We start from the raw sequence: 125163 nt of genomic DNA, 5'->3' as shown, positions 1-125163 counted from the left end.
TTGACTCCTGGGAGCTCTCCTGGAGGCTGGGCAGGCCCCGGGCCTGTTTGGCCCCGATCATGGGAGGTGAGAGGTGTGGGGGAGGCAGGGACAGCTTTGGAAAGGGGGGAGGAGATGGAAGAATCACAGCCTCCCACCTCCCTGGCCGCTGCTTCTCCATCTCCTCCTGGATGCTCCAACCCTCAACTGTGGGGGTCCCCTGAGGCCCTGTCCTCAGCCACCACCTTCCTTCCTGTCCCCCACTCTCACCTGCCACGGTGATCTCATCCACTCCCACGGCCTCAACTTTGCTTCAACACCCAGCCCTGCCTTGGAGGCCCTGGCCTCCCTCCCAGGTTCCTCTGTGCCCTTAATGAGCCATCTCCACCAGGAGGACTGAGCTCATTGTCTTCCCTGGAGGCAGCCCCTCCCTATTAAGGCCCCATTACTATCCCAAACTCCAGATCCGGTGGCATCTGATCAGTTTCCAGATCCTTCAGCTCTGTCTGCTGAGCCTCTCACACCCTCGTCTCAGGTTCCACAGCCTCCTCCTTAAATCACGGGCTCAAGGACTCTCACTCCCTCCCCAGCGGCGGCTTCCTGACCCGTTGCCTACCTGCTCTGGTCTCGCCAATCCAGTGCCCTCTCTTGCTGTGGTTTTCTGAGGGACAGAATCTGATCAGGCTGCTGCCTGGCCCTGAAGCCTTCGATGGCTCCCCACTGCCTGCGGAGGCATGCTGGAGCAACTTGGCCTGAAACGAGTCCCCCCTCCAGTCTGACCCTCCTGCTTCCTGTCCCACCTTGTCTTGCCCAGTGCCCTATCTTCTGTTAAAAACCATTCCCAAGTTTCTGCCTATGGGACTCTGTCCATCTCAAATGCCGATTCTTCCAGGGAGTCCTCCCTGATTCTCCCAGGTGAGGTTGAACTTTCCTCTTCTATAGCCTCACAGTACTTCCTTTGCACTTCTTTGATGGAATTGTCTTCTCTAATGGTATTTGTGCATCTCCCATTCCTGCTCTCTACCTACTTAACCCACTCCCGCCAGGGACTGGAAGCTCTTTAAGGGCAAGGATGCCCCATTGCTATCCATTCTCACCTTCCTTCATTTTTTCACCGATCTGCTCAGCACACGTTAACTGAGTAGCTACTATGTGCTGAGGGCCCCTCCTCTGGGTAACTGGCATACATGGGACAAGTATTAGTGGAGGGGGGCCCAGGGCACTTCCAGGGGTAACCTTGCCCTGGGCAAGCGTTTCTGCAGGTCCCAAGGGCCAGGCCCTGGCCTAGACACTGTGGGGGGTGCATGCTTGAATAAGACCAAGCCCAGCTCCCCAGGCTGGTCGATATCTAGAAACAATACAATATGTGTATGAATGAGGGGTACGAACAGTGTTCTCTGAGACCACAGAAGACACAGCAGCCCTGGGTCCTGGGGAAACCCAGAGGCCCCCCATTGCCCAGTGCCTTGCACCAAGAGAGAACAACCTAAATCTCTGCTGAATTCAACTGGCTGAGGGAAAAGGGGGGTGCATAATAGAGCTTGAAGAGGAAGAAACAGGTTGCAGGGGGAGGGGAATGACAGAGCATTTTCACAACATCTGCATGAAATGGCCGCCCCCCACCCCACCCCTCACCCCCGAGGGATGTCCTGTGGACGAATGAGATCATGGCTGTGCAGCGCTCTGAACTCTCGGGAAGAAAGGAGCTATATATAGCGTTGACATTATTAGTCAATCCCTGTCAGGCCAGGTAAGCCCTTCTCTCCACAGAGCCTCAGTACCCCCTCCACCCCTCCCACCCTAGGGAAATGAGATGTGCCCTGTGGCAACTCGCTTCTTCTCTCTGGGCCTCAGTTTCCCCATTTGCCACCTGTGGATGTGGGATGAGGTGGTTCTGAGGGTCCCTGGCCCCTCCAGGAAGATGCTCTGTCCTCTGCTGTCCGCCACACAATGAGCTGAGCTCAGGTGTCCCCGAGTCACAAAGGCCACTCCCTGTCCTGTTTGTCTTTCTGGTCAAACAAGGCCATGCAGACAGGGAGGCAAGTGTGCACTCTTTGGCGGAAGTTCCCCTGTAGATCTGGACGTGGGCTTCAGACCTGTTTGCTGACAAAGCCCTCTGGGTGGGCCCCACCCCTCCCTCCCAGGTCCAAGGTCTGGGTTTCCCTGGGGGAGCTCACATTCCTCTCCAAATCCCCATAGCACTCTCCTCCTTCATGACTGGAGGTGTTGGGGTGCAAGAAGCCCCCAGCGAGAGGGGAATGTTGGTGGAGAGGCTCGGGTCAAGGCACCTCCTTAACCCCTCCCAAGTGTGTTCCCCCTTCCCCCATCATTCTTGTCCTTGGTTAATGTCACCCCCTCCCTAGCCTTGCGCAGGTCCCTACCTCCCCTTGCTTCCTTACTCCACACAGTTAACTGATGACAAGTCCTGGCCTGACCCGTTGGCCGCCTCTCTGGTGCTTCTCAGCCGCTCCTTGCCCCTCACCCACTGCCCAGCCAGGCCCTCTCTCATCTCTCACCGGCTTCCAGCCCCCAGCCTGCCCCCTCCCCACATCCACTCGCCCACGGGCACCAAAGCCCAAACGTGGTCGCGTCACTCTTCAGCTCAAAGCCCTTCTTGGGATCCCCGATGCTCTTAGGCAAAAGCTCAGACTCCACCTTGGTCCGGCAGGCTCACCTTTGACAGGGCTCTGAGGATTGAGCAGGAGTTCCCTAAAGGATGGTGTGGGGGTGGCAGGGGTGCAGAGGTGGGGAGATGTGATGGAGCTGGGGGTGGGAACAGCCAGACCCCCTGGCATGGCAGGAGCCTGAGGTGGGCGCCTGGGGTGTGTCAGGTCCCTTCATGCCGGGGATACGGCTGTGGTCTAAACCAGCAAAGATCTCTGCCCTTGAGGAGCTGAACTTCTAGTTGGGGGGGGGGGGGGTAGGCTGCAGGCAGTCGAAGGCAATTTGATAGTATGTTAGAAGATGATGCACGTCCTTGAAAAATAAAAGGTAGGGAAAGCAAAGGGTTATCTGGAATGCCGAAGGCAGATTGCAACAAAAGAGAGGGTACACGGGGGCTGCCTTGCTGAGAAGGTGACACCTGAGCAAGGACTTGAGGGAGGCGAGGAGTTTCGCATATTAGGGATAGGGGATGGCCATAGGCCTAAGCGGGGAGCAGGCCTGTGAGTGCAGAAACAGCAAGGAGGCTTGTTGAGCTGGAGCCAAGTGAGGGAGGCGGAGAGCAGGTCAGGAAAGCACCAGGTGAGGATGGGGAGGGAAGGAAATTAACAGCAAGACCCTTGGGACATGGGAAGCTGGGGGAATATTTTGAGAAGAGGATAGATCTGACTTGTATTGTCAGAAGACCTTGTTGGACTCTGTGTTGAGGGAGCAGAGGCAGAAGCAGGGAGACCGGCGGGGAGGCTGTTGCAAATACCCAGGCAAGAAACGATGGCGGCTCAGCCCCGGGTAGATATGGTGGAGATGGTGGGAAGTGGTTGGATTCCAGATAGATTTTGAGGGCAGAGCCAACAGGATCTCTGGATGGATGGCTTGTGGGTTGTGAGAAAAAGAGAGAAGGTGAGATTGCCTCCACGTTTTGGCCCGCCCAACAGAAGGAAAGATTTGCCGTCGACTAAAATGGAAAGTGTGTTACAGCAGCACCTTTTCTCAATCTTTTTTCATTAGCATCCCCTAAGGAGCCTTTTTAGGCATTTTTCCCCCAATTGCCCCTCTCCATGAAATTTTAACCCTATAGGTACACTGTAGATACATTTATGTACTGTGGCCCTGCAATATCTAAGATCAGTTTCACTCCCCTTGGGGGACATGGAATCTGGAGAATGCATGTATTTGAGCAAGTTGTCTGCAGGACCTCAAGAGCTCAGTTTTGCATCTGTTGGATTTGACCTATTAGGGCCGCAGGAGATGTGGGGTGGGTGGTGGGCATTTGCGGTCCAAGCTGGAGGTCTGGTTTGGGAGTCATCGGCCTTTGGGTGGTGGTTAATCATGAGACTGGATGAGATTGCCAGGGGAGTGAGCAAAGAGAGGGGCAGGACCTACGACTGAGCCAGGGGTGCCTGTTGCCAGGAGGGCTTGGGGAAGAGAAGGAACCAGCAAAGGACAGCCAGAGAGGAAGGAGCAAATGGAGAGCATGTGACGGATGGCCCGGAAGCCAAGTGCAAGCAGCACCTCAAGGAGAAGGGCATGCTAGGCTGTGTCAGACGCCGCAGAGAGGACAGAGTCACCCAGAGATGGAGAACTGACCCATGGGTCCAGCTATATGGAGGCCACTGGATACCTCAGCAGGAGCCCGTTTGCTGGAGTGGTGGGGACGAGAACCAGATTGCAGTGGGCTTAAGGGAGACGAGGGGGAGAGGAACTGATGCTCGCGAATGTAGACAGCTCGGCGAGGACTGGGCTGCAAACGGGAGCATGGAAATGGGCGGTAGCTGGCAGGGGCGTGGGATCAAGAGAAGTTTTGCATGAGATGGGTGGAATAACAACATGTGTGCTCACTGATGGGAATAACCCAGCGGAGAGGTACGAGTGATGTCCTTGAGCAGAGGAGAGGGCCCGGGCTCCGGAGCCGAGTGGTGGGCATGCCCGTGGGTTGTCATCTCTCCTGGGAGGCGGGGAGGAGGCGTGTGTGGGTGCAGGTGCCGGTGGGGTGGGTGTGCCCATGCAAATCGGGAAGTACCCGTGAGAGGCCGAATTGTCTTCAGGAAGTGGGAAGGAAGGTCAGCAGCTGAGAGTGAGGACAGGAGAGGCAGAAGTGGGCGTTGAGAGGACAACGAGAGAAACAGTCACCTACAAACCTGGGCCAAGTGGATGGATTCAGGCGGGGAATGTGGGGGACGAGCTGCAGCGAGCCTTCCCGCCCACCTCCCCGCGCCACTGAATTTTAAGTGTCTGGTTTCTCCAGGAGAAGATCCCTTTAGCATTCCGGTTACCAGCCTGCAGCCAGTGTTTGAATTCTCTCCTCCATGACTTACTTGCTGCGTAAACTTAGGCAAGTGTTTTACACTTCATGCCTCAGTTTTCTCATCTGTAAAATAGGAACGATGGTAGGAGTAAATGCTCTGTGTTGCTCTGTGTTGCTGTTCTTTTGTCCCTGTTCCCTGGCACAGAGGAGGGCTTGATAAATAAAGAATGAAATGAGTGAAGGAAGGAGAAGAAGGAGAAAAAGGTTGCTCTTGGCCCCTGCAGTCCAAGGAGTGGGGAGAAGACAGCAGATTTCAGAGCTCTGCCCAGACTGATGGAAGGCTTTGTCCCACCAACTCCAGTGCTCGGCTCCCACCATGTGATCTGGGGGCCCGGAGTTAGCTTGTGGGTGGGCAGTGGCCATCTGAGGACAGAGCCTCCCCGTGCGGCCCAGGACAGTTCCTAACTCGGCCCAGGGCCACACTGGCTGCTCCCTTGGCAGAGCCCACCCGGGTGGGGAGGTTGAGGCCGGCTGGGATTGGCACATCTTCCCCCGGGCCCCACCCTCCTCCTTCCTCCCCAGCCTGCCCCTTCCTGTTTTTCCTCCTTGACCCCTGGAGGCCGTTTCCTGCAAGGACTCAGAGCAGGATGTGTTTCTCATTTTCCAGAGCCAGAGCTTTCTGGACTTGCAGACCTCCAGATCCGGGCCTCTGGGAGCTCCTAGAAAATGGCCCAGCCACCCAACCCCTCCCAGAGACTGTGATGGGGTCTCGGCTGAGGGTGTGCCCTGCATGTGTGTGTTTGGGTGCTGGGGATAGAAGGATCAGTGGGGGCAAATGTTGGCGACAGAGCACGGAGGGACCATGGGATGGGAGCCGGCAGCCCTGGGATGGGGACAAGCTCTACCATCCCCAGCTGGGGCTTCTTCTTCCCAGAACTTCACTCTCCCCTCTGCAACCTGGAAGCAGCAATAAAACCTCCATCACAGAGTCCTGCAAGGAGCAAGAGCTAATGGGCCAGAATGGGCCCTACAGACTGATATGCTATTTGCAGCGGCCCTTTCCATTCCCAAATGCCTAGTGGGGAGGGGAGGGGAAAGAGCTGCTAAATGCCAGTGGTGTTAAGGCTGGGGTGGGGGTGGGGGCAGAGGAAGTGCTCGACAAGGCCCCAGCCCTGCCCCTCTTGCCTCTTAATGAACCAGCCAGCATCCCCTGTCAGCATCATTCTCACACCCCAGCAGAGGCTGGTGTTGGCACTGATCATCCACGGGTCCTGTCAGCAGGTCGCCCCACTAGCACAGGCCCCGCAGAAACCGGCAGGGACAGCCACTGCCCAACTCGCGCCCCTAGTGCCCAGCCCTGCCCTGGAGAGGAAGGGACCATGCCCATGGGCAGAGCCACAACGCAGGGTTCAGGAGCAGTTCTCAGGCTGGGGGACTTCAGTCATCACCTAGCAACACCCTCCTGTTCTGTTGGGGGAACCAAACAGAGAGGGTGTGGAATTTGCCTAAGGAAGCACAGCCATTCTTTCCAGGATAGCCAGCTCCCTCCCTCCACAACAGCCAGACTCTCCCACCTTCCCTCCAGGGAATAATAACATAAAAGAAGTTCCTTCTTCGCACCCCACAGTGATGTCAAGTTGGAAGTAGCCTGTTACAGAGTGATAACAACTGTTCCCTTTCATTGAGGGCCTACTGTGTGTCTAGGAGCAAAGTGATAAATGAGACAGTCTCTTGCCTTTGAGGAGTCAGATTATTTCATTTAATCCTTATAGCACCTTAGGTGGTAGGTATTGCTATCCCCATTTTACAGGTGACAAAACTGAGGCCCAGAAAGGTTAACAGACCAGGGAGTGAAGTGGAATTCCATAGCCAGCGAGTGGCAAAGTCAGGGTTCAAGCCCAGGTCTGTGGGACTTCATCCGTAGTCTCGGCCCTTACCCGCTCTGACATACTGGAAAGTGTACAGAGCTGGAAGTCAGAAGACATGAATTGGCCTCTCACTAGGGTCTGGCTTGGAGACAGCCTTCCCTTCCCTGGGCCTCAGCTCTCTCATCTGCAGGTGATCCAGAAGCTTCTTTCCAGCAACTTCTGCAATTCTGGAATATAGAAAGACCTGGAAAAGCCTGGCTCCCTAGAAGATCCAGGCAGGAATTCCACTTCTTCCCCACCCCCACTGCACCTGGGTCAGAGGCTAGTAGGGGCAGGAACACAGCCCACCTGTGGACCAGCCTCTGCAGCGCAAGGGAGGAGTAGAACCTGTGGCCAGGCTGGGTCCCTGACCTCCTGGCCTGGCTTTGCCTCCGTCCTCGAGGCATCCTTGCTTTCTATTCCCTCCACTGGTCCCAGCCCTGGAACAGGAGCAGAAGTTCTGGTCCTGACTCTGCCTCCTCTGGCTTGCTGTGTGACTTTGGAGAAGCCCCAGCCCCTCTCTGGGCCTCGGTTTTCCAATCTGTTGGATGAGACCATTTCTGATGTCTTTCTTGGCTCTGCCCTCAACATAAGCTTGTTGAGCCCTTCACAGGGCCCCAGCCCTTTCCGGGAATTGACAGGCTTGGCCTGTCAGCTTGTGGACTCCGCCCCCATCCTACCCACTCCCTGCAGACCAGGAAGGGAAGAGGCACCTGTTTCTAGCTGGTCCTGGGGCTCCCCTCTCACCCCCCCCTACCCCTGCCCCTAGGCCTAGGATCTGAGTCTCCAGCCCCACCACAGAGGGTGTCTTCTCCAACCCCCCTCCCAGGTCAGCCAGGGCTCGGTTGGGGGTGGAGAAGACCGGGGGTGGGGCAACAGAGGATCACGATAGGCAGGGCTGAGCGGTGGCGAGGGCTCTGCGGTGACCACGATCAGCTAGAACGGCGTTTCTCATCATGGGTATGCCTGCCAGGTGGTGGGAGGGCCATTGCTTTCTTCGCTTTTTTTATCACCATCCAAAGCTGGGGGGGAGGGAGGAAGGCCCGGGGAGAGACTCCTGAGCTGGGAAGCAGGGTCCAAGGCCTGGGGGCACTAGCACCCAGGGTCTGCGCCCATCCCACCCCAGCAGACCTAGGCCCCCTCCTGGCTGCAACCCCCTGGCCGGCCAGGGAAGGGTTGGGCCCGTTTTTCTGTCCACGGAGTCTTGCGCTATTAACCACGTGGCCTTTTCTACCCCACCCATTGAACAGATGAGGAGACTGAGGCTCAGAGTTGAGACACACTTGGGGCAAGTGGCCAGCCTCCTAGGGGTTCTCTGCCCTTTCCAGGCAGAAATAGAGGTGAAGAAAGCTCACCCAAGGGGAGGGAATTGCATCCCCTTTGTTTATTAGAGAGGGGAGAAGCAGCCAGGCATTCAGGAGGAGTAAAGAGACCACATCTACTACTCAGAGTAGTCTGAGTTCTACTCAATATGTTTTCTGTACACCTTTGCCTGAGCTGTTCCCTATTCCTGGGACTCTTTCCCCTACGTGGCTCACTCCTACTCATCCTTCAAATCACAGTTTAGATGTTGCCTCCTCCAGGAAGCCCTCCTTAGTTTTCCCAGGGTTAAATCACCTTGTTGTGTGCTCCCAAGGCTCTTTCTCTTCCCCACCAGGGTGCTAATCACTTGGCAACTAATTGTGCCTCTCCTCCAACAAACTGGGAGCTCCTCGAAGGTATAACTCTGCCTTATTAACCTCTAATATCTGGATGCCAGTAGCCAGTGTGGAAGTGGGCACACAGTTTGCCCCAAGAGCCATTTGTTGAATGAATGAATGAATGGACATCTATAGAGACCAACTATGTCCCAGGCCCTGTGCAGGGGCCCGGTGGTAAGTCAGACCGAGGCTGCCACCCCATGCACAATGGCCCAGGACACTGTGCAGGGTGGGTCTGGACAAGGTATAGTGGGAGCTCAGGGAAGTGGGGGGTAGCGCTGGAGGAGGGGGCTGAGGAGGCTCCAGGAGGAGGTGCGAGGGGCCCTGAATGGCAAATAGTCTGGGGCTGGGGTTAGGGCTGGCCAAGTGACTGGAGAATAGGCTGTTTTGTTCTGAGTCTGGGAGTGCACTCAGGAGCGGGCTAGTGAGGGGGCTGCTTGGGCAGGGAGAGCCATCTCCAGGTGAGACCAGAGAGGGCAAGCATCACACTCAAGGTAGCACAGCTGGGCAGCGGCACCCAGCCAGGGCTCTGTGCCACACACACACACACACACACACACACACACACACACACACACACGTACATACACACACACTCACACTCCCCCACCCCCACCTCCTGGCTCCTGGCGAACCAGCCACCTCAGGCCCCCGGCACACAGCACCGGAGAGAAGTGACAATAAAAGCTCATCAAACGGCATGTAGGAGACAGCCACAAATTCCAGCAACTAAGTGATGTGTCTAAGGTTCACTTAGCAGAGCACCAGCCTCCGAAATGTCAGCGCCTGCAGCCTGACCCTGCTGTGGCCTGGGCAGCCAAGGGAGGGGGAACGGAGCCACTTAGTGCACATAAAGTTCCAAGCCAGCTTTGCGGTGTAGGCAGGGCTGTGGGGGGCTGGAAGTATCCTGAATGTTCAGACGCCAAACCATCCCAGTGGCCCCAACGGGCTGCTCCCTGGGGCGTAAAGAAGCATCTCTTTTGGTCCAGGCCGTCTTTTTTGGCCTGAAGCCAGTGCTCCCCATTTATAGATGGGGAGTCAGAGGAGGCTTAAGTCACGGCAACCCACCCTTGGCTGACTTCGGAGTCTGGTTTTACCCATGAGCCTCTGCTGCTTCTTTGAGTGCCCTGGGGCTGCTACTCCAGGGGGCAGGGCAAGAGGGGTCCTTCCCTCTTTCACCAGCCCCCCCAAGACTGTGGAAATAAGGCCCCATGGTGGGCCACATTGGGAAAGGGCTGAGCTTGGGGCCTCTCTCTCCCTTATTGGGGTCATCCTCACCTCCGAGCCATAGCTGCCCCTGCACCCAGGGCTTTGGGACCTGCCTCTGCCCTGTCTCCCTGTGTACCCTCTGGCAAACCCTCAGCCCTCTCTGGGCCTCAGTTTCTCCATCTGTCAACTGGTTGGAAAGGTCTCCAAGGAGATCTCGTCTTTCTACAATATTTTACAAATGGTAGCAAAGGCTCCCTCCCCGCCCCCTCCCTCGCCCTGCTCTGCTTTTCCTTTTCTCCGTAACACGTGGCTCCAGGAGCACCAGGATCTTAGTTTTGTTCGCTGCACCCTCCCCAGTCCTGGAGCAGTACCTGTTGCACCATAGGTGCTTGAAACAGGTGGGTAGCTTTTCAACTCCCAGCAGCCACCCTGTCTCCCAGCCGCAGGTCCCTTGCTCTTGGAAGGCTTCCTGGTTAATTCCCTTGTCCTACCCCCCAGGTCCTGTTTTGTCCCCTCCTAAGCTGGGCTGCCTCTGCAGATTCCTGTGCACGTGTTGATATGCAAATCTGGAAGCCTCCCCCCTGTTTCTATTCCACCTTCTCCTTTCCATGGTGGGTGCGTGGGAGCTATGTCTCCTTTTAGATCCCCCCGGCGCGGCTAGGATGAGTGCCAGGCCCTTGGTGGTACAGCCAGTGCTCCACGGAGTTGTTTACAGCCTGCCAATGACTCACTCACTCCCAAACAGCCTGGAGAAGGCTCTGCCCTGGCTAGGCCCGGACACGGGAGAATCGAGGCAGACCGTGGTTTTAACCCACTGGGATCCTAAAAGAGGGGTCCCAAAAGGCTTCCCAGAATAGACCTGGTCCAGGGGAGCAAGGAACCAGTTTTGAGGGGGTGGGTATTATGAGCTGTAATGGAGGCAGCCCTGGGGTGATGTGGGGTGTGGAGGAGGCTGCCATGCATTCGATGGGCTGAAGCTTCACCAAGGAAGGGCTTTGCTGGTGAAAGGAACAACAGTGCAAAGAAAGATAAAGAGGTCACACTTGAGCAGCCCTGAGCCGTTAGGGGCTCAGTGTGACCTGAGGCTACTCCCCTCTCCTCTGGGTCTCGGTTTCCTCACCTCTTAAGCGGAGGTGGTGTTGCTTGGGTAGGGGTTGTCCTAGAAGTTTTCCATGGGTCTCTCCAGCTGCAACAGGAAAATTCTGCGGGATCGGGGGTGGGGGGTGGGTTGCCGACGGGGCAGGGATCTGGATGACTGCGAGGTCCTGGGGGCCGGGCAGACAGGACAAACGGGATTGTCTGTTTAGGCAAGGAGGGGAGTCAGGAGGAGGACACAGCCAGCCAATTAGACCATCTCTCCAGGCCCATTGTTTGCTTATGGAATGAGGGAGTCGGGTGTGTCAACGGTGGGGAGAGGTGGCCCTGAACCACACACACACACACACACACACACACACACACACACACACGCACGCACGCACGCACACACACGGGCTGTCCCTGGAGCCAGTCACCGAGAATGGCTGGCAGAGCGCCGGCTGGCAGCACCCCCGGGGCCCGCTGCCCCTAGCAATCGGTCAGAGACAGGGAGAGAAGTACATTAGCAATTTTCCAACTTCTGCTTTACACAGTTGACCTGATGATTCTGTCATCCCTGAACAATGGCCGAGGGCCTGCTCCGTGCCAGGTGGGGTAGTGAGCCCCCTGTCTAGAAGGCGAGCCCCCAAGCCCGAACCCCTCACTTGGACCATGCATGGCTCCGTGAGAAGGATCTAGGGTCCCATAAACCGGGCTCAACTCCCAGCACCCCCACTCGCTGCACGGGTGACCCCACATGATCCTTCGGGCCTCAGGGCCTCACTTGTGACCTGTGAGTAACGATGTCCCCGGCCCCATTGGAGTGCTCTGAGTCACTGGGCTGAAGGTCTTCAAAGGGTGCCCAGTACCTTTTTGGCTCTCCCTATAACCCAGGGTCCCCACAGCTCCTCCTGGAGAAAAATTCCATGATGTCCAGAATAGGCAAATCTATAGAGACAGAAAGTAGGTGTGTGGCTGCCTAGGGCTGGGGAGATGCTGGGATTAGGAGTTTTGGCTAAGGGGGACAGGGTTTCTTTGCGGGATAATAAAAATATTCTAAAATTGGTGGGTGCGGGGCTTGCACCACTCTCTGAATGTACTAAAAACCATTGGGTTGTACTCACCTTTAAATGGGTGAATTGTGTGATATGTGGATTATAGCTCAATAAAGCTGTTTATTAAAAAAAAGCAAACAAACCCAAGAACCAGGCTGGGGTAGAAGAGAAGGGACTGAGGACTCCAAAATTGGTGGACAGCCTGGGCCTGGGAGCAGGTGGGAAGAAGGGTGCAGCCCATCCCCCTGCACCCCATCCACACCCCAGAGAAGCCAGCGGTTCAGTTGTCCTCTAATGGATCACCGCATACCACACACACACACACACACACACACACACACACACACACACACACACACACACTTGAGCCTTAGGTCAGAAAAACATCTCCCTGCATTAGTGCCTGGGGCGTGGCGGTCATCTGACTCTCCCAGGCTGGAGGAGCAGGAAAGGGGTCGGACAGCTCCTCCATCACGCATTGGGGGACACTGAGGCACAAGGGTCACAGAAGCAAGTCATTTAACAGTCATCAGGGCCAGGGAGAGACCCTGAGTCTCCTGAGCCCCCAGTCTGGACCTCTGCCCCATTTCTTGGGAGCCCCCTATCTCTAGGCCATTGCACCTTAGCTCCACCCCTACCTTTCCGGGAGGGATGGGCCCCACTGGACCCGCCCTCTGCAGAGCCTGACTCCCCAAGGGGAAGCAGATGGTGCCTGAGCCTGCCGGCGAATGGGCTGTCCCGGAGGCCAGCTGTTGCACAGATGTGGGGGTGGGGGAAGGGTGGCAGGGGGTTTACGCAGGCAGGTCCTGTGGCAGCTCGGGCCTGAGTCACCCGTCGGCCGGGGAGTGGTAATGAGCAGATGAGGGTTATTATGGCCAAATGACTAGGAACGCACTTGTTCACCAGAGCAACGGCCAGCAAAGGGCTGATCGCACGCACTGCCGCAGCTGTCACGTCAGGGCCGCCTAGCCCCTGCTCTCCGGCTGACAGCTCTGCCTGCAGCCTCCATGGCCGTCACATGCCTCATTAGAGCAGCGCCGGGGGCGCCCACCTAGACTGCACCCCTCCCTCTCTCCCTCTGGGCTTGACGGGGGACCCTGGAGCCTGGTTGGGGCTGGACAAATGGGCCCAAAGATCTCTATCCTGGGAACAGGTGTGACAGGTCCCCCGCCCACCTGCAGCTGGGGCAAGGATGGCAGGAGCCATGCATGATTCAAGAGGCCAAAGGCACAAAGGACACATGGTAAAAAGTTGCTCTCAGGTTCTGCCCCTGGTTGCCCAGGCTCCCTCCAGAGAGAAGCACATATGCCTGTTCTCCCAGCATGTTCCTTGTGTGGACAACCACCCCCCTATTACGCTTATTTGTTATCCTTTAAAAATGCATAGGCTCCTGCTCTGTACCTGGCTTTCTCCCCTTAAAAATAGCTCTTGGTTATTGTTCTATCACAGCTGAGAAAGAGCTTCCTGGTTCTGATTTTATGGTTGCGTGGTTACTTTATTGTATGGCTGGCCCACAAATTATTTAACGGATCCCCTATTGATGCCCATTTTGCTTGTTTCCAGATGGCAATTCTATTAAACGGGGCACTAAATAACATGCGTTTGTCACTTCGGATGTGTGCTAGCGACCCTGGAGATAAATCCCCATGTGTGGAATGGCTGGGTCAAGACCTATTTGTCAGTTGTCAAGTGAGAGGGAGTGCAAACTGCACTCCCCAGAGGCTGCACCATGCTACGCTCCCACCGGCCATGCCTGCCCACATTTGCCTGTTTCCCCACAGCTTTGCCAGTACCGTGTGTTATCAAATGTTAATGGTATGTCAGCAGGTTGGAATGGACCTGAGAGAGGTCCAGAGAGAGAATTGAGCAGGGATTTGAGCCCCTATTGTCTGACTCCAGCCCTTCTCCTTCATCCTTCCAGCCTACCTGCCAGGGAGGCCCCGGGCTGGAAGACCATGCCCCTTGCCACCCTCTCTGCCCCACCTGGGCTCTGCCCACTCCCGAGGGACATTGCTCTCCAGGAGAGGTGAGATGGATGGTCCCAGGGCCTGGGGGTTCCCCATTGGGGCTGTGCTGGTTTGTATATATTATGTCCCCCAGAAAAAGCCATGTTCTTTAATGCAATCTTGTGGGGGCAGACTATTAGTGTTGATTAAGTTGGAACCTTCTGACTGAGTGTTTCCATGGAGATGTGACCCACCCAGCTGTGAGTGACACCTGTGATTAGGATGTGACCTCTTGATTGAATGTTTCCATGGAAATGTGGCCCTACCCATTCAGGTGGGTCTTGATTAGTTCACTGGAGTCCTATAAAAAGAGCTCACAAACAGAGGGACCCCAGAGAGAAACTGAGAGTGACATTTTGAAGAGGAGCTGCAGCTAAGAGGGTTCAAAACGCCCCAAGAGCAACATTTTGGAGAATGTCATTTTGAAATGCAACCTGGGAGCAAGCAGATGCCAGCCACGTTCCTTCCCAGCTAACAGAGGCTTTCCTGATGCCAATGGCCTTTCTCCAGTGAAGGTACACTTTGTTGACGCCTTACCTGGGACACTTTATGGCCTTAAGACTGTAACTTTGTAACCAAATCAACCCCCTTTATTAAAGCCAATCCATTTCTGCTGTTTAGGAAAACGGCAGCATTAGCAAACCAGGACAGGGGCCCTGTGAACAAGACCCACTGGAAGGCTAAGTGGTGCTGGCGCCCCAGGACAGGTCACGTTCCCAAATACAGGAGTGCTTGGCGTGGGTTCCGACTGCAGCTACTCCCAACTCCCGGGATGGAATGGACAGATCGCCCCGCATTGTCAACAGCAAAGCCACAGTGACACTAAAACAGAGGTGCAAATACATCACCACCACTTGTCATTTGAGTAACCCATTTAATTCTACAGCTGCCCCATGAGAAAGGTACTGTTACTCCCATTTTTTAGATGAGGAAACTGAGGCCCAAACTTACATAGCCTGCCTAAGGTCACCCAGTTGGGAAGGGGCAGAGTCAGGATTTTAACTCAGAGCCAAGATTTGATCTCAGAGCACCCACTTCCTCTCAGCAGCCAGACAGCTAAGCACCTCACCTGCATTATCCGCCAACCTGGAAGGTGGAAGTTATTTTTGATCCCCATTTGAGGTGACTGAGGCACACACTGGTTAAGTTCTTTGCCTAAGGTCACAGAACTGTGAGTGGTGGAGTCAGAGTTCAAACCCTGGCATGGGTTCCAGGGCCCGAGCTGTAACCACCATGCTTTGCCACTTCCCTGACAGCCCAGGCTAGCCCCTGGCTTCTGTGCCCAGGTTACCCCCAAGCCTTGGGACCTTCCAAGTTCGTGGCAGAGAGAATGACTGTTAAGGGATCCTCGAAGGGAATGTGGCCTGCCACAGCCCTGCCTGGGGGTGGGGACCCTCCCTGAGGCGGAGCCCCCAGAGTTCCAGCTCTGCCCTTCCAGGGCTGGGACTCAGCGGGGGATGGGCTCCTCTGGTCCCCAGCTCTGGGCAGGCTGGCATCCCCAGGAGGGCAGAGCCAACACCGGCTCCCTCGGCCTCACAGGGGTTTGTTTCCCAGCAGCAACTTCCGCAGGCTGCTCCCCCAGGCCTCTCTCCCTTTCCGGCGCCCTCCCACCTCCCTCCCCAGGCAACCCACAGCTCCAGCAGCCTGTCCCTATTTAGCACCGGATCCCATGGGCCTGGCCCCACTGCCCTCTGAGTCCAGGCCTCCAGATCCCTCTGGCATAACCAACAGCCAGCTGGTGAGTGTTCACAGATGCCCCCGTGGCGAGTCTGGAGGTGGGGGACGGATCCTGAGCCCAGAGTCTGGAGCCCACCTCACCCACCGAGTGGCCCTGGCCAGGTCCCCTGGCTTCCCCAGTTCTCATGGTGCCCACGGCATCCTATGAACTGGTGCCTCACAGATGTGTCGGGCTCTTCCAGGGCTGGCCTCTATCCCACAGCTGGCCAAGGAGACTGTAGCCGCCGATGGGAGCAGATCCCCATCACACACCCAGCAGGCAGCTCTTGGGAGACTGTGAGGTCTTCGCTACCAAGTCCTTTCTCCCCACTCCTCTGTCCCCAGGCTCCCCACTGGTCCAGCAGCAGCTCTGAATGCTGATCCCGGCCTGTCTAGCATGGGGATGGGGGCAGGTTTTGTCAACAGCAGTGAAAACTAGGACTAAAGGCTCTGATGGTCCAGGAGACAAGCGTGACTGGATGGGACAGGACGGATGTGATGGACCGTGCAGAGGGGCTCCCAGGGCAGGGGCCTGGGGTGGCCTGTGTGTGCATGAGATCATATTCATGTGTGTGTGCTCACACGTATGAAATGTGTGTAAGAGTGTGTGTTTGTGTGTGTATGAGAGCAAAAGAGACAAAGAAACAGAAGCAGAGGCCCAGACTTGGGGAGAAAGTCAAGCATTGGACAAAAGGAGAGAGAGAGAAGGGTCGCAGAAGGAGCGAAAGGAAGTGTCAGAGAATAAGAACAGAGAAAGAAAATGGAAAAAGTGAGAAAGGCAAGAGATAGAGATGGAAAGACTGAAAGAGACAGAATTCAAAGATCCAACCAGAGAGATGGAGAGAAATAAACCAAGTCAGGGAGAGGTAGAGGGAGAGAGAGAGAGAGAGAGAGAGGGGGAGAGAGAGAGAGAGAGAGATATGAGACAGTCAATGAGTTCGTTTGCCAATGGAGTCAGGAAAATGAAGATTGAGCCTGAGAAGCATTCTGTTCTGGGAAGCCGAGGAGGCTGTGGACGGTGTCCCCAGGGACTCGGAATGGCAAGTTTGTCACTCAGGCAAGGATAAGTTGCATCAAGCACCCACAGGGTGCCAAGCTCTGCATGGGTTGCTCGGGGCAGGTGGGAGATGAAAGCAGCGCATAGAGAAGGAGGTTGAGTGCCCTGGGGGTCCCAGACACTCGGAGGAGTAGAGCGTGGGGCAGCCTTAGAAAGCACCCTGAGTCACGCCCTTGGGGAACAAAAGATGGGGCCCGAGGTCCAGAGAGGCCTGGAAGCTCCAAGTCGCTCAACCAGCCAGCAGCTGGTCAAGGGCTCACTCCACCGTACCATGTGCACATGCACACAAACACATGTATGCATGCACACACACATGCATGCACCCATGCACACACATGCACGCATGCATGCACCCATGCACACACATGCAAACACACGTGCACACAGTGCACTCATGCACCTGCATGCACACGCACACACATGCATACACACATGCCCGTATGTACACAACACAGTGAGGGCGTGAGGCTCCACACTCATGTGTTTCCTGAATTAAAGTTCCAGGGGAGAGGCTGATGTGCAGACCCAGGTATGGGGGCCATCTTTTTAGGCCTCCTAGACTAAACAATCTAAGGGAAGAGGGCCAGCAATGGCGGGAGATGAGTAAAGATTAGACTCTTTCTCCCTCTGGTCTAGAAGACATAGACAAGGGTTTGAAACCTGGCTCCATAGAGCTGTAGGGGTGGAGTCTTTTCAGTGGACGCTCCCTCTCTCCTCCTCAGTTTCCTCTCCTGGAGCTGAGGAATGATAATAGCAGGTTGTTAGGAGGTTTAAAGGATTGCCCCTGGCACATAGTAGGGCTCCATAGATTCTGCTTCTCCTCCTCATCCCTGCTACCCTCCACGTCCGCCAGGCATGTGGGAAGATGAGTAAAATTTCATTGAATGGCACTGCTCCTGGGGAGAAGCTGGGTGAGGCAGGGTGAAAGGAAAGGAGGATGGTTGGGTGCCCATTGTTTCTTCCATGCTGGGTTCCTGGGATCTCTGAGCCACGGAGCCAGGAGAGCTCACAGTGCAGACGGTAGGCTGACAAGCCCGGATGCTGTGGTCGGGCCCCACCCCACCCAGCCCGACGCCACTGAGGCCCCGCCCCTCACGACAGACTGGGGCCTTCCTTGGGGAGTTGCCCGCTGCAGGGGGAGTCCCAGAACTACCCGGTTCCGGACCAGGCCCGGGACATCTGCTGCATTGTCGATGCCCGGGCCTCCGGCTGGTGTGCAGACAGGAAGGCCGGCTGGTCAGCGGCCACCCCGGGCGTGTAAATTCCACATTTGCATTATGGATGTTCCGGGCCCCACGGGCTGCTGACATTTACAGCCGCCTGCCTCGGAGCTTCTTCCCCCTCCAGGGCTCGGCTGGGCTGCCCTCCGGACGCCGGAGCCTTCCAGAGCAGCAGGACTGGCAGGGTCCCGGGAGGAGGGGCCCACAACCCCCAGTTTGCCTTTACCTCCTCATCCCAGGCTTCTGGGCAGGAGGAGCCCACTGTCCCCTAATTCAGCATCAGCTGCCCCCCACCCTCCACCCCCACGGCCAGGATACCCCCCGCCCCTCACTGCCAGTTACTGCGTGACTCATGGGCAGCTTGATCCCCCAGATTAGCAGTGTCACCAAGACATCAGTCACCCCTGGCTGCCTATGATGTCTCCCCGGGGATTGCCCCTTCTATGTCGAGTGGCAGCTGTGCCAAGCAGGCTGTCAGCCTTCCTGGGCTCCACAATCAGGCCTGCCCCCCTCACCCAGCCCACCCCCTTCAGCCCCCAGAGGACTCTTGTCATGGGTGCTTGGTCAGCCAGCTGGCCGGGCAAATTCCCTAGGATGCCTCTAAATTAAAATCTATCTGTTGGCCCTCCAGGAGAACAGGGCCTGCCCTAAGCCCTGGAGATGGGGATTCCCCAAGTCCCTGCCTTTGGAAGCTCATGGTCTGAAGCACCCATTTGTTCATTTATTGCTCATCCCACAGATCTCTCTTGAGCCAGGGGTTGGGGACGCTTTGATGAGTGACATGGTCCTGGGCCTGGTGGAGTTTCCAGTGGAGCCAGGCAAAGATGGAGACACATGAAGCAAATAAATATGGAATCACAAAACGTGGCGCTCTGGTTATAATGGTTGATCTTTATGGAGTGCTGCCAACTGCCTGGCACTGTCACTCTTTCAGTCCCCACACCAACACTGTCAAGTAGATGCTCTTATCCTGTCCATTTCACAGATAAGGAAACTGAGGGGCAGAGAGTTTCAATAACCTACCAGAGGCTGCATAGCCAGGATATGGCAGGGTGAGGATCTGAACCTAGGTTAAAGTGTAAAAACCACTATGCTATGCCCCTAAGAAGGAAGCAAGCAAGAAAATAGGCTACTGGGTGGGGTGTGGGATTCGAAAGAGAGCCAAGGGTCATTTAGAACACAAACGTGGCCCTGCTGCCCTCCTGCTTCAGACCTTCAGTGGCCCCTTTATCTGGCCCACGAGGGGCTCCGTGACCTGCCCCTCCCCCACCCTTCCAACTGCAGGGGAGTGGGGTGAGGCAGAGGATAAAGAACCCCACTCAGAGGCCAGGCAGATCTGAGCTTGGGTCCTGGGTCGGATTTGAGCCTCATCCCTTTCATCTGTAAAATGGGCATGAGAGGACCTCAGGGTTGCTGGATGATGGCACAAAATAAAGAATGTAAAGTTCCTTGAGGGAGCTGCATAAGCGGTGCCTCTCCCTGCCCCTCACTCCAAGTTGTGACAAAACTGATCCCGATGTGCTCAGAGGTCCCTCATCCCTATGGCTGTGGTCATGCTGTCCTCTCGTCCTGGGATGCCTTTCCCTCCTTTCTTTGCTTCCAGAATCCCTAGCCCTGCTTCAAGATGCCCTGCCCTGCCCCCCTGCCAGGGGCTAGGTGTCTCCCCAGCTGCCCCTGAGGGAGGGTCTCCCAGGATGCCCCCTACGGACATATCCCATCTTGCCCCTGCAGACCCGGAGCAAAGAGAAACTGTACCCCTTAGCTCATCTCTCCCTGAGATAAGGGCCTTGCCTTGGTCTTGCTTCAGTTTACCCATCCTGTCTGTGCTTGTGGCACCTGGCATCCTTTGGTGTTTGTGCTTCCTCTGCTCCCCCTGTCTTCTGTCACGTGTCCCTCTGCCCACTAGCTAGCCCTCCATCGCTCCCTCTATCACCTGCTGCCCTGTCTGACACCAAGTGCCAGCCTCAGCAGTGAGTGGCAGAGAGGGCCACTGCTTCTCCCCGGCTGACAGGCAGATTATAAGGCCGTCTCTTCCAAAGAAAGAGGGTGACAAGGGTAATTAGCGGCCTGCCATCTAGCCACCCTGAGGAGCAGGCTCTGCCCCTGGGGGTGGTGATGGTGGGGACAGCCTCCTTCACCTCCCACTATGGCCAGTGTCTTCCCTTCCTGGAGGTTTCTGGGTGCTGGAGCTCTGGGGGTCCCAGACACTGGGTCCTCTAAAGGGAGCTTTATCAACCAGGAAGTCAGGTCATGTTGGGAGTTGGGGGGTGGAAAGAGATCTGCCTGTGGTCTTAGAAGGCCCAGGTTCCAAACCTGCCCCTGGATTGCTGTGTGGTCTTGGGCAAGTCACTTCCCCTCTCCAAGGCTGATGTCCTAATATACAAATTCTGTGGCAAATACTGTTGATCGCCCACCTAATATCCATCCCTTATCTTCTTTTCCATTTTTGGAAACCACTTTCCATTTTTGTTGGGGGTTGCCATATCCTCATTTTCCTTGGATGGCTCATGGCTGGTCTGAGCTAATCATGTTCCCCAATTTCCCACTTCCCCTGAGTCTGTGGCTGGCCAATGAGGTATAAATAGAAGTTGGCTGTGTGGGGTTTTGGGAGAGGTTTTGTTCTTTTTGATAAGAAGAAGGAGACAAGGCTTGTAGAGTTCCTTCTGGCCCTTTGCCCCAACCTCCATTTTTCTTGCCAGGAACCTAGATGTGATGCCTGGAGCTGTGGCAGCTTTATTGTAGCTCCATAAAGTTTAAAGCCAACATCTAAGGACAGTGGAGCAGTAAGCTGGGTATTATGAAGCCAGTGTACCACCCCAGATTCCTTATTATGTGAGAAAAGGAAGCCCTGAAGTATTTAAGCCAATTTTCGGTTTTCTTTTACTTGCAGCTAAATGTATTCCGTGCAGGCACAGATTAGAATCTGTCAGTTCATGTCTCCATTGCACCAGGCCACTTAAAGATATTTGGAGCCTGTGTTTCAATGTGACTATTAAATACTTGTTGACCGACTGACTATGCAAATGAATGTATAAACTTTCTACATGTTCATAATAATGATAATTGTCATTATCATCTTCATTATGGCAATTCCATGTATTGAGGGCTTGCACTATCTCTGCATGCACTATCATCTCTTTTGGTCCTTAAAGCAACTCTACAAGGTGGAATCCTAACTGTCCCCACTTTACAGATGAGGAAAACTGAGGCTCCAAATGGGTCCCCCAGCTCGTAAGCGGTGGAGCTGGGACATGATCCTGGGTGTGTGGGCTCCTCCTTCTGTTCTTCTCACTCACACCCTCAGGATGAGGGAACCAGCTTGGTTGTCATGTCTCTTAGTGGCTCTGCTATACAAGGTGGCCCTGGGGGCCTCTGAGCCTCGGCTGCCACGTGTGAGCTTGAGGACTGAGGGCTGCGAGTCAGGAGAGCTGAAGGAGGGCACTGGGAAGGAGGCAGTCAGAGAGCTTGTGACAGGCCAGGCAAAGAGGGGTCCATCTCTTGGGCCTCTGACCCCGGCTCTCCAGATCATAAGAGGATCACAAGATGCCCCCCCCTCCAACCATCCCCCAGACTCCTCGCCACAGAGGAAAAGGCCAGTGTGGAGGGAGCAGAGCCCAGCTCCTCTCCTGGCCCCCTTAAGTGGTGGCAGCCCCACTTGCTCCTTCAACTTGATGGGGCCCCTGTTTGGGAGGCAGTGGTCCCTGTCCTCCCGGAGCGCTTACTCTAGGCAAGCCCGGAGAGGTGAGGGAGCCCTGGGGAGGGCCCTATCTCGGACATGGGAGGCCAGGAAAGGCAGGGGCTAAAGGAAGAGAAGGGGGACACCATGGAAAGAGGGAGAAGAGTGTTTCAGGGAGCGGAACCAGCACGTGTCAAGGCACGGCTGCCCAGCAGGGCACGGAGGGAGGGTCAGAGCGGCTGAACGAGGGGTGCAGAGAGGGGAGAGGAGGCTGGGAGGTGGGTGAGGACCCATCCATGGGGCTCGATGAGGCATCGCATGTTACATGTGCGTGTGAGATGTAAATGGCCTCAAGGATGCAGCACGTTCAAGGCAGAAGGGGTCAAAATTTGGGGCGTCCCTCAGATCTCTCCTTGCTTGAACTTTCTGAGTCTCCGAGGCCAGAGCTAAAATGAGCTGCGAGTGAATGGGTGCCCACCATCCGGAAGGGCATATGAGAATTAATCCACAGGAATGGGGGGGTACCCAGGGACGTTTCCCTCCGTCCCACCCTGAGGCACCGCTGGCCCAGGGTGACGCCAGCCTTCAGAGTCTGTGCAGCTCTGGGCTCAGGGGACGCTTCTCCTCTTCTCCTGTCCTAGATCCCGGGAACAAAAAGCTTCCCGAGTCCAAAGGCTGAGCCCAAACGTGCTGCTGCTGAGCTGAGCAATGGACTCTGCTTCCCAGAGCCGTGGATTTGAGTGACGGAAGAGCTTATGTGAGGGGAAAGACAAATTTATTAACTTGTCAAATCCTTCCTCTCTGAGATGCAGGAGGCTTGCATGAGGAAGTAGTTTCCTAGCAAGCTTGAGTGTCCATTTTCCTGCTTTTCTCCTTGTACCAATTCTTGGTTCTAGAGGTTCTTGTGAATAATGCACAATCCATGGTGATATCCATAGTGGCTGGGGAGCATTTTGCAATGTTTTGACGATTCATATTATTCTTAAATTTGTGTGTGCAAATTTAGATGCAACATGCATTAGGAGTGGTACCAACTCTTTAGGTAACAAACCAGAGGGGCAATGAACGTGAAAATTTCAGTGGTGTTTTTTTAATGTTTAATAAGATTTAATTAAAATCCCAAATAATTAATAAGCATTCAGATGTGATTTGAACATTTTGATTTAAAATTTTATGCTAATTATAATTGTTTTGCTTTTAAATTTTAATTAAAAATTTTGAATATTTTAGAAAAAGACCTTTTTAAAAACTGTGAAATAATTTTTATACGTACTATAATTTATGTTTTTGATGATAATTATATTTTACTTTTTAAATCTCTTTACATCACTACTGTCAACTGAACACAGATTAGTGATTTTGGTGAAATGAACGCAGGATCAATTTTATGGAATAAAACGATAATACTTTATGAATTACGTACATTTTTGTTTTATCACTTGTCCAGACACAGTTGGCCAATCGACAAGGCTACCCAGATATGCCAGTTTTCAAGCATATAAAAACCATGGCTTTCCACGTATTTTTCAATTTTGTCACTATGGAGGTATATTTGTCAAGGTAAGAGAAGAGAACATATTTTATTTAACAGCTTGTTTGCTTGGTATTTTAAATATTTAGGCATATGGTATGTGAGTCTCCATTTGGGCTCTTGCAAATATTAGAGGCAGGTCTGTATTTTTTTTTTTTTTTACAACAGCTTTATTGAGATATAATTCACATACCATAAAACCTCACTCTTTTAAAGTGTGCAACTCGGTGGTTTTCTCAATATAGTCACAAAGTGATGTATCAATCACCATTATCTAATTCCAGAATGTTTATATCATCTCCCAAATAAACCTCATACTCATTAGCAGTCACTCCCCATCTCCCCCAGGCCCTGGAAACCAGTAATCTACTTTCTGTTTCTATGAATTTGCCTATTCAGGTAGTTTTATATACATGGAACCATACAGATGCCTTTTGCATCTCGCTTCTTTCACTTAATGTTTTCAAGGTTCATCCAAGGCATAGCACGCATGCAAATTTCATTCCTTTTTATGGCTGAATAGTCCATTGCATGGATTGATCACATTTTATTTATTCATTCAACTGATGACGGACATCTGAGTTGCTTCCATTTTTGTCTATTATGAAATAGTCCCGCTATGAGCATTTGTGTGCAAGTGTTTTCAGTTCTCTTGGGTATATACCTAGGTGTGGAAATGCTGAGCCATATGGTGACTCCATGTTTAACTTTTTGAGAAACTGCCACAGTTTTGCAAAGTAGCTGCACCATTCCACGTTCCCACATGCAATGCACGAGGGTTCTGATTTTTCCATGTCCTTCCACCACTTGTTATTTTCTGTCTTATTTATTGCACTTGTCCTAGTGGGTGTGTAATAGTACCTCACTGCGGCTCTGATTTGCATTTCCCTGATGACTAATGATGTTAAGCATCTTTCAGGTACGTGTTGGCCATTTGTGTATCTTCTTTGGAGAAATGTCTATTCAAATCCTTTGCTCATTTTTAAATTGGGTTATTCAGGTCTGAAGTTAATATTTAAAGGGATAAAGCCACAATCACGAAGACGCTTGCACACCAGCCTGTACACTTTTGTCTTTGCAGAGGCACTTCCTACAACCTAGAATTCCTTTTCTTTTCAACTCTTCGACAAAGCCTTCTCTACAGTCCTTCCCTGATCAGCACTGGAGGGGACCGGAGTCAGCTGTGTACTGGGGCTAAGAATGCGGGCGCTGGAGCCAGCCTGCCTGGCCGTGCGCTGCCTCCTCTATATCTTAGCTCTGCAAGCCTAGGCAGCTCACATCTCAGTTTCCTCCTCTGATAGGTGGAAAGAAAGATGCCTTCCTCATAGAGTTGTTGGAAGGAATTGCTGAGAAGATGTGCATAAATCTTGTTGCCTCTGGTGCTCGATCAAGACTTGGTGGATGTCTCCCTGGGCAGCGCCCTTCCGATGATGGGAGTTCACTACTTTCAAGGCAGGAGTTTCCATTTGGGGGATGGTGTTAATTGGAGAAAGCCCTTGGGGGCTTGGGCTGAAAGTTGCTTCCCCCTGTTGTTGCAAGGTCCTGGCACAACAGGAGCCTCGGGTCCAGGTGCACGCTGAGGGGTCACCTCCTCCGGCCCCAGTTGTCAGTCCACTCCTTCCCCCCTCCTCCCCTCTGTGTCACCCATGCCTCCTTCCTCCTTCTCGAGTGGCGTGTGACTGCTCCGGGGACGTGAGAGGCAGCTGGAAAGTGATACAACACCCCTTAATTACCCTTGTTCCTTCTATATCCCAGCACCTAAATTTAGCCAGCAAAGCCTGGGCACTGGGGACCCAGCTCCTCCCTCTCCAAACCCCCCAGATTTAGCAGAGGCCGGAAAATGAGCACTGGAAGGGGGGCTTCTCACCCCAGCCCCTGCTCCCGCTGGCCTGGGGTGATCAGGGACATGGCTAGGAGGCTTGTGGGGGCACTAGGTGCCAGCTGGGACTTGCTGCTGCAGCTGGCAGCCAGGGCTGCAGGTCCTGATTGAGCAGAATGTCTTTGCCCACCCCCTGCCCTCTTTAATGATGGGGAAGCCTGAGAGGGAGGGTTGAGAAAGTGGCCAGAATGTAAGGGACCCAGGCTCAGGCCACCTGCCAGTCATGTGACCTTGGGCAAGTCTCAAACCTCTCTAGACAGGCATGTTTCCTCATCTAAAAAGTGGGGACAATCATCAAACCCCTTGGTTCTATGGGATTTCAATGAGATAATACATTTAAAGCATGTAGCTCCAGTAGGCAACCAATGGACAGCAGCTATGATTATTATTGAAGTTGCTTGACATATGGGTGGAGTGGGGACTGAACCCCTGGCCTCTGGACTCATGCATGAGTGCTCATTGCATGAGGCCACACTCATCCTTCATCAGCATCTCTTCAAGCCTCTGTTTCAGATGAGGACACAGAGGCAGAGAGAGGTTAATCACCTGGCCCAAGGTCACCCAGCTCATTGGCAGCAAGGCTGGGATTTGAACCCAGCCAGCAGCCCCAGGGCTCTCAGCAGCTATGCCCTTGCGTGCATTGCTTTAGTGGGAGCCTCGCTCTTTGAAGCCCACCTCAAGGCATGCCGCCTCCAGGAAGCCTTCCTGGCTAGCTCCAGCCCCGTTCCCTTCACGTCCCTCTGCGGCAATGTGTCTGCTCCTGACCGTGACCCCCTACCAGCTCCAGGGCAAGTTCTAGAAGAGTTGTTTTGTTGTGTTTGCAGGTCTTTGCATTTCTAGACCATGAGTCTTTGCAAATCACAAGTCGCTGCTCTTGGGGATAAAGAGAAAAAGGGGAAGCGAGCAGGTGGGGATGGAGAGGTAAGGTCAGGGTAGCAGGCCTGTGTGGTGGGATGATAACGGTGGGTGACAGCAGCGGAAGGCCCCATCCTCACTGATGGGAGTCAGCTCTAGGGTCAGTCAAGCCTTGGCTCGATACCCATTTTCTGGGTCTCTGGGCCTCCATTATGTGTAGAATGGGGTGCACCTGCTCACCTCTTAGGTGCAGCGGGAGGATTAAGTGAGACAGCCCAGTGGGGTGCCTTGGGCCCTGTTCCGTGTCCCCTCCTAGGCAGAGGCCTCCAGCTCGGTGGGGAAACCAGGTGCTGCCGGAATCTTCCCTTCCTCTGAGGAGCCACTCGGGCATGTCCCCTCTGCATGGAGGGTGCGTCCTGGGGCACGGCTCTCCGCACATCCCTGTTGCTTGGCCAGGTGAGGGGGCCCTGGGCACCCTCTCCCCAGAGGCACCCATTGCGGGGAACCTGGGGCAGCGCCACCCCAATAAAGCTCTGGCCACACTGCCAATGCCAGGCCGTCGCCAGGGCTTACCTGGCAGATGGTGTCACATTTAACCCTCATAGGAAAGCACCTGCCATCCTTCCCACATCACAAGTGAGGAAACCAGGCCCAGAGGGGTTAAGGAACATTCCGGATTCAGACCCAGGCAGCCTGGCCGTGAGCCTGTGCTGGAAACCGCGATGCTCTTCCACCATCTCGAATGGGCTGAGACCTTCTCTTCTGAAGGACGGAAATAACTCGATGGCCTTACAACATGGGGGTGAAGCGTCGAGCTGTGCGCTGGAGAGAACCGTTCTGAGGGGTCACCTCCAAAGTTGACCTTTTCACTGGAATTTCCTCTGATGGAGGGTGCTCATTGAGTCTGATCTCTCTTGAAATACCTCCCCCAAAATAATGATGATGAGAAGGAGGAGGAGGACCCTACACTGGCAGCTAAACTTCTCTGGGCAGGTTTGCTACACCACGCTCTGTCCTAAAATTTGCCATGAATTATCTCACATAACCCTCCCAACCACTCGGGGAGGGAAGTGTTTGTGAGCTGCCTCGGGGCCACGTGTGGAAACTGAGGGGCTCGGAGATGTTAAACCTTATGGTGGATCCCAGAACTGGTGTGGGTGGAGCAGAGATTCAAACCCAGGCAGCTGGGAAGGAATCATTTCTTCATCCCACAGATATTTATTGCCCCACCCTCTTAACCTCAGCCTTGCTGCCTCCATTTGCCGTGGCTGGTGCAAATCACCCCTCCCCAGGATGTCGAGACGCTCATCCTCCAACACCAGGAGGGGCCTCACTCCGGCATCCAGGAAAATGAAGATGGGCTGCCATCTCCCAGCACCGAGGAGGCAGGGCGGGCTTGGCCGTCTCAGCAGCAGCCCTGGGTAGTCCCGGCAAACCCCCAACACCAGCCCTCTCTCCTCGGGGGTGGCCGATATGCCCTGGGAGCCCCCCAACCTGCTCCTGAAGTCAGACAGAAGACTGATAGACGAGAAGGCTTGACGGTATCAGGAGCAGGGAAATGTTTCCACAGCTGCCTCTGTTCTAGACGTCACTCGCACCCTGAATCCAGTGAGGGACATGACCATGAAAAGTGTGCCCAGGCCTATAACGCCTGCTCCCTCGGTTACACCAGGAGCGGGTCGTTCCTGTACAGGACTCTGTTAAACTCCTTAGCCAAAGGTCTGTGCTCTCGTATTCTCCTCCATTTCCATCTCGGCCAAGGGGAGGGGGCATTTGTCCAGTAACTTGCGTAGAATCAAACACTGCATGGGGGACACCGTAGGGTCTTCATTAAATGGACATTTTTATTATTATCATGTTGTCTTCATGGCAGAGTTAAGACCACACAGCCCTGTGTATTGGGAGACGTACCCAGGAATGCTGAAAGAGTTAAATAAAGTTTCCCTCATGTAATGGCACTCCAAGCAGTGAGTGGATCAGGTCTCCGGTGCCTCCATGGATCCCAGGGCTGGGAGATGGGGTTGGAATCGTGGTGCTCAGGAGACTGGGCACGTCTGGATGGAGGACCTGGCCCAGGGACCCAAGCCCGCTCAAGGGGGTGCATGTTACCTGCAACAAAAACACAATTCCAAGCATCCTATTGAAATTGCAGGGAATGAAGACCCTGGAAAGGCTCCAGTGAGTGAGGGATGATCCCTGGCTTGTATTTGTAGCATGCCTGCTGTTACTGCTTAAGTGGTGTAAAATGCCCCATGGTTCTCCCTTTTATTTAGTTCATGGATTTATTCCTGTGTCAGAACAATTGGACATAAGGGCTCTTGTGGGTCACTCCTGTCCTGTGTGTTGTTTAGGATTATGTTCAGCCCAAGGAGATAGAAAAAGTGAAAGAAATAGTGTGCCAAACAAGACGGAAGTTTATTTGTCCCTCAAATAAACAAAATTTGGAAGTATCTAGTCCAGGGCTGGTGTGGCAGTTCTACATCATGAGGAACCCAGATTCCTTCCTACTTGTGCTTAGCCATCTGTAATGTGCCTTCTACCTTATGATCCAGGAGGGCTGCCCAAGCTCCAGCCCTCACAAGCATATTCCAGCCAGCAGAAAGGAATAAAAGATGGAAAGGGAACAACCCTTGTCTTCAAATGACACTTTTTCTTGAACCCTCGTGGCTGAACCATAGTCACATGGCTACACCTAGCTGTAAGGGAGGCTGGGAAATGTAGTCGTTATTTCAGGTGATCGTTTGCCCAGCTAAAAATCAGAGACTCTGTGTCAAAAAAGACAGGGTAAAGAGATACCAGGGAACACTTAGCAATCTTGGCATACCATAATACTCTTCCATTCCACTGGGGAAGGGTGACCATGCAGTTTCTGGCACTGTGCTCCAGCCAGCCTTGGATTGCCCTCAACCCATTCCTGTGTCACTCTTACCTCCCTGTCACACAACCAGAACTATCCTGAGAACAAGATCTGGCTCCCAGAACAAGGCCCAGATTCCTTACCCCAGCCTCCAGGCTCTCCTCCGTTCAGCGGCATCGCCTGCCACGACCTCCCACAGTCTTTGGCCGGCTACTCTGAGCCACCCGCCTACTCTGTTTCTTGCTTCACCAAACTGTTCCCTCTGCCCCTCCTGGCCCTCGTCTGCTAGAGGGACTCCTATTCAACCCTGAAGACCCACCATGAAAGTGCTGCCTTGTTAGCGCAGCCTCACTGGGGCTCTACGGGGGAGGATCAGCACGCCTCTCTCCCGCCCTCCCTCGGGCTTCCAGAGCCTTCCGTCATCCCTCTATTTATAGCCCGTACAAGTCAGGTGCCCCTGGACGCATCTCTGCGAGGGAAGGGCCTGGGGCTGGGAGAGCAGGTTCTATGACCTGCTGGGATTTTCCAGGACGGCCCCGAGCCGGACTGCTCTGGCCCATTGTCCCTCAGTGCCTCAGTCTACTGGGCCCCACCCACCCTGTTGGTAGTTCGGGGAGATGGAGCACCCTGGCCTGGCTCAGCCCTCATCACCGTGCACGTAGGTGGCCGCGTGTCTCCCCAGCTTTGCTGAGCCCTCCGGAGGCAGGGGCTGTGCCCAGCTCCCCACCTGGAGCCCAGCTCCCAGCCCACTGCCTGAAGCTGCCTCCATTATTGCATGTTGACTGGAAGAACGGGTTGCATTAGGGGGTCTCTATGTTGGGAAGGGGCTGAGGGGTGTCAGGCCTACTCTGGGGGAGGGTCCTAGTTGGGGAGAGACTGACTGGGGGATAGAGAGCAGGAGCTCCCTGGGAAGGCAAGGACACTCCATCTCTGACACTCAACTTCCCTCTTGCTTCCCTTTTCTCCTCAAGAGCCTGGCAGGGCCCGGCCACCCACCATGTGAGCTGGAGAAGCATCCACCTGCAGACAGCCGAGCAAGGGGAGAAAAAGGGCCCTGCGTCTCCACACCGCATCACTGTTGTCTTCCCTGGCTCGGTCTCAGCTCCTCCTGCATTCTGAAGCACCTTCCCAGTCATCTCCACAGCTACAAACATTCACACTGGATCCTTCACACCCTCCCCCAAGCCAGGGCTCAGACCTCCTCCCCAAAGCACCATCTCCCTGGTCCCCAGGCTCAGAGGCCCCCACCCCAGTTCTCCAAGCGTCTCCACCCCGTTCCTCTACTATGCTCACAGATCTGAATTCTGAGCCAGCACAAGCCTGGGTCTGAGCCCAAACCCTGCCCCCTCTGCCCCGTCCCCCAGTCACACACCCACTTCCCTGCAAAGAATGCAACATGATGCCAAGGACTGTCCCCGCTGTCAGCCACGTGCCTTCCCGGCCCTGTCGCGAGGCCCCAGGCCGCACGGCCTGGACCAAGCATGACCCTCGAGCGAATGGAGGGGCTCTGAGGAAGTCTCGGCCCTCTGTGTCCCCACTGACCACTGAGACTTGCCGGCTCAGCCAGACCATCCTGCAGTTTGTGGCTGTGGGCCATGGCCTGAACCAGGACCTGAGCTTGGCTGGCCCTGGCTGTGCCACCACGGGCCAGTTGCTAACCCTCTCTGAGCCTCTAGCACGTGCACCTGACCCCAGTCTGGCACACAGGGCTCCAAGGGCCTTGAGGAGGGGAACTGATGGGCTGCCATGTCCCTGCATGTGTGAGATGCCTCATCATTGGACGGTGAAGGTGGGAGGTTCCCCCATGAGGGTGGGCTTTTGCCTCAGTGGACTGGGGGGCGGGGAGGGCTGGCGTGCCTCCCCACCTTGCCTCAGGAGCTAGCAGTCCCCAGCCCCCTTGCTCAGAGACACGTGGGGGAGGCCCCCCTGGCTGGGAGAGGAGGGCCGCCACGCAAAGGGGCAGCCGCTGTCTCAGGCGCCTCCTAGTGGACATTGCGGGAACGTCTGCCCTGGCAGAGCTTACTCGTGGGGGGCTTCTCGTCCAGCCCCCTAACTTAGGGCTCTCAGTTTGAAGCAGGGTCCAGGGCTGACCCCACCGCTACCAGCTGATGGGGATAGTTACCTCCTCTCTTGGAACCTGTTTCCTCATCCACAAAAAGGAGATAAAGTCACGCTTTCCAAGGTCCAGAGCGGCAGGGGCAGAGCCAGGGCTCAGACTCCCGGCCCAGTGCTCTTTCCACTCCTCAACACTGCCTCAGTGCAACCTAGGAATTCCGCCCAGTGGCTCCAGGCGTTTGCACACGTTGGCACTATTAACGCTCCAGTCCCAGGAATAAGCTTACAACCGCATCCAATTAACTTTCCTGCCAACAATTTTGGGATGCGATGCCTTTCTGGTGCTCCTAGCCTATCTCTCTGTTCCCATCTCCTTCCTGGAGGCTGCATGAGCCCTGAGATGGGGTGCAAATGGGGAGGAGCAGAGGGAAGAGAGGCCCCCCACAGTAAGGGAGGAGGTACAAAAGAGGACCCTCCATCTGCAGCCCTGGAGCACCCATTTATTTGATCTCTAACAGCAGTGAGAGGGTTCCCCAAATTCCCCCATGGGGTGCGGGGTTGGGGTGATGGAGGCATTAAACCGAGTGGAGCAGAATCAGGTTGCACAGTTGACTCTTTTTGCTCAGGGTATGTGTTTGTTTCAGGGTGGCTGGTGGTGGGGCCAGTGAAATTAGGGGGCTGGAACTCCCCCAGCTCCTTCTTGGGATCCCAGTTGCAGTGGCACCTGCCCTTACCCCTTACATCCCAGGAAGGCCCAGGAGCCTCACCTAGGGAGGGGGGGTGCTGAGAATCCTAAGAGGAAACACTCACAAGCTCATACACAGGGTGACACACCCAGCTTTGAAGAAACACCCACAAAGAAGCAGATGCACTGACAGGCAAAGACAGACCACTTGCCCCCTCAACTTTTGGGAAGTACACAGAGAGGAGCAGCTTTCCGGGGGACAGCGTGGGCCCGGAGTGAGGGGCGTGTGCAGAGGGACGGGGAGCTGGGGGTGCCTCCCAGCCAGCTCACCTGGCCCGAGACCCCCACCAGGAACATGCTCTGCAGCAGGGACTTGAACCCGAAGCCAGAAGCATGATCCCTGGCCCCGGACAGCCACCCTGGAGGTCAGATGGAGGCAGGAAGCCAACACTGAGGCAGCTCTCACTGCCACTCCACTCCTCCCAGCCGAATCGGGCTTTCATCTTCTCCCTCTTCTCCCCTCTATGGTCTCTCCCCACTCTCATCTGTCATTTGACAAACACCAGCTCCACGTGTTGGAGGCCCAGCTCCAACGTCTCTCCCTCTGAGAAGTCTTCCTGCCACCGCCCACCCTGCACCAGGCAGAATTAACCTCTGCCTCCTCATGCTCCAGGGACCCCCGCACAGACCTCCACGATAGCTCCAAAGGCCTCCTGTCTCTGCAGCCTCTGACTCCCCAGCGCCACTCTGCTGAGAAGGTAGTGCTTTATCTATTGGGGACTGAGGGCAGCAGGAGGCCATGGAGTGGTTTTAACAGACCCGTGCAACAGGATGGGATCTGTCATTTAGAAAGATTACTGGGGCAGCTGTGCAAGGCTTCTGGAATCATCCAGAATAGGGGACTGAGGCTGGGGCCCAGTCAATGGCAGCGGAAGTGGGGACAGGTGGACAGATCCCAGAGATATTCAGGATATAGGCTTGCCCCAACCTGTGGTCCCCAAGCCTGGCTGTGTACCAGAATCCCCCAGGGAAATTTTTTTAAAATACAGATTCCTGGGCTTTACTGCAGATACACTTAGGCAGACATTGGGGATCAGGGCCAGAATCTATATTTAAAAAAAAAAAAGTCTCCAAGTGCTTCTTTGCAGCTGGTGTGCAGCCTGGAGTTTGAGGACGAATGCGGAAAATGGACAAAATCAGATGCTGGTGACTTCTGACTTTGGGGGCTCTTCCCCTTTGACCTCTGGAAGGGTCGTCTCCGAGACAAAGGACCTCACAGTCTACCTGCTAGAGTTGGCCTAAGTAACAAATCAAACTCCAGATCATTATTAATTTCTATGATCTACATCTACATTATGTTTTAGATCCTGGCTACTCAAAGTATGGTCCCTCAACCAGCAGCCTCGACCCTCCCTGGGAGCTGGCTACACATGTGGGGTCTCAGGCTCCACCCCAACTATCAAATCAGAATTGACATTTTAGCAAGATGCTCCGGGCTTCGTGTCACCGTGAAGTTTGGGCAGTACAGCTTCAGAGTGTGGCCTGCTGGGGCTTGGCAGGGGGAGTGGGCCTGACCCCAAAGCTGGCCAGGGAGGGGTAGTGGAGAGGCCAGGAGGCAGCCCAGGCTGAAGCGGGCCTGACTTTATTTCCGCCACCCCACTGCCATGGTCACCTTTGAACAAGGCCGTCCCCACGCCACTGTCAAAGGCTGCTGGCCCTGGGCCACCTGCATTTCGATCAACCCTGCCATGGCTCGGCTACAAATTCCCAGGAGGACAGCCGTGCCCTTGGCCTTCTCACTCCATGCTTGGCCTGACACAGACCCTTGCAGGAGGGCTCCAGCTCTCGCCATGTCCCTGCAATCCTGTCTGGTCCTCATGACGACCCTGGAAGGTAAAAATGTAATAATGGTTTATCATGCACTTATTAAGCACCAGGCACTGAGATTCTTGGGCTCTGCCACGGGCACTGAATCCCAGGAGGCAGCCACAGTGGTTACTCCCATTTGGAGACAAGGAAACTGAGGCTCAAAGAGTGAAGTGACTCAGGGGAGGTCCCACAATGGATAAGCGGAGGAGTGGGGATTTGACGTTGACTCAGATTGTCTCTAGGGCATGAGCTCTCCACCAGGGTGCCTGCACTCTAGCTGCCTTTTTGCAGAGGAGGAAACCCAAGCTCAGTCTGTAAGCTGCCCATGGTCATGTTACATGCAGGAGCTGGGACTTGAACTCAGGACTGTGTACGCCCAGGCCCCAAATTCTTAAACTGATGGGCCTGGTTTCCTTTGCCCCATTTCACGGTTGTGGGGGCCAAGACTCAGAAGCCAAGCAGGTCAGCCTGAGTGTCCACAAGTGCACCCCGTTTCTGGTTGCCTGTGGGTAACCCCTGGCATTATGTTCTCTACCTGGGCTGTCATCTCAGAGCTATCTGGCCCTGAGCCGGGGTCCCCGAGCCACAGCTGCACCCCAGTAGAGCAGGGAGCTCAGTACCATGAGGAGAAATGGAAACTGACACCTCCAGCTCATGCAGGAGTTTGTGGGGGGCAGTGGGAGCAGATTGCACATCTGGGCTCGGGAGGTGGCAGAGCTCTGCAGCTGTCAGAGGATCAGAGAGCAGCAGGAATGAAAACTGACGGTGTGGATGGAGCAGCTCAAGGAACCCCTCTCCCTCCCAGGGCACTGCTGGGAGCCAGACCCAGCTGAGGTATAGACCTGAGCACTGCAGAGATCCTGGGCCCAGCCCCCTGGCCAGCTGTGTGGGGAAGGGCAGGGGTTTTGAGCCCCCTCCCCACATGGCAGCGGGTGTGTAGGAGTTCCGGGCATGCATGGGCTCGGGTGCCAGGCATCCAGGATTCCAATAGCAGCTAGCTCTGCAACTGCAGGCGCATTGCTTAACCTCTCTGGGCCTCAGTTTTCCTCATCTATACAATGGGGGTGGTATAAGTACCTCTTGCACTGTTGCGAGTTTTAAGAGTGTTGTATATAAAGTGCCCAGCACCCACTGAACACAATCTTATGGGTTGACAGGGTCTGAGAGAGGCAATTTACACCTGGCTGCTGTGAGGGGCAGATGAATTAATATCTAGGAAAAGCACGCAGTGCCTGGCAGGCAGCAAGCTCTACGTTGGCAAGAGCTATTATTTTTAGGAGCAGAGTTGGCTACATAATTTGTGGGCCCAATGCAAAATGAAAATGCACGGCCCCTTGTTCAAAAATGATTAAGAATTTCAAGATGGTGGCAGCAGAGCCTCAAACCAAATGTGGGGTCCTTCTGAACATGGGGTCCCAGGCGACGGCACAGGTGGGAGCCCCTGCAGCAGGCCCTGACCAGGAGAGCGGGCACAGGGTTTTTACAGTGGATTTGGCTGCCTATTGTTGGGAAGGTGGCTGGTCTGCTCAACACTGGAGCTGGGTGGAGGTTCCCCGTGCCCTCCCTCTCCTGGTCTCCAGAATGTTCTATGAGAACCCCTTGTTACCAGGAGCACCCACTAACCCCCTCTCATTAGCCCAGTCCCCAGATTCATTTGTCCCACTTGAGGGAAGTCCTGGGGCGTGCCCTGGGCTTTGAACTCTTCTGACAGATCCAGAATCTTTGAGTGTTGAGTAGGACAAATGGTCCCTGGAGGCCATCCCCAGTCCCCACCCCAAGAGGAGAAGGCTCCTGCCAAGGACACACAGGACCCAGTGGCAGGGCACGACAGAGGCTCGACTCCTGGGTGGTCACGTGGAGCCAGCCCAGACACCACCTGGGATTCTGGGGCTCATGGTGAGGAAAGGGTATGCTGAGCAGGAGAAGGTGCTGGAAGGACAAGCTCCCACATGTGGCCTGGGCTGTCCCTGGCAGCAGGGAAGGTGTGTGTGTGTGTGTGTGTGTGTGTGTGTGTGTGTGTGTGTGAGGGGGCTCTGTTCTTTTGGCTTCTCCGTGTTCTCTGCAATGGCACAAATTGCTTTTGTAATAACAGGGAAAAAAAACTAAAATGAACCTTCATTTAAGAGAGAGCACAGCATTCTCATAGGAACCAAAAAGACAAACTCCTGATGCAAAGTATACACAGAAGGAAAAAAAATAAGAGACAGTTACACAAGAGCAGTGGATTTTGCTGCAATAGCTCCTTATGGTGCACCCCTCCCTGAGGATCCTGGTGGGACAGAGGGAGAGGATCCAGTCCCAGCTGGCCTCTGAGTTCCTGGGGGTGAGGGGGTGGCTGTGCATGCTTGTGTGTGTGTGAGAGTGTGAGAGAGTGAACGTGAGTGGCTGAGTGCATGCGTATGTGTGAGATTATGTGTGACTCTGAGTACGTATAAATGTGAGTGAGGCATGAGTATATGTGAGAGTGAATGTGAGTGTGAGTTGGAGGGACATTCGATGGAGGGACACTCCCAGGGCATCCCCTGGAGCGAGAAGGAGGCAGCACAGCCCCAGAAAGAAAACAGGCTTTGAAGCCAGCAATGTGGGTTCAAACCCCAGTCCCACCCAGGACCCAGTGGCCTCACCTCTCTGAGCCTGTTTCCTCATTCATCAAACAGAGAAAACATCTGCCGCCCGGGGTCGGGCCTGAGGGTTAAAGGAAATGAGCTGGCCCGGTGCACACAGTCGGTGCTGGACCAGCGGGAACCCCCCTGGGGACACCCCTGCCCCAGCAGGGATCCCTCCTTCTCTGCAGTCACAGTCACACAACCCTTGACAGTTCAGGAGTCAGGTCCAAAGGCAGACACCGTGGTCTGTGAGCTGATCCCAGGGGAGGACAGGTGGCATCCCAGGGGGCCAGGGGCTGGCATCCTACGCTGGGCACCACGAAGCCACTCGCCCTGGCCACTGACCCACCTGCTCCGAGAAAGCCACTGTGAGCCGAGCCTTTGGAGCGACCCTGGAGACATTCGGCGGAGCGTGGAGACGCCTAGTGGCCACACGGGGAACTGCAACTCTCCCTCCCACCGGGACCGCGGCTTCTTGCGCACCCTGTGCCTTCCCTTCCCGGCTTGGCCAACATTTCTTGAGCTCCTACTAAGTGCCAGGCCTCGTGCTAGGCGATGTGGACACAGGGAGGAGGTGATCCTTGCTCCAGAGAAGCCCTCCAGGTTTAGACCCCGGGAGAGTTGCAGAAGCTGGGACATCCCATTTCCTACCCCAAAGTACATCCACGTAGAAGAGAGCTGGGGGTGAATCAGGGACGCCTCATCTTCCTGAGCCTCGCTCTCCACAACCTTCTCATGGAAGAATGCTCCAAAGAACACCTAGGATGAGCAAGAGTTTAAACATTATTAATCGGGTCTGGGATCACACTCCCTGGCTCTTCTCCAAGCACTTTGGGAACCGCTAGATACAAGCTCACGGCAATTGCTTGTGATGTGCCAGATAGTGGGAGAAGCCCCTTGCACACAGCATCTCATCTGATCCTCATACCACCCTAAGGAATAGAGACTGCTGTCCCATTCTACAGATGAGGAAGCTGATGTTCAGGCAGGTTTCAATGATTAGGCCAAAGTGGTAGAATGTGGTAGAGTTGGAATTTGAACTAGGTACACCTGGCTCCAGAGCCACACTGCTGTGCACCAGGCTAGATGTGTCCCTCGTGGGGCAGCTGTGACTTGCCAATTTAATCACTGCTCTGAGTCCCCTGTCCTCCTCAGTCAGGCCAGGTGGTTTCTTTTTGCAGGTGGTGGAGAGGGGAATCTTGTTTTGTTTGTTTGTTTTTGAAGACCTTGTGGGCACTGGTTCCCAGCTCTGGCTGCACCGTGGATTCACTGGAATTACTTGGTCTTGGCTACAGCCTGGGCCTTGGGAGTTTTAAAGCTTCCAGGTGATTTTAACACACAAGCAGAATTGAGAAGGATTTGTGGGTCACGGTGCAGAGATTAAACTTTACCCTGTTGAGGTCTGAAGCCTGTGAAGGGTTGTTTTAAATCCTGTTCTCAAATGCTTGTTATTATTTTTTTATTGAGATGTAATTCACCTACCATAAAATTCACCCCTTTAAAAGTGTACAATTCAGTGCTCTTTAGTATAGTCACAGGGTTGTGCAACCATTACCATTTTCAAATTTCAGAACATTTTCATTACTCTAGAAAGAAACTCCATACTGATTAGCAATCATTCCTCTGGCCCCTGACAATCACTGGCACACTTTCTGTCTCCATGGATTTGCCTATTCTGGATATTTCATATAAATGGAGTCTTATAATATGTGGCCTTCTGTATCCAGCTTCTTTCACATAGCACCTTGTCTTCAAGGTTCATCCATGTTGTAGCGTGTATCAGGGCTCTGTTGCTTTCCATGGTGGAATAAGAGTCCCCTGTATGGATATGCTACTTTTTGTTGATCTGTTCATCAGTTGACAGATGGCCCTGGCCAAGAGGTGACTGATTCACCCAAGTGATGGGGTGGAGAGAGGCACCAGGGAGCCGGCCCCTGCCTCTGCAGCCTGCACAAAGGCAAACCCAGAGAAGAGCGGACATGGAAACCAAATGCAAAGAGCTCCCAGGGGGGCCCAGCAGGGTAGAGCCTGGGCAGCAGTGAGAGGTGAGCCTTGCCTGTCCCCTCACCTCCATCAGCGAAGATCACCAGGGATCTGGGCAAAGCTGTATCTGCAAAGCTGCATCATTGCAGGATTGCTGAAAATAGTGAAAAACCAGAAACAACTTAAATGTCCAACGATAAGGGATTTGTTCAACAAACGATGGCACGTCCATCCAAGGGAATAGCACGCAGCCAATAAAAATGACCCCTATCAGCTAACATTTATTGTGCTTCCTGGACCAAGTCCCGTTTGTGCATTTCACTGGTGCCGACTCACTCTATCCTATGAGGAAGGTGCTAGCATGATCCTCATTTTACAATGAGGAAACAGAAGCGGGGAACAGTTAAGAAACTTGCCCAACACCATGCAGCCGGTAACTGGTGGAGCCAAGATTCAAAGACCTTGATTTCTCTGCTCTACTGTTCTCTGAAGGTAGAAGAACATTTACTGACATGAGAAACTGTGTACAAAATATCAGCTAAGTGAATAAACCAGATTATTGAACAGTAGGCATAGCACGAATCAAGACTTGATTGTGAATCAGGTGGTTTCAGCATTTGGAATACAAGGAATTTTTTAAGAATCTCCTGCTTGGTGATTGTATTTTCCAAATTTTCTATGAGGTGTATGCTTTTGCTTTCAGGAAGAAAAGTATTTTGCTTGGGTTCACTTAAAAATTAAACAACTTTCATATATTGCTGGTGGGGATTCAACATGGTACACCCCTTATGGAAGGCAAATTTGCAGTATTTGTTAGAGTTGCAAATGCATTTGCCCTTTGACTTAGCAATCCCAAGACCACATTTGATCTGATAGGTAGAGCTGCACATGTAGGATGGGTCTATTCATTCTTAGTGCTGCCTATAATAGCAATGTAAACATGCATTTTATAGGGGTCTGATTAAATAAAATATAGAAGGAATGCATGCAACTGCAAAAACAAAAAAAAAAAGAACAAGGGAAGCTTTCTACATACAGATAGGGAAAGAGCTCTGGGATATTTTTAATGAAAAAGGCAAGATACAGAACATTGTGTTTATAATGTTACTTCTGTGGAGGAAAGAGGGAAGGGGAGAAAGAATCTGTTTTGTATCTGCTTGTACTTTATTAAAGAGATACCGGAAGGTAGGGCGATAATCAAAATATTTAACAACCGGCACAGAAAGGACCACGGCTGGCCTGGCTTGGAACACATCAGCAACTGCCCAAGGGGTCCTCAAGAAACTGAAGAAATGGTCACTTATTAATGGGGTGAATTAGATGGGGGGTGGGTGAGACTTCTCAGGCTCTGCCTTTTGATCCATGGATCTGTATTGCCTATTCAAATAATAATGATGGATTAAAACACACACAAAAGGGTGACTTTTAATTCCTGCTCCCTCCATCCTGGGGGCATGGGGCAGGGGTGCTTGGTGGACTGTGGTGAGCTCTGAGTGTTCAGGCAGCCCCTGGGGCATGCACCAACCAGTCTGTCTGTCTGTCTGTCTGTCTAGTGCTTCACCTTAGCGGGGGAGCCTTAGACCTACTCCATTATATAACCTGGTTCAGAAAGGTAGGAGACAACAGAGGTAACCTCGAGTTTTCTGTCAGGGGCAAAGGCCCTGGGGCTTCCTGAGTGTCCTGGGCTTGGCACATGCCCAACGCCTAGTAGGCCCCTGGTAAGTGCCTTGTTTAATTAATAGCTCTCCCGCCTGCCTGATTATCCCATCCCTTGGTTGGTAAGCCTCTTACCCACACAAATCTGCCCCGGATGGCTTAAACCTTGGCATGGCTCTGACATGGGGCCATATTACTTTAATCAGATAATCAGATTACTTCCTTCCTTTGCATCTGGCAGAGATCAGAATATTAAGCAAAGGGAGATGAAAGCAGAAAGCATCCATCGCAGTGGGCAAACCGTTCTCAAACACCCGCCTTGTATAGGCCACTGGCCTGGGCTCTACAACACAACGTGCCCTTGGGCTTCTCTTTCTGGGGTAGCCCGGGCTCTGTGCACCCCTGTGCTGGGGTGTCTAGTCCTAGCTGACATTTGTGAAGCACTCACATGTGTAAGTGCTCTGGGCCGAGTGCTCTAGGGGCACCATCTCACCGAGCCCTCACACTAGACTTGCACAGAAAGTACTTTTATGATAAGACGTGAGCGGCTGCTACAAAAACCAGACCCAAACTGGCTTAAGCAAGAGGAGATATGACTGACTCACACAACTGAAGTTCCATGGGCTTCAGGTATGGTGAGATCAAGGCTCTGGCTTTCTCTGTGTTTCTCTGTTCTCCTCTGTATCTATTTTATCCTCCCACTGGCGCCCCCCCATGGCTGCAGGATGGCTGCAAACAGTGGCCAGGGCAGTATGCTGGAAGAGAGACTGAGCTTGACAGGGCTCTGTTAAGAATGAGGAATGTTCTTTCCCCAAAGCCGTGAGCAAGCCTCACCTCCCATCTCTTTAACTCGAGTGGGCTTAGACATGTCAATCCCATAATCCAAAGGTTGAAAAGCTCACCCAAGGAGCTTTTGAAAAATTACTGATGCCCCAGGTATTAAACCGAAACTTTGTGGGTAAGGCCTAGTTCAATTAAACAGAAGCTTTGTGGGTAAGGCCCAGGCAACGGCATGTCTTAAAAATCTTCCTAGTGCTCCTCATGTACAGTGAGGGCCTCAGGGTTAGGCTTATGGAAGCATCTCCAACTGCCCAGTGACGAGAGCCTGGCCCAACCGAATGCTGACATTTCATTTGAAAACTTCACCCCTGTGGTCCGTAGCTCCACCCTGCTGCCTGGAGTGCACTGCCAATTAATAATTTTAATAAATCCTATAATTTCCTTGTGAATGGCATAATTATATAGTGTGGCAATTTGTGTGTGTGCTGAAATCATTAATTTGTTAAATGTAAACATCTAAATTATGCCACAATTTTTGCAAGCCATCTTAGGATTTCGTGATTTTTTTTTTCTATAAACTGGAAGCTTCCAAAAGTAGAAGTGGCCCAGGCCTCCCTTTGCTTCTAGCAATTCCAAACCTGTCATCTGGCCTCGGGCTGGGGCAACTGGCACCATCCACGGGGCTCCCAGCCCTGGGTGCTTCCCTTCTGTGGTAGTCTGAAGTTTGGATCCCAATTCTTTACTCTCTGTAGTGGGATTATGCATTAACCCTGTACCATGGCCTCTTGGTGCACGAAGTGTACTTCCTGTCCCTTGACTTTGAACTTGATCATGTGACTTGCTTCGGCCAATGGGTTATGAGGCAAACAGAGCCTTGCAATGGGCTTCCATGGCCAGACCTGCCCCTCGTGCTTCTGCCGTAGCCACTGGAAGAACACATCCTGGGTGGCTGCAGCTCCTTCATTCCTGCTCCTAGGATGAGACATGTAACTGAGCTGATCTGTACCTGCTGCCTGAAGCAGAGCTCCATGGCCAAACCCCACCAATGTGCAGACTCACGAGCGTGAGAATACATGGTGGTTGCTTTAAGCCGCTGACATTTGGGGTGTTTTGTTACACAGCATTAGCTTAATCTCCATTGTCTAATACACCTTCTCAGACTTGCTGTGGACACATGTACTGGCCCCAGCTGTTTTGGCTCTAGGGGACATTAGGGGCCCAGGACAAACGCAGGGAATGGCTGAACAGAGAGCATTTGCCTTCTGGCACCCAATGATCAGATCCTCATCTGGCATGGATGAGAATTTTCCACGGACTATGTCCTGGTCTGAGCAGGTGTAACATGTAATTAAAGGCATGGGTTTTTCTGGAAACAGCCTGCTTGATTTTGATCCTGGCTCCCCTACTCACATGCTATGTGGCATTGATCAGGTCACTTGATTCCTTGAGATCTCAGGTTCCTCATCTGTACAGTGAGGATGATAATAGGAATAACTACCTCTGTCGTGCAGATTAAACAATTAATTTGCATGAAATACTTAGAACAGCACCTGACACGTAGTGAGGGTTAGATAAGTGTGAGATCCTGTTATTAAGTATTCTACATGCATTTAATTCTCCCAACCAACTAAGAAACCAACTAAATAACCAAGCAGGGAGACTTCTCACCATTTTGTGGATTAGGGAACCATTTTGGTTTGCTAAAGCTGTCGACATGCAATAAACCAGAAATAGGTTGGCTTTCACAATGGGGATTTATTAACTTGCAATTTACAGTTCTTAGGCCATGAAAATGTCCAACTCCAGGCATCAACAGGACGATACCTGGATGCTGAAGACAGGCTGCCAGCATCTGGGGCTCCTCTGTCACATGGGAAGGCACGTGGCTGGTGTCAGCTGGTCCTTCGCTCTTGGGTTTCGTTGCTTTCAGCTTCTCAGCTTCTCTGTCTTTTTCTATCTTTTTTATCCACTTAAAAAGGACTCTAGTAAGAGGATCAAGACCCACCCTGAATTGAGGTGGGTCATATCTCAACTGAAAAAACCTAATCAAAAGATCCTCCCCATAATAAGGTCCACACCCAGGGGAATGATTTAAAAGAACATGATCTTTTCTGGGGCACAAGACAGTCTCAAACCACCACAGGAACCAAAGTTAAGAGAAGTCAGAGGATATTGCCAAGACCATACTGCGTGTGAGTCACTGAGCCAAGGTAAGAAAACAATTCCATCGGATTCCAAACATATTTTTATCTCTGGATGCCCCATATTACGCAGGAGCTTGGTGCACATCAGGTGACAGTGACCGTTGATGAATGAATGAATGGACAGGCCTGACCAGGTGGAGAGGGGGCTGGAGAGTGGCCAGAACTCCTTACCCAGTGCTCGCTCTACTTCAGCTAGTTTTTAATTGGGTGTTGGGCCGGTTGGCGAGTGGAGACGTCACCCAGGACGGTTTGAAGGGAGCTGCCCCAGGCTGGGAGGCAGAGGCCCTGTATTCACCTCCTGGCTCTGTCACAGTCCAGCTGTGTGTCCCAGGGCCAGCTGCTTTCCGTACTCTGAGACTCGGTTTGTTCCCAAGTCAAAGCAGGATCACAGACATAGGGGACTGGTGGTTTGATGGGTTGAGCCCTCTACCACAGGTTTTACCCTTGGGAAGATGGTTGCTGCAAAGGAGAGGCTAGGCCTCCCTACGGTTGTGCCTAAGAGCCTCCTCCCGAATGCCTCTTTGTTGCTCAGATGTGGCCCTCTCTCTCTAGCTAAGCCAACTTGAAAGGTGAAATCACTGCCCTCCCCACTACGTGGGATCAGACACCCAGGGGAGTGAATCTCCCTGGCAACGTGGAATATGACTCCCGGGGAGGAATGTAGACCTGGCATCGTGGGACGGAGAACATCTTCTTGACCAAAAGGGGGATGTGAAAGGAAATGAAATAAGCTTCAGTGGCAGAGAGATTCCAAAAGGAGCCAAGAGGTCACTCTGGTGGGCACTCTTACGCACACTTTAGACAACCCTTTTTAGGTTCTAAAGAATTGGGGTAGCTGGTGGTGGATACCTGAAACTATCAAACTACAACCCAGAACCCATGAATCTCGAAGACAGTTGTATAAAAATGTAGCTTATGAGGGGTGACAATGGGATTGGGAAAGCCATAAGGACCACACTCCACTTTGTCTAGTTTATGGATGGATGAGTAGAAAAATAGGGGAAGGAAACAAACAGACAAAGGTACCCAGTATTCTTTTTTACTCCAATTGCTCTTTTTCACTCTAATTATTATTCTTGTTATTTTTGTGTGTGTGCTAATGAAGATGCCAGGGATTGATTTGGGTGATGAATGTACCACTATGTAATGGTACTGTAAACAATCGAAAGTACGATTTGTTTTGTATGACTGCGTGGTATGTGAATATATCTCAATAAAATGAAGATTAAAAAAAAAAAAAAAAAAAGCAGGATCCTGGAGGAAAGGAGAGCCAGGGAGCAGCAGGACAACCAAAGCAGGGGGCCTTTGGAGCCCCAGAGCCTCCTATCTGTCCTCTGCTGCCTGCAAAAAAATTCCCTCCTTCCCAGAGGGAAACCTGACCCTGCTGAGCTGGCAGATTCTGGGGTCCAGACAGCTGTGGCCCGTGCTCCCAGCCCCGAGCAAACACCCGCCCCTGGGAAAGGCAAGGGCAGGTGCAGAGCGTCCTTCCCTGCAGCAGTCTGCCCTGGACTTGCCCCTCGAGCAGAGCCCAGGAGGGCACGAGAGCCAGATATGCCCAGGCCTCTCCTCCTGGCACACGGGAGAGAAAACAGACATGGAGACAGAGACCAAGTGTTGCATCCCAGCTCTGGGAACACACGAAGGTTACCTAACCCCTCGAAGCCTCAGTTTCCTTGAAATGGAAATCTTACCTCCTGCATCTCATGGCTGTGGAGAAGCTCCAAAGGGGGTCTCTGGAGGGAGAAGACCCCTGTAAAGGGCTCATGCTCTGGAGAACTGCTCTCTGGACCTCATCTCCATATCTGCAAAAAGAGAGCAAGGAGTTGGAATGGGTTCTTTTAGCCAGGAAGACCCTCTAACTCAATCCTGTCAGAAATCGTCACCTGAACTCAGCATCACCAAAGAGGGGCCAGCCGGATGTCATGTGGCTTCCAGCGTGGGTCAGCGTGGAGTGCTGCCATTACCCAGAATGCTTCCTTCCAAGAATGTCAATCAACCTGATCTGGCCATTCCCAGTTTAGTGGCAATACAGGAGACAAAGGAACGAGGGAAATAGTCAGACATCATGCAAAATGTCTGGCACATTTGTCCATCTTCACAAGTCATTGTCCTAAAAAAAGGGACTGCCAGATTAAGAGACTTAGTGCATCTGACAAGTGGCTCTGTGAGGTCCTCACTTGTGTCCTTGTTGCACAAATCAGCAGAGAAGACATTTGGGGAATGACGAGGGAAATTTGAATACAGACTGTGAAATAGCTAAGATGAAAATGTATCAAAGGAAAAAACCTGGAAGGATTAACAGGAAGGTGTTTGCAATGATACTCTCCAGATGGTAGGAATGGGGTAGTTTTATTTTCTTATTTCTGCTTATCTGTGCCTCCCAACTTTCTATGATGTGTGTATACAGCAATGGTAATGATAAAAGGCTATTTTAAATTAGAAAAATTCTTGGCATGGTCCCTAACTCTGATAGTCTCCTTCGAACTCAGTTTCCTCTCCTAGCTCCTGCCCCACCTGGGACCTGCCATTGTCACTGACCCCTGCCTATTGTCTTGGGCCATAGTCTCTCTTCCCTCCAAACACCACCTTTCCTTCCCTCTCACACTGCCATGAGGAGGCTGCTCCTTTGTACATCTCCATGGGTAGAAGTGTCCATTGACATAGCAAAGCTCCAGCCTCTCTCTGCACTCACTCCCTCTGCTCCCCCCAGGAGAAGAGAAGTGACTTATCTGATGGCAAAGATGGGGAGGAGCTCCTGGGTGTGCCCGGTCCAGCCCGGCCTCCTCCGGAAGCCTTTCCTGGCTCCCAGTTGGGAGCCTCCTGCATCCCCACTGGGCCAGGGCCTGGGGGGATCTAGCGGGTGGACGCTGAGTTCCAGGGTGGGATATTAGGAAGCCCACTGGGCCGCAGATCTGAAGTCACAGCCATAAGGGAACCATTTTGATTGCCCTCTGTCTGACCTTCGTGTGTCTTTCTCAGTTGGTTCTAAACTTGGATGAGGAAGAGGAGTCCTCTCCTTGGTCCTTTAAAACCCAGCACCTCGTTCACCCTCCCCCATCCCCGACAGTTATTGCCCCTTCCCCAATTCTTGTTCCAGGTGGAGGCTGATCTTGTAGAAGCATCTTGTAGAGGTGGGAACTTCAGGGCTGAGTTTCTGATGAAGAGGGGAGGAAGAGAAAGGCCCTGTGTACACCCCAGAGGTGGGAATGGGGCTGCAGTGGGGGTGATAGGCCATTCCAGGCATTGGGAAAAGCGCAGGCAAAGGCACAGAGGCTGGTGGCAAAATGGGGGGGGGGGCAGACTAAGGGACTTGGCTTGAACCATGGGGCCACGGGAAATCACAGAAGGGTTCTAAGTGGGTAACACAGTGACCCCTGGGGAGGACAGATGGAGGGAGGAAGGGACCTGGGAGCAAAGAGGCCAGTTACTGGCTGGGGCTGTTAACCCCGAATATTTATAGGGGAGAGAGAACACAATGCTATTTTAAAAAATAAACAACTGCAGTAACTTCCACATTCGAGTGAGCCAAGAACTTCACCTCAGAAACAAATCACTCCTGGTGGATGAAAGCTCAGAAATAGGTTTCTTGAATTATGCAAAGGTGGGCCCTTGAGCGGCGGCTCTCAGCTCTGTCTGACTCAAACCCCCCTTGGATGATAAATATTTTGTAACACTCCCTTCACCAAGCTGAAATGAAATTCATAAATAATATAACCTACCTTCACACATGGTTTTTTAAAAATCAATATAATAGTCTAACCATAATATTAAGGAAAAATAAAAGGAACGTAATTTATAATGAAATAACACGCACGTCAGGATGAAAGTGTGCAAGCAAGACCCTGGCAGGAGACAGACGGAGGTGGCGGGGATGGTGACGCAGATGCCGAGCGTGGCGTCGTTGCCAGCGATGTGAAATGGGCAGCGGGTCTTGGCAAATTTCCGAACAAAACAAAGGACAATCTTCTCTCCATGTACACAATAGTCTCATTCCTGGAAAATTCTGTGTGTATTAAAAGCATGGGAAAAATACGTTGTGTTTTTCCATAAACTAAGTTTCACACACACACATCTTCTGTTACACAGAAAAATAACCTTACAGATTTCCCAGAATCCTCTGAGGGGGCCATCCTTGAACATCATTCATTGTCTTAGAGCCTATTCTGTAATGAGAGCAATTGAGACCAAAATATAGATGCCCTGCAAATCAATTTTGTATCTTCTCTTGGTGGCTGAGGGGGTGTGGGAGGCTGTGGAACCAGGAGGAGAGCTAGTGGAAAGGTCCAGAGAGAGAACTGGTGAGCAGGCCCCAAGAAATGGCAAACTGGAAGAACAGATGAAACCTACCATCCATATACCCTATGACGCAAGCAATCTACCCCTAGAAAGAGACTCAACAGAAATGGATGCATAAGCTCACCAAGACATGTATACAAAGTTCATAGTAGCAGACATTTGTCAACTACAGAAAGAACAAATATTAAGTTGACTCTTACGAAATGGCTTTTTTTGGGTAGATTCAATAGGTCAATTACTAGCAATTTCATATGTTTAAACTTGATATAGTGTGGTGTTTTCATGCGATAGAATTCTATACAGCAATGAAAACGAGTGAGGATCTGCTACGTGCAACGATATGGACGAATCTCATGGACACAGTAGTGAGTGAAAGAAGCCAATCCCCAAAGCAAACATGCTGTAAGAGTCCATTTATTTGAAGATCTAGAACAGATAAAATTATCCATGGGGAGTTCTGATTGGGAGGAAAGAACCATGAAAGAACCTTCCGGAATGCTGAAACATGCTAAATCTTGATCAGGATGATGTTCCCCAGTTGTATACATGCGTAAAAACATTAATCGAGCTGTATGCTTAGGATTAGGATGCAACTTTTATGCAACTCAATAAAAAACAAACTACTAAGACGGAAGCACCTGAGATCCAAGGCTGGCCCTGAGGTTTCACAGGCTCCCCTGCCACTTTTCATCCCTCCTCTTCCGTCTCCTCTGATGTCTGCCCTCCTAATGAGAACCTGTGCCCACCCGCCTCCAGGGCTGGGGTGTAAGTGCTCATCCTTCTCGATGTCAATTTCAAAAGGCAGCGAGGAGTTGGAGTAGTCTCTGGGTGGGCTTTGTATTGTTTTTGCAACTACCTTGTATGTTTGAAAGTATTTCAAAATAAAAAGTTTAAGGAAAAAAAGGGGGGGCAGGGGAGTCCCCCAAATGTGCTCAGCCCAATCCCTTTGGGGCCCATTAGGAAGCTGTTATTATTCATGAATTTACCAAAAAGGCCACCTTCTGACTCACACCGCAGGAGAAGACAGACATTGGTTTTGCTATTTCTGCTCATGCTCAGCTTGCAATGTCACCCAAATCCCAGGGCAAAGGCTCAAGGAAAGCACCTTGATGGGAGCACCCACCACGTGCTTGGGGTATCCTGACTGAGAACCCACTATATACCAGACACCTTGATGGGAACACCCACTATGCTCCAGGCACCTTGACTGAGCACCCACTATGTGCCAAGCACCCTGATTGAGCACCCACTATATACCAGGCACTTTAAATACCACCCACTATGCTCCTGAGCACCCACTCTGTCAGGCTCCCTGCCTGAGTACCCACCATGCACCAGACACCTTGACTGAGCACCCACTATGTGCCAAGCACCCTGCCTGAGCACCCACTATGCAGCAGGGACCTTGACAGGATCACCCACCATGCGCCAGGCACCTTGACTGAGCATCCACTATGCCCTGAGCACCCACTATGTGCCAAGCACCCTGCCTGAGCACCCACTATGTGCCAAGCACCCTGCCTGAGCACTCACTATGCACCAGGGACCTTGACAGGATCACCCACCATGCGCCAGACGCCAGGCCTAGAATCCTCGCCACAGCCCTGTGAAGGTGATATTATCAGGTCTGTTTTCCTGATTAGGAAACTGAGCCTCCAAAAGGGTCCCTTGGCCACAAAAGGGAGGTTCAGACTTCAGAGGCTGCTCCACCTGACTCCAAATCCTGGTCGTGACCCTTTCCGCTTTGACAGGCTGGGGCAGAGCAGGTTCTGTGAGGCTGGTGGCAGAGCAGTCCTTGCTGGAAATAGGAGGCGGCTGGAGAGAGGGGACAAAGTCCACTCTCAGCACCCCCCTGTGAGGGCCATCAAAATAGAGGTGGGGGCTCCCTGGGCTCCCTGCAGGGCCGTGTCACCCAGAAGCCTGTGTGGTAGGGGAAGCTTTGGGCCACAGGGACTTCCTGTGTTTCCCACGGAATGGAGATCCTCTCTCCCCTGTGCCTATCTCCTCACCCACTGTCAGGTCACGCTGACCCTTCCCAGAGGCGGAAGGCTTGGGAGGAGACAGTGGATGCATGTGGGGTGGGCAGGACTGGGGGTGGGTGCCGGGACAGAGCCCTGGAGTGGGAATCAGGAGCCTCGGGTCTTAGTCGTAACTCAGCCTCCAGCCTGCTGTGCCAATCTGTGCGTTCTTGTCTGTCTGACGGCAGGGCCGGTGTTCGTGACTGCCAAAGGCTCATCTACTGATCATACAAATATGGACTGCGCTCCTGCTCCAGGACTGGGGGCACAGCAGGGAGTGAGACGCACCTTTCACCGCTTCATGGGGCTGACAGTCTAGCGGGGAAGACAGACACTGGAGAGGAATCGCAAGAACACGGTGCTTTGAGGGAGAATTTCAGGGGGCTGCCGGGAGCCCCAGCTGGCAGATCAAACCCAGGGTCCAGGATCGGTTGAGTAAGAGAAGCAGCCCAAAGACCAACCCTACTTTCTGCCTGGACTCTACCCTGAGAGTAACCTGTACCCTGGTATCCTAGGTCCCCATGTCCTGTGCCAAGTACCCCAGGGGCTTCAGATCCCAAATGAGGAAACCATCATCCTCCAAAACCGAAACTCCTCAGAATCATCCAGAAAGGGCTAGGGGAAGCATGGGTGGAAGGGCCTGCAGCAGGGTGGTTCACAAATAGGGGAAGCATGGGGCTGCAGAGCTTCCCGAGTCTTTTCCAGGAGGTGAAGGCCAAACTCCTGCGATGTTGGCAGCAAAGAAGAGGATCTGGCTAGCACAGTGGTTCTCTCAACCGTGACTGCCTGCTGGAATCACTGGGGAGCTTAAAAACTCCTGATGCCTGCCTGGGTCCTGCATCCAGAGATTCTGATGCACATGGTCTGGGGTGCAGCCTGGGCAGGTGATCCTGATGAGATAAGCTGAGACCCAGTGACCTGGCAGAAGGCTGGTGTCCACTCAGAGGCCAAGGAGGTTCAGAGGGGGGCCCGCTGTATCCGGGGGACAGGCAGGCTGTGTTCTGGACAGCACTGGGACTTAGCTCCCCAGAAGGCCTGCCTGATAGTGAAACAGGGATCAACCTCCTCCAGGCACTTCCATCTCTCCACCCCACCTAGGATGGTCAGATAAAATATAGGTATAAGTATATCCCTTGCAATATTTGGGATATACTTATACTAAAAAGTTTATTCATTGCTTATCTGAAATTCAAATTTCACTGGGCATTCTGTAGGTTTATTTGCTAATTCTGGTAACCCTACCCCACCCACCACTGAGCTGGGAGCCAAGAGTCCTGGTTTTGGGTCCCAGCTCTGACTCTAACATGCCGGAGTCTTGGACAACTCACTGCCTGTTTCTAGTCTAGGTCTCTTCATCTGCTTAGAATATCCCTCCTGCCTCAGAGACCAGGCGGCTGTTTCCAAGGCGCTCAGCGTGACTCACAAGGTCCCTGGAAAGGCATAGAGCCCTGTGTAAAGGAATGCAGAGCCTTTCTCACGAATAAATCTGCATTTGCCTCCTGTGGGTTTGACCAATATAAATGGTTTTCAAGAGGCTGCTTACTTGTCCCGGGGATGCTGGGGAAATGAGAGGATAAGGCTGAGGACAGAGCTAGGGTGCAGAGCGAACCCCATGGTGAGTTTCTCTCTCTTCTTTCCCCCTTCTCCCTCCCTCTTCATCTCTCCTCTGCGACCTCTCTCTGACATCCTCCCTGCATCCAGATGACCATGTCCCCCTCTTTGACAAACAGAGAGTTCATTCGACCTTGAGCAAGCAGCTTTCGTGGGCCTACTATGTGCCAGGCCCTGGGGCTAAGTGCTGAGGACACAATGGTGGTCCAGTCCCCGCTCACATGCACTTGTAGGCTGGGGTGGGGTGTGGGGGGCACAAAACCAATCATCACTAAAACCGATATGTATGGGAAGAATGTGGGTCCTTAGCCATCCTGTCACCCAGGGACTCCACCCCTCGGTACCGACCTGTATTTGTTTCCCATTGCTGCAGCAACACATTTGCCACAAGTTTGGTGGCTTAAAGCAACACAAATTTATTATTGGACCATTCTGGAGGTCAGAAATCTGAAAAGGGTGTCACTGAGCTAAAATCAGGAAGTCGGTAAGGCTTCTAGAGGCCACCTGCTTTCTGAGGCTCATCTTCAAAGTCAGCAATCGCTGGGTGGATCTTTCTCACACCGCCAACTCTGGCTCTCTCACTCTGCTTACTCTTCTGTTTGGAAGGACCCTGGGGATTACATTGCCCCCCACTCCCACCCCCCACCCTATAGTCCGGTATGATCTCCCCATCTCGAAGTCAGTGGAGATTATTAACTTTAATTCCCTTTTGCTGTGTAATCCAGCATATTCACAGATTCTGGGGATTAGGACACAGACAATTCAGAAGGGCCATTATTCCGCCAACTGATATCCAAGAGAAATACATGCACGTCCACCAAAAGACCTGTACAGCCTTCTTCATAAGAGTTCCACACTGGAAAATGCCCGTATATCCATCACTCGCTGTTGTGGAGCAGATCAACAAATGATGCTATGTTCATACAAAGAAATGTTACACAGCAATAAAAAGAATAAACTGATGGTATGTGCAATAACACGGCTGAATCTCACAAAGATGATGTTGAGTAGAAGAAGCCAGACACAAAAGGGTACATTTATTGGAAGTAACCATCCATTTATAGGAAGTTCAAGAATGGGCACAACTTATCTACGGCATACAAGTCGGAACAGCTTACCTCTGGGGGGTGGGGTGGGGGGTTGTGGTATGGACCGTGAAGGGCACAAAGAATTGGAAATGTTCTGTACCTTCATCTGTTGGTGGTTATAGGTGTATACATGTGTAGAAGTTCATTGAGCTGTACACTTGGAATCCGTTCACTCAAGTGTATAAAGTGGTACCTAAAAAAATAATTGGAGTCTGTATGTTATGAGCCCGTATATCCATCACAGCAGAGTTTTAAGCAACGACATGACATAACCTGAGGTTCGTTTATAAAAGGTCATTCTGTCTGTTGGGTAGAAAATAGATGAGAAGCAAGAGCAACTAAAGAGCTGTAGCAATTGCCCTGGCCTTGTGTGGTACTGGTGGAGATGGACAAAGTGGGCGTTTCAAGAGATATTTAGGTGGTAGAATCAACGGGATGATTTAAGGGTTGTTGTAAGGGTTGAAGAAGAGAGTCATGGACGATCCCAATCTTGGGCAACTGAATGGAAACCAGGTTTGGTCACTCTGGTGGGGGTCACTGGAGGAGGAGCTGTTTTGTTGGGACCATGTTTCAGGGGCTCGTAGGACATCCAGGCAGAGGTGTCCAGTCTGCAGCTGGATACACAGGGCTGAATCAAAGTGGAGCAGTCTGGGCTAGAGCTTTTCTCCCAGGCAGAATCACCATCTCAACCCTCCAGGTAGCCTCCCTCAATTGTCCCCACTGGATGTGGTCTCTCTCACCTCTGGCCTTTCCTCTCTTGGGGACCTTTGGCCCTTTCTCCCTTGTGCTGTGATTCTTTGCATTGTAATTGCGGTTTCGGCTGGGTGAGGTGGTGTACACAGCTAGTATAGAGAGTTCTCACCCCCCCCCAACCCTCCCCAGGATTAGATTGTAGCCATCATAAGCCAAGGGGAACAGGGGAGGTGGGGGTTAGACAGGGAGAAGTGAGGACAATGAAGGGGGCTGATGTGATGATGTGATGGTGTGATGTCAATTCCCTGCTCTGATCCTTGGACTGGTTTGAGAGTTGATGGTTACAAGCATTGGGGCCAGCAGTTGAAGGACTGTTTCATGGAAAGGCTTTGGGGACTCACGGCCCAAGCAGGGGCAGTTTGGGTTCCAGGAAACAGAGAGTGGGGGACAAAGTTAGGGAAGGGGCCATTATCCCCACTGCTGCTTGGAATCCAGTCCCACTCACACCATAATGGTTGGTGGTGTCAAGAGACTTTGGGGAAAACCTTGGTCTTCTTGGAGGTCACATTCCACTGGGGCACTGATGAGATGGGCAGCAGAAGTAGAAAAGTGGGAGCCAGGGCAGATGACAAAGTAAAGCCACCTTAGAGTGGCTACCACTGCATGGATGAGTTGATGCTTGGGTTGATGGGTGGTTGGATAGGTGGATGGGTGGATGGATGGAAGGGGTGATGCATAGCTGGTGGGTGAGCAGATGGGTAGGTGGATGAATAGATGGGTGGAGGCACTGATGGGTAGAAGGGCTGGCAGATGGATGAATGGGTAAATGTGTGGATGAGTGGATGGTTGGGAGGGTAGATGGGTGGATGGGTAGGGAGGTGGGTGAGTAGGTGGGTGGGAGAATGGGTTTGTGGGTGAATGGGTTGATGGATGAACACCCTCAAGAGGACAGACAGACTTTCCACTCTAGTTACCGATGTCTAAAAAGTGCAGATAAATCACACTCGTCAGTAAGCATTCAGGCTTTCCCCTGAGACATCTGTGTTTATACTCCCATAGCTCCCCAGTGCCCAGAGGAGAAAAACTAGTTACTACAATGTCCATCAGGGAACAGACACTCACAAATAGGCTGGTTTAATGAGATGTAAGGATCCCCTTATCCTTTGGGCATTACTAAGAGTTCTGGAGCAATTGCTGGTGATACTCAAGTGAGATGGCAGTGGAAAGCTCCCAGCACTTCCCATTGGAAGTCCTCAGTCCTCATCACCACCACCAAACCACCTCCATCACTATCATCCCCTCCTCTGGCATCTCCACCACTACGACTTCCATTACCATCTTCATCACACAGGTTTGTTGAGATTTTGACTGCAACCTGGGCTTCCTTAGCTAAAAGATATGGGCTGGTAGGTTCCTTTCTGGAAGGGACAACTTGCCCCTTGGACAGGATTTCCCCATAGCCTTGTGGTCTTTTAATCCCTGGGCTGCTAGCAAAGCTGTGTCATCCAGCCCCCACTTCCAGGCTCTTTGCCCCATGACCCATTCATGTGCCTCCCAGCAGGAGGCACAAGGAAGGCAGGGAGAGAAAAGGCCTGCTGAGACCAGAGAGAGCAGCTATTTACAGTAGCAAGAAGGTTGAATCCAACCAGAAGATGCCCCAATGATCCTGAGCTGGGCCTGCTGGCTCCAGGTGCCCTGAAACCTCAACTCACGTGTATATCCTAGACCTTAGCTAATTTCTCTGCCTGTGGGAGTATGACAGCTCAGCCTCCAGAGCTTTTCTCTCGCCTCCCCAGGCAGGCCAAGTGTGTGCTATTTGGGTAAACAACAATCCCCTTGGTTGTCAGACGCAGACTTATTTACCTGGCGGTAGGACCGAGTGATTCCTTTCCATCCACCTCATCACCATCATAGCTGCCAGGACTCAGGGTGGGAGCAAGCACCCCGCAACACATAGGGATGGAGGACCCAGTTCTGGGGCATGGGCAATGATGTCAGGCTGCTCCTGGAATCCAGGGCTCTGTATTGCAGTCACATTCACTGTTTATCTCAGAGATCTCTCTGGACTTTACGCATCTTGGGAACCATAGGATCCACACATCCAGTTATTTTCTACCCAGCGTCCAAGCTAAAATGTAGTCATTGGATTTCCCTTGGCCATGAGCAGATACTTTATACTTTAAAATCCTGCATACTGTAAATTCCCCCCAACCCTAAGCCAGAGTGCCATGCTGGCTTTCCCTCCCTCAGGCTCTGAGAGAAGGTGGTCATTCAATCCCCAAGGCCAAGGGCAGTGCAGTAAGGGGATTGGTGCCCAGCTAAGGAATTCTGCAGTTGCCTTTCTGCTGGCAGCCCTACCCTGATGCAATCACTGGCCAAGCCACTCCACTCTGCAGCTGCCGAGAGCCAAGAGTTTGGGGCAGGACACGGCTGTGCCAGCTGTCAGGGACAGATTACGCTGTGAGGCTCGGCCGTGACTCACATTCCAGTACAGGGGAAATGTGCAAAAGTTATACATCAGTCTTTGGGGTGCCAAAAACCATCTTGGTTTTGTCTTGCAAGATGTTTAGCTTGCAGAGTGAGGGGCAGACAGAGGAAGAGGGTGGGGGAGAGGCGAGGGGAGCAGATCTGTCTCCAGCCGGCTCTGCCTGTCACACACCCTCTGCTGCTTCTAATAACAACACTCAGCATTTAATCAGCCCCTTCGTGGAAGCAGACGATGTCACACTCATTAATTAGTTAATCTGCACAGCCCCCCTGGGAGGAGGAGCCATGTTATTATCCCCACTGGGACCCAGAGGGAAACTGAGGCCAGAGTGGGAATTTGGCACTGAGATGGGGCAGCACAGCCTGGCAGCTGGCTGGGACCAGGCTATGACTTGATGCCCTCACTCTCATCTTCCTCCCCAACTCCAGTCTCCTGGAAACCATCTCTGAAGACATCTGGGCAAAGTCTGTCAAAATTGGGCCTTAAGGCACTCAGACGGAAGGTCAGGCATGGCATTGGAGCAGAGAAGGCCCCCAGGGAGTGTGGGCTCTCTTCCTGCCACCCATTATGGGTATGTTTCTTCCAAAGTGTGTCAGGACTAGGGGTGGAAGTGGCAGTGGTGTCTCTCTCAAAATGTTTGCTTCCTGTTCAAGCAACTCTGGGTTTTGATTGTCTGGAGGTTTTAGAACTGAAGGGAGGAACGTTTCCACCAGGAGGCTCTAAAAGGGTTCCACTGAATTGGAAACTGGGACTGCCAGCTGGCTGTTCGAGGATCTTCATCACACACACATACAGAGGAGGGATGTGGGTGGAAACGGGCCCCCCATAGTACCTCCTTTATCATTGAGCCCTGTGGTGAATGAGGATGAAGCCCGCTGCAAGTCTTGCTAGCCAGGATCACCAAAGGCTCAGCTCCCCTCCAGGAAGATTTGTGTCAATCCCTCAGGCAAAGGATCCTGGCCAAATGAGATGCAGACAGGAGGCAAGCGGAACGTGGAATAAGGAATTAGAGGAAGGAAGTCATAAATACATTCTAGGAGTTTGTGACCAGTTGTAAAAACCAGGTCTGCAAACCTCTCTTTCCTTGCTTGTTCCTGGAGTTTCTGAAGATTACATAAATGCCCCCTTTTTTCTCTTCAAATAGGGATGATCAAAATTAAAAACATTTTCTTGTTTTTCCTTTTTCTTTCTCCCAATATTTATAATAGCAGTCCTTCTCACACTCTGATGTGCATAGGGATCACCTGGGGATCCTGTGAAAATGCAGAGATTCTTGAGCCTGAGATTCTGAATTTCCAACAAGCTCCGAGTGATCCTGATGCCACGATGCTGGGTGGTCCTCGTGACACACGGTGAGTGGCAAGAGTTCCTGGGACATGTTGTCAGCGGTTGAATTTACTCTTTGATTCAGCTGTTAAATGCCTGATGGGATCACAAAAGAACTGGAGGAGAAAGGGATGTCACCTTGGACGAGCTGGAGTTGAATAATAGTGGCCTCTTGGCATCAAGTGTGGAGGTGCCTCAACATGGAAAACCGGAACCCGTTAGGTGAAGACAACTGAGAACTTGGGATGAATGGAAAGAAGGGTGCGAGCATGTGTATGTGTGTGTGTGTGTGTGTGTGTGTGCACAAACAGGGCAGCTAAGGGTGGAATACAGTAGACATTCTTTGGAGTAGCTCTTCAGGTCCTATCTCCTTCCCTGGGAACTTCTTTCAATTTGGAGGGGTGGGCCACCAAGTTTATGTTACATGACACTTCCTGCCCCAGCTATGGTGATTCCCCATGGCTCAAGCTAGAACAACAAGATTCTTTCTACTGCTGCAGTTAGTCCTCAAAGCCTCCCCTATCTCTGTCCTTCCTGAGGCTTGGGGGCTGAATTCTTCCTTGACACCCCAAGATACCCCAGTATTGTTTCCCTCCTTACAAGTTTTTTTTTTTTTTTTTTTTTTTTTTTAACCTAAACTGGCTAGACTTTGCCTTCAAAATAAGGAAAGCTGCCCTGGACCTAGAGCCTCACCGTAAACCCACATGTCCAGATGTCCAGGTAATTTACCCACCAAGGCTCCACCTCAAACTCTCTGCCAAAACCCGGGCCCCTACAGGGTTCCTTATGCTCCAGTTGTGGTTTCCACTGGCATTGAACTGTGGCCCCTCGCCCCGTTTTCTTGGGATGACAGCAGGGCTGACAGAACAACTAGGAGACACGTCCCCTGCCTTGTATCCCACTTCTTCCATCTGATGAATTTCTGCTCAACCTTCAAAATCCAGCTGGGTCATCATGCCCTCCAGCTCCCTCCAACTCTCTCCCCCAAGGCTTGCTTCAGAGACCCTTCTGAGAGCTCCACCAGCCTTTTCTGCTTAGCCCCTCCACCAGGAATACCCTATATTGTATTTGCATATTTTCACATCTGCCCCAACCCCCACCCTGAGCTCTAGTTTCTATTTGTGCCCACTACTCCCCCATTAGCACACAGCACGGGACATGAAGTGCAGCTCTCAGGAAAGGTGTGTAAAGCGACTTGCAGATTGAATGAATGGGCGTGTGTGAAGGGGGATTAAAAAAAAAGGGGGGATTTTCTTCATTTACCGGAAGGGGGAATATAGATAAATTAAAACCTGACCAAGCACCCCTTTGGATGCAGGAATGATGCTGGACGCTGTTGGGGGAAGGGAGAGACACAGAGGATGATGAAGACGTGCTCCCACCCCTCAAGGAGAGCTGTCACCCGGAGGAGATGGAAACTTTCCCTCTCTCTACTCCCCCGAAAGGAACCAGTTCTTCAGCAATCCCACTTCCTTTTTTCCCTCTCCCACGCCAAACCCGGTGACGCGGGGCCTGAAGGAGGAGAACCCGGGCGGCTCCCTTCCCCGCCCGCAGCGCGGCCCGTCCTGCCCGTCGCGGACGCCCACGGAGCCCCAAGCCGCGGCCCGATCCCGCCGCCCCCACGCGCGGAGCCCGCGCCGGCGAAAGGCTGGGCTCGCCGGGGCCTCGGCGCCGCTCCCCTCCCTGGCACCAGAGGGCGCTGCCGCCCCACGGCCGTCGCCATGGTCACCGCTGGCGGCGGAGTGGGGTTTACGTAAAGGACGCAGCGTCCCCTGGGGGGCGGAGGCGGCCTTCACGCCGGCGCCGGCGCCCTGCGGAAGCGGCGTTAGTGAATCGGGGCCTTGGGGAGCCCAGGATGGAGGTGGCGGTCGCGGCGGCGGCGGCGGCGGGCCGGGCCCTGCGGCGGGCGGGAGGTAAGGGGGGCCCGGGGCGCGGCGGGTCGGGCCCCGGGCGCGGGCGCGGTGCGAGCGGCGCGGCGGGCTGGGCAGTGTCCCGGGCGCGCGGTGGCCGGCCCGACGGGTCCGCGGGCGGAGGTGCGGCTGCCACGCGCGCCGTGGCAGCTGTGAGGTCCGGGGTGCTCCTGGCACCGTCGCAGGGATAGTGACACCCGTGGCACAGGCAGTGTGGCTTCCCTGGCACGGGTGTCAGAAGAATCCCCCCCACCTCGGTGCGGTGGTGGCGGGTGCAGCTCTTGGTACAGGTGGGTGATGAGCATGGCACCCGGACTCTGTCTGGAGTGGGAGCTGCCAGCTTGTGGGGCTATGGTGGTGCTGCTGGCATGGGTGTGAAGAGGTGCTCTCCGCTTGGGCGTTGGGATGGTTCTGGCCTGGACACGGTCTGTGGTGATGGCTCCAGGGGCTTGAGGCATTGGTTCCTGGGCATGGCTGGAGTTCCTGGCATCACTGTGAGAAAGGGCCTTGGGACAGCATGGTGTCGGGGGTGCCGGGGGCTGCCAGGCTCTGGGAGGGGGAATCAATGGCCTTCTGATTCGGGAGCAATGGTGAGGGGCACTGCCTCTGTCATGGGGACCCTTCTTTAATGCCCATTGGATGCACTGGGCTGGAGCCCAAGGCGGGCAGAAGGTTGGGGAGAAGGTGGGTGTCCTTTCTCATGGACATAAAAGAGAGAGGCCATGAGATACTTCTGCCGCCCTGATTGTGCCCAGGTACCAGTAATTTCCCAGGTTCATGGATTCATCCAGTTTTGGAGAAGAAGGGAGAGCTGGATGGTTCTCCGTGGTGATCTCAAAGACCGTGCAGGGCTGAAAGCTGATGGGTGTCAGTGGTCTGGGGACAGGTGTCGTACATCAAGCATCTGTGGTCACCACGCCCTGCCTTCTCCTTCAGTTGATGGGTTTGCTCCAGGGGGTCTGGGAGTTGCCTTTCTTCTTTGGCGCTTGGAATTGGAAGTCTTTGGTTCTAGAGGATCGCTCGGGGTGGGAGCATGCTTGAAAGATGAGTCTGCAGCCACTGGGATGTGTTAGGATTGAAACTGTCCCGACTGGTCTCCTGGGAAGCTTTGGACAAGGGTCTCGCTCAGCATCCCGTGGCGTTGTACTTCTCAGATGAGGAATTTACAGACCTCCCAGATGAGTCTTAGGAGGTGGGCGAAATGGTCAGGTCTTTGTGGATCTCTTGGGGAAGAGGAATTAAGAGTAGAAAAAGGAGGGAGCTTGGGGTAGGTCTGGGGAAGGCACTTAGGAGTCCAGGAAGGTGATATTGAGGGTATCGGAGCCGGGGTAGTGAGTCAGAGCTGACTGATCAAGGTGATTGGAGGTGCTGCTGAAGTTCCGTAAAGCTGGGGCCTGGTGCGTTCGGGTGCAGGTAACTTGGGCTCCAGTCTTGGCTGCATGACCTTCAGCAGGTGACTTTATCTCTCAGATTTACATCACACTGGGGTGGGGAGTGGGGGCTGCTGCTAGGAGGAGGATGAAAGGAGATGGTGTGTCCGAAAACCCTGTGTCAACAGTGAAAGCCTGTACAAAGATCAGGGATTCTCCTAAGGTAAAGAGACCATGGTGGGAGGCGACAGGAAATGGGGGCACGAAATGTGATCCGGGAGAAAGAGAGCCGGGAAGCAGAGGGCCTGTCCTAGGGCATGAGAGGCCCTGGGCGTAAATGCTCCCTGCGAGGGGGAAAGTGGGCTCTGTTGACACTGAGTCGCCTGCTGAGCTGGAACCAGGCCCCAGGTCTCCCAAGGACGGTCCTGAGCCTGGCTGCAGCAGCCGTGGAGTCCTGCCTGAGTGGCCCGAAAGGGAGCCCTTGCTGGGGCTGCAGACATGCCCAGTTGTCTGGGGCTGACAGATGTGGGGAGGATGCTTGGCAGGTGTGTGTGTGTGTGTGTGTGTGTGTGTGTGTGTGTGTGTGTGTGTGTGTGTGTTTTCTCTTGGGAATTTCCTTCAGCTCTAGGTTCTGAGAGTGGGGGTGGGAAGCAGTTGCATCAGCGTTTTGGGGGCTGTGGCTAGAGGAAAGTGAAGTGGGTCAGAGCATCCGCAGGATGGGTTTGGGGCTGGGTGGTCCCGAAAGGGAGGTTGAGGCTGGATGGCAGGGGGCCTGGGGGCAGTAGGGAACACCGTCGAGGGTGGGCTAGTGTGGCACCAACTCCCCCTGCCATCCCTACTGCAGAAAGGCCTTCCCCGGTAAGGAAGAGGAGGAAGGCTGTGAGTTACTTTTCTTTCTGCTACCTGGGGCCTCGTTCCCGATGACAGACTGCCAAGTCTGCGTTACAAACCCCAAAAGCTGGGAGGCTTTGCTGGAGGGCCTGTTTCTGAAGCATTCCACGTGGGTGTCTGCCATCACCGGCAGCCCGTTTCCCAAGCTTGCTCCCTGCGGCAGAAAGTTTTTTCCTGGTGTCCGGTCTGCAGTGTCAAGCCACGTGGGTAGGAGGAGGACACAGCCCCACCCCGCCCAGGGTGGTGAGCTGACTTTTCCATGCCGTGGGACTCGCCCTTTCCCAGTGGCTGCCGCCTGGGCACTGCCTGGCATTGCAAGTACTTCCCTTGACCATTTCTGGGCAGGTCTGAAGGATGCCCGAGGCCTGTCCTGCACGCTCCCTGCAGCGCCTTTATCTGCCTCCCAAGGAATTGTGCAGCATTTGAGTGCCTGCCTGGAAAGCTCTCTCCAGTGCAGAGTCCATTAAGAAGGAAGCCTCTAGCTTTCCTGTTGTGAATATTTAGTATTCAGGTCCCCTCAGCTCACCCTCCACACCTCCGCTTGTTTGTTCTGATTTATGGCTCAGCCTTATGGTTTTGGGTTCCAGGAGCCCTTTGCAGCCACCCCTTGCCATCTGCTTGGGAGGCTGGGACTCTGCGCAGCAGAGCTGGGTGGCAGGAGGGGCAGATCAGAAGATGCCGAGAGGGGGAGTTGGCCCCTGTTTCCCAAAAGCAGAGCTGAGCTTTCTTAGGAGTTCTTGGGATTTGAGGCAGTAGGGAGCCAAGCCAGGTACCCACCCCTTGCACAGATGCTGGTGTTGAGCAGATTCCAGCTGGGACAGGGGACTAGTAATCTATGAGTGGCAATCAGGGGCCGGGGGCTCTCTGGAGCTGAGATTTTTCAACTCTAGCCCTCAGTCCTAGCCCTTTTTCCTTTGTCCATGTTTCTCCAAAAAGTTGCTTTACTCAGCTTCTGGCAACCTTCCCATCTTCAGCTCCCTCATAAATCATGGTGCCCACTGTTCTGCTTCAGGGGTGCCAGGGAATATTGGGCATCTCTGGCTAGAGGATGCTGGATTGGAGCCGGGAGCATTAGCCTATATAGCTGATGTGGAAGGCACAGCCTGCTGTGGAAGCCCCTCCCCTGTCCCTCTCCTTACTTCTAGGCAGCTCCTCTCCCCGGGACCAGAGGGGGCCTCAGGACTTAATCACCTGTTGGCCAGCTCCATCTGAGCTCCATTTCTCATCAGAATAGCTTTCTGTTACACTCCACTGGACTGGGCAAGTAGCGCTGGGGGAAATAGCAATGAGCATGTGGTCAGAGGAAGATAAATCTTTTTGAACTGCGGAGCCCAGGACATTGCAGGATGTGGTTACCAGCCCTGTTGATCTTGATTTTTTCTTTTCTTTTCTTTCTTTTTTTTTTTTTTTTGATTTCGGATACCACTCTGGCTGTGCTGTATCTCTCTGGATTGGCTGGGGGAGTGTGTGAGTAAAGACAGGTGTATGAGTGGGGTAGGTGGGAGGGGTGGGTGAGGAAGACCTAGGAAACAACCTTACCGAAGGGGACCTCAGCCACTGAGGACGAGCGGGGACGAGTCTGGGTGGGGAGATGATGTGGAGGGACAATGACGCGGACACGGGCAAGGGTGTTGCTTTCGAGGTGGGGAGGGTGGTTGGCAAGAGTGCCCAAGCCCTCTGCGAGGCTGGTGGAGGTGAGCAGGGCCACGGGGCTGCCCGAGATGACCCACGTGTACCCGGAATGCTTCTGTGGGAAGGGAGGGCTGAGGAAGTGTGGAGCGCCTGGTGGCGTGGGAACCCGTGGGCTCCTGTGTCTGGCTGGCCCAGTGTCGGTGGGTGTGCGGAGCAGGGCGTTGCTGGGTTCCGCGCAGTGAGAGAGAACAGTGGGAGCAGGGAGGAGGCTGCTTTCTAGCTCCAGGAGGGTGGGTTTAACATCTCCATGTTTTGATTCTCCCACGAGGATCTTCCTGCTTTCTCTGTATTCCTTAGAAGGAAGCCCAGGCCGAAGGTGTGGCTCCCAAATGCCCATGTGGTCACTACCTGCGGGCGAGGCGCACAGACCTGCTTCCACGTTCCTCCTCAAGCCCACCTGGAAGTGGGCTGGGACAGTCCACCCGGACAGCAGAAGATAGCGTTAGAGCCCCTGGGCATGATGGGTGTGGGCCCTGGTGTCAGAAAGACCTAGGTTTGAATCCTGGTGCCTCTCTTTGCCTCGGTTTCCTCATCTTACCGAGGAGGATGGTAAAACCTCCCATAGGGAGGTCTGTGACGACATTATGCCTTCTGGGGAGACAGATCCTGATGAAAGCAAGCACTCAAATGTTTTTGCTGTTGCAGTGAGAATCTTTCCCCTAGAAAAGTGGTCACAGTGTGATCCGCCTCCACGAGCACCCGGGAAGGCGTCCTGCAGCTTGGCCCATTTCTTAACAAGGAGACGTTGGCTCCTCCCCTACCCTTGGGATGGATGGAATCTTGCACCTGTCAGCAGTGTCCTACAGAGTATCATCAGCCCCGGGGAATGTGCCCACTCTGATTCAGTCCCTAGTTACGTCTCGAGCACCTACTGTGTATGCAGCCCACGTCGGGGCTGGTGAGGGCCTTAAAGAGGAACTGGACCTGCCAGAGCCCCTGAGGGTGGATCCTGCCCTGAAGGTGTTCACCGTCTGTTGAGAAGGTATGAGGTGGACATAAAGGTCCACACTGCACTGTCAGAGGTGGAGTAGGGGGAGAAAATTGACCCTAACCAGGCTGATCATGGGATCTGGGGCCACAGTGACCTTTAACCCAGGCCCAAGTACCAGGAGGAGTCAGGCTTGGGAAGGAGATTGTAGAGGAAACAGCAGCAACGGGGGGACGTGGTTTAGGAAAGCGAGGCGCTGTCTGTTCGCAGCCTGGCTTGAGCACGGGGTGCTGGAAATGGAAGTCATGGAAGCTGAGGTTAAAAAAGTGAGTTGGCCTGGGGTCCCCGAGGGCCATGACTTCAGGGTTGTGGAAAGCACGGGCAGTGGCTGAAGTACCCTGAGCAAGGGTGGGGGCCTGGCGCTGCCCCCCACCCCCAGGCAGAGGCGTCTGGCAGCAGGTGCCAGGGGCACTGAGGAACTGGAGGGGGGCAGCCAGCTGGCATCTAGAGCAGGTGCCCAGGTGTGGACGGCTTGGCAGGGGCATGCTGGGGAGGGAGGGGGGAGACCAAGTGGGAGAGGTTATGGGGGAGGGAGGTAGAAGCCAGGAGATTTGTCCTCCTGGTCAAGTGGGCATAGGAAGGGGCAGGAGGTGGGGCATGCGTCAGAGCTGGGCCCGGAGTCCCGGCCTGCGCTGGCTTTCCCACACTCAGCTGGTTTGACACTTGGCTGTGCCAGGCCGGGAGTGTGAGCAAGAGGCCCTCGGGGATCTCCAGGAGGCTGTTCTCATTCTCCCGGACCCCGCTGAGGAGGTTCCAGTGTTCCCAGCACTTACTTCCAGGCGTTTGATCATTTTCTCACCAAATTACCCCTTGAAATTTCGCCTGCCTGAGTTCAGCCCAGGAGGTTACTATTCTGGGAAGTTTCATCAAAACCCTGTCAGCGTTTGAGAGTCCTCTGAGCTGGGGGGCACGTGTGGGAGGAGAACAGGGCCCGTCCTCACCTGCGTTTTGGGGGCTGCTCCTGAGACCCAGGTCCTACACCTGGAGCTGCTCCTGGCCCAGAGAGGCAGCCTCTCCGGGTCAGGGTGGGCCGGGCCTGGGGAGGTGAGGCAGGCCCCTGTCGTGGCCACTCCTGGAGCCATTTAATTAATTTATGATTGATGTCCCTGGACTTAGTTGAGGTTAATTTATTATTGATGTCCCTTCATTATACACAATCCACCCTCACCTCCCCGCGCACGGCTGCGCCCACGGCGGCAGGGACACGGGGTGGGGGTGAGCTATGGGGGCTGCCCCTCTGTCATGCTGCCCACCCGTGGGTCCCAGGTCCCCCGCGGCACAGGGCCCCACCCTTGGCTCTTGTCAAACTCTATCGGGTTTTGGAGTCAGGGAGGCCACGGGGTGTCTGGCTGCTGGAGGCTTTTCCAAACTCATTTTCCCCTGCTCAGCCCTCAAACAACAGTAATAATAACAGTAGTTTCTATTTTGTGAATGCCAAGGAACCGAAATGGACACAGGAAAGAGAGAGGAGGCTCTCGTTTACTCCTTGCAGCAGCCCTGGGCAGAAGCCCCCAGCCCTGCCTTGCAGAAGGTTTTAGACAGGTTGACTTATCTGCCCAAGGGCACACAGCAGGCGGGTGGGGAGCCAGGGTTTGAACTCAGGATGGATTCCTTTCAGTCTCCCTCCCCTAGACCTTGTGTCCCATCTCCCTGCCCTACCTGTCCAGCAGGTGCCATGGAACATTCCGTCCCAACGAATCTTTTCTCTATGCTACACTCGCCCTGCTCTTGTCTCTGAACTTCAGGATGGCTTCTCTGACATGACAGTAGCAGTGGCAGTAGGGGACGTAGCACTGGCTCTCCTCTGACACTGAGCGTGCTGTTAAATGTTCCAGGCTTGTTCCCATCACTAATCCATGTCCTTGTTGAAGGAGGAGGAGGGCAAACCCGTCTGGAGCAGAGATGGAATGGGCTTGGCCCCTCCTAAGCCATTGTCATACGTGATCTCCCTCAGTCCTCATAAGCACCCCCAGAGGAAGATGGGATTCAGCCCTTTTATGGTCGAAGGTTTAGAAATGAGCTCAAGGTCACTCAGCTGAGAGGTGGCAGAGCTAGGCTTTGAACCCCAGCAACTTTGAGACACACGGTGCTTGTCCGAGTCTTCCTTGAAGTTGTCCTCACTCGCCCCCTCTTCGGGCCTGTTCATTTCTCCAACATCAAGTGGCCCCAGCACCTTTCTCCCATGTGGCCTGAAGTGCCGTCCTGTGTTCGGCCTCCTGGCCGTGGGGGCCTGGCCTGCTCATTCGCATGGGATGGGTGATTTTAGAGAGAGACAAAGTAATGCGCCAAGTGCTGGGCTTGTATTCTCTTCCGGGCTCTGCTGGGCAACTTCAGACAAGTTACTGAGCCTTTCTGTGCCTCAGTTTCCCCCTTTGCATAATAGCAACAATCGTGTCTCCTTCACTGGTTGTTCCCATGCTCGAAGGCAGTCCTGAATGGGAAAGGGCTTTGGGAACAACCTTGTGCTGATCAGGGGTTAGAATCGCTTGTGAATGAAATTCAAAAGCTGGCCTGAAGTCCAGGAATGCTTAATGCTGGACACGTAAACCCAGGCCCGGCCATCACTCACCCTCTGCAGCACCCTGGAGGGGAGGACGAATTCCACGGCTTGCCAACTGTCAAGAACCTGCCCCAGGGCTCTGTGTGGCCGTTGTGGGGCAGGAGGTCCCTAGTGGATGCCGGCCCCAGCCTGGGTCCTGGGGGGTTGTCCCTCCCATGCTGGGCCCCTTGGTTGCGCAGAAGGGCTGGAGGCACACCTGGGAGCTGTGGGCCCTGCTCCCACCCACCTGGGCAGCCTAACCAGGTCCCCTCAGGCTGGGTTTGGTGAGGAAGGAGAATAGCTTGCCAAGCAGCTGCCCAGACTCACCTCACCCCCAAACTGTGCAGAAAGCCCTGTGACGGGGTGAGCCCCATGTCTGTTCCAGAAAGCAGGGAGACTTTCAGCCTCTTGTGGCGGGGTTCCCAGGGCATTGGCCCGAAACCCTTGGCTTTCCCCTCAACTCCGCTCTGAGAGCCCATCAGTGCCTGGCTGGGGCCGGGGAAGAGGGCACGGCTGCCCCTGAAGAAGGCCGAGGTCCCAGAGCAGCGGGCGGGGTGAGGCAGGCCTGGCAGCGCGGGTGGAGCCTGTGGCCAGGCTGCCGTTAGGTGACATGTGGTTTCACTTCTCAAGTTCCCGCCTTCTGCAGGCCGGGATTACATCAGAGCCACCTCCCTGTGCATGGAGCTCCCCGGCCGCCTTGGGACAGCTGCTCTGCTGCAGTTCACGGCAGGCTGCGACTTTGGCATTGCAGGGCAGCCCCAGACCCGGCAGTCACCCCCAGCGCCCTGCCTCCCAGTTAGCACCTGCTGGCTCCGCCCGCACAGACCACCTGCTCCCTGAGGCCGTGCCAGCCCTTAAGTCCCTTTGGCTATCCGCTTCCGGATTGTTCTCTCTCTTCAGCATAGCATAGGGCCTCCAAACATGAGCTCTAACGTAAAGGTGGGGCCACATTTGGGTCCACTACTACGTGGGTAGTCACTTAACGTCCCTGAGCCTCAGTTTCCTCATCTGTGTTGGGAACAAACGAGATGCCACTGATGAAGTTTCGCCAGTGGTACTCAGTAAATGGTAACTGCTGTTCCCAGTTGTCACCGGTGTAGCTCTCGACCCTCCTCAGCCAGCCCAGACGTGTGCTAAGGCAGCTGGGAAGTCCCGTTCCGACACTGCATCTCCTCTGCAGCCAGGCAGCCCTCACACCCCTCCGGCCACATGGGCCGCCCACCCCTCAACCTTCACCCCCCTCCCGCTTCTGGGCTGCCTCTCTGAGCTGCCCCGGGTCCCACCGTCCCTCTGGCATCTGCTCCTGCACAGCTTCTCGGAGCCTGTCCCCTCACCCCCCAGTTCCTTTAGCTCTCTTGTTTTGGTTTCCTTCCCTTTGGCACCTCTTCTGTCTGGCTAACTTTTCATTGTCTGTCTTTTCCTCTCCTGAGACATGTGGGGGAAGCTGGTTTCTTCCTCAGGACTCTCTGCCCCCCTCCCCAACCCGTGTGCAAAGTGGCAGCCCCCCTTGGCCCGTCTGGCTCCCCCGTGGGACTGTGGGACGGCGGCCTGGTGGTGAGATTGCTCGACCTATGAGTGGAGGACACGACTTGGCTTCACAGCCAAGAATACCACCCGTCTTGACGGATCCCGAGCCTGTCAGTTGGGGCTGCCGCTGCCAAGGGAGCCAGGCCCGAGGTGGGGGTGGGCCCAGCCTCAGGGGGCCACAAAGCCCCGGCTGAGCTAGGGGTGCCCATCACAGCAAATCCCCTCCAGTTCCAAGGACCCCTCCCACCTCAAGGCCAGAGTCAAGCCCAGCGTTCTGGGGAGCCAGAAAACCAGCTGCATCTGGAGTCTCTTTCCTCCTGGGAACTTAAGGAATTTTTCTCAAGAGGTTGTTTCAGTTTCATACCTTTGAGAAGAACTCGGTCTTTCTCCGACACCTTCTCTGGGACTGAGGCCAGGCCACTGAGCAAAGCCGAGTGTGGCCAGCTGTCACCTCCCATCCACCCATTCATTCTGGGGACATTTATCCCAGCTGCATGTGGAGCTGGGAATGAGAGAGAAGTTAGCACCAGTTACCAGTTTGTCCTCAGGGAGTTAGTTGTCTGGTTAGTGATTGACACATAAACAGACATTACAGATCAGCAACAACAAACATGACAAGAAGCACTTCACCGGGAATTCTGTCTACCAGGCCCTGTTCTGAGCGCTTTATGTATCCTAACTCATTTGATGCAAAGAAGAGTGGCAGTTTCCATTTTGTGGGCACCCACCTGACTCCAGGTGCTCATGGCACCCCTAGGAGGGGGCACTTGTGCTAGGGACAGATCGAGGACCTCAGCTTCCTGGGAGAACTGAGGGAACCCGCTAGAGGTCATGTCCTTGCAGCGGCGGGCTGGGACTCGGATCCCCATTGGTCTGGCCCCTGCTCTCAGGGTGTTCATTCTTGCTCTCCCCACTTTGTCTCAGATTTGGGGACCCTGCAAGCCAGAGGAAGAGCAGGTTCTTGCAAAGAGAAGGTCCCCTGTGGCCCCCCGTTGCTGCAAAGTCCAGTCTCCCCTGTCCGGGCAGCCCTCACTGCTCCCCACATGGAGGTCTGTCAGTTGCTGGCGGTCACCTTGTCATCCCCAGTTTTCCGTCCTGGTCCTCCTCGGACCCCACTTGCCGTGGCAGGTGGCTCTTGGGCTCACACGGGATTGTTTTCACCCACCGTGCGCCTGCCGGGCTGTTTCCGATGGTTCTCCTGGCCACCTGCCTGCTCACCGCACAGCTTGATAAACAGGCTAATGGAGGGCCTGGGCACCTCAGGAGCTGCCTTCTCCATTTCTTGGCCCCTTTAGAGAGTCTCGACCCCCTCCCTGCCCCAGGTGAGCCCCATTCAGCAGGTTTCCAGCAGCAGTAACTAAGCCAGGCGCCCAGCCCACCAGCTGCTCAGTGCTTTATAAAAGTTTAACCTTAATGGTGTAATGGACTCCCATCATAAAGCAGCTGGAGTGGTGCATCCTGGGATGTATAAATTACAGGAGCCCTCTGAAGTTGTAATTGGAAATGGCAGCAACTGGAAGCTTGAAAGAGGCAGGCCTGCCCGGGCCCCGCACAGCTATTCTCTTCTTCAAAAGGCTCAGAACTGAGTTCAGCTGGGAAACAAAGAATGTCCTCAGACCAAGTCGAGCTCCTGGTTCTGCTGCTTTCCTGCCCCCCACTGCATCTGCAGAGCCTGTGGGCTTTGGGGGTGGGCCCCCTGCCCAGCCCTGGGCTTTGGTTCTGCACTGTAAGGGAAGGAACACAGGCGTGGAGATGGCAAACAGGGCAGACTCCAGCCCCAAGGCTTCCCGAGGGGAGCTCGGGCCAGCTGCCTTGACTTCCCTGGGTCTCCTTGTCTCCTCTGTCAAGGGGAGGGAGTGAGACCCCTTGAGGGATGGACATGAGGACCAGGTAGGTGTCATAATGCTGCATCCTGAGCTCAGGCCCTGGAGCTGACCCACCTGGCTTCCAGCCCTGGCCGCTGCTGCCATTAACCAAGACCTTAACCAAGTCCCTTAACCTCTCAGCTGCAGTGTCTGTCCCCCCCTGTAAAATTGGGGGAATCACTGGACCTACGTGTGAGGAAGGTGAAATGGGATGCAGCTTGCCGAGGACCCCGCAGAGCGCCTCCTTAAGGAGCATGCAGGTACCTGAGGAGCCTGCGGTTCTGCAGGTGGCTGTTGGTCCAGGGACCACACCTGTGTAGCCAGGGCTGTGAGCTTGACCCATAGGTAGTGCCTAGTGAGCGTTCGCTGGAATGAGCCACCCGGGCCAAATATGCCCATCACCTGCCCCTGGCCAGTTTCTGCACCCTGGGCCTCCAAGTGTGACCCATGAGCCACCAGCATCAGCGGCACCTGGGGCTGTGTAGACGTTCAAACTCCCCCACCTCCACCCCCACTTAATCAGCGTTTTGGGAGCGGAGCCCAGGAATCTGTGTTTTAACTGCTTTCAAGGTGCTGCTTCTGTGCACTTAAGTTGGAGAAGCAATGGTTGGGTCTCATCCTGCAGAGCAGGATATCTCTGGATGTCAGAATTGGGATCGGTGGTCTTGGGACTGGCTGAAAACATAGGTTCCTGGCCCTCCCTCGGATCCACTGATTCAGAATTTTCCGGTGGGAGGCCTGGGAAAGTGCAGGTTCTGCTCTCCTGCCTGTTCAGTTTTCAGAGCTTCTGGGAATCACTGCCTTCGAGGCTGTGGAGAAGGCAGCTCTCGCCCTCCTCTGCACACACACACACACCTTGTGCTTGAAGCTCTGTCCCTGCCGGGGGGACAGAGGGCACTAGACCAGGAGTGAGGGGCCCCAGCGTCCGTCCTGGTCCTGCCCCCGAAGCCCGGCGTCCCACAGCTGCTCTGCCTTGGGCACAGCTGCGGGGTTTGCTCACAGAGGAGAGAACCAGCACAGCGCTCACCAGTAGGGAACTGGTAGAATAAACTCACGTACATCGTGTGCACACACTGCACAATAATGAGGAAAGATTATGGTGGGAAAGTGTTTACTGAAGAGAAATGCTCACCTTCTTCAGTTAAGTGAAAAATAAAGCAGTAGGTCTCAAAGTGATCCCCTGTTTGGACAGAGGAGAAAAAAGGAAAGACTGGAAGGATGTTACTAGTTAATAGTAATTTTCCCAGAGGGATCACAGGTGATTTCTATTTTTTTCTTCTTGTTTCCTTTTTCTATCGAGAACTTGCATTTTGGAATAAGAAGAAGAAATGGGTCTGTAGAAAAATGCTTAGTCTGGGGCCCTCAGTTTACAGAATGTTCTCCTGCCTGAGGCCTGGGGCTGCCCCCAGCCGGTGGATGTTTCCCTCTCTCTGGACCTACCCCCTGACCGTCCACTTTGACTCAGTGGGATTATTCGCCGTTGCAGTGTTGTGCTCCCTTCACCTCCATCCATTGCCAGAACTTTTGTATAACCCCAAACAGAAACTCTGTACCCATTAAGTAAAAGCCCCCATCTCCCCTCTCAGCGAACCCTGGTAACCTCTGATCTGCTTTTCGTCTCTGTGAATTTGCTTCTTCTAGGTATTTCCTACAATTGGAAGCATATGATGTTTGTCCCTTTGTATCTGGTTTCTTTCACTCAGCATCATGTCTTCGAGGTTCATCCACGTTGTAGCAAGTATCAATACTTCATTCCTTTTTATGGCTGAGTAATATTCCATTGTATGGATAGACCACATTTTGTTTATCCATTCTTCTACTGATGGGCACTTGGGTTAGTTCCACCTTTTAACTGTTGTGAAAAATGCTGCGATGAACATTGGTGTACAAATATCTGTCCAAATCCCTGCTTTCAGTTCTTTTGGGCGTATACCAAGGAGTGAAATTACTGGGTCGTATGATAATTTTGTACTTAGCTTTCTATGGAGCCGCCAAACTGGTTTTCACATGGACTGTGCAGATTTACATTCCCACCAACAGTGCATGAGCACCTCTTTCATTTTCCATAGGAGGGAAGAGTGGGGGGGGAGAGCTGAAGAGGGGAGGCCCACCAGTTTGCAGACCTCTGGAGCTGAGTTCCGAGTTTCTTCCGGGCATCTCCTCCATGCCTAAACCTCAGTTCCAGAGTCTAGGCACATATGATGTGTTCAGAAATGATGGTTGAATGAATGAGACTTGGAATTTGGCTAAGGACAGAGCAAGGGTGCATAGCTGTGTGACCTTGGGTGTATCAGTGTACCTAGCAGGGCTTAGGGTCCTCGATGCTAAGATTTGGGGAACTGGGGAGACTTGAACTCTGATTCCCTAGGGCCCTACCAGCTCTGATCTTCTAGGGAGTCACGTGCCTTCCCACTCCCTTCCCCTTGCCTGGTTTTCTAAGCCACTCTTGCCGCCCAGGAAGACCCCATATGTCTATTCCAGCTGCCAAGTGAATTTGTGCAGAAGCAGCTGCTCGGGGCAGAGCCTTCCAGGCAAGGGCTTGGCACAGGGGCTCCATGTGAGCTGCAGGAGGAAGGGAAGGGAAGCCAGTGGTGCGGGGCCCCAGATTCTTCCAGGGGCTCTGGGCTCTGGAGCCACGGATTGCCGGAGTGCCTGGCTCTGATACTGTGTAGCCTTTGTGCTGCCCGTGGTCAGGTGTCAGCTTTTCATCTTCTCCTGGCCAAAGCCAGCTTAATCCTGGTGTCCCCTGCTGGGACCTTTGCTTCTGAGACACTTTCCATCAGCCCCCAGCAGTCGTGGATCTCCGTCTCCGTCTCTGGGCTGCTTTCTCATTGAGTGGCTCAGTGGGGAGGGAGGATGAGAGCAAATCCATTCGAGCCATTTGTTTTAAAGACATTTAAGTAAACCCCTGGGATTTGTGTGGTCACATGTTTTCAGTTTTCTTTCAAAGTAACTGATGGGTTTCTGGGTCTCTCTGGCCACCAACTTTCCTGCCTGGGAAGCTCAAGAGGCCTGTTCTTTTCGGAAGAACTGTGGAGCCGGGAAACCCACCCAGGGCGCCAAGAAAAAAGCTGAAAAGGGGCCGGGGCAACCTGACAGCCTGTCTGCTCACCGCTGTAGGATCTTAGTCCCAGAGGGCTCTTGACACCCCTGGGAACCCCAAGTGGTCGTGTCCACCCGTGATGCCGTGGAAGCAGCCCCCCACGCCCTCTCTGTGCACTCACATCCATGCTTTTCCTGGCCCTGGAACCTGCAGAAGCTGCACCTTTTCCAAGCAACCCAGACAGGAGCTGGGAGCTTGTGGCGGGGTTCAGCCTAGAGCCTGCAAGGGCAGAAGGGTGGGCAGGGGCCCCAGCGGTGGCCGGAATCTGGCTCATCCACCTGTCAGCTCCACAGGGCTTCTGTGGATGGGGCGGGCAGAGGGGAAAGGAGGATGAGCCTTGCTTTCTGAGTTCCCATTGTCTGGTGGTGAACTCCTACTCACCCTTCCAAACCCTGCTCAGCCGTCCTGGCATCACAGCTCTTGCTGGACAGCACAAAGTTTCCTTTTTGTTCTGCACCGTGAGCAGGACAGAGGGTGGGGCTTGCCATCTTCGTGTTCCTGTTTCCAGAAGCTCCTTCAGAAGTCCTGAGGAGTGGAACAGAAGCCGCCTCCAGGAACTTGCAGCCCCTAGATTTGCTCTCCCGCCCTGGTCTTGGGCTCATCCCCACTGCCACAGGGACAGTGGGTGGGGTAGGTTCAGAACCTGGTCTTGGGCTCATCCCCATGGCCACAGAGACAGTGGGTGGGGTAGGTTCAGAACCTTCTTGCCTTCCTCTCCTCACCTATCTTCTAGAAGATGGCTCTACCTGGGCAGGTGTCAGCCCCACAGCCACCAGGCAGCCCTCTTGCCCTGCTCCCTCAGGTGGCTGCTAATGCCAACTGGTCTGGCAGGTTTGTGGGGAGCTGGTCACGTTCCTTGAGGGACAGGATGTCCTGCTGTGAAAAGGCTTTGTGCTCCCAGCCTGCCTGCCAGCCCAGTGTTTTTGCTCTTCACCTTTCAGGCGGATTCCCCTGGCTTTTCTCTCATCTCTGCCCCTCCTCCCTGCTTTAAGGCTGGGCATTGCTCCCGGTCTGGGCCTGGGTCCTCTCCCCACCCTGCCCTTCTTGGGGTTCAGGACAACATGCAGTGGGGGTGCAAGGCCCAGGCAGCACAGGAACCCTGGGGCAGGGGGGAGGGTCCTGCAGGAACGAGGCAGGGTGTTCCCAGCCTGCCCAGGGAGGCCCTGGCAAGCAGGCGCCCGGCAGCAGCTCGCAGGGCCCCGGTGCCCACTCTGCCGTTGCCCCGAGCGCAGGAATGGAGGTGCAGAGCTGGCAGCCGCGTGCCCGGGGGGGCCCCCCATTCAGGGCCATTGGGACACCTCCCTGCCCCGTGCGCCAGGCTCACGCTCGGGGAGCAGGAAGTGGGGGTGGGGGGGGCCCAGGCGCTCCTCTCGCCCTCCGCTGGGAGGGGCAGGGCGCCCCGCTACGTAGGTGTCAGCAGAACTGTCACCCGGCAGTGGGTGCCGGAGCCAGCCGGGATTTCCCTGGCTGACTCACCTCGGCCTGGCTGAGCCTCAGCCAAGGCAGGAGCTGTTTGTGAAGGTGTCTGGGTGCTGATAGCGACTCACACATCTGTTGGCAAGACTGGGGCCCCAAGAACGGAGAACGGGGTGGGCCTGGGCCCACGGGCCCTGGGGGTGGCCTTGGGCCCACTCCTGGCCCCAGGCAGGCTGTGGGCAGGAACACCCACCCCCTGGGCTCTCAGGTCCCCCCTGCTGCCGTCTGCCTGCCTTTCCCCCCACTGTCGGGCAGACCCCAAGGCCCAGCTGTCCAATCAAGCACAGCACCCCCATTCCTCACGGAGCCCTGCTCCCTAAAAGATCCCCTAAAGGGGAAATGCCTGTCCTCCCCTCCCGCGGCCAGAAGAGGGGAGCGCAGCGAGAAGCCATGGGTTCTCTTGATCCCTGGGCACTTGACAGACTGGGGACCCGGGCAGGGGGACTGTGAGAGGCAGGAAGTGGGGGGGGTCAGCTAGTGACTCAGCCGGAGACCAAGGACCCCTCCTAGGCAGGGAGAACACTGCAGACCCTCCCCCCAGAAAAATTCACACAAGTCTGTGCCCAGCCTGGGGGCCCACGGCTGCCCTGGGGCATTGGGAGGGCGTAGCAGGGTTGGGGGCTGGCGACGCCCTCCCAGCCCCCAGCCCCCGGCTGCTGTGCCGTCCAGGGCGCTCCCCTCGGCTGAGAGCAGAGAGCAGACAGCGGCAGGCTTGTCAGCAGGGTGGAGGTGTCGCAGCCACGGTGTGGGGGGCTGGGGGAGGATGGAGCAGACAGAAATGTGGAGCGCGGCTTGTGAGCAGGCCTGTGGGGGCGGTGGCAGCAGAGCCGCGTGGGGCGAGCCGGGATGGGAGGGGGTGGGATGGGATGTGCACTTCTGGGGTTCTGGCCCCAGAGGCCCTGCCTCGCTCTTGCTGGTGGGAGGAAGGGAGGGAGGGCTGCCTTCTGACCTCGCCGGGTGGAATGGCAGGGGACGGGGCCCCGGGGACCAGGCGGCCAATGCTTAGGGCACAGGGGGACATTCCAGACTTCTCACTCCCCACCCACTCACCCGATTTGCCTGCTGAGAAATGCAGCGGTTTCTGCTGGCCGGGCGTGACTGGGCAGCTCGGGTGTCCCAGCAGGCACCCAACCCCTCGGGCACGTCTGGCCCGGCTGGCCCCGGCCACGTGCATCCCTCTCTGGGCAGGCACAGGGCAGGGGGGCCGGGGAAGGACTGTGGCCTGCTGTGCTCAGCCCTGCCCCTCAGGCCTGCAGTCAGGAGCTCAGAGGCTGGGCTGGCTGCTGCAGTCCTGGGAGGGGCCCTCCAGGCAGGCCCAGCCCCACCTCGGCCCTGGGATGGTGGCTCTCTTTAAAGGAAATGTGTCAAGCTGGTGGCCAGGTAGCCTGGAGGGCGAGGACAGAGTGGGCTGGGCCGAGGGAGTGGGGCTGCGAGGTAGGGTTCTGGGTTCTGCTCCTGGCCTGCTGCCCACCTCAGTGGGGCCTGGGGCAGGTCTCTGCATTTGTCCTCACCTTGCTCGGTGAAGTGAGGTGTGTGACTCCATCACCCAGGTGCCCTCCAGTTCTGTAGAGAACACATGGCTTTAGAGAATGGGGGAGGGCCCCAGGACCTTCTCCTTATGGGTGCCTCTGTGGAGAGGAGCAGAGCTGGGGTCCCCTCTTGGATCCTCTGTTTCTTCCTGCACCCCACCACGCCACGTGGTGAAATAATGTGAGAAGCTCCCAGGACTGGGTCTCCTGGCACTTACTTGGGCTCTCAGTGAACAATAGCTGATCTTGCCCTTATTATCGTGAAGCTCACATGATCGTCATCATCATCCTCGTGGAATTGGCATTCCACAGCCTGCAGGGAGCTCCCCAGAAGAGGCTGTGCGGCTCATGTCCTCTCCTGGGCTGGCAGCTCGGCCCTGGGTCTTCTGGAGGATCCTGAGGGCAGGCGAGGGCAGCTGGAGGGTCTGGATGGTGGGCAGGCGAGAGCCCCGGCACCCTTTGTGGCAGGGGCCCCTCCGGGCTGGGCTGAGCTGCCAGCTCCCATCTGCAGAGGGGCGGCCCAGCCCGCCACGAGTTGGCTGGGAGACCTCAGAGCTGAGGAGCGTGTGTTCTCCAAACATCTTGTTCACAGCAGATGGCCGCCACAACTCCCTTTCTCCCTGCAGTTCTGGTTGCAATTCCCTTGCCTGTGCTCACCCCGCCTGTTAACTTTGGTTTCTGCTTTTGGAGCTGGGGAGGCCGCCTGCAGGCCCCCAAATTGTCTCCGATTGTAGGTGCAGCTTGATGCTTGTAGCATGGACAGTTGCCAAAGAAGAGGAATCTCGAGCCCCCACCTGCTTTGTCAGGGATGCTCAGTCTGCCCTGCTTCCCACACGCCGTCTCTGAGTCTCTGGGCAAACGTGCCAGCAGTGGGATCTGGGAAGAACAAGGGAAATGGGCCCTGGGCCCCTGGCACTTTTTGAGCAGCCTCCAGGCACCAGGCACTGTGTTGGGTGCCAAGGACACAGAGATGCAGAGGGTGCAGCCCTGCCCTCTGGGAGCTCCTGGCCAAGAAGGAAGCCAGGGGACCCAGGGCCAGAATGGAGGACCCTGAGTTTGGGTCTAGACCCGAGCAGCCCCTGCCGAAGGTGTGGAACTGGACCGTCCTTCCCAACTGGCGGGTCCTGTAGCCACATCTCGGAAGGTGGGTGCTGGCCCTTCTGCTCCGTGGGAGGACGGGGGCGGGGGCACCATGGAGCAGCCGAGCATGCGTGCTCTTGGAGGGATGTGGGGCTGACCCCCATAGCTCCCGCCCCTCCATCTGTGGCCTGCCCCAGGACCACCCCCTGCCCCCAGGCTCTGTGGGCCTGTGCTAGGGGTTCGCACATGGGCATTGTTGTTTAGCTTTTACGAGGATGGTGCGGTGGGCATCTCTGTCCCAGGAATCCCCAACTCACCCAGGGTCACCCAGCTAGGACGTGGCCAAACCGAGGCTCAGCCCCGGGTTGGCCTGCTTCTCTCCAGCAATCCCTCCTCTCCAGCTGGTCCACTCACCCTGACCCCGAGAGAAGGCTCCATGGGAGGAGGAGGAGGGGTGGCACCCAACCCTAGGAGCCCCAGGTCTCCCCTATTGCTGCCCCTCCCGCACCGCAAACTCATCTCCTGGGCGCCTGACAGGGTGGGAGTGGGGTGCAGTGGGAAGGCCAAGTCATTTGCTTTGGGGGACCTTCCACACACTGTGGACCAAGGGCTCAGGGCCCCAGTAGCAGCTGTAGGGCCATGGGCCGGACACAGCGAAGCCCCACAGTGTTTGCTCTGCCCAGCCCTGCACCTGCTGTGCTGTGCTGCTTGCACCTGGCTGTTTGCCCAAGGACTTGCCCTTCTGGAAGGTGGGTGGGGCTGGGTGAAGGTGGTAGGCGAGTGGTCCGCTCTTGCTTCTGGGCTTGCAGCCCTTCTGCATAACCAAGGAGCACCATGCCCCGCAGGCCGTGATGCTGTCCCCCCACCCCCTACCCCGGTGCCTGGCCTTGCCCACACCGAGCATGTGGCTTTGGAGGGCCTGGGCGGCATGCCTGGCGCGCCAGGGTGGCAGCAGCAGCTGGACTGTTGGTGAGGAGCAGGAGGGGCCCATAGAGCCCTTGGGTGGGGGCACTGGCCCGGGCTGTGTGGGCGAGGGGCGCCCTCAATGGGACTTTTGTCTGGCCAGGGGCTGGGGAACACATGACCCAAGCCAGAAGCTTCTGCACAGTCACAGCTGCCCGGGGCTTTCCTGGAGCAGCTGGGCCTTCCTCCCAGTGAGGAGCTCGCCTTCCTCCAGCCAGGCCCTGCCCTGCCCTTCCCTTCACCCCTTTCAGATGAATCAGCCCCTGGGACTTGAATTAATTCCTTCTCCCTGCCCAGGAGGCTCCTGCCCTGAGCCTGCCCCTCCTACCTGCCCTCCTGAGGGCGTGGCCTTCCAGCATGTTCTCCGGGTTGGAGGGAAGGTGACAGCACCTCCCTGGAAGGCTGTGGCCCTGAGCCTGGGCTGGAGGGGAAAAGTTTAGGCCAACAGAAGTGGGATGCACCCCACGGAAGAGAAAGCCCTAACTTTCTCGGAGTTGGGACCCTAAAGAGGGATCTGCATTAGCTGGGCAGGGGCCTGGGAACCTCCCTGCCTGAGGTTCTGCCTGTGGCCAGCTTTCCAGAGTCCAGAGGAAGACAGTAAGGTGGGGGGTGGATCAGGGGCAGCCAGGGGAGCCTTCCTGCCTGGACTTGGTGACACCTTCCCATGTGGGTGCAGCTCCAGGAGTTTGGCTGGCCATGCCCATCCTAGCCCTGGGGGATCCCGGCCACATGCTGGGGGTGGGGAGGGGCCTGGCCTGGAGAGGGCAGCCATGGGGAGCCCAGGCAGCTTGGGCAGCTCTCTGCCAACCAGCACCTCTCAGCTGGGAGCAGGCAGATGTGGGCACGCTGGTCTCCTGTGCTTTGGAATGTGTATAAGTCACAGTGGCTGCCGGGCTCTGCCCAGTCCCTGCTGCTGGCCCATGGAGCAGAGGAGAGCTGGCCCAGGGTGCTGACCGGGGGATGGGCAGTGAGGGTCTCCAGGCCTGGGTGGCACTATAACAAAGACAGAAAAGATAGCTCACGTGTCCTGAGCACACCTGTGCAGCCCATGGCCAAGCACCTGGCTGTCACTCCTCACAGTGACACTGCAAGGCTGTTGTTCTTATAATCCCCATTTACAGGTAAAGAAACTGATGTCTGTGCAGTGCTTTTAATTGGCTCTTCTCAGGTGCATTTCACCCCTTTTTGGGGGCCCAAAGAGGTTGCAACTTGTCCACTCCTGTTATGTGGCGGAGGTCAGCTTTGAGCTTGGATCCTCTGACCCCAAACTTCTTGTGTTTCCCCGTCTGCCCCTGCGGTAAACAGAAGTGCTAAGAAACGAGCATGCTTATGCATAATTAATCCCGCCTTGGACCCCTCTGGCCTATTCTCTCCAAGCACTTCCCAGACGTGAGCTCATTCGGCCTCCGAGGGCCCCAGAAGAGTAAGAGGAGGCCCCACTGCAGGTGATGGCGAGAGGGCCAGGGCACAGAGGGGGCTGCTTCGGTAGGCCTGCGGAGACTAGAAACCAGCTTCCCTCCCCTGCCCACGCCCCTGCCACTTCCAGCACGGCCCCTGCCCCCCTCTCCCCGCCCACTGGCCCTCCTGGATTAGGGCAAAGGCAGGTGTCTCCAAGCCTCCTGCTCTCTTCCTCTGGTGTCCTCTGGATTGTGCAGGTGTGAGCAGGAGACGGTGAGAAGCTGGGACAATCCATTTGAGCCCACACATGTGGGGGTGCAGAAGCCTCAGGCTCCGACTAACAGGGAAGCCATCCTATTGCCAAGGTTTTTGATAGTGCTTTCCTTCTAAGAACCTCCCTAATATTTTGTTGGTTCTCCTGAGATCCCTCAGAAGTTGATGAAGAGCCGATGAGGGTCGTGGGGGGTGGCCGAGTGAGGCTTCCGGAACAGGCCCTTTACCCTGTTCTCCCTACAGCACTGGAGGCACGACTGCTGTCTGAGGCTGAGTGACGGTGCCTGGGTCACACGGTGAGGCAGGGACAGATCAAGTTTGGGCTTGGGTCGGGCTCCCTTCCAAAGTGCACCCTTAAAAGGTGGGGCCAGGGCAGAGCTGTCCTGGCTCACCTGTCCCAGGTGAGAGATGGGAGAGCCCCAGAAGGTGGGATGGTCAGTATTTCTGAGTTTTCCAGAGGACTGTGCTCCTGAGCCAGAAGATGAAGACATTTAGAAATTGATCTTTCAGTGGGGAGGGGAGGAGTGAATCTTAGGGAGGCTGGCGATTATCTGGTCAACCCCTTTCTTTTCCAGGTGAAGATACCTGCTCTAAAGAGAAGCCCTTTCCCCAGCCCCTCCCTCTTCTTCTTGCCTACATCCTGGCCGGCTGTGGTATCCTCAGCTGAGCCCCCCTTCTTGACCCTGGGCTGCCGCCCACTGTGATCCCACAGGGAGCCCGTGTTACCAGGAGAGGGCTCAAGTGGCCTGGCTCCCTCTGAGTGATGCTCCCATAGTGGTGCTCCCACCCTCCCAGTGGGAGTGGACCCCACAAGTCACCCTCCCTGAGGTGTCCAGGGAAGGCAGGGCCACGGAGCAGGAGGGGAAGAGGGGCAGGGCTGCAGGCGCATTGGGGCCTCCCAGGATACCCAGTCATGGTCCCCGCCCCGCTACACCCCACTGCACCCCCCTGCCCACTGGGCTGCCTTGGGCAAACCCCTCACACCCACCTCCTTGCCACGGTTGCCACATCAGTAAAATGAAGAGGCCACATTTCTGCTCTGCCTCACCCACAGGGTGGGTGTTGGGTGCCAGTGAAAGCCCGCAGGTGGTTGTGGCTGCAGGAGAGCAGTCCAGGATCGGGCTCTGGGTCCTGAGCTGGGGCCCTGGGTGGTTGGAAAGGGCCTGGGACTGGTAGGCAGGGGCCCCGGGTTCTCAGCCCTGCTCTGCACCAGCTCCTGCCCGTCTTCTCTCTCTGCTCCCTCGGGGCTCTTATTTCTGCTCCTACGGGCCTGGGGCTCAGAAGCTGTCCACCCTTCAAGCAGCCCTGACTTGGTGGGCTCCTGCCAGGTGCCAGGCCCTTTGCTGGGTGCTGGGGACCCTGCAGGGAAGAAGACAGGCTGGTGAGAGGAGAGCCAGATAATGAACACATTAACAAATGAAAAAGAGGTGTTAGCTGGCGCTGAGAGGGAAAAAAAAAACAAACAGTAATGTGGCAGAGAGGGACTGGGGGCCTCCTGGGACTGGGCAGGCAGGCAGGGAGGGGAACTGAATGGCAGGAGGGAGCGAGCCATGTGGAGACGCTTGGGGTTGGGGGGAGAGCAAGGGCAAAGGGTTAAGGTAGGACAAGCTCCTCCTGTTTGAGGGACAGAGGGAAGGCCGGTGAGCCTGGGGGGTGAGAGCAAGGGTAGCGTGGGCGGAGCAGGGGCAGGGGCTGGGTCCTGCAGGGCTGGTGGGACAGCGCAGGAGAGGTGGGGGTTTCTAATTGGGATGAGTGTTGTGAATTGGGTGGTGGATGGATGGATAGATGGGAGGATGAATAAAAGGATGGGTAGATAGTTGACTGGGAGACAAAAGACATCCTCTCTCCTGGCCTTGGTTTCCCCCTCTGTATGGAGTTTACATCAGCCCTGAGGTCTCCTCCCTGGGTAAAGGCTTCCTTCACATGGTCATATTCGTGGTCAGAGCTGGGTGGCAGGTAGGGTGAGAAATTGAAGGTTTAGAGGAAATGGCTCGAGCCTCAAGCAAGTACAGGAAGCCTTGAGTTGTGGGAGCAGAGCCCTAGTGACCACCCCGAATGGAGTGCAGTCAAATGACAGTCAGCCTTCCCCAGCTCTCCTCCGTTCCCCAGGAGACCATACAGCGCCGGGGGAAGTTCTGGGCCAAGAGAACATGCACCTGCCAGACCATTGCCCGGAACTGTTCTCGGCACAGGCTCACCAAGGTCAGGCCTGGGCTGAGATGAGAATTCTGGTGCAAATGTGTCATGCTGGCGTAACCTTGGGTGGGAACAGGCTGCCCCCACTTCCTTGCTCACAGCGTTCCCCCAGAAATGGGTGAACTGGGGCATCATCTGTCCTTTACCACCTGCATCAGCAGGAGACTGGGCAGGGAGCCTCCACCGTGTGCCCCAGGAGGAAAGCAATGGACTCCGGGGCACCTAGGGCAGGTGCCAATGTCAGCGTCTCCCGTGGTCCCCACCCCGACTAGGCAGATGCCCCCTCCACCACTTTAGTCGCCCAGGCCAGAAAGCTGGGGTCTCAATCCGGGCCACCCACTTCTCTCCACTCCCACCCCTGCATTGGCCTGTTGCTCTGAGGACGACACTGACACTCACGTTCTGGAACTTGGCGCCCAAGGCCCTGCTCACTTGCCCCCTCCTCTCTGCACCCTCCTGGCTGGCCTTGTCTGCCTGCTGCAGGGTGCCTTCCCTTGCTGTCTCCACTGCCCTCTCCTTGTGGCCTGTTGCCTCCGACTGATCCGTCGGCTCTCAGCTCCAGCTGCTCATTCCGGAGGCAGCTGCCCTCACCTCTGGGCTCAGGCTCCGAGGGGCCCCCCACCCCCTCCAAGCACTCGCCGTGGGGGTTTGCATTGCTGCGGGCGAAGATTTAGCTTGAAGTCGGGTTTTCCTCCTGGACTGTGGGCTCTTAGGGCTGGCACCGTGGCACTTTTTATTGATTGCCGCATCCTGGCACGTGCTAGGACTCTGGCTACCTGTTGGATGGATGGGAAAAGGCTGCAGGCTGGAATTCAATGTTAACCACATTTCACCTGTGCTCAAGCCTTCCCTGGGCCGACCCCCAGGAGCTGATTCCAACCTTTTCTCCTCTCAGAGCCTGCCTGCTGCTCTCTCGAAGCCCAGGGGCCTGGCCCCAGTGCCCCATCACCTGCGAGGGTGTCTCACGACTGCTGGCTCCTGGGTCAAGCAGGCCCGGGATTGAGGCTGGGGTCCATCTGGGCTCTCTTGTGGAGGGAAGGGCTCTCTCCAAGGATTGCTACCCAATGTAAGAAGGGAACTGCTGGCTTGTTTGAACAACTGCAGAAGCGTTTTAACAGGCCCCTGTCAAGTAGACTACGTCCCAAGGAGGCTTCCGGGGTGATAAGTTTAGAAAGTAGGTTGGACCATGAGTTGGTGAGAACACGAGGCGGGGAGGGGGCACGGATGGCATGGCCTTGGAGCCTTGGTCCCTGAGCTGGCTCTGGAGAGCTTAAGGCCTGAGGCTGCAAAACAACTGGGCCATAGCAGGTCTGGGAGTGGTGGGTGGGGACCCAGCCTGCAATCTGGGGCTCCTTGTCTCCTCTCCAGGGCTGGCTTCCTTGGAATTTGGGGACTGGAAGGCACAGCTGCCTTCCTCGCTTCCTCGGGTGTTGGATTTTCCCATTCCTACTGGAGTGTGGGTGGGGGGGTGGGCTGTCAGGCTGCAAGGAGATTCTGATCAGGCAGCCTGGGTCAAGGAATGGGCGGGGAGGGGGCACCCAGGAGATCTCAGAGCCCGTGATTCTAGGTCACCTCCTGCAACATCCAGAAACAGGAGTGATATTTATAGCAGCCAGCAGCCACTGAGGAGGGAGAAGTCAGCACGATCTGTGATGCAGGCTGAATGCCCCCCTGCCCAGGCTATGGTCCCCCAGGGCTCACCCACTCCCTCCCCACCCCTCCGCCTGCCCCCAGCGAAGGCCTGGGCCTGTGGGGGATGCAAGCTGCTGGCACACTGCCTCCGCAAGCCCTGGAGGAGCCCAGGTGCCACTCTGCCTGGCAGTAGACTTGGCCTCAGCCAGTCTCATCAGGCCCTTGCCTGGTTGGACAGCCCCCTGCGAGCATCCCGTTAGCACTTGGCCTGGCCCTGCAGGTCCCCTCGGATATCACTGTCAGCTCCTTCATTAAAAAAGCTCATCCCCTGGAGTGACCGGCAGCTCTGCCAACCTCCCTCCAGCTGGCAGGGGTCGGTGAGTGGCCTGCCCCATCTCTACCATGGGTCGTGAATGGAGCTGAGCACTCCAGCCCCAGGGTGAGTGGGATGAGACCCTGCCAAATGCCTGTGACCTCCCTGCTGTGTCCTCCTCACATGGACATGGAGATGGCTCAGGGCTGGAAGGGCAGCAGGCACCGCTGGGTATCACCAAGGCTGTGCCAAGCAGGCGGCCCCACCTCCTTCCCATCACCCTGAGTGGGCAGGCTGGGGGACAGGGGCCACTGAGGTGATAGCACCAGGAGGCGGGGGCCCCAACCTCCCTTCCTGAGGCCTCTGGGAAGGAAAAGCAATGCCCAGCTCTGGAGTCATAGCATCGACGGGCAGCAATCCTGCTCCCCCCGAGCCTTGGCCCATCCAGATACAAAGTGGGCTCTTGAGTTCTGCCCAGGCATGGGCCGCGGGTGGCTGGTGTTTTGTGACTGCCAGTGGAATTGCCCTGTTCCTGCAGGCCTGTCCTCCCCTCCCTAGCTCTCCCCTCCGTGACCCTCGGGCTCTTCCCACTGGGGTCTCACTCTGGGTCCGGAGAGAGAGGAACAGGTGGAAGGCCAAGGTTTTCTGCTTGAGAACCTCAGTGAAACAGAGGTGAGGCGGATGCGCGGGAAACCTGCAGAGAGAGGCCCAGGGCTGGGGTTTAGGACAGACACCCCGAGAGGGTCTTGGCAGCAACAAGGGCAAGGAGCTCCTGAAGTAAGTGGGGCCACATGGTGGAGGAGGAAATGCCTGGGCAAGGGGCTCGCTCGTTGGTGGGTGGTGGGCACAGGGGGCCGTGGACGGGGTGGGCAGCAGGCTGGCCTGGCCGGCAGGGATGGAGTCATTGTGGTGCAGGTGTGGGCTGGGTGAGGGGCAGCAGTTGGTGGAGAGCTTGGGAGCTCCTGGCTGGGAGTTTTCATTTTAAGAGACATTGAGGAGTCCTAAGAAGGTTTGGAGAGGGGGTTGGCTGAATGAAAACTGGGGGTGCCTGTGGCCAGTGCTGCCAAGCACCTTCTCCGTGCAGACCCTGCTCCACCCCTTTGCAGCTCCTAGCCCCCTCCAGCCTCCCATCAGCCCCACCAGGGAGGTGCTGTTCGCATCATGCCCATGTCACAGATGAGGACATGGAGGCCTGGAGAGTTAGATGTGTCCAGAGCTGTGCAGCTGCTCAGACTGGAGTGAGAGCAAGAGTTGGGCCATCTGGTGCCTGTGTCTGTGCTCCTGGCCAGGAGGGGACCCTGGTGTCCTGGTGATGGCGGAGAAGTGATGCAGCAAGTGCCAGGAAGGAAGGCTTCCATTTACAAGCCTCTAGAAAGATGTTTGGGAACCACCCCAAATGTCTCTGCGGGTTGCCCTCTCTTTAAACTGCCACTGGGTTCCCAAATAAGGCTCCAGGGGAGCTGGGTTATTGTAAAGCCAGCCTTGGTTTAAATGCTGTAATTCATTCAGTCACGCAGCCCCACCTGCCCTGGGCCGACACTGCAGACTGGAGAGGAAGAGTGCGGGGTCTGCCCCGAGGAGCCCCTGTCCAGCCCACAGGTCACCTGAGAGTCAGTGGCACTGGCCCTCAGGGTACAGCCACAGGGGGCCTTGTGGCAAACGTTCCCAAAAGGTGACTGATCCCGGGGCAGTTGAATCACCCCAGGAAGGGGCACCTGCAGTGAGCTTTGTGGGGCAGTAACTCAACTCTATCCAGCCTTAGAGGGCCTTTGTCACACACCCTGACTCCAGCAAAGGCCGGGGACGTGTGTGATGCACACGCTGTCTCAGGCGCCTGCAGGGGACCCACTCGCTGAGCTCTCTCCTCGGCCACCCTGCACCGAAACTGCGAGGTGAACCCTAGATGTCAAGGCCAGAGTGGACCCGAGGACTCATTCTCTCCGGTGGCTCTTGAACATTCTTTAAGCACTGAGACTGTCAAGTTCAAACACAGTGTTACAGCGAGCCCTGACATGGCAGTCAGCTGAGGGCTGCTGTGATGGGCAGGCCTGCGAGTCCCAGAGGCCTGCCGCTGCGACCCCCTCCCCTCACGGGTGTGGGAAGGGTCCCTGGGTTTTCCGGAAACCCAGTCCAAAGACTCCTGACAGCCCCCTCCTGGGACACAGGAGAGGAGGGGACCGGCCCAAGGCCCGAGTGCCATTGGCGGCCGCAGACGCAACCTCCACCTCCAGGCTCCACGGGAGCAGAGGATGTTGGTCCTTCTGTCACATACGGAGTTCTGCGGACCTCCTCCCTGGGGAAAGAGCTCGTGTTACGCAGTCACTCGATCCCTGCCTGCTTCCGCAGTGCCCGGGGAATGGTTGAAGTGAAACCCAATAGCCTCCGTGGCGGGCCTGTGCCCTAGATGGCCATGCTGCCCAGGTGTGGGGGGGGCAGGCTCCCAGGATCAGTGGCCCTGCAGCCTCATGGAGCCTGGGAGGCCCCCACCTGGCCCCCCGGACGGCAGGCACCCACAGAGTCCAGACCCCGAGGCCCAGCCCCCCGACTGAGGAGGCGCCATAGGACCGGCCACAGGGTATGCAGGGGGGCAGGGGGGTCACCCCAGAGGGGAGGTGTCAGGCTTGACGTGCCCACTTAGCATCCTCATTAGCGGCCTTGTCAGGGGGCTCCCTAATGAAGCGGAAGGTGCTAATTCCTCTCCTTAGGTGTTGCCAGCACCCTAAGCTGAGAGTCTCAGAGGAGGAGGCTCTGGGAAGTGAGACCAGAGCCCTGGAATTCGATTTGGGAGCTGATGGGCTGCCCGGCAGGGGGGTCATCTCGGGAGCTGCCCCCAGCAAGTGGTGCCCTAGGGGAGGGGAGCCCAGGGGTGCAGAGGCGGGGTGGTGGAATGCTGGGCTGGCAGCAGAGGGCAAGAATGGTGGCTCCCGCCCCTCGGGGTGTCCCGAGTTGGAGCTGGGAAGGAGTCTGCAAGTGGACGCCCTGAAACTCAGAGACACCGACAGACAGGAGGCAGGATGTCCCGAACACAGGCCTTCGAGGGCCTGTGGCCTGGGTCCGAATGCCGTGGTTCCCACCTGCCCCACGAGCGAGCTGGGGCCCAGCAAAGCCTCAGCATGGCCAGGTGGGCCCAGGAGGCACCACTGTCCCTGCCCAGAAATGTAGGTCAGGGGGGATCATGGAGGCTGGCAGGGGCGAGAGCTGGCCTGGGTTGTCAGGGGTCGAAAGCAAGGCCTTTCTCTTTGTGGGGGTTAACTTAGGTCATGGAGAGATTGGCACATCCAGGGGCCAGGGCTGAGGGCAGCAAGGTTCTGTGCATGCTCAGGAGAGACGCTTTATAAATCGTAACGATCACAGCTAAGTCTTCTATATATGCTTTATATGCATTTTTCTCTAATCCTTGTGACTTCCTATGGAGTGGGTACCGTCATTGCCCCATTCTGCAGATGAGGAAACTGAGGCTCAGAGAAGTGAGAGCCACAGGCAACCAAAAGTGACAACCAAGATTCAAACCCAGGGCTGCCCCACTCCAGGCCAGAGGGAAGGCAGCAGCTGGCTCACTGGCCGGGCCACCCTCTAGATTTGGCTGCGCAGCTGAAAGCCAGAGTGAACACATAGAGAGGGCTCCAGCACAGACCAGAGGTGGGTGCCCACCCACCCACCTGCATCCTGCCCCACCCAAGCTGGAGGACATGGCCCGGAGCCTCCACGGCAGAGGGGTGCTGGCCTGTGCTGGGGAGCAGTTCGGAGACCAGGACCGCCAGGCAGTGCCGATGACGGTGGCCGGCAGAGCCTGCCTCCCTGGGGCACTCCAGGGCCCTCTGCCCGGGCACCAGTGTGAGGGTGAGACAAGGGCCCATTCTAGTTTTAGGACAATAAATCGTTTCCAAGGAAGAATTCCGGAACAAAACCTGGCCTGGCCAGAACCTGGAGAAGCCCTTCCACTATTGGGAACAAATCCGATGGGGCCCACGACAGTCCCTTGCAGACTGAGCATACCCTGGTGTGAAACTCCAGGGAGGAGAGGACCATAGGGGAGGGCATGTGGGAAGGGGGAGAGGGGTGGGAAATAGCCCCCCAACCCCATCCCTTGGCTGTCAGGGAAGGGTCCTGAGACCTCCTGGCTCCTCCCTCCTCATTTGCCAGCAGCCAGCCAGCCTCCAAAACAACCAGCAGGAAACGAAAGGCCCCAATTGATTCCCAGGGAGTTGGCTGGTATCGGTGTCGACCAGTGGCAGATGGCAAGCCCTGCTTGCTGTAGACAAGTGGAAAATAATTAGCGTGAGAATGAGGGGCTGGAGCCTCCGTGATAAATGGAGCCCTGACCAGGGCCGGTCAGCAGGCGCCAAGAGCAGGAACTCCAGAGCTGCCCTTGCCTGGCTCTGGCACTTACTAGCTGTGTGACCTGGGGAAAGTTACTTAAGCTCTCTGGGCATTGGTTTCCACAACCATAAAATGGGGATAAGAACAGCACTATCCTCCTATAATTGTTAAAAAGTTTAAATTAAATGAGTTAATATTTGTGAATGTTTGCAATAGTCTCTGGCATATAGTAAGCGTGAGAGCAAATGATTATTGGTGCCACTGCAGGGGGCAGCCCAGGATGGCCTCAGGTGTCACCCTGGTAGTCAGGGCTGCCCCTTACCATCCTCTTCCTGGACATGGGCCATCAAGCACATGAATGTGGAGAGAATCAGACAGAGAGACCTGGCTTCAAAGGCCGATTTTGCTTTTCATTCACTGGAGCCCTTGGCTAGGCTGATTAACCCCTTGGAGCCTCAGTTTCCCCATCTGTGACCTGACAAAGCTATATCCGCCCTACAGGGTTGCAGCAAGGACCACTGAGTGCCTGGCACATTGTGAGGGGTGTGGGAGGCAGCTGCCCACTCCTGTCCCCGGCTGCACAGGCCCACCAGTAGTCCCAGGGCCTGGGTGGGTGAGGCCCCAGCTCGTGCTGAGATCCAGCCCTGGCCCTGGGCAGGCTCGGCTCTGCCTTCTGCTCCGGCACAGCTGACGTGTGAAAAGCAACAGCTTTCTGGCCCCTAACTTGGGCTGCACACGCCCGGGCACATGCTGGTGGTGCATGCGGCCCCCGACCCACGCGTGCCATCTCTGTCACCTCCCTCTCTGCCTTCCCCCTTCCCATGCCTCCCAGAGGCCCTGTCCCTCCACGGCCCCTGGTGGGGCTGCAGCCCCCAGAGCCCAGGGTGGAAGGTGCAGGACTTTGACTGTGTCTGTGTGTGTGCATGAGAATAAGGAGTGGGACTGACAGGCAGAGAGGTTTTTCTTTCAAGTAGCTCTGGGAGGCATCTGGGGATCTCAGCTCTGCTGTCCTTGTGTGAGCTTTGGGAGGGTGACAGTCTCTCTGGGCACTGGTTTCTTCATCTGTAAAGCTGGGGTCCTTGCTGCCCTGTAGCTTCGTAAGGATGCAATAAGATGACACACACAACGTCTAGCTCCATGCTATCTCCTGGCTCCACTGACCAAAAAACTCCCCCAGGTTGTTTTCCTCATCTGCAGAGTGAGAGGGATACCCACACTCTCCCATGTTCACTGTGAAGGTGGATAAAACCTGGAGAGGTCTTTCTGGACCATCCAGGCAAGGGGAGGTTTGAAGCCAGCCCCTGGGTTTGGATGCAGGCAGTTATCAGAACCCTGAGCTCGCTCCTTGGAAGACGAGTGTAGAGGTTGGATGTGGGTTCTGGAACCAGGCTGGGTGACCTTGGACAAGTCACTTCCCCTCATCTGTAAAACAGAGGTGGTAAAGCGGTACCTTCCTCGCAAAGCTATCGTTAGGATTAAATGAGTTCACATTTGCACAAAGGGCTTTGGTATAGGCAACTCCATAGACATCAGACGAAATGAAATGACCCAGTCCCTGACTCACAGGCGGGCTGAGATCTCCTTCCCTCCCCATCAATTTCTTAAAGCGATTCTAGTTACCAGGTTAGTGTCTCCTTCTGCAGGGGTGCCCTCATTTAAACCCTGTAAGCGAACTCAGAGAGGTTAACTAGCCACCCACGGTCATGCCACTGAACGAGCCTGTGTCCTGGACACCACTAAAGAGAGCAGGAACCGCCCCCCAGCCCACCTAGGCCAGAGGGTGGCCTGTTGGTGAGTCTGCCCAAGCTGGAGTGGAGCCTCTGGGTGTCTCTGGGGGGTACTCCTTGCCCTTCAAGCTGCCCTGGACACTCCCCTCACTGCTAATCAGTCCCCCCGAGTCAGATGCCCCCGAACTAGACATGCCAGCAGCTCCTGTCACAGGCACATGCAGAGTCAGACCAGGGGGCCCGGCAGACAGCAGGTGGCCATCTATCAGCCTTTGTGGGGTGCCTCCCGTTGTGCCCACCCCAGCCCCAGAGAAGACCCCACTCTCTGTGGATTCAGGACACGGAGGATCAGAAAACCTCGCCAAGCCACAGGGGCCCTTGCAGGTGACCTAAGTCCCCTTTTTACCATGAAGTTTGGAGACCAGTGTTAGTTTGAGATAAAGCAGCTGTGCCGGCCTTTATGTCTTGCACATGTGACTTATCCCCCCACCCCACCCCCCCCAACTTTATTTTAATTTACTTTCTTGCTCCTGGAGTTATTATTATTTTTAAACTTATATTCTACTTTTTCATCTCTTGTGTTTCCTATAAGGCATATCCAGCTGTTCATCATAAATACAAATAAATACCGACAGAGGTGCAAAATTAGCAGGTTCTTATGGAGTTCAGACTCCTCTTTCTCCAGGCAGGAAACTGAGGCCCTGGGGCCTGGAACTTTCTGTTCTGGGGAGGCTGCTCTTGGCCCAGGCCTGGGCAGCTCTAGAGTGTGGCCAGATCTTGTCCCCATCACCAGTCTCGGTGGGCAGGGGTGAAATGGGGGCCCAGGGGAGGAGGGTTGGCTCTGGGAGTCCCCTCTCCTTCCCGGACGGGCTCCAGTCACAGGGACTCCAGCCTCCGGGAGGTGGCGAACGCCTGCCCGAGACCACTCTGTCCGAGACCTGGAAATGGTCAATGCCTCCCGGCAGATTTATCTCTAGAGAGGGAGCTCATGTGGATTTTGCCGGCTTCTCCGAGGGCTCTGCATCCTCGAGAGCATGAAAGAGAGGATCTTGGCGCAGGCTCTCAGGGGAACTCTCTGGGGAGAGCCCTGAGGTGGGAGAAGGGAGTGGGCAGGCTCAGGGTCTCCAGGCCGCATGGCTGGCACCCGGGGTGACCCCGGTGGGGGTGGAGCACTGTGGGAAGAGCCAAGGAACCGCTGAGGCCGGCATCGTGCTGGTTGGCTGACCTGGGGAGACCCGTGTCTTCTCCGAACCTCAGCTTCCTCGCTCATAAAAGGGGGTGACGGGACTGTCGCTGAAGTCCCTCCTAATCCGACATTCCTGCATGAGGTGTGGGCTCTGGATGGCGTCAGACGTGACCTGTGCCTCCTGCCTACTTAGTCTCTTGTTCTTCAGATGGTGTCAGGGCCAACTTTCTCTGAGCCTCAATCTCCTCCTTCTAAAATAGGAACAGTAACGAGGGGCCCGCGTTGGTTGAGCACTTACAATGTGACAGGTGCTATTTTAAGTGTTTTACATGTATAACTCATTTTGACAATTCTGAGGTAGGTGCTGTTCTTATTCCCATTTGAGAGATGAGGAAACTGAGGCACAGAGAGGTTAAGTTACTTGTCCAAGGTCACACAGCCAGGGCACAGACACAGGCTGTCAGATTTTAGAGCATGTGCGTTTAACTGCACCTCCTTCCCTCTGTGGAGCGAGCATGATGGTTTCCACCCTGCATCCCTGCTGTGAGGATGTAAAGTGATTGATTGGCCAGGGGCCGGGGACACAGGTGGTGCTCAGCTGCTGTCAGACTTATCCTTGGCACCTGGACCTGGCTGTCATCCTCTGCTTCCACCTCAGCCTCTGACTGAGGCTCATTCGGAGCCTCATTGGTGACTGAGGCTCTGGCCTGATGGGAAATCTCCTGGGATCCCCCAGAGGCTGGGGTGGCACTGGACAGGCCCCCACAGCACGTCATTCTGTGCAGCACCCTGACCCCACTGGAGACCTGCAAGGTGACCCCCCACCTCCTGCCAGCCCTGACCCACTGGCCCCCATGCCCACCTCCCTCTCCTCTCAGCACCCCGGTAGCTGGGTTCTGGAATCGTGGAGCCCACTGCCAAGGGCTGCTTCTCCTTGGAACCTGCTCCCAGGGCCAAGCCCCAGGATGACCTTTGGATCAGGGGCTGAGGTCTGGCCGGGGGGGCCTTTAACCAGCAGCACCCTGCGGCCCATGGTGGGGGCAGGTCATCCAGGCCAGCCCTTTCCCATCAGTCGCTGCCAATGACGGGCAACCCCAGCACCTACCCAGCACCCTCCTGCCTCCGGGAGTCATGGATCACACTGCCAAGGAGTTCCACAAACTTCTGGGTGTTCCTACAGTGGCCACCACGAGGCCAGAGGCCAGAGCCCACAGTCCCAGCATCCCAGTCACTTCTCCAGGCAGCCTTGGGTAGGCAGGGAGGCCTATGGCCCCCACTTTACAGGTTCTGCATGCTACAGGGGAGGATGGTTCTCCTGAGTGGTCAGGGCAGGATTGCAGGCAGCAGGGAGGGGCATTTCCGGCAAGGAGAAGAGAAAAGAGCCTCTGTCTTCAGCCTTCCGGTGGGGCAAAGCAAGGAGGAAGCTGTCAGGCTGCTGGTGTGGCTGCTCCGGCGGGGTGGGTGGGCTGAGGCCGCTCTAGAGGAGTGTCTGGGCCTGAGGTTGGATGTGCTCCCACTCCAGGGGCTGGGGTCAGCTCAGCGTGGGCCCCACCAGGGGCTGGGAAGATGAACTGCCAGCCCCCAGCCCCCAGCCTCTCCATTGAGCAGAGGCCAGGCCAGGGGGCGCAGCCAGGAATTGGCAGGTTTGGTGTAAGGCTGTGAATCAGGGGTCCAGGGATCCCAGAAGGAAGCCGCCTGTGGAGGGTGTGGAGGGGGGCTGTCAAGGACTTCAAAGAGGAGGTGACACTTTGGGTGGCCCAGAGGGATGAGTAGGACATTGCCTGGCAGAGGATGGAACCTTCCAAAGAGGTATTTTAGGGAGCAGCAAGTAGAGTGGGGGAGTGGGAGGACTGGGGGTGGAAGGGTGGGAAAGGAGGGTGGGGCAGTGTGTCGAGGGGCTTGTGCCCCTCCCCAGCCAGAAGGAACTGGCAGGCAGAGGGCAGTTCCAGTGACCCCACATGCTGGGGAGCGTCCTCCTGCTCCAGGGGTAAGGAACACACAGGCTCAGAGAGGGCAAGGTTTGTGGCCAAGGCTGCACAGCCAGTTGGTGACTGAGCCCCTTTGCCATCCCCTCCTAAGGGGCTTGGACTTGATCCCACAGACCGGGAAGCCTTGGAAGGTTTTGTGAGTAGGGGACTGTGTGTGCATTTAAAAGAGTTTTGCAATTTTAAAAAGGGGAACTCTACACAGTTCCTATTTAACCCAGGGACCTTGTGGGTGGGGGTAAAAGTATCGTCCCCACCCCAGAGTCTTTCAAGTTATTCCATTCATGCAAGGGGGGCCCTGGTACCCCATTCATGCCCATCTGGGCTACTGGTCCAGCTGGGTCATGGGAGCCCCCAGCAGTGCCCCTGCACCTCCCTGCTGGAGAGGCCAGCTGCGTGGCCTGAAAGTGCCCCTAGTCTGGGGTAGGACAAAGGGGAGGCAGCGCCCAGCCCTCCCCGCTGCAGTTTGGGGGGCACCGACCCATTGCCCGAGGGAAGGAAAGTGGGAAGAGGTGCTTTGTGACCACCCCAGACCAGGAAGTGGCACATGCCCCCCTCCCGCTGGAGACATTTCTTCCAGATGAAATCACATCCCTGCAGAGGACCAGGCCCCCATTGTGATGGGCTGGGGTCTCCAAAGAAAGGGCGCCTTTCAAGCCCTTAAAAATAGCCGCCCCAAGATTTATGAATCTGACAGACAGCAGAGCAGCCTCTCCTCCCCCGGCACGACAGGCCCTGCCTCCCCCACCCCAGCCTGTGACCTGCGGGTGACCAGCTGGGAGGGCCACTGGCCCGGGTGGGGGAGGGGCAGACCCTCACCCCGGGGGTTCACGCACGTGCCCTCCACCTCACCCTTAGCGATGGTGGTTGCTAAGGTCTATCCCATGCAGCCAGGGCTTCTGCAGAAGTGCTCAGGACGTTAGGAGATGTGGATAATCCACACTGGACAGATGAGGAAGCCAAGGCACAACCAGTAAGTCATGCGGCTAATGGCTGGGGGAGCCCTGGTTTTCAGCCAGGCAGCCTGGATCCAGAGCTGGGCCCCCCACCCCTCCCCGCTGCTCCTGGGGTTCTTCCCTGAGGGCCCTGCGCGTGGGCTGGAGGAGGGGGCAGGGTGCAGCCCCCGGGCCACCACGTGATCTGGGTGGGCACCGGCCTTGACCGCGGCTGTTGGTCTCAGACTGGGGCCACTGTCCGCAGCCCTGCAGCCTCCCTGTGGGACCCAGTGCAGGGGAGAGGAGGGGCGGGGACCAGGGGCTCACGTGTGGGGCTCAGAGTGCGAGTTGGGAGGTGTTCCGTGAGTGGGCCTTGTGTTGGGGCAGCCTTAGCCATTCTGGTCGCCAAGAGGTGAGCAGCAGGGGGTGAGGGGAGCCCCCTCCAGGGGACTGGGATGAGGTATACCTGAGAATGACCTGTCCTAGGCTGTGGGCAGGGGCAGGGGCAGGCCAGGTGGGGTGGTGGGCTGGGACACGCCAGGCCCTTGCCCCCGGCCCCTGTTGGCATTGCCCCTTCCCTGCTGCCCGGCCTGACTACAGCAGGGTGCAGGGAGCTATAGCACCCGCTGCAACTGTGCTGGCCCAGACCTCCTGGTCCCCTGGCAGCCGCCCGAGCTGACCCTAGACGGGGAGGGGGCAGTGAAGGGTCAGCAGCCATCACCAGCTGTTGGCAGCTCTGTCCTGCCCCAACCCGGCTGCCGCCCGAGGGCCCAGCCCCTCCCGCCCCATCAGTTTGAACCTGAAGCTGGAGCTGCCAGCCACCTGTCACGGGCCCTCCTGGAGCCCTGGCTCCTGCATCCCCACCCCCCACCCCCCAGCGGATTCCCCTGCCCCTGGTCACCCCACCACCGCTGCTCCCTCACTCTCCATCCTTCTCCCAGCTTCCCAGAATCCGTGTTCCGACTCCTCCTCGGAGAGAGAGTGGGATGATGTCACTTCCTGAGGGTGGGGGGAGGAGTAGGCACGACCCCAGCAGGCTGGCCCGCCCCGCAGCTCGCCCAGAGTAGCCTGGTGGCGGCTGCACGAAGTGACTGTCCTGGGCAGAGGGAGGCAAGCTGGGCCAGACATGCCGGCTGGCCCCCGGGCCCCACGTCCTCTTGTCCACCCCGGGAGCTGTGCCCATCAGCCGAGGAAGACTTGGCCCCTTCCTTCCCCAAGTGATGCTGGTCTCCGCGGACACACGTTTTCCCCGGAGCTGTCCCCCGTCCCCTGGGAGAGGAGGACCTGCTGCCTGCCCCTGGACCAGGTGCCGTGTAAGCCTCTGCCGGCCTGGGGCAGCTGTCCCCAGTCGGGTGCCAGCCCCCACAGCGGGGCCCCCTCTGCACAGTGCAGCACAGAGCTGCCTGGGAGCCCCCACCCCCCACCGCCCCCGCTGCTGCCCTTTGTCCTGGGTTCTCCTCCCTAAGCCCCACTGCATCTAATTTGAATCCAGCTACTTCAGAGAATTGGGAACTGGGGTCTCCGGGCTGCTCGGGTCAGGGTGGGCGTGGGGGGTGTGGCTGCCAGGGGCATGGATTTATCCTGCAGGGGCTTCCCCACTGCCCTTCCAGCAGTGGGGGACAGACGGTGCCCCAAGCCACCCTGTGGACCCCATATTTCAACCATGTCCTTCCCTCCAGGAGGCTTAGCTGTAGCAGGGAATTGTGTCCATGGGTGCAAAGCCAAGCCATAGAGCCTGCTCGCAAATGTTTACTGAGCACCTACTATGTGCTGGGCTCGCCCATGTCTGACAGCCCCAGCCCCCAACTATGCACATGCCCTTGCCCCCACTTTCCCCGAGCCCTGCAGCCCTCCACAAGCCCAAGCGTGGCTTGGGGCTTCGGACCTGGCTCCTTTTGAGTCTGGGAAGCCCCTCCTCAACCCCCAGGACCTTGTGCCCTGAGCCAGATCTCCTTGTGGACGGCTGGTAAGGGGGCTGGGGAGGGGTGGACGCTGGTCCCATGGAGGAGGGGGCAGGGGCTGAGCCCAGGTCTTGAATGGAGCAGGGCAGTTCCTGTTGGGCAACCCCAGGCGGAGGCCGACCCTAAGCAGCCAGTGCCAGTCTTGGGGGTAGAAGGAGACCTCTGGGGTAAGGCCAATGCCAGTGCTTGTTGCTGAGACTGTTTATGTAGGCTCTGGGGGGCGGATAGGGTGGGAGGCAAGTGCTGCCCAGGGATGGGTCAGCAGTTCCCGTGGCCTGGAGGTCTCTGGCCGTGAGAGCTGGGTCTGTGGCCGATGGCAGAGGGGCCTGAGCTGCAAGCCACACCTGGAGCGGCCCCACGGCCCAGGAGGGCGGCAGGCGGCCCGGGCAGCCACGGGGTCCTCCGCTTTCCCCCAGGAGGTGAGCGCCAGGCCCGCTGAGCCTCCGCAGAGCCGCCAGCCATGCCCGGGATCGTGGTGTTCCGGCGGCGCTGGTCTGTGGGCAGCGACGACCTTGTCCTGCCGGCCATCTTTCTCTTCCTCCTGCACACCACCTGGTGAGTCTCGGGGGGCCACAGTCTGGGGAGACTGGGTTGGTAGGAGGCTTTCCGGCTATCCGAAGCAACCCCGCCCGGGCCCGTGTCCTGGACCTGCTGTGCACCCAGCTCCAGGGGGAGCCGCCTGAACCCCCACCCCTGGAGGGGAGACCCACGAGAGCCAGGGACCCCACCGTGGGTGGAGGGGCTGCTGCTGTCTCCCACGCTCTCAGCTGGGCTCCCTGCTCTCACTTTCCCGTCTCCAAGCCTTTGCCCCTGCCCAGGCCTGCTGGGAACTCTGTGCCAGGTGGCGCTTTGGGGAGAGGCTCTGGCTGCTGTTCCCCTGTGCCAGGAGCAGAAAGGGGCTGGGGTTGGGGCCCGTGGAGGCTGAGGGGCTGGGGGCCGGGGCAGGGGGTGGCTAGAGGGCTGTGGGCTGGGCCTCTCATGTGGGCACCGCCCCACCCCTGCAGGTTCGTGATCTTGTCCGTGGTGCTCTTTGGCCTGGTCTACAACCCCCACGAGGCCTGCTCCCTGAACCTGGTGGACCACGGCCGCGGCTACCTGGGTATCCTGCTGAGCTGCATGATCGCCGAGATGGCCATCATCTGGCTGAGCATGCGTGGGGGCATCCTCTACACAGAGCCCCGCGACTCCATGCAGTACGTGCTCTACGTGCGCCTGGGTAAGGGCCGCCGCCGGGGGTCTCCACCACTCGTCCAGCCGGTGCCGACTGGGCCCACACAATGGGGGCGGCTGTGGATGAAACAGAGCCCAGCCCCAGCCCCCAGGGAGCTGAAATTCTAGGCCAGGGGTGGGCAAACTGCGGCCCAGGGGCCAAATCTGGCCCCCCTGTCTGTTTTTGCAAATAAAGCTTTATTCGAACACAGCCACGTTCATTCATTTCTCTGTCGTCTGTGGCTGTTTCTGTGTGACAACAGCAGGGCAGAGTCATTGGCAACAGAGACCATGTGGCCACAGAGTTTAAAATGTTTACTCTCTGGCCCTTGGCAGCAAAAGTTTGCCAACCCCTGTTCTAGATCATTCCCATATCTTCTGTTGCTTTGTGATCCTTCTCAAAACAGATCTGTCCTTTTCCCAGGAAGCCCCTAGAGACCTGGACCAGCTCCCTAGAGAACCACCCTGCGTCCTCTCCTCTTCCCGGGGTCTGGGGTTGGGGTCCCACCTTTGGCCTTTCCCCAGGGCCACCTGCCTCCCCCAGTCATTCGTAGTAAATACTTCTCTTGGGCGGCTGTGGACGGTGCCGAGCCATTTCCGTGTGTTACCTTGCAGGGAGGAGCTTTAATTGGCTCATTTTGCAGATGAGGAAACTGGCAGGCTAGTTAACTCCCCCCAAGGTCACTCAGCACACGAGTGTGTGAGTGCCAGAGCTGGGGAATAGAACCCAGGCCGTTGGGCCCCAAAGCCGGACCTCTTAGCCACCAGGCAGTGCTGCCTGTGAAACCACCTGCAGGCTATGGCCAGCTCCTTGTCACCTGCACCCAGTTCCAATGGGGCCACCAGAACGCCTTCTCCCCGTCTCAGCCTGGCCTGGGGCTCTGGCCTGAACAAGGAGCACACCTCAAGTCTAGTGACAGCACTCCTCTGTCCTCCTCCCTCAACTTCCAGAAGCCTCTTCCTGGAAAATAGCCGTTTCCGTGAAAGAAACTCTCTTTCATCTAATTCTTGCATGCTCCTGTGATGTAGATGTGGTCACCCCCATTTTATATTTGAAGAAACGGAGGCTCAGAGACATTAAGTAACTTAGGTCTAAGAGCCGTCTGATTCCAGGGTTCATGCAGGTAATTCTGAAGTCCTGAATGAAGAGGAAAGTGCCTCTCCAGCATCCGTCTTTCCAGTCACTTTCTCAGGAAGCATTGGGGGGCCAGAGAGCACAGAGGTTGGAATGGGGTGGGCACCTTACAAGGGACCCTGCAGGGGCCAAGGGGACAAAACTGGTGGTGGGACAGCCACTCTGCCCTGCGCACTCTTGGCCATGAGGCCTGCGAGGAGGTGGCAGGGCAGGTAACACTGACCCACCACCTCCTGCCTGGCTGCTGAGCTGGCACGGAGGCCCCAGGCCCCTCCCCAGTAGGTAAGCGGGTGGCTGTCCTCCATCCAGCCAGGCCTGCTCTCCTTGCAGCCATCCTGGTGATCGAGTTCATCTACGCCATCGTGGGCATCGTCTGGCTCACTCAATACTACACCTCCTGCCACGACCTCACTGCCAAGAACGTCACCCTCGGTATGTCTGGGCTCAGCCCGCACAGAGCCTCAGCCAGCCCTTGGGATAGAGAGGACGGAGTCCATTTACAGAGGGGGAATTGCAGGCACTGCCGGGGGGAAATGGTGTCTGTAAGGGCAGCTGGCATGTTGGGGCAAGGCTGCCTCCTTCCTCCTGAGACCCTGATCTGGGGTGGGCAGCAGCAGGCACAGAGCTGCCCAAGGGAGCAGCTGAAGCTTCTCCTGGGCTCCTCAGCCCCTCCCGGGATATCTAGGCCACAGCTGCCTGCTCTGGGCAAGGGTGGGCCTTGCAGGCAGGGCTCAGCGAGGGGACAGCCACATGTCCAGAGGCTGGGACTGGGGGCCTCTGAGCCTTGTTGGGCCCCAGAAAGAACAGGGTAGGGAGGCTCCAGTGCCCCCAAGGAGGGTGCCCCCAAACGTCTCCACCTCTTGCTTTTCTCACTGCTGCCCCCCCAGGGATGGTCGTCTGCAACTGGGTTGTCATCCTCAGCGTCTGCATCACCGTCCTCTGTGTCTTTGACCCCACGGGCCGCACCTTCGTCAAGCTGAGAGCCACCAAGAGGCGGCAGCGCAACTTGCGGACCTACAACCTGCGGTCAGTTGGCTGGGCGGTGGGCCGAGCTAAGGCCCCCACTCTCCGGGAGATGGGCCCACACCTCCCAAACTGCACCTCAACCGGGCATGAGCTGCCAGGGTGTTAGCCAAAGGCTTAACCTCTCCCTGCCTTGGTTTCCTTGTCTATAAAAAGAATAATATCAGCTCCTGCTTTGTTGTGAGAGTTACGAGACACAGTGCATGCAGAGTGGTTAATACAATACTCACATTTCATCATCATCGTTATCATCAGGGCTATCAACAACAACAACCCTAGTAATAGCGGGAAATATTTATAAGCTGAGCCAAGCACCATCTGAATGCATTGCATATATTAACTTACAACAATTCCATGAGTAGTTATCATCATCCCGTAATATAGATGGGAAAACCGAAGCACCGAGAGGTTTTGGTGACTTGCCTGAGGTCACACAGCAAATAAATGGTGGGGCTGGGATCACGCCTACACAGCTAACCACTAGGTGAGCCTGCCTGTAGGATTAAGGGGTTTGGAGGAGGTGTTAATCAAGGAAGGCTTCCTGGAGGGGGTGAGTTTTGCGTGGTGTTTTGAAAAGGAAGAAGACTGTGGCATAGCAGAGAAAATGATGGAGGGCCTCCAGGCAGGGCCACAGCTGCTTGTGCTGAGCCCTTTATCCAATTGGTCCATTTGATCCTTTTGCCAACCCTGGTATGGTTAGGTGCCCATCCGACAGAGGTCATGTCACTTGCCCAAGGTCGTGTTGGTGCGGAGCAGAACAGGCATTCCATCTCCAGCCCAGAGCAGCTGGGAGTCAAGGGGACAGGTTATCCAGGCCCCACTGCCCACCAGGAAGCCACCCCACCCCACTCTCCTGCACCTCCATGTCCGGCTCATGGAGTCACCCCCGTGCCTGGTGCAGCCACCTCCCAGCCCAGAATGCCAGGTCTTGGAACCAAGGCCCCTGGGCCCCTTCTCCCTCTGGATGCAGCTGGCTATCACCGTTCGTCCCTTTTTGCTCGCTCCGAGTGCCTGCCCCCACCTGGCCTGGTTCCTGGGCTCCTTGTGCCCTGGAAACAGCTCTTCCCTCCCTGCCTCTTGTAAATTGCCTTTGGGGCCCAGGGCAGCCAACGCCTTTGCAGTTTGGGGGTTGGTGGTTGCTGTCACTTTAATTAGAAAGCTTTCCTGTGGTTTCTGGGCGCTGTGCAGGTGAGTAAGAGGCCCCGGCGGCTCCCAGGCTCCCGACCTGTTGTGATTTCTCCAGCTCTTGGGCAGGGCCTGGGAGGGCAGCTCAGGCCGTTGTCCATTTGCCTCCTCTCTGCTGTGAGACGAACGAGAAAAGTTTCTAGCCAGCTGCTTCCAGGTCTGAGGACACACACACCCCTGCTGAGCCACGTGGATTGATTAAGTTTTTGGCAGCCGAGAAGCTGTTTATGTCCTTGGCCCATTCTCCTTGCAGTGAAATCCTGTGGTGGTGGTGGTGGTGGTGGTAGTGGGTGGGGGGTTACTCCCAGCACTTCTTGCTCCATTGCAGGAGGCTTATCTGCCCTCTTTTCACTTTAGTGAGCCACAGGTCAGGAGGTGCCAGGGCCTGCTAACTGTCTGTCCAGACTTGGGGTGCATCTGCCTTTCTTCCTGCCTTGGTCTTGGTAGACTTACTGCTGCACTAGGCCAAACCCGTCTCTGCCACCTGCTCACGTGGATCCCTGAAAGCATCCGCCCCCTGGTGTTCATAACTGGTACTGCAGGGACGTGTACAGTCAGCGCTTCTAGCAGGCCAGGGGCCCGGCTGGACATTTCTTGAATGTTTGAAAGCCTCGTTAGGTTAGAAAGGGTTAAAGAACGTGATGTTCCGGGCAGCCAGCTTGGCCAGCACACTGTCCCTTCGTCAAGGCAAGGGGGCCTTGGTTTAGGATTTGTAAAGCTGCTCGGGTCACTAAGGGCTGGCAGCAACCAGACACAGCTGTTCCCTTGTCCCCTCCTCTGTCCCCTCCTTTGGCTCTTGAAGGCTCCCCTCTTCCCTCTCCTTGTGGCTGACTGCCTCGTGGAGCCAGCGTCGGGGTGCAGGCGGGCAGCCCTCGGTCTCAGAGAGGAGTCAAGAGGCTTGGAAGGAGGGCCCAGCCTGTCACTCCTGACGGCTGCTAAGTGCCTCGAATGCATTTGGGGGCTGCCCTCGCCTTCCCCTCCTGACCCCTAGCCTCAGGCTTTTAAGGGCTGGTGAGAGGAAGCATGTCACAAAAGCAACCCCTTCCTGCTCGGTTTGGAAATTTACATTTTCATGTTGGGTCAGTTATCTTCATGTCCAAAACCCAGGCTTCTGGGCACCCAGCACTGGAAGAGCCTCCGAGGAGTAATGGACCCATCTCAGCCCTTTGGGATACCCTTTTCCCCATCCCAGCAGCCAGACCCATTGGGACTGGGGAGAGGGGTGAGAATAGACAACGATCCAGCCACGCAGGAGAGGAAGAGGAAAATTCAGTGTCTCCTTCGGCCCCGTAAGCATCCCATAAGTACAGGGGACGTGAGTATCTGACATCTTTTCAGATGAGAAGCAGGTGTGTGTGTGGAGCCTGCTCCAGGGCTTGGAACAGGTCGGCCAAGAGGCCTGGCCCCCTGCTGGCGTCTACCAGGGTTCTTGGTTTGAGCCATGGGACACCTGGGCTGCAGAGCAGCTCCCACTTTGGGCCCCTAGCTCTGAAGTCCCCGGCCGTGCCCTTGTTCAGGCCACCAAAATCCAGGGAGCCTGGGCCCCGGCCTTGGTCAACCACACACCAGCTTAGACCTGCAGGAGTTCCTGCGGGGAGCATCCCCCCGGCCAGCAGCCAGGTCACTGGCCACCCAGCGCTGAGTGGGCCCCTCTGCTGGGGTCCGGGGAACAGGCCACCCCGATTCCGGAACGTCCAGGCTCCAGCTCCTCTGGCCCCCGCTCTCTGACCTCATGCATTCCAACTCTCCCTGTCCGCCTTTCAGGCACCGCTTAGAGGAGGGTCAGGCCACCAGCTGGTCCCGCCGGCTCAAAGTGTTCCTCTGCTGCACGCGGACAAAGGACTCCCAGTCAGTAAGTACTGGCACTCACTTCCCCCGGGCCTCGCGTCCTGCTGCCGGGCCCCTCAGGAGCCTCTCGCTCCCCGGGCCCAGCTGGGGGTGGAGAGCAGGGCAGGGCTGGTAGAAGGGTGTGTTTTGAGCACGAGCAAGGGGACGGCCTGCTCGTATGAGGATCGACCGACCAGCTGGCTCCAGCACATGAAACTCTACTTTGTCAAGGGAACAGAAAGAGTTATAAAGGCCTCGCCCTGGTCCCCTTGGAATTTCAGGCTAGTTTAGCAGAAGAGATGCTCACAAACCAGGGCAAGCTGAAGACGAAGGAACAGCGTGTCAGCAGCTGCAGGTCAATCTGGAAGATCCGTCACGGGCTTGAGGGGGGCTCAGAAGCTTCCGATGGGTAGCACTCAGCACAGTCCTAGTTGGCGCACAGTCAGCCTTCAGCAGCTGTGGGTGCCAAGGCAGAAGGAAGATGGGGCCAGCGTGTGGGTGGTCCTGAGGGGGGAGGGGCGGCCAGGGTCCTCGGGGTCCCCGGGTCAGAGCCCCATAGCGCCCCCAGGCACCTTAGAGGTCATCGAGTCCCACCCTTCATTTTGCAGATCAGGCAGCTGAGGCCCAGAGAGGTGGAGTGACTTGCCCAGCGTCCCACAGCTAGTTAGTGGCAGAGCCAGTGAGGTCAGGAGGCCGCTCCTCACTGAGTCAGACAGCAAAGTGCCTCGAGCGGCTCCTTTCCACCAGCAGCCCCTGGTGGGCCGTAGAGTGAGTAACTGAGTGTAAGAAGCTCCCTGAGGCTCCCTGGGGGGTGGGGAGCACCCCTACCGGTCCCTCTGGGGTGTCTGGAGGGGTCCACAGGCTGGCCCTGCAGTGGCAAGTGGAGGCCGGGCTGGGAGGGCGTGCCCACCCCCCGCGGGCACACAGGCACACTCGGGGCCCTGTCGGGGCTTGGTGGAAAAGCCACCTGCCACGGAGGGACCCCAGAACCTGGTCCCCATCAGACCCTGACAGCCCCCAGGTCAAGTCCAGGCCAAAGCACGTCTGTAGCCTCTACTGAGTTTCCTAAAAATTTTAATTGGATGCCACCGTTTACAAATCAGAGGTGTTTCCATAAACGCCTGAATTTCTGGATGTGGCAACCTGGGCATACTTGCGGGTCGGGCGTCCGGAGCTCAGCTTTAACCCCATGAGGCATTTGCATTTGCAACCCTTGATTTTTTTTCTCCCTTAAACGTGCCAGGCACTCAAGGGGAAAGCCCAGAGAGAGAGGGACCCAGTTGCCATGAGCTTATTTCCACTGCAGCCTCCCCGAAGGGGTTAGGGAGGCTGATCCAGACTCGCAGCTTGGTGGGAGGCAGGCAGGAGTCAGGGCACACCAGCCAGTGGGCACCGCCTTGCCCCAGCCTGAGGCCCCGAGGACACGGGTTCAGAGTGAACCCAGAGGGGCCATTGGCCCGGCGGTCACTCGCCTTCTCCAGGCACGTCCTGGAGGTCACTGAGTCAGCGGCCCCGGGCAGCTGTGGGAGGGGGTCCTGAGACCCGGGATGCTCAACAGGGCCACCTTATTGCCCGGAGACCTGCGGGTGGGCTGGGGAAGGGGCCCCTCCAGGGTCACAGCTGGCAGGAGGCGGGAGGCGACTCAGTGGGCGAGGAAGCAGCCAGGGGCTTAGCTGTGGCTTCTCTGCCAGAGAGAAAGGCCAGGAGGAGAATGAGCTGGGGTTCCTGGGCCTCTACTCATGGGGTCTGGGGCAAGAGAACAGGAAATGGCTCCAGTTGGCATCTGTGCCTGGTGGATGGTGAGTACCCGAGGAGCCCCGACGAGAGAGGCGGCTCCGTGAGCTGCGGGGCCTGGGGCTGCACAAGGCCAGGCCTAGCTGGCACCGGCGGAGGTGCTGGACGATCTCAGGCGAGGGCCCGCAGCATAGAGGGGCTGCCATCCTGCCTCCCACCCCGGGGGATTTAACGCCTGGCCTCTCGTCCTCTCTCCTGCTCCCCTGCCACCGCCTTCTGCCTCCCCGGACTCCGTAGGATGCCTACTCAGAAATCGCCTACCTCTTTGCCGAGTTTTTCCGGGACCTGGACATCGTGCCGTCGGACATCATCGCTGGCCTGGTGCTGCTCCGGCAGCGGCAGCGGGCCAAGCGCAGTGCCGTGCTGGATGAGGTGAGCCAGCCGGGCTGGGCCCCCTCCTTGGGCTGCCCACCACCCTCCTGGCAGGCCCGTTCCTGCCGCCCCTGCTGCCCTGCTCAACCTCTCAGGCCCTGGGGTTCTCCTTTGGCTATTCCCTTCCCCTGCCCCTGTTCATCCTTTGAGTGACTTCGTGGGCCGGGCCCGTGCGGCTGCTGCTGGGGTGTGGCCCTCCAGGGGCACCTCCAGTGGCTGCCTCTCTGTGCCACCCTGTCACCCTTGCCAAGACACCAGTCCCACTCGAGCTTTTCTCAGTGTCTCCTACAAAGTCTGCTTCCCCCTGGTCTGGACTATGAGCCTCCCCCGTCCCAGGGGTCTGAGGCTTTGGATGGGGGGGTGAGGGGGGCAGTTGGAACTATGAGGACACCTCAGATTCTGGAAAACTATGGCAGGGCCCTGGGAGAGCCAGAAGCCACATGCTTCCTTGGGCTTCCCGGGCAAGTGGCCGGGCCCGGGGCCAGCCAGCAGCCATCGCCACGTGCGTGTTTTACAGGCAAACAACGACATCCTGGCCTTCCTGTCTGGAATGCCGGTGACCAGAAACACCAAATATCTGGACCTCAAGAACTCGGTGAGTCGGAGCCCACACCACGCAGGGACACTTGGTCCTCCTTGGCCCCCAACTCCTCCCCTTCATCAGGACCCCGCTGCCCCCAGGTGTCAGCTGCACCTGTACCTTTGCAGGCCTCATTCTCATCTCTGCAGATCATGCCCCCCTCCTGAGGACCCCCACACCGTGCCAGTCCTACAAATGAAACCCCTGAGTCCTTTTACCAGCCCCGGAATGTCTGGTCCTGGCCTCTTGAGGTTATAGCGGGCCTAGCGCTTTGGTTTGCAAATGTTTTGTAGTAGCAAATGCCTTTAGCAGAAATCCCGTGTGTGAACAAGTAAATGTGGTGCCGCCTGGTGGCAGGGGTGCCCCCCACCCTGGGCCCAGGCTGAGACCGGCTCTGCTGCCTGTAGCACGACCTGGGCAAGTCCCTCCCGTCTGCACCTGCTCCCTCCTTTGTTCACAGAGCTAGAGCGAGGCTCAAATGAGCCAGCAGTGCCAGGGAAGGAGAGTGCACTGAGGAAACTGCTAGAAAGGACTGGTTCCCACTTATCCAAATCCATTGAAAAGCCCCTACTCCCCAGGGCGGGCGTTGGTGTCCTCTCTCACCCGCTTCCTCCTAGGCCGCGGGGTCGGGGCAGGCTGCAGCGTGCGGAGGTGCTGGGTTCCCCTGTCAGAGGCTGCCAGCGCGCCGTCCACCCCCAGCCCCGCGTACAGAGGGGACAGTGGCCTTCTCCAGGCCCCCTCGTTCCTAAAGAGCAGACAGAGCCGGCCCAGGGCCATTTGCAGCCCTCTGGGCCTGATTAAAGTGCTCCCTGTTTCACTTCACAGGATGACTAATCACCCTCTTTAACTTTTACAACGTGACTAATTCCCTCTAAGAACCCGCAGGGTCCTCTGTGCCTGGGTGCCTGGCCGGGCGTGGCTGGGACACCTGTGTTTCCTGCCTCTCTCCCACCCCTCCAGGCTGATCACGGTGACGGTGTCGGTGACAGCCACTCAGCCTCAGACACGCGGTTTCAAACTGGCGCCTTTCTCACAGAGATGCCAATCTCCCCCAGACACGCCCCCTCCTCCCTCGGCCCGAGAGCCCCACGACTCGATGAGTCAACCTGGAGTCTCCCTGTATTTGTAGACAAATGCCTCGAGGGCCAGAGGGGCTGAGCGCCTGGCTGGCTTCCCCAGCCTGTCCAGGTCCGGTCGGCTGCCCGGCTGCCCAGGCCTGCTGACACCCCCAGCCCTGGCTGCTGCAGGCCCTCTCGGGGTGCAGTGCTCCCAGCAGCAAAAGGCCTCCCCAGCTAGGGCCTGCGTGCATGGTGGTGTGGTGGCCCACCGGCCTCTCCTGAGCCTCTCCTCCCTTCCCGGGAAAACGGGCCAAGAAATCAATCTAGTGCTCCGAGTGTTTTTCCGTCCCCGAATCATTAATTCTGAGATTGGAGCAACAGGACAGGTCTCAGGAGAATCCGCGCCCTGGTTGCACAGAGATAATTAGGGAAATGCAATTATCGTCTGGGGGTGGATCTGCAGGCAGCAGAGGGCAGGTTCCGCCTCCCATGGCGGGTGGCTGCGGGGTGCTGAGGCCACGGGCAGGGGGGCAGGAGTGACCACCCCCCGTGTCGTCCTCTCTTCCAGCAAGAGATGCTCCGCTACAAAGAGGTCTGCTACTACATGCTCTTTGCCCTGGCCGCCTACGGGTGGCCCATGTACCTGATGCGGAAGCCCGCCTGCGGCCTCTGCCAGCTGGCACGGTCCTGCTCGTGAGTAGCCCCGTCTGTCCTGGGGAGGGTGACGGAACGAAGCTGGGCCTGCCCGCAGGAGGGCATGGTGCCAGCAGGGCCGGGCCTGCTTTCCTGCCCCTGTCTCCCCCTTTCTGCATCTTCCTGGGCCTGGACCTTTCCAGCGCTGCCTTATCCCAGTGCAGTGGAGAGCAGGGACTTTGGAATCACCCAGCTCTGGGGTCGGGCCTCGATTTCTTTATCTGTAAAATGGGGATGGTGACATGTGTCTCATAGGAGGCTTGGAGAGGATTAAATGACACTGCTGGTGCCCTTTCTTTTCCGGCGTCTCCTCTCTGCTGCCTTCCGCCATCCCCTCCTGGGCTCTGCCTTTCAGCAAGAAAGAGGCCTTCCTGGGAGAGGTCCAATCCATAGAAGACTCTGAAAAGGCACCAGGAAGGCCCTTTAGTCACAGGCCTTTCCAGGAGGGGCGTGGGAAGGGCCCAGCTCGCACTCTGGCCTGCAGGCTGGCTCTGCCCTCAGCCCCTCACCCTGGGGCTGGGGTGGACACGCCGCCCTGAGCAGACCAGATGGGCATCTGCTCCAGGAAGGACCCCTCCCAGCCCTGGTGTGTCCACCCTCAGCCCACGCCAGGTAGAAGGAGGACAGCACCCTGGCTCCCTGGGAAAGGCTGGAAGGCTGGGCAGGCAGCTTCTGCACTGAGGGCCCCCAGCGGCCATACCATGGCCCAGAGTCCGCCTCCTTTCGGCCTTCTTCCATTTGAGGCAAACTGGGTGGCTCCCGGGACCTCGTACTTACCATCTGGGTCCTCAGTGACTGATCAGCAATGACCAGGCACGACCCCTGTCTTTACTGGCCTGCATGCTGCACCTTTGGGGGCCCCTGGTGTGGCTTCAGAATGAGACTGGGGCTCTGACAGACCTTGCCTCATTAGCCACTTGCAGAGTAGAGGCATCTCTCAGGGCCTCAGTTTCCCCATTTGTACAGGGGAAGACCCTCCTGCTTGCTCAGCAGATACTTCAAAATCAGGGAGTCACTGGTAGGCTGGGCTTTTAAGGTGCTCTGCAGACAGGAGGGATATCAGTCTCTGGGGCAGGTCTTTTGGTGCAAAGAGAGAGAACTCATGGTCCTGAGACCCCGTGAGGCCCCCCGGGTCCCTGCCTGGAAGCCCCAGGAGCCTGAGGTATGGAGAGGAAGCTGGGCCACGTCCAGACCCTGCAGCCAAGGTGTCAGCTCAGAGACCCAAGGGCCCCGGGGTGCTTCTCAGACTCCTGGCCTGTCCCCAGGAGCCCTGGTCCCAGGGGCCACCCAAGGAGTGGGGCTGCCCACTGCCTCGACTCCAGGCTCGTCACCTGGGAGCGGGTCTCCCAACCCTGCAGGGCACCCACTGCCCTCGGGAGATCGCACTCAGCTGCATCCTTCCCTGGATGTTGAGTGCGCCATCTGGGAAGAAGCTGGCGGGGCCCCTCCTGCCCAGGCTGCTGGCCCTGCCACCCTTTAGCTCCCCCAGTCCCAAGCACTGCTTCGGAGGCTGCTCTGTCCCTGGAGAAAGGGAGCCCCCGCCCCTGGACAGAGCACCTGTTGTTTGCCAACCCTTCGTGATCTTGGGCCCTTGACCTCACCCAGCCTGAGGCTTAGCGCCGCAGAGAGCCCTCCAGACCCTCACATACCAGAGTGAGCACCGGGGCCCAGGTCTCCCCATCCCCCCAAGGCCACATGTCAGGGCCTCACCCCCAGCACTAGAGGAGACAACTGCCCAAGAACGGGAGCTCGGGTCCCAGGCCCAGCCACCCCTGCTTGACCCAGCAGTGTGGGTAGATGGGCGCACCCCTGGGGGCCAGCAGCCAAGTCTCTGCCAGCACACTTGGCCCTGGGGGTCCATTCCCACAACCCCCGGCACCCTCTAAATCCCCAGACCCTATGACTTGTGAGATATGGCTCAACTCTGAGGTTTCTCGGCGAGGAGGGTCACCATTGGAAAGCATGTAAGAGTCCCGCAGGGGCTGCCTTGAGCGAAGACAAATCCCTCAGCATCACCAAAAAAAATTGAAAATTCTTATTGAAATCTCAAGTGTCCTGTCCTGACAGCTGGCAGGCGCGGGTCCCCGCCCTGGGGCTCCTGGCGCAGATCTGTTGGGCGCGGGCTCCCTCTGGCGGCCCGAGGAGCAACTGCACCCCTAGGATTCCCGTTCGTTCATTTTGAGGGAGCCTCCTCTGCCTGCCACAGCCTTTGGTGCAGGAACGTAGCCGAGAAGCAGACAAAGCCACGCCCCTGTCGAGCGCCCAGCCTAGTGGGGAGAGGCGGAGAGCACCCAGACCCCTAAATACAGGGCACGGCAGAATCGGGTGCCCTGCAGAAAATAAAGCCGGGTGCTTCGTCAGACGGGAGGCGCTGGGGCAGCGGTGCTGGCTATTTTAGACAAGGTGGCCGGGGTACACCTCACTAGAAGATGCCATTTGAACAGGGGCCGGAAAGAAGTGAGGGGGCCGCAGCGGAGTCCAGAGAACGGCATTTGAGGCTGAGGGAAGTACGAGTGCAAAGACGCCGAGGCAGGCCCATGCCATGCACGTCGGAGGAAACGCACGAGGGGCACGGGGAGACGGAGGGAGTGGGAGGCAGCAGGGCAGAGAGGCCGGGGCCCAGCTGGGGTAGAGCCCTCAGCCCAGTGTAAAAGTTGGGCAAGACGGGAGTCACGTGCGGTTTGAGTGGACGGGTGACCTGGTCTGATTTACATTGGTAAAGGATCACGCTGGCTGCTGAGTTGAAAGTACAGAGCAGGTGTAGACGAGGGTGACCAGCCAGGTCGCTGCCATATTCCAAGGCAGAAGTAGCAACGGCTTGGTCCAGCCGGGAGGAGGCAGAGGTGGGGAAAGCTGTCGGAGTCCGGCTCTGAACTTGAAGGCAGAGCCGACCGGATGAGGGATGGGAGAGGGAGGGGAGCCGAGGCTGGCGCCTGCGTGTGGCTGAGGAGCAGCGTCCCCCCAGAGGAGGACGGGGTGGAGGCCCGCGGGGTGCATCTCGGGTGGGCAGTCAGTCCCCGGGCTTGGGACCTGCAAAGGCTGAGAGCCTGCCGGGCGTCAGTCGGCCACGTGGAGTAGGCAATTGTAGAGAGGCGCGTTTGGACTGGAGAGAAATGTGGGATTTGTTAGTCTATTGATGATATTTAAAGCTCGAGCCTGGCCGAGTTCCCCAGGCAGGAAGATCTCCAGGGCTAAAGCCCAGGCCTCGAAGACGGGCGTGCAGATGAGGGGTTCTAGCTTGGAGGCCGAGGAGGCACCGTGGAGGAGAGTGGCTCAGAGGGGGATGGAGTGGCCCACTGGGCCACCAGCTGCAGAGATGTCAAGTGAGATGAAGGCCAGGAACTCGCAGTGGACTTGGCAAGGGGACTTAGCAAGGGCGGTTTTGCAGACGGGGTGGGCTGAGAGCTGGAGCGGAGCTGGTTCCGGAGCAGTCCCTGGCCCTGAGCGCCTCTCCTCCCCACCCCCAGGTGCTGCCTGTGCCCGGCACGGCCCCGATTCGCCCCTGGAGTCACCATCGAGGAAGACAACTGCTGCGGCTGCAACGCCATAGCCATTCGGCGCCACTTCCTGGACGAGAACATGACCGCGGTGGACATTGTCTACACCTCCTGCCACGATGCGGTGAGACACCCCCACATCTCCTTTCTGGCTGGTGCCAGGATGGGCTGGGGCAGGATGTGCCCCTAATCTTTGGCCTCTGCAGGCTGCAGGGGCAGGCAGGGCTGGGGTGCCACAGTCCTGCCAGGCCAGCGGGAACCTTCTGCTTTCTGGCTCCGGCCGGCTGGGGCCTCCAGGCCTCCCCCAGCTGGGCAGACCAGAGGTGGCCTCATCCTGCTCCCCACATTCTGGCCTGCCGGAAAACAAGCAGCAACCCTGCACCAGGTGTTGGGATTTCCGGGCCCCGCCTTTTGGGGAAAGGAAGAAGCAGTGGGGGAAAGAGCATGTGGTTGGTGGGGTAGGGGCTTGGTTGCTGCTCAGGATGAGCCATAAGCCTGGGGCAGGGGGCAGCGATGGCCCTCAGAGGAGGAGTCAGGGAGGAGTTGGCAGGGCAGCGTGGGCAGGGGCTGCTGTGGGCCCAAGATGGGCATGGGCAGGGTCTCCATCCTCACAGGCGTCAGAGCCCCAGAGTGGGTGGAACTGGATGTCCTGGCAGGGTCGGGGACCTGCTGGGGTCGCCTTGCCTGAGCGTGGGGCCCCTCAGGCTGATGAGCCACCCGCCCCCAGGTCTACGAAACCCCCTTCTACGTGGCCGTGGACCATGACAAGAAGAAGGTGGTGATCAGCATCCGGGGAACGCTGTCCCCCAAGGTACACTGCCTGTGCCTCCAAACACACCTGCTCTGGGCTCCCTCCCGGACCCTGAGGGGTGCCCGCCTTCCGGTGCCCACCCTCCTCAGCCCCATCCCATCTCCTCTCGCCCAGGATGCGCTGACTGACCTGACCGGCGATGCTGAGCGCCTCCCCGTGGAGGGACACCACGGCACCTGGCTGGGACACAAGGTACCCCTCCGTGGGCCCACCCCACGGCCTCTGCCTGCTTTCCATGCAGACGGGCGAGCTCACCGGGGGAGACTGGTCAGAGAGCTGTGGATTAGCCCAGAAGGTCCACTGCGGCCCATCTGCCAGGACCCCGCTGCCCTGGCCTGCCCGGATCCTGTCCCCAGGAGACCTGGAGAAGGCAGCTTGGAAGAGAGCCCATGGGTTTCTATTACACCTGCAACCTCTCGGAGCCTCAGTTTTCTCATCTGTGAAATGGAGATGATCAAAGTGTCTGGCAGTCCCCATACCTCAGGGTTGTCATGAGGGCCAAAGGGGGAAATGGGGGGACAGAGTTAGGAGCTGGGGGTCTCTGCGGTTGTTCCGGACTTCCCCCCTCCATGCCCTTCTCTCTCTGTCCCTCCTTGCCTAGGGCATGGTCCTCTCGGCTGAGTACATCAAGAAGAAGCTGGAGCAGGAGATGGTCCTGTCCCAGGCCTTTGGGCGAGACCTGGTGAGGAATTTTCCAGACCCCTGCACCCTCGCCATGCCTGGCACTCCCTCCCAAGGCAGGGGGGTGGGGAAGGGGGTCTGTGATGGAACCCACCCAGCCCTGCCCCCAGGCCGGGCTTCTGGCCCCTCTGACCCCCTCCTCTCTTGTCCCAGCACCTCGGGGTGCCCCTGCCCACCCGCAGCTATTGAGCTCCTGCTCTGGGCCGGGCACTGGAGGTAACTGAGATGATTCAGGTGGGGGATTCAAAGCTTTGTAGAGGCATAGCCCTTTGTGGGGAGCAAATTTCATGGAGAAGCTCAAAATACCGAGCAGCATGACAAAGCTACAGAGCAGATAGAAGTGGTGCCACCCTGAATGGGGGTGATCTGAGCTCTGCCCATTGACCACTCCCTGCACAGGCAGATTCTCAGGCACTGCCAACTACCCTTTCCAAATCAAAGCAGCCCCTGGCTTCAAGAGACTCTAGTCTAGTTGTTGGGGTACCTGTCCCTATCCAGGTATCCAAAGGATTATAATACAACATAACCACCATAACAATAGGTCTATCTCAGGTCCAGATGCAATGTCTAGGAAGGAGGGAGCCTGTCGTGGAAAATCAAGGTGGGGGTAGCTTCCCCAAGGACGCAACTTCTTAACAAGGTTTTGAAGGATAAGTAGGAGTTTGTTAGAATTGTCTCCCTCAGAAACTGCTCTGTGGGGGCCTTGCTCCTCCCCTACACCTGCAGCCATGTAGATGAGATATGATCCCAGGACTCTGGAAAAGACCCCTCCGCCTCCCTGGTGTCAGCTTGGCAGGCAGTGGGGCTGGGCTCTCAGGCCTCTCTTGGTTCCCAGGGCCGCGGAACCAAACACTACGGCCTGATTGTGGTGGGCCACTCCCTGGGCGCGGGCACTGCTGCCATCCTCTCCTTCCTCCTGCGCCCGCAGTACCCAACCCTCAAGTGCTTCGCTTACTCCCCGCCGGGGGGCCTGCTGAGGTGAGCAGCCTGGGGCCTCAGAGCTGCTGGGGGCTGGCTGGGGTGGTCTGGCTTTGGGTCCCGTGACAGTCTGGGAATGACTTGTCTTGACACGGGGTTGGAGCCGTACAGGCAGGGCAAGAAGTGGAGAGCAGAGGACACCAGGGTCAGGGCCTCCCTCTGGCAGATGCTGATCTGTGGGAAAGGAGGGAGCAGGAAGCCCAGCTGGCACCTGGGAGCCCCCCAGAGGCCTCGAGTCAAGAAACCAAGCCCGGGAGTGCTGAGCAGGGCCTGCTCCCAGCTGACCCTGCACTCGGGGACCCCCACCCCATGGCCTTATTCTCAGCCCTGCTCCCCTTGCAGTGAGGATGCGATGGAGTACTCTAAAGAATTTGTGACGGCTGTGGTTCTGGGCAAAGACCTCGTCCCCAGGCAAGTGGCTCCCCTCCTTCCAGGGTCCCCTGCCTCCTTCAGATCTCACTCCCTGCCCTTGTGTCCTTGCTGCGGCTGGCCATGTGCCCAAGTGCCCCCCTCACCCACGGTGGCCTGCTAAGCAGACAAGGTGAACGCAAGCGCTGGTGGCCGCCCTGCTGTCACCTCCTTCCCTGGCTCTGCTCCACTGAGCTGCGGCCCCCTCCGCCTTCCCCACAACCCAGCTGGCTCCACCTTCTGCTCCTGGGGACTGGGAGGGTGCCTGACCCCCCAGCCCCCCACCCTGCCCCTCTCCCTGTCCCTAGCCTCACGAGGGGTCTGAGGTCCCCGTCTCCCACCCCATCCCAGGATCGGCCTCTCCCAGCTGGAAGGCTTCCGCAGACAGCTCCTGGATGTCCTGCAGCGGAGCACCAAGCCCAAAGTAAGCTCCCTCCACCCTCCCTGCCCGGGCACACGGGCCCCTGGACCACCTCGTCTGTCCCTACCTTGTCCCTCATCTGTCCTTTGGGGCAAAACCCCAGAGGCCTCAGCCGAGTGAGGCCAGGACTGGGGTGGCTGGTGTCATGGGGCCCTCAGGCTGTCAGAGCTTCAGCATCTCAGAGCTCATCCCGTTCAACCCTGGCATTGTACAGATGGGGAAACTGAGGCCCGGCATGGGCAGGGGACTTGCTTTTGCTTGCACAGCAAGTTACGACAAGCCAGGGCTGGGGCCGAGGACTCCTGGGTGCCATCCACAAGGCCAGCTAGAGTCAGGAAAGAGCGCTCCCTGTGTTGCAATGCTTTGGATGTGTGGAGGGAAGCCCTGGGAGGTTCCCCAGCTCAGGGAAGGCTGGAGACCACTTGTGGAGTGGATTCGAGTGTGGTTTGTTCTGGTTTTTCCACCGGAGCCAAGAGGAGAGGGCCAGCCCTTCCTGAGCCTGCATCAGGTGTTTGGGGGCCACTGGGGGGCTCGCCCTGGGGCAGGTTGTCTTTCCCCTGCCAGGCCAGGTGGGGTGGGGATGCTGGGCCAGACACCACCTCCCCCTGAGGGGCCAGGCTGCAGAGGAAGCCGACAGTGGTTCGCCCTCCAGCAGCACCCCAGTGGGCCCTCACCCCCACATGCCACCCCAGCCCGGCTGGGACAGTTCCCAGCACTGGTGTCCACGACCCTCTGGCAGGCAGGGCCCTGGGCTGGGTACCAGGAGGCAGGCAGGGCAGAGAAGCCTCCTGGGACCACCTCTGTCTGGAGGCATCTAGTTCTGGGGAGGCAGAATTGCTCTTATCAGACACTTTTCTGGGCATCGCCAGGCCCAGCTTTGCACATGGTTGAGAACCAACCCGGACACGGCCAGGCCGGGCCGGTGCAGCTGACTGAGCGTCGGGACCTGCTCCGCCTTGACTTGCGGAATGACCTAGGGCAGGTCTCTTCCTCCCGCTCGGCCTGGTGCCCCATCCACTAGAGAAGGGGCGTCGATGGGTCTTCCAGCCCCTTTCCAGCTCTGAAATTCAACAGCTCCACGTTATCTGCCCTGGGCACCTTTTTGGCCACGATGGCTACCGTACACCTCAGCTGCTGCCTCTTTGGAGGCACCAGCCTGTAATGCTCTGGCCACCACCCTTCCCTCTGCTGCGAGGATGCCCTCCCCTGCCGGCCCTCCTCCCGAGCACCCTCTGCCCCTGCCCACCCAGCCAGCGCTGCTCAGCTCTGTCCCCATCCCCCACCCCCGCACAGTGGCGAATCATCGTGGGGGCCACCAAGTGTATCCCCAAGTCGGAGCTGCCTGAGGAGGTGGAGGTGACCACCCTGGCCAGCACGCGGCTCTGGACCCACCCCAGCGACCTGACCATCGCCCTGTCAGCCAGCACCCCGCTGTACCCACCCGGCCGCATCATCCACGTGGTCCACAACCACCCCGCCGAGCAGTGCTGGTAGGTGTGCCCGGCTCCCGGGCCAGCTGCAGCAGGCGGCCGTGTCCAGGGCAGAGGAGGATGGGGCTGACTTTCACTCATTCACCTCGGGGATGGGGGCAGCGGCTGGGAGGCAATGGCCCAGGACCCCACGAAAGGGGCTTCCCCCAGCCAGCCCAGAGCAGGACTCCAGATTCCTCTCTGGACCGTCCCAGCCTTTGCCCCCAACATCAGCCCCTTCCTGGGGCTTCCCCTCCCCTCCAGGGTGGCTCCCCACCTTGGGGCCCATTTGAAAGTGGATGCCCCAGAGGGTCATCCTCGGGCTCTGACCAGCTCGTACCTCCGTTGTTACTTGAACCATCACAGGTACTAGTTGGCTATCAGCTACCAACAAGGGTGGGGCCAGGCAGGGGCAAGAAAAGACACTCTTCTAGTTGGTGGTCTATCAGAGGGCTGGACCCTGACCCTCTTCTGTGGTGACAGGTGTGAGCTAGGCCTGTCCAGGGCGCCAGGGCGGAGCAGGTGTGGCCACACGGAGGCCACAGAGGGGATGTAGCTGAGGCTTAGTGTCAGCCTCTCCGTACCTCCGGGTGGCACTGTGGCTGGGATGGGGGTGAGGGCCAAGAGCGAGGCGGGAGTGACAAGCCACTTCCAAGAGCCCAGGGAGAGTGGGGGCCCTCCAAACCCAGCCCCACCCCTGCTAAGCAGGGCCCCCCTCAGCATCCCTCTGGCCCCTGTGCCCTCCTCAGCTGCTGCGAGCAGGAGGAGCCCACGTACTTTGCCATCTGGGGCGACAACAAGGCCTTCAACGAGGTGATCATCTCACCGGCCATGCTGCACGAGCACCTCCCCTACGTGGTCATGGAGGGGCTCAACAAGGTGAGGCTGTCACCTCATCCTAGCCCCGTGTGGACCCTGCAGGTCGGATCGCTGTCCCCACTTCTCAGACAAGGAAACCGAGGCCTGGGGAGGTTAGCAGCTCAGCTGGTGTTCCCCAGCTGGGCTGTGGTGGGGCCAAAAAAACCCAGTTCAAGCCCTTCCACTCCACCTCCTGAACTCCCTACCTCGTCACATGGCCCTGCAATGGGGAAGAGTTTAGGAAATCCCCTGCTCTTAGGACCCAGGGATCTGTCCCTCAGGCAGGCCCAGCACAGAGGCCCCAAAGGCCACTTGTGCTGAACAGATACACGGCCAGGTGGGGCCGGCCTCAGCCAGCACTGAGCTGCTGAAACAAGGCTTGAATGCAGGGAAGGAAGACTGTAGCCCGACGGTGTACGGGGCAAAGCCTCATGGCTTGCCCGTGCCCCACTGGGAACCGACTGAAACCGCCCCCACCCCCAGGATTGTTGGCCTGAGTGGCCTGGGCCCACCCACTGCCCTGCCCCTGCACCAGGGTGGTCCTGCCAGCCCACCCCCACCAGCTGCCCCACGCTGTCCCCAGGTGCTGGAGAACTACAACAAGGGCAAAACCGCCCTGCTCTCTGCTGCCAAGGTCATGGTGAGCCCCACCGAGGTGGACCTGACTCCCGAGCTCATCTTCCAGCAGCAGCCACTGCCCACCGGGCCACCTATGCCTGCCGGCCTGGCCGCGCAGCTCCCGAGCGCGGAACGCCGCAACAGCAGCGCCAGGTGAGTCCTGCCCGGCCCTGCCCGGGGCGCGCGGGCACCATCTGCGCACACCTGCTCACCTGCATGTGGATCCCTGGACGGGGATGGGCCCAAGTTGTTCATGCAGCTCTGCATGCAGTGCTCCCCTCTCTGCTCTAACTGCCCCCACCCCCACCGTTCCTGAAGAGGGTTTCCCACGGGGACCGTAGGGCATCTCGGCACACACAGGCCCACAGGCCCATGGATTGACTCAAATGGATGGACACACATACAGCTTACATATATGCACACAGGCGTGTATTTGCACTGAGGCTTGCACACACATGTCCCTGTGCACACAGAGGCGTTAGTTACAACTACACAGATAGCCCCATGCAGACACTCACTTATGTACAGGTCACACACTAAAAGACGTAGAGACACACATACACAGAGGAAACATTTGGACAGGCAGACAGGGGAATGTGCCCATGCCCAGGCCAAGACCCAGAAACACATGCACTCATGGATCGACGGACCTACACAGACATCTAGTTTACTCACCTGTGCATGTAAACACAGGGGCAAGCATGCACGCTCACCAGTGTGCACACATGCAGCCCTGCAGATGCTCCTCGTAGCTCACGCATGCAGGGGGCTCAGGCTCGTAAGCCATGGCTCCCCCAGGAGTGGATCCTCCTGCCTTCCTGAGACCCTCCCCCGGGGGGTGCCCTTGGCCATGGATCTGACCAAGAGGCTGCTGGGAAGGGTGATGGGGAGGTTCTCAGGTCCTCGCTGCTTCCCAGCTCTTGGTGGGGACACCTGGACATCTCTCACCACCCTTTGTGCGTTTCCTGTGGCTACAGCGTGATCAGAGGGGACAGCCAGTGTCTGGTTGCGGGGACTTGTGTCCACGCACCTGGCCCTTTGTTCTGTCCCTGCACTTCTCCTAGTGACCAGACGGGGGAACCAGTGTCTGGTTACGGTGACCTGTGATCTCCCACTGCCCTGTCCTTCACTCCCTCCTTGCACGCTGTCTCAGGGGCCAAGGGGTCAAAGGGGGCCACCCACCCAGCAAAGAGCCACAACCATGGGAGAAGCAGGAGGAACCCCGGAATGAGGAAGGAAGTGATGAGGCCCTGGGAGGGGCCCAGAGCGGGGGAATCAGTGGTGGGGGGTGGGGTGGGGAGTTCTAGGCAGGGCTTTCCTTTCAGGGACCGGGTGGAGGGGAGTGGGGAGGACTAGTCCCTCCCTCTCTCTCTCTGGGCCTCAGTCTCCCATCAGTGCAGTGACGGGGTTCCCAGCACAGGGTACCCCAGCAGCACTCCTGCAGCACTGGTGTTCCCAGTGGGGCCTTATGACCCCTGGGCCCCTGCCCTGGCTCAACCCAGCAGAGCCCCTTTCATCTTCTGTCTTGGGTTCTTGTGAGTTTGTTTTTTTTTTTAAATTAAGGGTTCCCTGCCCCAAGTGGCTTGACAACCACTGAATTAACTGCACCCCAGGTCCTGCCCCAAGTTCCTTCCACCCAGGGAGCTGGGGTGGGTCTTCTCCCTGCCCCCCTCTGAGACGCGCACCCTCCTTGCCCTGCCCCCTGCAGGAGCAAATCCCAGTCTGAGATGAGCCTGGAGGGCTTCTCAGAGGGGCGGCTGCTGTCTCCGGTGGCCGCGGCGGTGGCGGCCACCCGCCAGGACCCCGTGGAGCTGCTGCTGCTGTCCACCCAGGAGCGGCTGGCGGCGGAGCTGCAGGTGCGGCGGGCGCCACTGGCCACCATGGAGAGCCTGTCGGACACGGAGTCGCTGTACAGCTTCGACTCGCGCCGCTCCTCGGGCTTCCGCAGCATCCGCGGCTCGCCCAGCCTCCACGCCGTGCTGGAGCGCGACGAGGGCCACCTCTTCTACATCGACCCCGCCATCCCCGAGGAAAACCCGTCCCTGAGCTCGCGCACCGAGCTGCTGGCGGCCGACAGCCTGTCCAAGCACTCGCAGGACACGCAGCCCCTGGAGGCGGCCCTGGGCAGCGGGGGCGCCACCCCCGAGCGGCCCCCCAGCCTGGCGGCCAACGAGGAGGAGGAAGAGGCGGCGGGTGAGGGGGGCGGTGGGCCGGTCCCCTGCGCAGAGCTGGCCCTGCACAACGGGCGCCTGGGGGACTCGCCCAGCCCGCAGGTGCTGGAGTTCGCCGAGTTCATCGACAGCCTCTTCAACCTGGACAGCAAGAGCAGCTCCTTCCAGGACCTGTACTGCATGGTGGTGCCCGAGAGCCCCACCAGCGACTACGCCGAGGGCCCCAAGTCCCCCAGCCAGCGGGAGATCCTGCTCCGCGCCCAGTTTGAGCCCAACCTGGTGCCCAAGCCCCCGCGGCTGTTCGCCGGCTCGGCCGACCCGTCCTCAGGCATCTCGCTCTCGCCCTCTTTCCCGCTCAGCTCCTCGGGGGAGCTCATGGACCTGTCGCCCCCCGGCCTCGGCAGCCAGGAGTGCCTGGCGGCCGACAAGATCCGGACTTCCACCCCTGCCGGCCGCGGGGCCAGCCCCGCCAAGCAGGACGACCTGGTCATCTCGGCCCGCTAGCGCTCCAGGGGCGCGGCCCGCCGAGGCCCAGGCCGGAACAGGAGGCCCCCAGGGGCCGGCCTAGCCCCAGGCCCGGGGCCTGGCTGCTGAGCTGGGGGTCCGCTTCCCTACCTCAGCTTAGGACCCCCAGAGCCAAGGTTGGGGAGGTGGGGGAGGATCTAGGGCCTCCAGATGGGCAGCGGTGGGAGCAGAGAGGAGGCTGCCGGGCAGACAGGGCAGCCCTCAGCCCTCTCAGCTGGAGCCCCCCCCAACGGGGGCAGCCTGGCACCCCCTATTCTGGGACAGGCAGTGGGCAAGCTGACTCCCCGTCACTGCCCTCTGGCTGCTCTCCCAGGGCCAGAGGGAGAGGAGAGCAGCTCCTTCCCACGTGTCCTCATCCGTGGTCCAAACTGCATCAGCCCTGGCCACCCCCCCAGATTTGGTGCCTGCTGGCCAGCCCCCTGGGGTGACCGCCCACCACGGTGGCCCACAGTGCTGTATGTGTTTACAGAAGCTGCTGGGCTTGGCTCAGGATTCGCCCTGGGCTTGCAAGCCCCCCACCCCGATTCCCCCAAAATCATGTGTTCAGCAACTCCCCCATCCCCTCTCCCCCCAGCAGGGCAGGAACCAGTCCCCACAGGGCCCAAGGGCAACCTGGAGCCTGGGGGGATCTGGAGGAGGGGGTTCGGGGCCTCTCCTTCTCTGCCTCGATGGGTCCTGGGCACCCAGGCATGCCCAGCCTGCCTGCTGCTTCCCGGCTTACCTTCTGCTCCCAGGGATTCTGGCACTTGCCAGGTGGAGAGCGCTGGAGGCACCCAGAGGACCCCTCCCCCAACCTTCGATGTCACTCGCCCACGCCTAGGCAGCCCCAGGCGCTAGGATCTGCAACCAAACAAGCCTCTGCCCCTGTCACCTCCACCTCCTGGCTGGCCTGGGCCCCAGCTTCCTTCCCTCCCACCCCCAGTACTGTTGTAGGAAGTTGGGCATTGTGGGGCCTGGCCGGAGACCCTCTGCCCACTGCCCAGGCGAGGGGCCAGGAGGGCCAGGGGCTCGGAGGCTGGCCCTGTGCAGCCAGAAGCCTCCACAGCCCTCTCTCGAGGGGTTCCTTCCCTGCTTGGTTTGGAAAACAGTGGGAGGTAGACATCTGGTCTCTCCCCAGAAGCAGGGATGGGGACGGCGTGCATGCGAGTGTCGGGCGTGTGTGTGCATGTGCATGAGTGTGCACCATTCCTGAGGAAGGGGCTGCTGGGGGCCTACCCCGCCCATCCACCTGCCTGCTGCCCCTCCCGGCCTGCCAAGGAAAGTCAGTGAGAGAACATGACGGAAGCCATGAGGCAGGGGCCATGGGGAGGGGGACAAGCTCACTGTCACTCGTTCACCTTTCTTGCCTGCTGCTCTGACCTCTGATTTGGAAAGCTGCCATGTGCCAAGGTGTTGACCGCCTGCTTGTGCCTTCATCCCCTCGAAGGCATGGACCCCTCCTCTGCGCCCACCCACAGCCTCCCTGGTCCACTAGGCTCCCCAGACCAAGACCCACCCCCCCCCACCTCATGATCATGGCATCCGCGGGCCGGAACCCCAACCCTACCCCCTTTCCCCAACATGCACGCAGCTGGGCTGCCCTCAGCACTCCTGCCCACCTGGGGATAGAGACCTGGGTGCTGGGCCTCCCCTTGCTCTCCGTGCCCCCACCCCTCTCCAGTCTCCAGGGACACCTGCCCCCGGGGAGGGCCCCACTGATGGCATAGCCTCAGCCCAGCCCAGAAACAAGACAAAATCAGTGGCTTTTAGAGTTTAGGAGAAAAGAGAAAATCTTCAATTAGAGTATAAAGTCCCGACAAGCACCCTGGCCAATAGCAGGGAGGGACCTGGTGTCCGGTCTTTTCATTTCTCCTCTGCCAGGGTGGTTCCTGGGGCCTCTAGAGTGGGCGTGTAGCCCACCCACGCCCAGGACTGAGCCCTCAGGGACACAACCCCTTGCCCCCAAGGCTGCAGCCGCCCTGTGTTAGGGGCTGGGGACTGGGGCAGGCTCGGACTCAGCCCTGGATGCCCCAGGGGCAGCATCCCCCCCCCCACGTCCTCACCTGCCCCTCCCCAGCCCCCGAAGGATGGGCCTGCTGCACGATGCACCCTCTTCCCCACACCACACTGGGGGGTCTGAGCCACCCCCCTCAGCCCGGCTGTGCTCAGCCCGAGCCCAGCTGGCCTGTGCCCCCAGGGCCCGGACGACCTCCATATGCAATGGGTAGCGGGGCGGCCGGGCCCCACCGGCCCCCATGCACTCGTGACGTGCCATTCTCCCGTGACTCTTTTTGTACTTTAATGTATGAAAGATCCAAACTAATATTGCTGTAAAAAGGAGAGACAAATTAATATAGCTTATTCTATAAATACATCTGTATATAATGGTTTCTGTATATTGTATAGAGCTGTGTATAAACTGGATGTAGAAGCACACTGGCTGCCTCAAGTGACCTCTCCTCCCAGCAGGTGGGGGCGGTGGGAGGTTGAGGGCCTTGCCGCCAAGGTCAGGTCAGTGGCAGAGTGGGGGGTGGTGGTGGAGGTTCCCTGGATAAACCAGAAAGCCTAAGGGGGAAACAAAGTTTCCTTGGGTCTAGAGCCTGGTCTGACCCCAGAGCCCTGAGGCGTGTTCGGTGGTTTGGGTGTTCCCACACTGAGGCCGCGTGCACAGTTCGCAGTGCACACGCAACTCTCCGGGGGCTCCAGGACTACACTTGCAGTCGCAGAGGGACCGGGAGCCCCCCGTAGCCCATGTGCATGAGGGCAGCCGTTTGTGGAGCACAGCCTGTGTTAGAGACAGACCTGGGTATTCGCGCCCCTGACATCATCGTGCCCTGGACAGATAGGGCTCCCTAAGTAGGGGCCTGAGACCTACCGCAGAGCTGTGCTATACCCCCAGCTGGGCTGACAGTGCCAACCCCCACCCCATGCTGAGAGTTAGGGGCAGGGGCGAGGGGGGCAAGTCCCACTAAAAGCCCCCAGCAGGAGAGCACTGAAATGCCGGGGCCACTGGAAGTCTTGACCAAGGGCTTCCCTAGGAGGGTGCAAAGTACCTGACCTGGTCCAAGGCTCCCTGGAGACCCCAGCCCAGCCTGGCTCTGGGACACTGAGGCCCAGGGAGGGTGGGCAGCTCCACAGCCCAGGGCATGCCCCCTCCACACAGCAGGTGGCGCTGTTCCTGCAGCCGGTCTGTCCACCGCCCCACACTCCCCCCTCATCCCTCGTCCCCCACCCCGGCACTGAGCCAGCCAGGTTTTGGCTTGTCCCCCTCCCACGCTCCCTACCCCAGCCCCCTACTCCAGACCGGCCCCGCTTGGTGAGGGGTTGGGGGAGGGGCGCGATCCAACAGTGTTCTCAGCCTTAAAGCTGGTCTTCCCCCGTCTTCTTTGAACAGACTAAGCCGAGGAGCAGATGCACAGGAGGTGGGGCTGGGTCTACGTCTAGCCTCCAGCCTCACCTAACGGTTTTCAGAAGTTCTTCCCCCCTCTGGTCTCATTCTGTCCACAAGCTGCTCTATCCAATTACCCGAGCAGCAGCCAAAGAAACCCAGGCCCAGAGAGGTCTTGGGACATGCCCAAGGTCACACAGCTGACAGGCGGAATGAGGAGGGGCGCTCGGGAAGGGCAATGCCAGGAGGGGCTGGAGCAGTGCTCTGCCTCCCAGTCCCCACCCAGGACCCTCCTGGTGCCCACTCAGGACCTCAGCTCTGCCTGCAGTCTGGAGGAGGGAGGGCTACCCTCCGGGACCCCCAGGCCAGGGAAATGACTCGCTGGGTTCACATTTGCCAGCCTGAGGGTCTTGGCTTTCTCCCTCTGGGAAATGGGGCTGCTGCCAGGCCTACCCCTGGGCTGGCTGGCCTCTGTGCCTGTCACTCATTAGCCCTCAAATCTCTGCCTCACTTTCCCCAGGGCTGCCTTCTAGCCTGCTGCCTGCTGTCCTGCCACCTCCTTCTGGCCCTGCTGCTCCTTGAGCCCAGTGGTGGGCACTGGGAACTAACCGGAATCCTAGAAAGCACCACTGACTGAGCCCTTAGCAGCTGCCTGCATTTACCTACCCTGTGAGGCGGGAGCATAGATGGGGGATCCGAGGACCATAGGGCCGGCCACAGGGGACAACCACGTCCATCTGTTGGACTAGGACTGAAGTCTCAGTTTCTCACTTGCGCTGGCTTGGGTGACTTCAGGGGCAGGAGGGGGAGGGCAGAAGGGGACTCGTCTCCAAGGGTGGGGCTCCTTGAAGTCCCTAGGACTCCCTCACCGGCCCCAACCACCAACTGTCCTGCCCTAACTTCATTATGGACGTGGATTTGGGAAGCGGGGGTGGCAGCTTTGACCCTAGGGTGAGCCCTGAGTCTGGGACATTTTGCCCCACCCCCCCGGAGATGCAAACCCCTGGGGATATCCGAGCCTTTGCTCTGTGGCCCTCGTGGAGTCAGAGACCCTCTGTGGGGCCAGCTCCCTCACCAACTTAGCAGGAAGCTCCAGCCCACCCCCTCCAATGTCAACGCTATCGCCCAGACTTTTTTGTTGGGGACGAAAAACATATATCCCCCCAGCTCCACCCCTTGGTGTCCACGGCAGGGATCATACGTGGCTCACTGGTGGACACTTAGGCACCCTGGTGGGAAGTGGAGGGAAGAGCTGTGGGGAGGCTGGAGAGGTTTGTAAAGAAGCTGGTTTTCCAGCCAGTCCTGGGCAGCTCCTAAAACAAGTGCATTTTTAAAAATCACACTGTGTGGGTGGGTGTCTACTTTGTCCACAGGCAGACCTGACCCCGAGTGGGGGCGGGGGCCGAGCAGAGAATAACAATTGTCTTCAGGGAGTCTGCCGAGGGAGAAAAACCTCTGGGTGCTTCAGCTGGAAAAGAATAGGCGTCTCAGTGTGGCCCCTCTCCCCCTTCTCGGCTGGGCCCCTGCGGGGGGAGCCGGTCAGCACACACAGCTGGGGCCGCCAGCAAAATCCCATTCTATATATCTAAGAGCAACAGCCCGGGGGTCCGCCCCCGGAGGGACAAAACCTCATTGTGAGGCGGCCACCAGGCTGGGGGCCCCCTCCCCCAGCCCCAGAACTGTCATGGCATTGACCCCCCCCCCCCCTCGGCAGGCCACCGCGGGCTGCTGACTAGGCCACATCTGGGGCTCGGGCCCTGGCTGTCCCTCCCCCATGGCTGGCTACTGGGGGGGGAGGGGGAGGCTGGGGATGGGAGCGCCAGACAGGCCTCTGGGGACCAGCTTCACAGGACCTCACCCCAACCGTTTGGGTGGCCCCGCTCCCCTCCCCGTCCCTCTTCTGGGGGTGCCGCTGCCAGGCAGGGTTTGGAATTGTGGTCTGGCTAAGTCGGCATCTTGATCTGCCAGCTCAGCCGAGTCTCCCCACCCATTTGTGCCTCAGTTTCTTCATCTGCCAAGCAGGGTGGGGTGGGGCAGAGTAGGTTTCTCCAGCTCTGGCTTGCTGTGCCTGAAGGTCCCAAGGGGCTGCTGGGTTGAGCCCCTCCAATGCAGGAATGGTTCTTTGGTTCTAGGATTCCAAAATTCCATGCTTCCCAGATCTCAGAAGTTTAGGATTCCGTGGTTTCGAAGATGCCGTCATCCATTCATTCATCCCACATTTATGCAGCACCGACAGTGACCTGGTGTTCTTGGGGTGACCAAGAGAGAAAAATCCCTTGCCTTCATCAGGCTTCCATTCTAGAATGAGGAGAAGGATAAGAAAGAAAAACTAAATAAAAATCTATTCTTTGATGAAAATGTTCTAAAATTGATCATGGTGATGAATGCACAACTATATGATGATACTGTGAGCCATTGACTCTATACTTTGGATGGATTGTATGGTGTGTGAAAATATCTCAGTAAAATTGCATTTAGAAAAATCTATTCTTAAGTGGTGTGAAGGAAAGGCCAGCCAGGAAAGGAATACCTGGGTAGGGGAAACTACTTTAGGTAGGGAGGCAAGGTGTGAGCTAAGACCAACTGATGAGAAGGGATGGGCCTGGGGGGGATGTGCACTGCAGACAGCTGGAACAGCACGTGCCAAGGCCCTGTGGCAGGTGAGGACCTGGCATGTTTGGGTGATGGCAAGGAGGCTTTGGTGGCTGTGGCTGGGAGTGATGGAGAGAAGAGCTAGGAGCTGAGGTTATTGGGATAGCGGGGGCAGATCACACCAGGCCTTGGGGACCAGGGCAAGAGGTTTGGATTCTTTAAGTTTTTAATTGTGGTATGACATCCATAACATAAAATTTACCATTTAAACCATTTTTAAGTGCACAATCCAATAGCACAAAGGAGATAGTATTTTGAGTGCAAACAGAAACCACTGGCTGTAGCCTGATTTATGTTTTAAAAGAGTGATTTGGGAAGATTGTGCAGAAGACCAGTTGGGAGAGGGGCGATGCAGGGGGGCAGGAAAGAGATGAGGAGGTGCGAGCAAGAGTGGAGGCAAGGGGCCAACCGTGAGGGCTCTATCCAGGGCCCACTTGGAGGTAAAACCTGCGGCCACAGAGACTGACAGCACGGACTCCAGCTGCGAACGCTGGCTTTGACCCTAAATACCTTGGAACCCTTAGACCTGTGCTGTCCTAACCGTGGCCACTAGCCACACGTGGCTATTTCAATCTTAATTTCAACCAATTAACATGAAATAAAATTGAAAAGTCAGTCCCTCATCCTCAGTAGCGTTTCAAGTACTTCACAGTCACATGTGTCAGTGGCTTCCGCGTTGGACAACACAGAGAACATTTCCATCATCACGGAAAGTTCTAGCGCTTCCTTAGTTACTTAACCTCCCTGAGCCTCACTTTCCTCATTTGTAAAATGCAGATAATAGTACTTTTCCTTGATAGAGTCCCCATTTAGTGAGGACTGAATGAGATGATGCCTGCGAGGGGCATCATCTCATAAATACCTGCAACTAATCAACACGTGTTCATTAGTTGCAGGTTTTTACCGCTAAGATGGGGAGACGGGTGGTTCGTTGAGGTTTGGTTCTGAAAATCTAAGATTCAGAATCCTGCTGTTCCCGCTGCC

At 56.8% G+C, this 125163-nt stretch overlaps 1 protein-coding gene across 9 annotated transcripts; it reads left to right on the top strand.

The window, feature by feature from the left end:
- Window positions 1-57772: 57772 nt before the first annotated feature.
- DAGLA (diacylglycerol lipase alpha) lies at window positions 57773-120544 on the top strand. 9 transcript variants are annotated; one of them, XM_037839384.1, is made up of 22 exons: window positions 91073-91775; window positions 92842-92924; window positions 94105-94199; window positions 95264-95402; window positions 95852-96063; window positions 97501-97623; window positions 98079-98217; window positions 101164-101251; window positions 103258-103392; window positions 103910-103987; window positions 105599-105723; window positions 109191-109344; window positions 109948-110031; window positions 110146-110223; window positions 110633-110713; window positions 111548-111690; window positions 112033-112101; window positions 112450-112522; window positions 113813-114009; window positions 114738-114867; window positions 115430-115617; window positions 117173-120544. In XM_037839384.1, exons 4-22 carry the CDS (start codon window positions 95308-95310, stop codon window positions 118137-118139), a joined length of 3159 nt encoding a protein of 1052 aa, XP_037695312.1. In that variant the 5' UTR covers window positions 91073-91775; window positions 92842-92924; window positions 94105-94199; window positions 95264-95307; the 3' UTR covers window positions 118140-120544. The 9 variants fall into 9 exon arrangements, with proteins under 9 accessions (XP_037695316.1, XP_037695312.1, XP_037695311.1 ...); XM_037839383.1 differs by having other exon boundaries at window positions 92810-92924; window positions 94105-94192; XM_037839381.1 differs by having other exon boundaries at window positions 92810-92924.
- The last annotated feature ends 4619 nt before the right edge of the window (window positions 120545-125163 follow it).

This window comes from Choloepus didactylus, chromosome 6 (assembly GCF_015220235.1).
Source record: "Choloepus didactylus isolate mChoDid1 chromosome 6, mChoDid1.pri, whole genome shotgun sequence".
Lineage (NCBI taxonomy): Eukaryota > Metazoa > Chordata > Mammalia > Pilosa > Megalonychidae > Choloepus > Choloepus didactylus.
The sequence above is the reverse complement of the archived record's forward strand: the minus strand, read 5'-3'. Positions and strand labels throughout refer to the sequence as shown.

What these genes read in the sequence shown, in the direction of transcription:
- DAGLA (XM_037839388.1), top strand. Translation starts at nt 95,308, where the DNA reads ATGCCCGGGATCGTGGTGTTCCGGCGGCGCTGGTCTGTGGGCAGCGAC. An exon ending in TGCCAAGAACGTCACCCTCG is followed by an intron (nt 97,624 to 98,078) that starts GTATGTCTGGGC and finishes CTGCCCCCCCAG; the next exon opens with GGATGGTCGTCTGCAACTGG. An exon ending in TCATGGAGGGGCTCAACAAG is followed by an intron (nt 114,868 to 115,429) that starts GTGAGGCTGTCA and finishes CGCTGTCCCCAG; the next exon opens with GTGCTGGAGAACTACAACAA.